Here is a 144,179-nt window from a genome sequence, read left to right as displayed (position 1 = left end):
CTTTTAGATCAGGCATAAATCTCAATTTCCAATAAAGTACGACTTATGATTTTAAATGTTTTGTAGTGAATAGTCACAAATCTAAAGAATAAAAATAAAACCACAACAATGTTTTTGACAAACTCAGTGTTTTCCTAAATCATACGGGTTTTTTTTTATTTATTGTGTATACTTTGATTTGTAAATGAGTGAGTGTGGTCAAGTCACATGCAGCGAGTGCGAGCCTTGAGGAAGATCCTGCGAGTGAGTTAGCCATGCCCACTTATTTACATGCCACACTATTTTTGAAACCCTCAAAACTGCCATCCAGACATCAATGAAAGGCTTATTTATTCATCTGTCAGATGATGTATAAATCTCAATTACCAAAAATGTACAACTTACGATTTATGATTTAAATTTTGTGGTCACAAATTGAAAATATAAATAAACACAACAATGTAAATGAGTTGGTGTAGCTACCTCACATTCAGTGAGCCTGAGGAAGATGATTTTGACAAATTCTCAGTGTTTTCCTAAATCATGAGTTTTTTTTAATTATGTGTATACTGAGATATGTAAATGAGTGGGCGTGGCTAACTTACATGCTGCAAGTGTAAGCCTGAGGAAGATGCTGCGTTAGAGTTAGCCGCGTCCATTCATTTACATGCCACAGTATTTTTTGAACCCTTAAAAAACCTCTCAACATCCATACATCATAGGAAAGATTATTTATTCAGCTTTCAGATAATGTAAAAATCTAAATTTTCCAAAAATATGAGACTTATGATTTAAGAATTACATTTTTTGGTCGAGAGTCACAAATTTAAAATATGAATAAAAACACACAACTATGTTTTTGACAAACTGTGTTTTCCTAAACCATAATAGATTTTAATATGTTTGTATACTGTGATATGTAAATGACTGGATGTGGCTAAATCAAATATATTGATTGTGAGCCTGAGAAAGATGCTGCATGTGAGTTAGCCACACCCACTTACTTACATGCCACGGTATTGACCTTATTCTGCAATACAGAAGTGCGCTCATTTTTACGATTGATTTCAAGAATTCACACTAAGAGCAGGTTTAACATGCTGTCCCTGGAGAGAACCCTGAGCTCCGAGATAATTAAGCCAAGGGCTCCCCTCCCTCCTGATTTATTAGCATGTAAGGGGGTCCGAGATCAGGTAGGTCTCAAGAGCTCCCCCTGGTAAAAGGAGGAAAAGGAGGAGATGGGGTGGAAGGGGGGATCCTTCTCAAACTAAGATAAGGCAATCGGGGGAAATAGTTCTATTTATTGTAGGCTTGGATCAATCTGATTGGATTATTGCTGATTATGAATGAGAAACCAGCCACGATCAATCATATCACGTGCTCCTCTGTCTGAAAATTGTCAAACTGCTTGCTCTATAAACAAGTTTTTGACTAAACACTAAAAGGAGAATAATATAAAGAGAAAATATCAGTTTGCATCATCAAGCCGCCTAACAAGCTGTTTTTAATGTCTAAAAATCAATGGTAGAGAATGAAACTGGAAATCTCAAGCCAAAAAGATTCCAATGTCTGCGCCCGATTATATGAAAAAAACTATTATGGTTGAAAATTTATTCCACCCAGTCCTAACTAGAGCTGTGTCAAAAAAAGGCCGGAGTTCTCCGATTGCCCCACATCAACTGTCAGCTTTCAGATTAGAGAATGAAATGCTGTGAAATTGCGTATCGATGGTGTGAAGGATTGGGATTGTTGGAGGGGTTAATGCATTCGGGACGTCCTCACCTCTCTCTTGCGTTCTGCCCTTTAGAGACAACATCATGGTGCTGGACATCTTCTTTGAGGCGCTGAACTACGAGACCATCGAGCAGAAGAAAGCCTACGAGTTAGCCGGCCTTCTCGGTGAGTGCCCGTTTCCCCAAATGTCAACAGACGAAGCCTCGAAAGGATTTGATTGCTTGATACTCCAGAGGCCTCTTCACAGTGGAAACCCTGGAAAATAATAACTGTTTACCAAAATAGATTTCCCCGAAGAAAGCCAGACCTCTTTTACAGAAAGTCAAACCACTGATTAACCGTTTCTAAACTAGTGCTGTCAAACAAATGATCGCCATCACATCGAAAATACAAGTTTGTTTACATAATATATGTGTGTGTACTGTGTTTATATACATATAGACAGACACATACAGGTGTGTATCAAAAATGTTTGTATTTACATATTATTTGTGTTTATACCTACATATAGATTATTTTATAGTTTGTGTTCTCTACCCTACCTGACTTGACGTCGATGCTAGTTGTAAAAGCAACAAATAATAACTTGACTTTAAGCTAATCATTTGGAAAAGTGGCAGAAGGTCGATTTTTCACATGAATCATCTGTTGAACTGCATCATCACTAATACTGCAGAAGACCTACTGGAACCCGCATGGACCCAAAACTCTTACAGAAATCAGTCAAGTTTGGTAAAGGAAAAATCATGGTTTGGGGTTACATTCAGTATAGGGGTGTGCGAGAGATCTCCAGAGTTGATAGCAAAATCCACAGCCTGAGGTATCAAGACATTTGTGCTGCCCATTAGTAGGCCCACACGGAATCTGTGCGCACAGAATTCCGCAGATTTCTGCCAATTTATAGAACATCATTAATTCTGTTTATTTATTTGAATAAATGTGTAAATCTGAATTTATTCAATTTTTATTCAGTAATTTGTTACTTTTTATTTCATATATTAAGGTTTTAGTTATGATACTTGCTGGATACTCCTAAAATAATTCCGCAGAAATCCGCAGATTTTTACCAAAATTCTCAGCAGAAATAGCAAAAAATGTCCGCAGATTCCGTCTGGCCCTACCCATTAGATTACAAACCACAGGAGAGGGTAAATTCTCCAGCAGGATAGCGCTCCTTCTCGTACTTCAGCCACCACTTCAAAGTTCCTGAAAGCAAAGAAGGTCAAGGTGCACCAGGATTGGCCAGCCCAGTCACCAGAGATGAACATTGGAGCATGTCTGGGGTAAGATGAAGGAGAAGGCATTGAAGATGAATCCAAGAATCTTGATGAACTCTGGGAGTCAGAGCTTCTTTGCGAGTCGTTGCAGAGATGTATGGATGCAGTCCTCCAAGCTCATGGGAGACATAAACAATATTAAATATACATACACACAAACACACATATATATTACTGTGCAATAATATATAGATAAAATAATATACATACAAACATTGTAAACACAAACGATTATATTTGGATGCAATTAATAAGGATTTAGCAATAATCTAAACATGAAACTGAACTGAGATGCCATAAAGCCGTTCAGCTTCAAATACACACACACAGCAGCTTGTGAATTGACACTTCGCCTTAACTGTTTGTTGTAAAACTCGGAGAAAGTGTGTTTGTGTGTGGTTTAATGACTGAAAACTGTTTCAGGTGACATTGGCGGGCAGATGGGGCTGTTTATCGGAGCCAGTATCTTAACCATCCTGGAGCTCTTTGACTATCTGTATGAGGTAAGATCTTAATAAATGACAGAGTTACAGTCTCTGATGAATAAATATTGTAGTAAATGTTTGCCTGTTTTGCTTTATCAGAGGTCATAAAAGGCTTAAGCATAAACCAATCACAGCTAAATTTCTGCTGCTTACACTGATTCCGCTCAGCATGAAAACACATTGATCTGCTTTCTGTCGGTTTGTTTATCTGCATTTGTGACAGGATCGTGTCCTCAATGTGGATTTAAACATCCAGACCGAGCAAACATTTTGAAAATATACTGTAAACTCAGAAGCTTTCATGACCTGAAGAATTTTAAATGTGTTTTCATGTCATGCAAAAAGTAGAAGCGCTACCATAAAAAAGCTGCATAATTAAAGGATAGTATATGAGCTTCCCACTTGTTACAATACTCTTCTTTGGCTTTCAATTATTTATTTAACATGACAACTGACATAAATGAAATATATGAAATGAAATATTAAAGTTCTTGCTTGTTTTGATGTTGTTTTGATGTATGCTTATATTACTGTGATTATACGTTCACTATTTTATATTCTTAATTCTTTGGGTGTTTATTTTGAAAAACTAGTAACTACAATAAGGTTCTATAAATGTTAATGTATTCACTAGCATGAGCAAACAATAAACTATACATTTATTACAGTATTTATTTATTCATCTGTTAATGTTAGTTAATTAAAATAAAATCATTCATTGCTAGTTATTGTTAACTCACAGAGTCATGTTAACAAGCATAACTTTGAATTTTAATAGTGCATTAGAACATGTAGTAAACAATTAACATTAGCAAATGCTGTAGTATTGTTCATTTTAACAGTAAAATTAATAACATTTATTAAACCTTAGTAAGGTATTAAGGTTTTTGCACATTAAAGTCTGAAATTTTCATATGTTTTTTTTTTTTTTTTTGGATTCAAATTCCCCCAAAAAAAAAAAAAAAATATATATATATAATATATCTCACACAAATCCGTTGCGAAATAATTAGCAAAACAATACAAAATTGAGTCTTCAAATAGTGGAGATGTCGACAAACTAGCATACAATAAAAAAACAGAACAAGTTTCTCTGACGCCAATTTGGATTTTGCCTTTCACTTGTAATGTGGCTCTGAATTTTCAAAACACCTTTCAAAATGCGTTTTCAAATGTAAAAAATGATAAAAAAAAAAAAAAAGAACCATATAATTTTTTTTTTTGACAGACAAATGTTTCAGAGGCAGTGTGTAAATACGATTAACACAACATAAGGTCAAATTTATTTTTTAACATGCTAAATTTCTGGACAAACATTTCAGATTTAATCTGCAGTAACCGTCACCATTTTTATTTGATTGTGAAACTTATGTTAATAAATATGCTGCCTTTATTTGTACATATATATATATATATATATATATATATATATATATATATATATATATATATATATATATATATATAAAATATATATACATTATTATATATATTTTTTGATTTTTCCATTTTCTAAAAAAAATCAACATGAAACGGAAGTTAAGTTTGTCCTTTTTTTCTTCTATCAAGACGTACATCCACTAAAAATTGTCCTGAATTTAGAAAAATGTTTTGGGAGGTGAAAGATTTTGTCCTTTTGGAACCGATTAGATTGTTTGACAAAAAAAAAAAAAAAGATTGAGGCATCACGGTGGCGCAGTGGGTAGCACAATTGCCTCACAGCAAGAAGGTTGCCGGTTCTAGCCCTTGCTGGTCCAGTTGGCATTTCTGTGTGGAGTTTTCATGTTGGTGTGGGTTTCCTCCGGGTGCTCTGGTTTCCCACACAGTCCAAACACATGTTCTATAGGTGAATTGAATAAGCTAAATTGGCTGTAGTGTATGTGTGTAAATGCAAGAGTGCATGGGTGTTTCCCAGTGTTGGATTACGGCTGAAAGGGCAGCTGCTGTGTAAAACATATGCTGAATAAGTTGGCGGTTCATTCCACTGTAGTGGCCCCTAATTAATAAAGCCGAACTAAGCCGGACTAAGCCGAAAAGAAAATGAATGAATGAAAAGATTGATGAAGAGCAGAGCAGAAATGTGACAGCCTTAAAGCTCCGCTCTAAAGAACTGATTGCTCTGCCCTAAAGGCATTCCATGTGACAAGAAAGGACAGAAGTCGTTAAGAGAAAGGTGAAAAGGTTATAATATGTGAGAGCAAATTAACTTTTACAAAATAATGAAGTGCACGGATCCTTCATTTATAACAAGCACTACTATACCCTTCATTTTAATTTCATTGTTACTTTAATCTTGTAACAGTTCAAAACGTATTTCTAGCCCACCCTGAGTTGCTTATGTGCTTTTAATTTAATAAATAAATCATATAATCCTACAAAGATGCAATCTAATTGCATAGCATTTATCTTGCTCCTGGCTAAACTACAACTACTATTGCTTAGGTCAGTGGTAGGGAACCTATGGCTCTCGAGCCACATGTGGCTCTTTGACCAAAAGTATGTGGCTCTCTAGCTGTTTTCCTTCAATATTATTTTACTGTTTCAAAATGTATAACCATCACTAAAAGTCAGTTTCCTATTTCCGAAAATAAAAATACTATAAATTCTTCTTCATTTATGGACTTGCTCAACATGTTATGCTTCATATTTGTTTATTTTTGAGCTGTATGGACATAATTTAAGGTTTTGTTTAAACCCGTATTATTTATATATAATATTGTATTCGTTTTTTTAGTAATTTATAGTAATACAGTAGCAAATGCATTTTTAAAAAGGCATTTTGATATATATATATATATATATATATATATATATATATATATATATATATATATATATATAATCAAATGGCTCTTCAAAAAAATGCATTTGCTAATTAGCTCTTTGCTAAAAAAGAAGAAAAAAAAAAGGTTTCCGACCCCTGGGTTAGGTGAAAGGATCAGAAACCTCCAACCCCAACACAGTGGATCTGTGATGTCCTCTGTGATGTGATGTCCTCTTCTTTCTAAAGTTGAAAAAAATTTACTGTCTAGAGATTAATCTAACCAGTTTACAAAGTTTAACCGGTAACAAAGAAAATTTGGTCTATAACAAATATAGACCAAGTCCATGTCCCAGCAAATTGGTTCATTTTTTCCCCAAGTTCAAAGTAGTGTATTGTGTGATACAGATTGTACAATTGTAGTTTTTGTTAAGTCGCATTATTTATCTTTTTATTTGTTGGTATGTTTTTTTTACATTTATTGTATTGTATGAACTTAAGATGATATGATCTATACTTTTTAAATGTATAATTGTTTTTTTTTTTGTCTTTTTTATTGTAATTGCCATAAAATCCATCAATAAATTATGAAAATAAATAAATAAATAATCAATGTTAAATATGCAAGCTACAATGTTTTGATATCACTACCAGGAGTCTTGTAAATGAGATTTACTTGCATTGTTTGTTTGCATGGATACCAGGCCAACAGGTTATTTCAGTACTTTTGTTTTGAGAATTATTAGCATCTTAGGACGACACAGTGGCAAGCAAGGTCGGCTGGGTCAGTTGGCATTTGTGTGGAGTTTGCATGTTCTCCCCGTGTTGTCGTGGGTTTCTTCCAGGTGCTTTGATTTCCCTTACAGTCCAAACACATGCGCTATAATAAACTAAATTATTTAAATATTTAATTTAATTATTTAATTGAATAAACTAAATTGGCCAAGTGTGTGTGTGTAAATGAGTGTCTCCCCGTGTTGTCGGGTTTCTTCCAGGTGTTTCAATTTCCCTTACAGTCCAAACACATGCGCTATAATAAACTAAATTATTTAATTAATTATTTAATTTAATTATTTATTTAATTGAATTATTTAATTGAATAAACTAAATTGGCCAAGTGTGTGTAAATGAGTGTGTGGATGTTTTCCAGTAATGGGTTGCAGCTGGAAAAGCATCCGCTGCGTAATACATATGCTGGATAAGTTGGTGGATCATTCCGCTGTAGCAATCCTTAATGAATAAAGAGACTAAGCCGAAGGAGAATGAATGAATGAATCAGCATCTTGGTGTGCATGTAAACCAGCTCAAGACTGCAAGTGACCCAAACATGCACCCGTTATTTACTTTTCCTATTTAAATATTAAACCCTCCAGTGATGATTACTGTGTTGGAAAATTCTCTCGAAATGGCACATATTCTCATTCCTCTCATAACATGACCTTCACACAAAAAAAGCTGAAGCTTTCATCCACTCTAGACCCTTTGCCTCAATCAGAATCTGAGTGAAGCCAGAGTAAATATCTTATTATTTCAGCTCAAAACTGTGATTGCTCACGAGATATCAATACCCTGAAGGCGAATGGTGGAATTATGCTTCGATTGGGGGAAATAGTCATTGGATGTGATGACGTGCAGCTCAGCAAGTAAGCAAGGGGCTGGAAGCATATTCAAAGAAGACGACTCAGTGTTGTTGGCAGACGCAATGCTGCAGGCATTAGGGAGAAATGATTGTGTCGTGCATGCAGACGCTCTGTCATTAGCATCTTAATCAACCCAACGTCTGCTAAGGATATTGTCCTCTGATCTTCTGTTGACGATGATTGATATCCAGTCATTTTTCTCCACAAGTATTACACGCTTGAGTGGGCGATGTGGCGTAACAAATATCGCAATATTCTCCTTCTTCTTAATGTTTATGTTTTACTTGTGACGGTTGTTTATCATATGGCTGACCATAAGTTGATTCAGTATGTTGAAAATAAAGGAAAATGCCTGTGTGTCATGAGTCATAAATCATCAGAGTGTTCATGATTTCGCATAATGTTATCCCTTTGAGCAGTACAGGGTCCCGAATGTGAGATTGTTTTTCTGTGCCCCAGGGAGTGCCATTCCACATATGGAAGTTAGAAAGTAATCAATACTTAAGTAAAAATTTCTAGTTAGCAACTCATTTTTAGTTTTATGTTTTCTGTCATGTAAACAAACATGCAAAATGCATAAAGTCTTAAGTTTTGGCTGAAAACGCTGTCATGTAAATGGCCCCTAATTTGGCAGGAACCTCCTCTATGAAATGCAGTCAACATGTGACTGTAATGGAAATAAAGGTTGGTGCATGTGAGCTATTTTTCTTGTGTGTGTGGTCTCAGGCGATTCTTGGGTATCTCCATGTGGCAGAGATTGATAACAGATCATATGGCCTTTTGCTGGATGTGCTGACTTGCACCTCTGCGCTGTACAGATTCACATGAGCCTGGAAAACTAAAGCACTGGTGGGGGGGTTTTGCTGAAAGATAAGAAGGAGAATTGAATGTGAAAGGGAGAGTGCACTCAAAACTCATTGTTTACTTAACTGAATGCTGTTGCAAACCTGGATGGATTTTCCTCAGCAGAACGCAGAAATTTTTAGCTGAATGTTTACATTATTGTTGAAAATGAATGTAGTAGTAATATTTAAAGGGATAATTCATCCCAAAAAAAATATTTTACTCTTCCTCCACTTCCTTCAAACATTGTTTCTTTAAACATGATACTTTGACAAATGTTGGAATTGTAACCGTAGGATGGTGGACAACGAAGTTGAGGATCCACGTGCACTATTAATTAAACAGAGAATGTTCAGGCAGGCGCAATCGAGTAAATACAGGTAGTCCAAAAATACAGAGCCAAAAACAATGGTCAGGACAGTGAATGGTCGGGACAGGTGGCCAAAACAATGAAAACAATAAAACAAGGCAAAGGGTTTAAAACATGGCAAGACAAAAAAATACTTTGTGGTGTTACAATAACAAGACTCAGCAATGTGTGTGTGCAAGTGTGGTGTATATATAGTCATATTAACCAGTGATCTGCAAGCTTGGATCACTAATGATCAAGACAGGAAAATGGTAACAATTTACTTCCATTTTTTCCTCATTTGTTGATGTCAGTGGCTAAGTTTCCAACTTTTTACAAAATATTTAGTTTTCATGCTTTTTTAATTTCATTTTTCAAGGAAGAAAAAACAAAATAATGTTTCTAAAAATACAATAACAATGAACACAAAATATCTAGTTTCATGTTCAACCAAAAAATAATATCTTAAAGGCTTGGAGAGTTTTTAAAGAGTAAATTTTCATGTTCGGGATGAACAAGCGATTTTAAAATCATCATTGCTATAGTGGAGAATCTTTGGGTGTGTGTTTTTTTTTTTTTTTAAAGAGATAGAAAAAAGTGAAACATGCAAATTTGCTTTTGACCAAAACACCAACTTAGATTGTAATTTTGATTTCAAAATGTGTATGTACAAACCCTTTAAAGGTTCACTGTAAAAGAAAATATGGTTGTCTCAAATTTTAAAATTGCAAGTATTTTTAACTTCATTAAGTTGACTCAGCTTTCATGACAAAAAAATGTATTCTTATTATTTTTTTTTTACAATGTAGGGACTGAGGCCTTTGTAAGTTTTCTGAAGCAATAAAACATTTTGCACGAAAAAACAAGCCGTTATTGATATATTCACATCGTTTGTATTGATTTATCTTCTAGATATTTCAGATAGGATTCCTATACCAACACCATTCCTATGGAAATCTAAGTAAATCTAGTGATGCACTGTACAGTTCTGATAAATTGACAAGTTACGTGAAAAGTCCCTTGAGTCTGGGTAAGACTCGACAGCCGGCGCAGAGTATTTCCAGTGACATTAAGCCACAGATGGAAGACAGCCTGTCAGAAATGGCAGGTGGAGACTGGCGTCGTATGCAGGAAATGAGGCACAAATACTGTCAGTTCCAGGACTCGTGTTAGTGTAATCTGGCTGGTTTAAGCCGACTTCTGGTACATGACAGCCGAAAGCCAGTGACAAACAATGCATCATCCATCCATCATGTTGTTGTGTGTGTCAGGAGGTCCTCAAGGGAAAGAGGGAAAATGCCCCAGTTACAAGTTCAGATCTGTGATTTTAATATTGTTTCTATCTTGACTCCTGAAAAGAAGATTAGAGTTCCTGCATAATGTGGATTTTGAAAGTGTGCTTTATTCTGGGACTACAATGCAAATAGGACTAGGCTGCTCTAACATCAACAAACATACTTTTGTATTCACATGCATTCATGTCAGATTAATCTCAACATTAGATGTTTTTTTTTTCAGATATTAGCATATTTGTATGCTATAAACAAATGCTGGTTAGTAACAAATTATATGTAATATGGATGCAAACAGATTACAAAAATCAGGGTGGCACGGTGGCTCAGTGGTTTGTCACCTCACAGCAAAAAGTTTGCTGGTTCAAGTCCTGGATAGGCCAGTTGGCATTTCCGTGTGGAGTTTGCATGTTCTCCCCATGTTGGCGTGGGTTTCCTCCGGGTGCTCCGGTTTCCTCCACAGTCCAAAGACATGCTCTATAGGTGAACTGATGAACTAAATTGGCTGTAGTAAATGAGTGTGTGTGTAAATGAGTGTATGGGTGTTTTCCAGTACTGCGTTGCATCCGCTGCATAAAACATATGCCAGAATAGTTGGTGGTTTATTCCACTGTGGCAACACCTAATAAATCAGGGACTAAGCTGAAGAAAAATAAATGAATAAAAAAAAAAATCAAGTACTTGTTATCAGAGTAAACTACTTTTCGGAATACTCGTTATCAAACTACGATTACTTTTTATAGATAACATAAATAAACAATGGCAGTAAGTGGTTCACAATTAATTGAGTCTACAAATTTATATCTTATCTCATTTCCATCCACTTTTCTGAGGCCGGGTTGCGAGGGCAGCAGTCTTGGGAGAGAACTCCACACATCACGTTTCCTCTGCTTTTACTGAATCTTTTGATTTTGGTAACATACAGGGAACGACTTTTGTCTATCGCAAAAAATATTGAAAACGTTCTGAACATCACGTGATATATGCAGAAGGTGATAAGCACAGGTGCACACCCGAGTTTACAAGAGTGTTCACACTAGCTAATCCTCCCATACTTTGACATCAAACAAACCTGAGTGCGGACCAAAAGTGCAAGAGTGAAAGCACCGTAAGAGATTATATTACTGACTGCAAATTTTGTAATGTGTAATTAGTAGCTAACTGATTACAATGCATAAGTAATCCACCCAGCTCTGGTTATAAATCCATATGAATGTATGCTTTTTGTGTTGTTTTTTGTAGGTTCACTGTTCTGTTACTCGTCCTTCTACAGTTGTTTACCCCCCAAGTGAAACTGTCAGGAACATTCACGTTTGATCCACTACTCTCTCCCTGACCATCCGCAGCGGATTTGATAGTGCGAACTGAACAGTGTGTAATATGTGCTGGTGTGTTTGCTCTCTTCGCAGGTGATCAAGTTCAAACTCTGTCGCTGCGCCAAGAAGAAACACCAACGAAGCAACAACAACGAGCGAGGAGCCGTTCTCAGTCTGGACGACGTGAAGCGCCACGTCAGTAAACATCACACTAACATCACTGCTGACTCTTCAACTCACACTGCATACTACTCACACTATTCCCACAGTATTCCGTGTGTGTGTGTGTGTTGAGCATAGCATGCAGTTTTTAAGTGAATACATTATTTAAAGATATAATAGAGAATACAGCATGAGATCCAGATGAATAAAACACATCTTATTCCATTATACTTTCATTGACAGAGTGAGAATTGAACTGGAAGTCATATCAGCCATGTTATGCAGAATCAACTATCTTCTATCACTGTTTGATTGGACTAGAGGTGTAACATTACACACATCATGATTCAGTTCGATAGATGATACTGATCTCATTATACTTTAAATTAAAAGTCAAAATAAAAGTCATTTTAGGATCACTGACACACATTTGTTTATTTTTTTTTCTCCTACTGTATACATAATAAGGGAGTCTGGCCACTAGAAATGTATTTTAAAATAAACTTTGGAAACAATAATTAGGTGAATTACAGCATTTTTTTTCTTTGTACTGTATTTATATGTAGATACTGGCGAAATAGGATCTGTAGGAAAAAAAATCACACACCATTTGTTTAAAATTGCCCATTAAAATTTTTGTGAATATCTATGATTGCATTTTTTCCCTGTGATTAAGCGTAAAATTAATAAATTTAGCCAGATGCTTTTATCACAAGTAATTAACTTGATCAAAACAGCTCAAATGTGTTATAACACATTGTTAGATCCAACATTGGACAAACCAAAATTCAGTCTTTTTTTTTTTTTTTTTTTTACAAACGTAAAAATGGTTTAGTTTTTGGTTAGTTATTAGTTCAGCGGTTGTTATTTCAGAATAACATTCCTGGGAATGTTGCAACTGACCAATCAGAAACAAGATAACTTCAAGAAAGGTACAATGTAAAATTGGATTATGATGAACCAAAAATATTTTAACTGCGTTGGGAACTGTAAATCTCTGCTTTGATTCACACAAAATTGATGATGAACTATTTGCATAATGTGTAGGCTTTCACATACTACTACCATATAAATACAGTCAAAGCAAACATTGTCAGACACCTTCAACATTTCTCACATTATCCGGTTTATTCTCTATACTTTAGAAAATGGTAATAAAATATGACCAAAACTTAAGAGTTAGAACAAATTCAAGCCAATCAGTTTTTATTCTGTGAAAAACTCCACCTGGGTGTAATTCATCAGAGTAATTTTTACACTGCTACCTGCCACAAAATGTATAAATTATTTAGTTTTAGTTTAGTTATTAGTTTCAGTAGTTGTTATCTTGGAATGACATGCCTGACTGACTGATCAGAGTCAAGGTAACTTATGTTAAAAAGGTACAGTGTGAAATTAGATTTCAATCAACCAAAATATAATCTAGGCAACTGTTAATAATCTACACAACTATCAGTACATTATTGGTCTTTAATTTCAATCTGTAGTCTCTTCTGTAAATTAGATTCTTTAATTCTGAACTTATGAAATATTTTCCAGGCTCGACGCAGCAGATTCTTGACTTCCTGTAGTTTTTAGTCCACTCTATGAAGAATATTTGTGTGTAATCTCTCACAGCTTATTTTACTTTCCTCACTTACATAAATTATTTATACTCCCCCACTAGATCCAAATAGAGTTTAATAACGTTTAGATTGACTGTTAACAAGTAATTAGTAGGCATAATTAATGATTAAAAAGTAAAAGTAAAAAGTAAAAGTACTTTTATAGTCTGTCTAATATAGACAAAAACTTGTCTATACTTGTATCGACAAAGTCAAGATGGCAAATAATTCTATGTTGCTTAATCTGGTTTCAACTTTTTTTTTAAGTTATACAAAGTTTAACTTTATATTTTTAGTCAGTTTGTTTGATGTAAGTTGAGATGTTTAGAAAAGTAATTTGATTTAACTACAAAATGTAAGGCAGCAAGATGTTTTTTTTTTTTACAGTGAAGGTGTTTAGTTGAGCACTTTTAATACATGTATATTTAACATATTTACATTAGTGCTCTAGTATGTTACTATGTACAGGTTTAAAATAGTTCTTACATCTATAATTGTTTATTTTTGGAGCGTAATCAGTGGTTCCGAAATTTCATTCCACTTTGTCCACATGTAGTGAAATGACAATAAAGCTCAACTTGACTTGATAAAGTCCAAATGAACTGGAAGCTCGACAATTTTTATTTATTTATTTTTTTTGTATTGTGATGCATTTCCTAGAGAAACGGAATAATAAATGAGAAAACAGTGGGTTGTTTTTTCTGCTGAGAACTGAATGAATGTAGTAAAGTAGACATTTCAACCAGAAAAATGAGCAAATGGGTTTTAGAAGAGTTATTTATTACAACCTAACAGACTCCTCTTCCTCACTATTTCTGTTTGTTGTCAAAACTGACAGTTGAAGGGGCAAAGATAAGTATGTTAGCTACACTCAATACCTAAAAACATACGTAAAATCTGTGCATTTTTAGATTTCAATTGAAGATTACAAGAGCAAACTTTTTTTTTAATGACATGCACGGATGAATTCCTCACCACAAAACTAGCAATGTGAGCTAACGAAATCAATACGGCTAGTTTTGATTTAATTTGACCTGTAATATTTTTTCTCTTCAGGCTCCGTGTGACAACCTTCGCACTCCGTCGACCTACCCAGCCAACATGCTACCTCACCATCCGGGCCAGGGCAACTTCGAGGACTTCACCTGCTGAGCGTAACGCAAGTGCGAACATCCAGAGAACAACCAAAGCCGACCCCATTCCCAACCGGACATTACCGAACAACCTCTGGATCTGCGATTAAACCCAGACGTCAAAGGAACGCTACCAATCAAACCAAGTACATGTTCACATTCACCCAATGGAAGTGTGCAAAAACTTTCAACGTTTTCTGAACTTTTAAAGGAAATACTGCCTCAAAAATGAAACTCCTTGAAGCTTCGTAAATGTGGGAACGAGGATTCCCCCATGCCAAATTATAAATAATGGGACTGGGACATCGAATAGCTTCTTGCAGCTGGACACCGATGCCTTTTTCTGTACATAGCGACGGCTCGAAACTGTCTTAAAGACCAGTGGCTTACGTAGGTCAGTAGATAAATATAGCGCTTACTCACTGTATGTAGCCTCATTAGCCCCATCTGCTGGATCAACAGTGTATTTGGTGAGAATGTAACTCCCGCCGTGCGGGGGTTTCGGGATTCTGGAGGGTTCAGGTCCCATACGACATTGTGTTAACAAGTCTCATCTTGTAAATGCATGCTGGTCGTCCTGTGCATGTTTTTTTAGTTTTATTTAGACTTCATTATTATTATTACCGCCAAGTTTGCCTCAATTATATACAGGTGTTGGAAGATGGTGTATTCTTTTTTTGTTTGTTTGTTTATACGTGTGATTGTGTGTGTAAGAGAAAGATTTGATGTCCTTGCTGAGATAAAAACTCTACAACGATACGAGAGTTCAGAAAGAAATAAACGACGTATAAATTCACATCTAAAAAAAAATGCCAAAAATGATTGTTATTATAATTATTATTTTAAGTTTAGAATTATGCTGTGTTAACATCAGTCGCGGTATGTGCGGATAAATTGTGGTATTTGTGCAAAAATAGATGCGTGAACATTTTGAGTTTACTCGCTTCATTCGCACGTCAAATCCGCTTCATTCGCATGTCAAATTCACTTCACAACCGACACAGATTCACGTCATGGGCACGGCTTCTGTCTGCCCGGTGACTCTAGCTTCGTTGCTAAATGGCTAACATGAAATTTATCAAGAGAATAGCTGTGTTTATGTGCTTTAGGATGACGGAAAAACTGCGTTGATTTGTTTGGAGCCGTGCCTGAGTCCACTAGATCCATTCTAAGGGTGCACTCGTCCAGAAATTATGCCGACTGAGCCGAGCCCAGTTTGATCCCCCCCGCCCCACCAACAACAGGCCATATGTCATAGTCACGCCACTACAAGAGCAAGCTCCTGATTGGTTACCGCGACACGAATGTCCGCCGACGTTTAGATTTTCCAACTCAAGAGCAAAACATTCAACTCACGGTGCTTCATTTGTGCGAATGCCGTCATTAGTGTCACCTTATTCATGCAAAACGCACTGCAGGATGTCTATTCGAGTCTTTGCATTGACTTAAATCACTCGGGTTTGACACTTCTGTGTCTGGTGTGAACGCAGCATTAGACTGTTGTATAATTAGTAAATTTAACAAACAAGATGTGAATGAGAGGTTTACAAATATACATACAGTGGCCTTAAAATATTTTATTTTGGACACTTAAATTACTATGAAAAATGTGTGAAATATTCAATTATGTGATTTCTCTTTACTAAGAATGTTTTTTTTTTTTTTTGGTCTGAAACCATCGACACAAATACACAAGTATTTTTTTATACAGTTGTTCCCCTTCTTTGTTTAAAAATAAATCTCTGTCCACATGAAAACGCTAAAACATGCTATGATGCAATGCACATGCCAAACCAACAGGTGGCGATATAACTTTAAGCATAAAGCCATATTGGCCAATCAGAGGCCTTAAAAAGTAGCGGCCCATAATCTGATGTCAAACAAAGGACAAAATGACGCACACGGAACCAATGTTTGTGAAAATATTAACTCGTTTACATGTGGACAAGCGGCTAAACCGCATTGAAAAGGCTGTTTTAAAAATACCTGTTTGTGTGGACAGAAAATCAGAAATAGTCCCTGTTTAAGTGATTTTTCTGTGTCATATTTGTTTAATTTTCATTTTGTTTTATAGAAATTCATTTTGAAACATTTGTAAGTGCATATCCTGTCCAAATACTTTTAAGGCTACTGTATGAATACATGATTGTTTATGTGTGCTTGAAGGTGTGAATGTGTGTGACGAATCTTTCATCATTTGCTGGTCAGTTTCCAGAAGTGTTTCTAAAAATCAGGAATGTAACAAACCAAATAGTTTGTATCTCTAGGTGAACCAGACCGCCCGTACGAAACGACAGTCACAAACGCTAAGTATTATAGTTGTGTGTGTGTATGTGTGCATGTATGTACGTGTGTCGGTTCACGTGAGACTGTTAATCTCGTCTTTATTTGGATTCAGTTAATGGGAATTGATCTGTGCATTGAACAATTATTGTTTATTTGAACTCTGTACTTGCTGAGACGTATTTGTTAATGTCGCAAACTTCATATCAAAGCACAAACAAGACCACCGTATGTAAAGGTGATGTTTAAGAATGATAAAATATTCTTATCAGTGTTATCATGATAATCAGCAGATCCATTAGTACTATGTTAAACATTTTGTTTTGTTTTTTTACTACAAACATACATATTGCCTGATAGTGCAGTCGGCAGATAATAGGCTGTTCTATTTATCTATGAAGGTATAATAAATATCATTCAGAATTTTACCAACGACTTACTCGCATTTTATTCAGCGCTGATGTCGGAAGATTATTCATGTTTCAGGATTATAATCAATCATTTTTTGCAATTGTATTACTCAACCAGTGCTTGACATCTTTAAAGGGGACCTATCATGTCCTTTTTTTAACAAAAAAATTCACATAGTTGATAAGATTCCTCTACTGAAGGCATCTACATGCCAATCTTGAGTCACAGTTATAGCGCCACCTACTGACAGGAGGAATCTGTGATTTTCTCAGGTTATTTATATATATCGACTTAAATTAATGTTGTTTGCTGTTCTCTGTCATCCTGAGGCCACCAGGCGGCGGTGAGCCCTGGGTGCGAGGTCCCTATGAACACTGCTTGCAGCTTTAATTATTAATTATTATCACTAATGGGTGGACTGTCCTCCTCTGATTACACTTACAAAGGAAGAATGCGTGTTTCTGCAGACTGTTTTTATGAAGTGTGATTATAAAAAAATATAATTAATTATTTTTTACCATTAGAGGCTGGCTGAATTCACACACTGCTGCCCCACAACTGTGTTTAAACCCCTTATAGATGTGCTTTTTGCTAAATTGGTCGCCTTTAAAGGGCCATGAAACCCCCTCGTTTCAGCAGGGTGTTTTCACACCTCTACTTTGGAAAAAGTCAGAAAAGTGGGCGTGTCCAGCTCTGTTTAGGGGGGAGTGTCGGAGGAACTAAAGTGGGAGGATGTGGGAGTGTCTATTTGGGCACGCGCGAGTTTCAGAGTCAAAATACACACACACACACACACACACACAGTAGAAAGTGATGGTGTTTAACCTACATGGACATCTGTAGTCGAATTATTTGCCAAATTATTAAATGGTGGACTTTAACTGCAGCTTGGCTCTTTCATTCAGGGAATTCATTCATGCCTCTCGCGACAAACGAGATATTTGATTCGAGGAACTGCTGTAAGCGTGTATTTTTCATGCAATGTTTGATACCGCACGGCGAATGAGAGAAAAAAAACCCTCCGCATTTCCCAGAAACTTAGATGCACACGGCAGGTAGCGTCAGAAAGCCGTGTGTGTTATTCCGGTCACAAAATGCAGTAAAAAAAACCCTACATGAGGTTAAAGTTTGGTTGTGGTGCTAACATGTTTACACTCGGTGCAATGGTTAACTTAGTTTGATACGAACAAACTCAATAAACAAAGAGCGCTGGTCGCTTACTTACCAAATCTGTGAAGACAGGACAATCACCAGCAACTAGAGCCGCGTCTTTATTAAGAGGAGACTAAAAGCGAATCCGGATTTCAGCGTTTGCAGATGAGAACAGCTTTTAGGTAAATAATAATCCTCCTTAGACACGTAAGTTATTGTTGTTGAGCTTTGCGTACACTGTTAATCCACACGTGAGTCTGAGCTCTCACAGAGAGAAAATGAAAACGAAACTTAACTACAGCAAACTATAAAAGCAACACTTCACGCTTGTTTTGCCAACACAACATGGCGTCTCTGCCGTCTAAACACTATGACAGTAATGAATATTAATGAAGTTGCACAATAGAGCGCTAATTGGTTTGAACCAAGCCTAACTCATGCATTAATGCATCACACTGTAAGACGTAATAAGACACACTCTGGCACAGACACCCAGTCTGCACGCTGGAATACAACGCTATTATGTCATGGCCGTGACGCAGCTTCAAAAATTAGTTTCAAACCGGAAGTACGAATTTGCTTGAAATAACGCAAAAACAACCAATTTACACTTTTTAGTGAAATATAGGTGTCCTAGTAGTGCTTTTAGCAGTGTGGGACACATATCCGACTGCCCAAAAAATGTGTTTTGGTGTTTCGTGACCCTAAGCATTTTCAAAATGCTGTAGATTCAAAGGCACACCAGCAATTTCATTTGTGGGTTGTGTGTGTGTGTTTTGTTTGAATTAGTAGACAAAAATCAGACCTCCAAAAGCTGTGAAGAGACCTGGACATCATATAAATTACGCAGCTGCAATATTCTCGAAAAAACATGCAGTAAAATGTGTCTGAATTACAAGTGCTTCCTAGGCTTACTGTTCACTTTCCTCTGAGTTATTCATAAATTCAAACAGCAGGTAGAATTAATTTTCAACCTACATTATGGAAAGCAGAAACTGGAAGATGAAGGTTTCATCAGACGGTTTCTGCATACAGGACAGGAGCGCATGAGATCAAACCAAAGCAGAATAAAGAAAATCCAAGCTTGAGACGTCCATCAAGAGCATGAGAAGACACCAGACTCCACTCTTCTCAGAAAGATGTATATTAAAGTAGCCCGCTGGCATCAGGATGGTGATTAAATATAAATAGCAGCTCCGTTTAACTGGACGGCATTGGCCAAAGTCACAGCAGGATTATGATGGGCCGACATATGCTCTGTTTGTTTAAATGCAGAGAAGAACATCACAAATGATTGATGAATGTCATATCCTGCTCATGTCTCAGTGCTGATGTGGAGCGTCTCTGGCAGATGGAGGGAAAACTGCCAAGCTCTTGCAACAGCACGACCCAACCGTCAATGCATCCTGATGAGGATCTCGAAGAGCAACACTAGAGCCTTTGAGACATTCCTCGTCCTCCAAATGCATTAAATACACACCATTTTTTAATGGATGCATTCAGTCTTCGTTTGTGGATGCACAATGAGTTTATAGTTTATTTCATTCTAAAGTTGCTGGTTTGTTTAGAGGGCAAAGCAATTTTATCATTTTTAGCCATTTTACAACATACACTTTACTAATTGGCTAGATGTGTTGCTGAACAAATTTGTTAAACTGAATTTTGATTGGTCAGAATTAATGTGAATGAAAAATACATGGCAACTTGATAAATAAAATAAATAATATTCAAAATTTACTAGCTCCCTGGGTGGTGATCCGCTTGTTAAGTGTGACGTCACGCAAAGCGGCAACCGGGTCCAAGCGCTCTATTCAACTGAATGGGGAGACTCATGAAATGGTAATAATAAACGTTTACAAAGCGATTTAATGCTTTCGAAAATCACGATCGCAGTATATATGTCCATTGCCTGATATCCGATGGCCAGAAAGTGATTAATTTTTTATAAATTGTTAATTTTTTGATATTTGTTATGTAGTAAGCCCAGAGATTGTTGTGTACACTATGATTTTATATAAAATTAACTTTAATGTGTGATAGGAATAAAACGTGATCATAAACAAATGATTTCTCCACTCAAATGAATGGCTGCTTGGACCCAGAAACAGTATACATACGTCACAAACACGTCACCACTTAACAAGCGGATTGAAGTCACTAGTGGGCATTCCCACCTTGAAGCTGCGAATGTAACGTTTATGATGATGTTCATCGAGAGCGAAAGAGTGTACGTTCAGCTGAAGATAAACATTGTTTAGGAAAAACTGTAAATATAAATGAAACCAGTACATTAAATGCTTAATTACAAAGAGGAACAAAAAAAAGTGTGTTCTCTGTCATTGCGGCTGTCTATCTGCTGGTCTGAGTAGGTCTACAGTATGGAGATACAATCTGCTGCTACAGAAGCTGAGAGAGGATCATGTGAGTTCAACTGATGCTTATATTAGCTGTCGCTCACGAATGTCACTCTTCGTTTACATAAAGTTGAAGGATTCTCAGCTTTGAGAGGAGGATTCTCAACTTTGTTGCATTACTTGACACCCCAGTCACCAAAAGTCGAATAGCCAGAGGTCGTCGGAAGACATACACTTTACATTGGTCGCTTATTGATTTGACGCTCTCACTGTGACCGGGGTGTAAGACTGTTACTGAAAGCTTTGTATACTGTTGACTTGTTGCTTATAAGGCAGTGACTCTGGACAAAGGCACTTCATTAAACTGATTTCAGACATATTTTTGGTCACAACACTTGCAAATATCCACGTAACACAATGGAAATGTTTCAAAAGGACCCAAAAACATGATGGACCCTGCTGAGATATGGATGTGTTATTATGCCGTAAGTGATTGGTGGTCTTTAAAAGGTGAGTTGTTTTTCGTTTAATTTAATATCCTGGTTATACGACATAAACAAAAAAAACATCCATATCTCAGAAGGGTCCGTCATGTTTTTTGAGTCCTCTTAAAACATTTGTTTGTTTGTTTGTTTGTTTGTTTGTTTGCTTTATTTATAGAGCACATTTAAAAACAACAGATGTTGACCAAAGTGCTTTACAAAACGACCAGCATACAAAATCTATACCTATATAAAAAAATTAAGCAAAATATGTAAAACAGATTAAAATTAATTAATTACAATCAAAGGCAAGAGACAGAAGGTGATTTTTTTTAGATAAGACTTAAAAGCACCAAGTGAAGAACATGACCTGATATGTAAAGGCAGACCATTCCACAGTCGGGGGGCTGCAGCAGAAACAGCCCTGTCACCTCTTGATTTCAACCGTGTTTTGGGGACAACTAGCTGAAATGTGTTTTCGGACCTGATTAGCCTCAATGAAGTGTGCCAGCGAAGAAGCTCAGAGATGTAAATCGGTGCCAGACCATTCAAACTTTTAAAAACAAGTAGCAATAACTTATATTGAATTCTAAATTGGACTGGGAGCCAGTGAAGAGATGATAATACTGGTGAGATACTAGAATTTTTTTTTTTAAAAAGCCTTTCTTTTTGTTAAAAGCCTAGCAGCTGCATTTTGAACCAGCTGCAGGCGTGCTATTGATGCCTGTGAAACTCCAGAATACAAAGAGTTACAGTAGTCCAGTCTTGACATAATAAAAACATTAATGACAGTTTCCAGCTCTTTAAAAGAAAGAAAACGCTTCAATTTGGCAATGTTCCTTAATTGATAGAAACCACTTTTGACGACTGAGTTTATTTGCTTGTCGAACTTTAACTCAGTGTCAAAAGTAACTCCAAGATTTTTTTACGTGACTGTGGACCTCAGGCTTGATCGAACCTAATTTATAAATTGTAGATTCACAGACACTCGGAGGCCCAAACACTACTACTTCAGTTTTTGATCCATTCAAGTGTAAGAAATTACCAGCCAGCCATTCCTTAATTTCTGTTGTGTTACGTGCATATGTGCAAGTGTTGTGACCAATTTGCTGCGCGTTTCTTCAGTTGTTTGTGTTGTGACCAATTTGCAACAAGTGTGCTGTCAAATTGATGAAGATCGTTTGTTTATTTGCTGGTGTTTTTTGTGATTGCATGTGCTTTCTTAAATTTTCTTAATTTGTTAATCTCTCTCGGCCACCATAGAAATTCCTTCAAAAATAGAAAGTGTTGATCAAAAATATTAATGTACATACAAACTGATACCCGAGTGGCACTCTGAGATGCCATGTTTACTCTTTTAGCTCAACAGTCAGAAAGAAAACACATAGGATTGTGGGATATCGAAGGCAGGGGAAGTGAAGCAGATATTGGATTGGGACATGCCTTTTAAAGCTTTTGAACACAATCTATATTTCTATGATGCTCCCCAACTTCTCACAACTTCAGTTTTATCTGCATCCTGCCATGGGGCTAAATTACAAAGTTGCGAACTTCAGGGTGATTCAGCCAAACTAAATGAGGCAGGTGTGGAAGCGCCATATGGCTGGAGCTAATATGCAGACTAACCAACCTAAAAAGTATGTAAAATGTGTATTCATCAAAAAGAATAGCTGAATACAGTTACTTTAGTTGTGTGTTGTTTCAAAATGTGCATTATCCATGCTTGCTTAACTTTTTCCCCGCCAATCACGAGATATCTCATCAATTAAGAGACATTAACTTTCCCGACACTGATTCATTTTTACGGCAGTCCTGAGTTTTAGGTATATTATGGTAAGGGAAGCGCTAATGCATGTCTTGAATCAGTTACAGGACTTCTGGAGCAAAATATAAGCATCACATCCTCCTTGTGGATACATACTCCTGTCTACCTTTCTGGAAAGTGCGAATTATGTAGTCAGAGGTACATCTGGCTACTTCGTCAATAAAAACGAATGCTACGTGGGTGGCATGAGCCTGCAACAGCTTCTTTTAGCAATACCAGCTGACCACTTACCTCCTAAAGACGGCTTTTCCAGTGTTACCAGTTTGCTGTCAGTGGCAGACTTGGGACACGGAGCAGAGTTGACCACAACAATGAGGTTTGAGTCTGGCAAAGAACAGTTTCATTAACCAGGTAAAATCAGGTAAATCAAAGGTTAAAAAAAAAAAAAACACAGGCTGAAAACGTGGTGTAATCACATGGCCTTTCTTTTTTAGATTTCTTTTGAAAACACTATTGGTTGAATTTAGGGAAAGGGGTGGGTGGGTCAGTCAATCAGTAAACAGCAAGCTGGTCTGGTCATATAGTGTAAATAGTGCCCTCTGGTGGATTTACTTGAGAAGAGGACATGCGAGAGAAATTTGAGATCATCAAAAAGAATACACAGTGGCCTCTGGCGGATTTGCAAAAACAAAAACTGTAAGAAGATGTACCTTCTGTAATATATTTCTGTGTCCCCAAAAACGTAGACCTGTGTACGCATTCGTAATGACCCTGGTTTCAATATGACGTAATCAGAGCAAGTGAATGTCAGATTGCGTGTAAATCTTAACGTTATACAGCGAAAGGATTTACCCCGTCCTTTTGAACGAAGTTATATGTATGTGTGTTTGGTTACCACACCTTAAAGCATTGTTAACACGTAATATATATTCACAAATTGTAAGAAATTTCTCAAGTTTTTGTCCTCAAACTGCGTGAGTAAAATGTATACTCAACAATTTTTTCGGAACCTCATCAATAGCCTCCATTCCTGAATCCAAAACATAATTTTACAGCTAGTTGCATTGATAGCAAGCTAATCCAATTACTAATAACGTTATTAATAGAAACCAACCGATATATCGATTTAGCACTACTTTTCCAGATATTTAATTTAGTTTTACCGCAATCAGATATCACTTTTGTTATATCGCATTTCCAGATAAACAACTCCATCTTCTGAGCATTTTAAGAATTGCACGCAGGATAGTCATTGTAGTAGGCATCTAAAGAGAAGAGAGACAATAATGATACGCACAAACAAACTAATAGCTTTGCTGTAATTAAAAAATCTTTTACGATTTTGCCTGCTTTTGGTTTAGATATCGGTTATCGTTCATATAAACACAAACAATTGGTATGGTTATAAATGCTATATAAATCGATCTCTAATTATTAATATAACAGAAATTAAGTGTCTGAATTTTGTGTGTATGTTCATCTCTCAACAATATCTAATTATTGTCGTCTCTACTAAATGTATTGTAATGTAACGTGCATTTATATAGCTTATTAATTGTGTATGGCCATACACCCAAAGCGCTTCACAATCATGAGGAGGGTCTCTCCACACCACCACCAGTGTACACCATCCAATTGGATGATGCGACAGCAGCCACAGGACAACGGCGCCAGTGCTCTCACCACACACCAACAATAGGTGGAGTGGAGAAACAGTGATAGAGCCAATTCAGTGGATGGGGACAATTGGGAGGCCATGATGGTTAAGGGCCGAAAGGGTGACACCAGGGTTACACCCCTACTTTTTACTAGCACCTATATTCTAAAAGGCACCATTTCTTACAGAGGCTTGAGTCAATAATGAAAGACTAATGCATTTACTAATGCAGTTGGTAGAGAAATCATCTTTTTTGTCTTGTAAAGTAACTTGAAGTGACTGAAATCGTTCAGCGTAGGAATATTAAACTATAATGTGGTCAAAATCAGGCTGGAACTACTTTAGCGGTGCATTTATCTAAGAATAATCACACACCTTTGAATATTCATGAGCCAAGCAGAATCAAGCGATCAACACTCCCTCTAGTATAAATCGTAATAATTGAGTAGACTGACGATATCATGCTTGTCACCTCATAAGTGATACATTCCTGTGAAATATTATCACATTATAGCCGCGTGTCACTTAATTTTTCAGATCATCTCAAACTGTGAAAATGGAAGCACCCTATGAGCTTTTTGAGTTCATCACACTGGTAGTCGCTTAGCAAAAATGAGTTCATATTCATTTCCCATAATGCAACTGTCAGGAGTTTCTGCCCTTGTGCCAATTTATCCTGTCAGATCTCGAGGCACAATTAGAAGCTGCAGCCGTTTGTCATTGATAAGAGTGTCATCGCACTCTTTGAGAGGATTAATAATAACTCCAGAGACTCCCGCTTTATAACCGGGTTGACTGGAGAGACCTTCATTTGCCTTCATGCCAATTTTGCATGCATTCACCGTATTTCCAAAGCCTAGTACCTGCCACAGACTGTACGTCAGATTTATCGATAATCATTTTGTGCAGAAAGGTGCTGTAATTTGTTCCACTACAAGATGGTTAAGCTAAAAATTCTCTTGCTTCACATTTGATTTAGCTAAAGGGATAAGAAAATGGGACAAGCAACAGTAGACAGTGTGAGTGTGTGTGTCTTACCTGCAACATCGCTGGCAGATATGTGAATGTTCAGGTCGCAGTGAAAGGAGGTAAGTTAGTCATGCGTGAGTGAATCAGACCTGAAGGGTTGGCCAACGTGTACTTCTCCTGCAAGAACACAATCTATTTTAATCTCTTTTATGTAAGGCATTATTTTCCTGTATATGTTTCATGTGTAGGAAAACACATTGACAGGGGAGCCTTTAATTAGCTATTGTTTAACAAGTAAAATAAACCATGCTTTTGCAATACGAACAATACTTTAAAACTGTGATATTGCAGTAAAAATGTGATTGTGTAAATGAACAATAACTATAGTTACTACACTTTTACTATAAATTATAAACCATGACTAATTTTTTAATAGAAAACAGCATAAATAGGATACACTGACTTAAGAAAATCAAAATCTATTTTCATTATTAATGTAATAGATACATTATTTTATTGTATAGCTGTTTTTAATGGCCTATGTGTGGGGAAAACAAAGCCAGACTAGCCCTTAATTAATCAATTAACCCTTAATTAATTAACCTGCAAAATTAACCATTTTGCAATACTAACTAGCCAGTTTGTTTGACTGATATAATTAGTACTGTTGTGTACGTTAAATGTACAAAATACTACATTTTTACTGCAATAAACCCTATTTTCCAAGGGGAGAGAAAGATGGTACCTGCACTGACTGAAAAAGAATGACACAACTTCGTTCTCAAATTTGCTGAAACCGACATGGATGATGACTGTTTAAACAGATTTAGTCAGCTACACAAGCACGGAACAAGCTCGACGGATAGGCTAATAAATCTCAAATCTGACTTGTCACGAAGAATGTTTTCATTTCAAAATAGTTAGGTTATCGGTGTAAAAGTGAATAAAGATATTTAGTTTAAATTAGATGGTTGTTAAATTATGGCTTACGTTTAGACGGAGCTAAAGCTTGCCTCATGATGTGCGGACTGTGAGCCAAACAAAAACAAAACGGCGCGAACTGAGGAAAACGGAAATTGTCGCCAGAATTACATCACTTTCATATCATGGTAGGCCGCCTATGTGAGTTAGAACCACACATTTAGAATACTATGTGACAATTATTAAATAAATATTACTATTTTTAACCGTGGGGAAATCACATTCTCTTTGCCGTAGGTCTAGTACTTGAATTAATCTGTTGTGGTAATTCTAGTTGCTATAGTAACACAACAACCGTTGTAAATAGAATATACTATTATGGTTCAAAAACGCTAGTATTTTTCATAGATTATAGTATTTTATGGGATGTATGAAGTTGTAAAGCAAGTGTATTAATGTTATCTGCTTGGTATGTGGCAACCATGAGAGCTTGGTAAGCTTGTGTAGGTTACATTTATATTTAGTGTGATATCATGAATCATAATGTAGGATTTGCACAATAAAAGTACCTCTCAAAATAAATAACTTTCATTTAAGGGTTTTGATTTGTGGTTGTTTTCAACCTAAAATTCTATCCAGAATATACAATGCTCGAATAATACACTCATCAGCCACTTTATTAGGTATACCTTACTAGTACCAGTTTGGACCTCCTTTTGCCTTCAGAACTGCCTTAATCCTTCGTGGCATGGATACAACAAGGTACTGGAAATATTCCTCAGAGATTTTTTGGTCCGTATTGACATTATAGCATCACGCAGTGGCTGCAGATTTTGGCTTCACATCCATGACGTGAATCTCCCATTCTACCACATGCCAAAGGTGCTCTATTGGATTGAGATCTGTGGACTGTGGAGGCCATTTGAGTACAATGAACTCATTGTCATGTTCAAGAAACCAGTCTGACATGATTTGTGCTTTATAACATGTCGGGTTATCCTGCTGGAAGTAGCCATCAGAAGTGTAAAGGGATAGTCATGGTCGGTAACAATACTCAGGTAAGCTGTGGCATTGACATCAATTGGTACTAATGGGCCCAAAGTGTGCCAAGAAAATATCCCCAACACTATTACACCACCACCAGCAGCCTGAATTGTTGATACAAGGCAGGATGAATCCATGCTTTCATGATGTTGATGCCAAATTCTGACATTACCATTCGAATGTCGCAGCAGAAATTGAGATCAGTCAAAGTTTTTCAATTTTGGTGAGTCTGACTCTGTGCGAATTGTAGCCTCAGTTTTTTGTGCAGGAGTGGCACCCAGTGTGGTCTTCTGCTGCTGTAGCCCATCCGCCTGAAGGTTTGACGTGTTGTGTGTTTAGAGATGCTCTTCTACATACTGTTGGACAAAAACTGAAATGTTCAGTTAATATCACATTTAAGCAATACAAATACAATTGATTAATAAAGAGAAAAAGAGGCAAAAATATGTTTAAAAAAATTCCATTGTAATAATTCCTTTCTCCTAACAATAACTTGTAACGAGTGGTTATTTGAGTTACTGTTGCCTTTCTATCAGCTTGAACCAGTCTGGCCATTGTTCACTGCATTACCTATGGCATTAACAAGGCATTTGCACCAACAGAACTGCCGCTCACTGGATATTTTCTCTATTTCGCGCTATTCTCAGTAAACCCTGATGGTTGTGCATGAAAATCCCAGTAGACCAGCAGTTTCTGAAATACTCAGACTAGCCCGTCTGGCACCAACAAGCCATGTTCAAAGTCACTTAAACCTCCTTTCCTCCCCATTCTGATGCTCGATTTGAACTGCAGCAGATCGGCTTGACCATGTCTACATGCCTAAATGCATTGAGCTGCTGCCATGTGAATAAAAATGTGCGTTAACAAGCAGTTGGACAGGTGTACCTAATAAAGTGGCCGGTGAGTGTATGATATCATGATATACAGTTTCATGGCGAACAGGATAAGTTTTGAATACATGAAATGTCTGACAGAAGTGAGTATATAAAAGCCTTTCTTAAGTGCTGATAGCTTGACCCAGTGCTTTCTTGAAACTGAGCTTTAACTGAACATATTTACCTTGAATGTGGTGAATCTCAACAAGATAACAGAGTGTTAAACGGCCATATGTGAAGGTATTGATGTTCATATTTGTGTTTGTTGATAAGACGTGTGTGGAAAGCAGGCCACCGGCTATACTGTAACAAACTCTCTCAGATTCCACGTTTCTGATATCTTCATCACTCAGAATATGCATATTCATATTCTCTTGAAATTTGTTGACCTAATTACTCAAAATTAGCCAAAAAGTGTAATCAAAATGCAAATTGAAACCTTTTAAAATGCTGTGGAGGAAATGGTACCGTTTAAAAGTGCTTTAGTTTAAATGTTTACACAAACATAAAGAAATAGTTGAAAACCTGTAACCAATGACGTCCATAGTAGAAAAAAAAACAAATAGTCTACTATGGAAGTCAATGGTTACAGGTTTCCAGCTGTCTTTAGATTTTTTGTGTTCAACAAAAGGACGTTAAACCCGTTTTGATCATAAGCGAAAGGTTTTTAATATGAAAATAATTTTTTTTATATGACCTACAGTACTCAACAATTGTGCTATTGGTTTCTGGGAGCCTTACAAGTGTCAAGGTAAACCTGATATAAGGTTTTTTTTTTAGAATTGGAAATGTCATTGATTTAATATTCTCCAAGGAACCTTTTTACTGGGAGCATGATGGCACAATAGGTAGTGTAGTGGTTTTTGGTTTTTCTCTTAATGAATCAAACTTAGTCTGGAGGTTATAAATATCAGAAGAATATACTTTATTGTCGACAACAAAGGAGAATTTTCAGGAGACCCCCAGTAGCATCTCTGTCTGAAAAATTCTGTCTCACTGATGTTCTGGCCTGCTTAAATACTCTTTTGCAACTGTTTTTTCCCTTTGTTTTACATTTGTCACACAAGATCCCACGTAGGTTAACCCCTGACCCCAAATTCCACCTAGGTTAACCCCTGACCTCAATTTCCACCTAGGTTAACCCCTGACCCAAACCTGGTAACTATATAACTTATCCATTTCTTGTGATATGGTAATTCTTCTAATGGTATGCAAGTCTACAAACAGATTATATACATACAATTTGAATATATAGATTAACTTCACACTTTAAAGAATATAAAATCCATTTTAGTAGCACAATTGCGTGGGTTTCCTCCGGGCTCGCCGGTTTCCCCCACAAGTCCAATAACATGGTGTAGGTGAATTGAATAAGCTAAATTGTCCGTGGTGTATGAGTGTGTGAAGAGTGTGTATGGATGTTTCCCAGTGATGGGTTGCAGCTGGAAAGACATTCGCTACGTAAAACATATGCTGGACAAGTTGTCGGTTCATTCCGCTGTGGCGACCCCGGATTAATAAATAGACTAAGCCGAAAAGAAAATTAATGAATGAATGATACCTTTTTTTTCAGGAATACCTCACACCTCATGCACATATATTTGCACAGTGAATTAAGCGAAAGATTTTAGAGTGCGCTAATGGGAAAGAGCTTAATGATATCGCTGGAGTGTTTGTGACCAGGCAGTGAAGTGTGACTTATGGACTTGACAGGTAGCTGCTTGGCCCTTTAAATCAAAGCAGCAAGTGCTTATTTGAACCACTTTAAGTGCGCATAAATCTGTGCGTTAGGATGTAAGCCCAGATGTCAAGATGGAGGATGTAGAGGGAGATGACTGACTTCTGCCTTGATCTGATCTGATTCTGAAGTTCATATTTAAATAATTCAGGCTGTGATGTTTGATTCATGTCACTGGCATAGATTATGACCTTTGACCTTTTCTCATAAATTTCTCCTTTTAATTTTGCTTTTATTTATAAAGACTAACATTCAAAAAAAGCTGAAACAAGGGACAATTATTAACTTGCCTAATTTATTGTTAAAATCAGCATACTGTACTGTAGCCTAATGAAGGTTTTTAGATCAAAACAGTTGGTTTTAAAAAAATAAACAGAAGCTGTTGACTGTTTATTAGTGTTTGGCTCCCTCTTTTGGATATAGTGTGAATTTGGACTTTAGACAACCATTTGGACAAATAAAAAATAAAGTAATTTGTTTTATTTCACAGTATTTTGTCAGCGTTGTGCTTGTTCCAGAAAATAAGGTTGCATTACAGCCTTCATGTTTTTAAGAATTAAAATCAGTATAAAATGCTGATTGGTTGAAAATAGCAAGAGTGAATTATAGAAAATGACTAAAAATAATGTAATAGTTTTGTAATTTAATCATTTATAATTACAACTAAATCCAAATATGCAAAATGTTTATTATTGATAAGTATAACCATTCTTAATAACATCTCGATCTTAAGTTTATTTTTCTTTTTTTTAAATGTTGATATAACTTTGACAATAAAACAACATTTAAATACAAACAACATTTTATTTGTTATATTATAAAATACATAGGCCTATAACAAAAGCAAAAATATATAAATAAATCCAAAAGTCTTTATACAGAATCTCATTTTTTTTAAATAAATAAACAAATAAAAGATTTGTACACTTATTATTCTTTTCTTCTCTTCAGTGTGGTAAAATACTGAGAGCAAATTTTTACTTTTCAAAGATTTCATCCCCGAAAACTAATTATTCTTCATAATTATAAAGATTTACATTTAGGCTATTTATGTATGAAAACATTACTAATAGCAATACTTTATACTGAATACAGGATTTGGGGGGAAATATTATGATAAATCATTAGATATTAAAACGAAAATTATAAAGTATTAGGACAACCTCTTTTAGAAACTGTAAAACAGTATAAAGAATAAAGGAGAACAATTGTTATACACAGTGGATCTGATAAACAGCAAAGATAAGCAAAAAAAACAACTAATTAATTATTTTTAAATAAATAATATATTTTTTGAAAACAAGCCCATTTCTTATTATCAATTGAGTTAAGGCTCCGGTTTTCCCCACAAGTCCAAAGACATGTGCTATAGCTGAATTGAATAAGCTAAATTGTCTATAATGAGTGTTTATGGATGTTTTCCAGTGATAGGTTGCAGTTGGAAGGGCATCCACTGCTTAAAACATATGCAAGTTGGCGGTTCATTCCAACGTGGCGACCACAGATTAATAAAGGGACTATAAGCCGAAAAGAAAACCAATGAATGAGTTGAGCTAAGTGATTAAATGTTCTATTTAGCATAAGTCAATTAGAGTAACTATATTTTTAAGAGACCTTCATTCATTTATTCATTCATTCATTTTCCTTCGTTTAGGCTAATCGCTTTATTCATCAGGGGTCGCTACAGCAGAATGAACCACCTAAGAAACCGGTTTGTGTAAGTAACAATTCTCAGCAAGTATAAGAAAATTCACAAGTAGCTTTTAACTCAAATTACAACTCATATTAACCTTGAAAACGTAATATGAACTTTGAAATTATACCAAAACTGTGATGATATATTGCATGCCTAACTCATTTTTCTTTTTACAGGTATCGTCAGCAATAGTATGATCCTGCACAACTGGAGTAGCTGCACTCTCAGGACCGCATGTTTAGGACCGCATTTTTAGGACCCTAGTTTTTTGCGAAAGCGCCACCTACCGGATTGGATGACATAGTGAAACTGCATTTCTAGGACCCGTTTTGTAACTGCGCCACCTACCGAATTGGATTATATAGCGGAAACTTTCAGGCACTTTTATTACAGAGGTTAAAGTGTAAAACGCCTGCTTTAAGTAACAATTTTAAAATGAAACAAATGAATTTACACCTAAAATATAAATTAATAAATAGAGTTGAGTGCCTTAAAAGTCTTAAATTCCTTGAAAAATACTGTATTTTGATGAACCCCATTACATTGAACTAATTAGCTCAGTATTAAGGAAAATAAATTGAAATCAAATGGGATCAGCATTTGCAGTTACTAATTTAAAACCAGGTTGTAAAGGTTTTAGAGAGACAAGACGCAAGGAAGATTCAAGAATGTACATTTATATAAATATCCACACTTTTATTTTTATTAATGCAATTCAACCACAAAAATGACTCCACTGTTTATTCAGTTGCTGCATTCAGACTGGCTGTAGACTTTAGCTCCTGTGAATGAGAGTGAAGAAGAAAGTTCAAGTATATATATATATACACACATATACATACATATATACATACATAAATACATACATATAAATACACACACACACACACACACACACACACACACACACACACATACATACATATATATATACATACACACTGGGGTAAATAAGTATTCAACAAGTTCCCATTTTTCTCAGAAAACATATTTCTAAAGGTGCTATTGACCTGAAAACCAAAGAAAAAATATATATGAATAGAAAACAAATCTAATTACTTTACAAATTGTTATCAACATCTGGTGAAAATTTCAAGTCAACAGCACCTTTATAAATATGTTTTCTGAGAAAAATGGAAATGTGTTGAATATTCAATTCAATTTCAATTAATTTTATCTTTATTTCTAAAGCACTTTTACAATGTAGATTGTGTCAAAGCAGCTTAACATTTATTAAATTCAGTTCAGTTCAGTGTGGTTTAGTATTCACTGCTGAAAGTCCAAACACTAAAAAAAGCAAATCCACTGTTGAGTTAACATATATACCAGTAACAAAAAGGCTCTTTGAGCATTGTGCAAAATTAACCATATTCTGACCTGTAATGATAATCTTTACCAGAAAGAAAGACCTGCTCAGCATCATCCAAAGACCAGCTCCTCAAGACACCCAGAGGATGTACGATGGCCTTTGAAAAAAAAATCATTAAATATGAACTAAAATACCACCACAGAACAGCAAATCATTTTACATGGATTCATAAATGAGTAGCACCCAGCATGCAGTTTATATACTTATTTGGCCAGACATTCCTCTGGAAAATGAACACCACAGATAATCTGCACTTCATCATAGATATGCTATAAACTCAAGAACACAGCTAGCATTTGTAACTGTATTTATAAACTGCTTATCAATGTCTATTAAATGTAGAGTTAATGCTAAACAAATAAAATATTAATAAATTAACTAGTTATTAAATGCTTAATAATTATTTATTTATAGTATGCAGATGTTATAAAGTGTTACTCAACAGTTTGAGATAACCTCAATGAAAATATTCCTGTAGTTTGTTTTCTTTTCCTCCTACAATGAGCCTAAGCAATCCAATCATATTGGCCATCACTTCTTTTTCGCCAGGTAAAACATACCTGATATAAATTAAAGATATGAGACTCTATATGGTTAAGACCTGCAGAATAAGCCTAACTTTCAGAATCTCATTCATCACTGTAAAACGATGACAAAACATCAGGCTAATAACACATACAGTATTGTGGGGCAAACAGGCAGTCAGCACAATTTTTAATGTGCTAATGTAATACAACGAATAACACGAATTCAGTAAAATATAGATAAATCTAAAACTCTTACATCAAACGTGCTTTTACCATCTTAGTTTAATGCATGTCACTAAGCACATTAGCCGTTAAGTCAACAAGCCATTAAATCAACAATGTTTCATTAAACCATGGTCACGAGTTACGAACGACGTATAATCAAACTAGAAAACGAACTCTAGAAAATTATTAACAGTTATAGCAGCTCTCACTCTGGCTGTGTAAAATTATCCATATTTATTATTATAATATTTTATTCTTCTTCTGGAAAAAAAATCGTCACGTAACATTTTTGTCCCAGACCCTTAAAAGTGGGGTAAATCATGCAGGCTAATCTGGCATTTCTGCATAAACTCACAGTATAAAACAGCAGCATTACAAAATAAACACATACTTTAACAGTTTAAAATAAAACTTAATAGAAAAATCGGTACTTACACTTTCCTTGTCATCCGTGTCGTCCATTAGCGCATCCATGATCCAATCCGACAGGTAACGCTGTCACAAAAAACTAGGGTCCTAAAGATGCGGTCCTAAAAATGCGGTCCTGAGAGTGCAGCCACTCCAGTTGTGCAGGATTACCCTTCTCATCGTCAGCGCAAGCGCGACGTCTCTTCACACCTCGCGAGACTCTACCTCAGCTCTGAACGCCTGTGCTCTTCAATTCTCGCGATACTAGTTTCAAGTCTCACCGGTGGTTCTCTGTCTGTTTGCGGCTCGCGGAGAAGAAGATGGCGGCGCGGAGTGGTTTTCAGCCTTCGACACCCGGTGGCGGCGGAGCCCCGATGGGACCCGGGCCGCCGGTAGCCGGAGCAGGACCCGGTATGGGTCCCGGTACACCCTCAGGAAGGATGGGACCAGGCGGCCCGCAGAACCACATGTACCGATCACCGATGCCCGGTTACCCGGTAAGGCGCGAGGAGAACAAAGAAGCAGCCGCGCATAAACCGAGGGCTTTAGTTTTAAAGTCTGAACGCAGAATTTGCTCGTTTATTTAAAGCGTCAACATTGAATCCGTTTAAAATGGTTTCTATAGTGTTAAATTGAGAATATACTCTATTATTATGCTCGACTGTGGTTGCGTTGCTTACCGTTTGGTTCAATGCTAAGCGTCAAACTTTATTTCAGTAAACCAGAAATTAGATTATTTGTTTGTGTTTCACTTGAGAATGACTTGAGGAATATTAACCTGCAGTTGGTTTTGATGGTGTAAACAGAGTTTCTGCGGAAGCTCTGTGTGTAACCGCGCGGCCTACAGGAGCATCATGATGATGGCTTTGGTTGCTTTGATGACCAGTGTTTATATGCTAATTTGATGTATTCTGTGCATTACATGAGAGCAAGTCTTTGCCTAAATTACATCTGCTTTGCATATAGTTTGCTACTTAATGATTTAAGAATATGGTTTAAATGTAAAAAGTATAAACATTTAATTTCCCTAGTTTACATAGAGGTAAAGTTGGTTTTATATTCGCACAGTGGTTCATTTAGAAGTATCTGTATTGTTTACCATGTGACTCTGAATATTCGATCGGAATTAGCATAACGTTACATGTGTGACTTGAAAACAACATTAACACTTAATTGACTGTGAACAATGATTGATAGTCATTGGCTGCTAATATGTTTTTGCAATTTAGAATTTGCAAATAATACTTTTATGAAATGATATTATTAAAGGGGAAGTCTGAATGTGCGAATAAAACCAACTTTACCTCTGTCCTGTTTATTAACGTTAGACTAACAAACGTATGTTTTCGTATTGAGGTATAGTTAGCAGGGTTCATACAGTCCTGGAAAAGTCATGAAATTTCAAAAAGGCCTTCTCCGGGCCTGGAAAAGTTTTGGAAAAACACATAAACCCAGAATGTTTTGGAAAAATCATGAAAATTTGCTCAACAATTACGTGTACTTGAGTATATTTGAGATTAACTTGACTGGTACTTGACACTATATTTCATGGGAAGACTTAAAAAAAATGAAATGGGTAAAAAAAAAAAAAACTATAATAAATAACTTCAAAAATCAAAAGCAGTTTATTGGGGTAAAGTTGGTTATGTTTAAACCTTTAGACTTTGTCCTCTATAATATTATTTTACAAAAAATGTTCTTTGTAAATTCTAAATAGTGAAATCATGTTTGCAGCCAAAGACTATCAAAGTACAAAATTGTTCACGTTCAAATAAATATTGCTAATGTTGTTTTCAAGCAGACACATATGGCATTTCAGACTTAATATTCAAAGTGCTATGGTAACCAATATAGGGAGCATGTCACAAGTTGTTGCTGAATTAATGTGTGAATATAAAACCAACTTTACCCCAAAAAGCAGTTATAGCTTCACCTCGCTTTTACCGTAATTCAAGATGCATTTTGAGTTTCGTGTCAAGAAATATTTAACTCCAAAGGTAAAATATTGTGGGTGCTAAAGGCTAATTTGTACTAATTTAAAGTCTTGTGAAAACACATGCCAACATTATTGAATTTTCATGCAGACAGTAAGATAATTTCTAAAAACTATTTTACAGATATGAATATAAACTACATGAATTGTCACATTTTTTTGATATGCTGCAAATTGGAAGGTGCATTTTTTTTACTTATTTACCACATGTATATAGACCAGGGGTAGGGAATCTATAGCTCGGGAGCCACATGTGGCTCTGTAAACAAAAATATGTGGCTATCCAGCTATCTCTTTTCAGTAATATTTCAAAAATTTTAATTACTAGAAATCAGTTTTCTATTGAAAATACAATTACAATTTTCCTTATATTGTATTTTCTACATCAAAATGAATAAGAACTGTTAGCAATAAAAGGACGTTTCAACCAATGTGCATAGCATACGTGGTGCTGTGGTTTTACTTGAATCGCGACAACAATAAAAGGCAAGTTATATTTGTTACATTTCTATGGTAACTTACATTTCATTGGTAACCTCATGCACGTAAATTCAAACATTCGGGTGGCGATGGCAAAAAAAAGAAAAATTTACATTGGCCTTTCTTCGTATATTGTGATTTGCCATATTTGTTTTTATTTTTGAGTTATGCATGGACATAAATAAAGGTTTTGTGTATAAATATATAAAGGTTTTGTCATACACACAACCCATATGGCTTTTTAAAAAATGCATTTGATTAAAAAAAAATCTGAAATCGCTCTTTGCTGAAAAAAGGTTCCTGACACCTGATATAGACATTGCATTAAACACGAAACAACATCATGAATATTTACCTTAGTTTTGAAAAAGTCATGAAATTTTAGTCGTAAAATTGTGAATGAACCCCGAGTTGGTTTTATACTTCCACATTCGTTCATTTTAACAGTCCTCATATTGTTTACCACGCTATGCATATTCTGTCTGAAATTGCATACAAGTATGACTACAAAACAACATTAGCACTTCTTAATCAACTGAACATTTGTACTTTAAAAGAGATGGGCTGCTAATAGGATTTCACTATTCAGTATTTGCAAAGAATACTTTTCTGAAATTATTGAGAAAGTCAGAATATGAATATAAAACTAACTTTACCTCAATTGTTTTATTAGCTAATAAATAAGATTGGGAAAATAATCATATTCTGTAGGCATGGGATAACCGTTTTCAAGGTTTACTGCGGTTTGGAAAAGTCAAGGTTTTAAAACCGCTAAAATGTTTTTTTAACACCATTCCTAAAGTATTTGTAAAAAAATGTATTTTGTTTTTTATGACGACAGTATCTCCAGCAGAAAAAAAATCCATAGAATTTTTAAATTGTAAAGAAATCTGTGTTTTTGAAACTAATAAAGACAGCAGAAGTCAATTATTCATTTGGATTATTCATTCAGCCTGACATGTTTATGCTCAAAATATTATAAATCTTTCAAAAAATAAAATATAATGTTTTCAAATGGGGACTTTTTTTTTGTTTTTTTTAACCCAGGCATTTAAGAAGAACATATTTTAGAGCAGTAATCACAATACCGTGATACAGTGATATTTTTATCCAAGGTTATCATACTGTCAGAATCTTATACCAGCCCATGCCTATACTGTTGCTTGACATGAGATGTTTCTAAGTTTCAGTGACCGTCTGCACCAACATTCAGATGATCAGCAGCACTTGTTTTCTTAGTGATGAACACAACTGTTTGTGTGCTGATTTGTGACTAAATATCTGAGTTGTTCCAGGATTTAAAAATGAATGAGCAATCCCAGCATTATGGATGTGACATTTGCTGTAAAAACTAAAAACATAAATTCACAGAGAAATTATACGTTAACGTTATATTGAAATGTCTGTTTATATTTTCCAAAACAACTAACCACAGAGTTAAGAGATCAGAAAAATATTATTCTGTAAACATGTTTTGTACTTTAAATAAGGAAAATAAACATGCATTATGGATGTGACCAAAAAAGTCTGCGAGTTTACAGTATACAACATGCTTTTTAGAAATTCTGTGAATTAAACTGCAATACCCAAAATAAATAATGCTCATCAAATGGATGAGTTGCTCACTATAGAACAAAAATGATTGAGTTTATTTAATTTGACATTTTTGCATTTATGAGGGAAGAGCTTGGTTATGGATGTGACAAATATGAAATTGCCACTTGTATGACTTTGGTAATTTAAATGTAATAGTTGGAAAACATTGACTCTTGAAAACACAAGACATTTTTGAGCATTTTTAAATGACTTTAAAATACTTCCTTACACAAAAAAAAAACATAAAAAGTGGTTTTCCTGTATTGGTGAAAACTTATTTTTTCAATGGCAAGGTTGACGTTTGTATAGAATTGCTCAAATGTCAAACTCCACATTGCACAAAATATGTGGAGAATCTGTGGCCTCATCTTGCCTTCAAGGATGAATTAGGTCGCAGTTTGTGCTTGTGTACATCCTTCAGTGAAGCCTTGATTTCATTACTCTTCCATTTAGCAGGAAAACATTGGTATTTCATGTTCGTCCACAAGATATTTGTTTTGCATTCTCCTGTTGTTTGGACTGAGATTCAAGGGTATTTGCTGGTTCATTTAAAGTAATAGAGTTGAGGAATGATATAAGCATCTTTCTTTATAATTGATTTCGATTATTGTCTTAAAATGGATTGCTTGTGCTCTTTTTAAATGCCATTTTACAACATGACTAGATTTGAACATTCAGATCTTGATTTTTGCAATTAGAGGGGAACCAGAACAACACAACGTTTACCACAATTACATCATTAAAAAAAAACAAAGTATTACATTTTGTTTTGTCCGCCATTCAGGCAGTTGTTATTGAAGAATTATTTCCGACAGGCCTATCAGCAGCTTAATGCAAAGTGAAAGGCTTTTGTATAGCCCACAAGTCTAAATTCTGTGTAGAAAACTGTCTGGTTATACTTTATCCTGCTTATTACATGGCTGTTTCTCATAATGCATAAACAATTAAACACAAACCATTGTTCTGAGCTGACAGAAACAAAAATGGCCAAATAAAGCACACTCTAACCCAATGTTTCTCGACCACTTTCCTTGAAGACCACCAGCTCTGCACATTTTTCAAGTCTTCTTAGCTAAATTTACCTGATTCAGATCATCAGCTCATTAGCAGAGACTGATGACCTGTATTAGGTGTGATAAACAAATCAGACATCCAAAACATGCAGTGTTGGTGGGCCTCCAGGAATGTGGTTGAGAAACCTATATATTCAGTCACAAGATGGCACCAAACTATCCAAAACAATGATGAGAGCATATAAATATCGACGTCAACATATTCACTGATGGTCAAGATGAAGTAATACACTAGATGAGGCTGTGTTATTTGTTTAAACAGATGTTATCTCTGAATAACACACTTTGGAATGTCTTGAATGACCCAATCAAGTATTGCAAACAGCCATGTAATAAATTGTGATAAAATATATTTAAACTTGCTTAAATGTATGTGTATAACAATCGTGCTATGATTTATTTCTGCCATATGTTCCTAATGGAACTATAAGGGATGAATGTTTTATAATTGGTGCTTAAATACAGTGTTTCATCCGTTTGGATCATCTTTTGTTCCTTCTTTGCAGAGACCAGGAATGCCTCCAGCCAGTCGTATGACTCCTCAGGGACCCTCCATGGGGCCCCCAGGTTACGGGGCCAGTCCTGTTTCCCGCCCCGGCATGCCAGTAATGGACCCGTCCCGCAAACGTCCAGCGCCAAATCAGATACAGCAGGTTCAACAGCAAAATCGCAACCAACAGTAAGTCTAACTGATGGATTAAACCTGATGCTAATGTCAATATAACAGTAATCTTTTGAAATGCCTGATTAGATTCATTCTCATGCTGCTGTTTTGTGTTTTAGTGCCAAGAAGAAGAAAATGGCAGATAAAATACTACCTCAAAGAGTAAGTGGACGTGAAACTGTCCTCTTTGTTGTTATTTTCGTGTTGGAGTAGTGCAAGTATTCTGGATAAACTAATCCAAGGTTTAAACAAATGAATGGACTGGCATTGCAATGTTTTGCAAATGTTATTTTTATGTAATGTAGTTGGTTTGCCTTTGTTGCTGTTTTTCTTGCCCAATCAAGTTAAATGTTTAAAAAAAAACATTAAAATGCTGCAATTATTTAGATTTTCTGCTTTATTTCAGATCAGAGAGCTTGTCCCAGAGTCTCAGGCTTATATGGACCTGTTGGCGTTTGAGAGGAAGCTCGACCAGACCATCATGCGCAAACGACTTGATATTCAGGAAGCTCTCAAGAGACCCATTAAGGTAGTTTTCGATTTTTTGCCAACATTGAGTGCAGTTTGGTCATTTGTTCTCTTCTAGAGGACAAAATTGTGGTGGTTTATGTGCTTGAACAGCGTTTGATCTGTTTGTTCCGCGCAGCAAAAAAGAAAACTCCGAATATTTATCTCCAACACATTCAACCCTGCCAAGCCAGATGCAGAGGATGGCGAGGGAACTGTTGCATCTTGGGAGTTGCGTGTGGAGGGGCGGCTTCTTGAGGATGTGAGATTATCATTTCAATGGTTTCAAAAGGGTTTAGTTCACCCCAAAATGACCATTACCTCCTTTATTTTCTCTTGTGTGGATTTAAACCTTTTATTGTTAAACACAAAAGAAGATATATTAAAGAATGCTGTTTGCTGGCACCCAATGACTTCTATAGTAGACAAATAATGCTAAGGAAGCTAAGGGTTGTCAGGCACCAACATTTTTCAAAATGTCTTGTTCTGAACGAGTAAATGATGATTAATTGTTCATTTTTGGGTGAGCTATCCCATTAGGTCAAACCCCTTATCGTTTCTGTAGAAGTACACTATTTTTATTTGTAAAACTGAATTCTTTGTCACAGACTGAAACCATAAATTGTTTTAGATTTTTATCTTGTATATTATCATTATTATTGTTGTTCATTTATTTTTATCTTGTGTATTATTTACTGCTGGTGATGACTTCTAATTGCTATAATATTTTTATAATCATATGCCAATGCCATGACATAGCCAAAGAAGCTGATATGGCAATAAACTCAATTTCTTTCTCTTATCACAGACCGCTGTGTCCAAGTATGAAGCCACCAAGCAGAAGAGGAAGTTTTCTTCTTTTTTCAAGTCTTTAGTGATCGAGTTGGACAAAGACTTGTATGGACCTGACAATCATTTGGTTGAGGTGAGAATCAGAAATTGTGTTTCTCAAGTATAGTACTTTAAACTTAGTTTATTGCTGTGCTGTCCAGTAGATCCTCACTGCTGTCACTTATGTGCCATTTCTCACATCTTTGTCTTCATTACAGTGGCACAGAACAGCCACAACTCAGGAGACAGATGGATTTCAGGTCAAGAGGCCTGGGGATGTTGGGGTCCGCTGTACTGTACTGCTCATGCTGGACTACCAGGTAAACTTCAATTATAGTTGTGCACATGGTGTGTTTATTAGCATTTTTGTTCAAAAATCACCAGCAGATGGCGCCACCTCTTCTTGAGACATGCTTGAACTGGATATTATTTAGATTAAATGTGACTGATGGACGAAATCATTCTCTTTCTAGCCCCCTCAGTATAAGCTGGACCCCCGCCTGGCCCGGCTGCTGGGGATTCACACTCAGACCCGGCCTGTGATCATTCAGGCTTTGTGGCAGTATGTGAAGACCCACAAACTCCAGGACCCTCATGAACGAGAGTTCATCAACTGTGACAAATACCTCCAGCAGGTAACGAATGTCATGGACTTTATTTATGGGAACTAGTGAATGAAGACTTAAACTGGAAATACCCGTTTAGACAGAAGTGGTGACGTCTGACAATTATAAACTTCTTTAGTTGATAATTAAAGACTAGTAAAAAATTTCAGTATTATCAGAAAAAAACTACTGTGAAACTAAACTTTAAAATATTTGATCCTGAACGGCTATAGTTCAACTTAATTCATTTAATAATTGGCACTTCTACTTGGTGTAGGTCTTTGAAACAAACTCCTTTTACAATTCTTCTCATTCTAGATGTTTGAAATCCATTAATTGACTTATTTTATTTTAGATCTTCGTTTTAAGTTTTAATTCTTATTATAGATCGTACAACCAATAATAGATAGTTCTAGATTTTTGACAGCGGTTGGTTCTTCTCAGTGACTACGTTTACATGGACATCAGTAATCGAGTTATTTGCCTTAGTCTATGGACTGTTTTATCCTATCACAAAACCCGGTGAGAAGTCCTACATGACGGTAATAGTTTGATTAAGGTTTTTACATGTCTGTACCGCACTTCAATAATGCGACTGAAATCGGCATACTCCACACGTCTTAATTCTATTTCTCTTTAGTTCAATTAAGACCTTAATCGGATTAAATTAATCAAAAATCGCTTTTAACTTTTAATCGCATTAAAATCGAATTATTGGTGTCCATGTAAGCGTACTGAGTGTAAATATTGTTGGTTCTGATTATTATTATTATTATTTAAATATTTGCAAAACCCATTGTCAGTTCTTCTTATTCTAAAGGTTTTAAATTCAATTTACTTTTTTTTTTAAATTCCTCAGAACTTGTAAACAATAATAGCTGGCTGTTTTTTCTGGATTTTTGTAACCTTGTAATTGTTCTTCTCATTGTCAGTCTTACAATTCCAGAAGTTGTTTTATTTCTGCTTGTTCTGATTTTTTTTTAATTTTTTAAGTTTAACAATTTATACCATGTGGTTTTAATGCTTTGAAACAAACCCTGTAATTGTCAGTTCTTTTTCCAGATGTTATAAATCCAATAATCAACAGGTGGTTCTTTCTAGATACCTTATACTAGATGGACCTGATAATTGTCTGTTCTTCCAAATGTAGATCTTTAAAATCCAGTAGTTTCGTGTCTTCGTGTGTAATTTGAACCTATTAACACTTGTTTTTCTCAATGTAGATTTTTGAAACCCAGAGGATGAAGTTCTCTGAGATCCCTCAGCGGCTGCATGCCCTACTGATGCCTCCAGAACCAATCATCATCAACCACGTCATCAGGTACCCACTGATAACATGTTAGTCAGAATCACTATCTTTCCTTATCTGCTACGTCATCTAAACTGCTGTTTACTTCTTAGCGTTGATCCCAATGACCAGAAGAAGACTGCATGCTATGATATTGACGTGGAAGTGGACGACACCCTGAAGACCCAGATGAACTCTTTCCTGCTTTCCACGGCCAGTCAGCAGGAGATTGCAGGCCTCGACAACAAGGTTCGAAAGTTTCACCATGTTCGGAAAGTTATGTCTTTGTTCTGGCTGAATAAACAGTCCTCAAAGTGTTTGGCGAGCCGTCACAGGGGGAAAGCGTTACTTTTTTCTGCTCTTTTGTTTTGTGGCTTGGTCTGCTGCATATCAAAGTGACTCTTGGCAGTGGTCTGAATGTTTGAGCAGATTTGTTTTGTATATACAAGAGGTGTGGTGCAGGAGAAAGGGTTCTGCTTTCCATCATGTTTTGTCATTGTTTTTTAAAGTGTCCTAATATTGTGTTTGAGTCCCTTACAGCAGGTTTAAATGCATTTAAGTTGAGAAAATATTGTAATTTTCTCAGAATATGCCAATTATAAGAATCATTTTACAATGATTTTGATGTTTGTTTGAAAATTTAGGCTGTAAACCCCTTTCTTAAATAAGACAACTCTGCTGTCATTGGACAGCTTGCCATTAAGGCCCCGTTTACAGTAATGCATTTTAGTTTTAAAACGCATAAGTTTTGCTACGGTTAAGCCATCCATCCACACTACGCCGGAGTTCTCGAGCGCCGAAAACTGAGCGTTTTGAAAACGCTGGAGAGGCCGTTTTCATTCTAAAAAGCTGCTGCTCCATTTCAGTGTGGATGAGGAAAAACGGAGACATCTGAAAACGGAGGCGGGGCTGCTGAGATTCGCTACCTGATTGAGGCTTTTGTGTCATTGCGTATCCTTCCCTCCTTCGTCAAGTTTCTATCACATGACTATAACACATGGCTTTAATGCTACTGGAAGTTAGTACTGAAAACAACAACATGGACACAGAAATGGGAGCGTTGTTTGCACTATTGTCTGTTTTAGGCGCCACTGTGCAGTTATTCATTTGTTACGTTCGGTAACAACTCGACCTCGTCGTCTGTCCACAAAAATACCTCTCTTGCTTTCTTTGCCCGACGCGTTTAATGTACAACCGGCGTTTGTTGACTAACAATAACCAAATGCCGAGCGAGACGCATGCTTTCTGTTTATACTAGAACTCGCATACCCAGAGTGCGCGAATGGTCACGTGATATACGTTTTTGGTGGCGTAGTGTGGACGGAGATATGTTCAGAGACGCTAGGTGAAACGCTAGTGTGGATGCAGATTGTTTTTGAAAAACGCCGTTTTAAAACTAAAACGCACTAGTGTAAACGGGGCCTAAGTCTGTTTTGATTGGTCTTTCCATGTCTGAAATGAAATGACCATTTCAAAATCTTAATATGTCATGAGTCGGTAGAAAATGAAAATCCGTTGATTTAAGTGTGTTGATGTAAATCAATAGCTGACAAAAGATTCATTAAAGTGATTTTTCTCTATGATGTTTTGAGAGACACTAGCTATGTTTCTATTTCAAGATATGAACTAAACCTATGTGTAAAACTAAAATGTTGCATTAAACATTTGTGAAAGAAGCAGCATTTCTATCCAATAAATTGAAGAGACTAAAATAGTCATTATTGATAAACTGGCACCAAATATCAAAATAAAAAATGGAGTTTGCTAATGTAGGGGAAACCACTTGGGGTCTTTTTCTTATTTAATAATTATTAGTACCCAGAAAACCAACGAATGCAGTTATAACAACCTTTTTAGAGACACAAGACCGTTCTGGAGGTAATAATTTGACAGACTTCAGTTTTTCCTCTATGATTTTTTCCAGCTGTGGCTGCAGGTCTTTTACACAAATCTACCAACTACCGGTGGTGTTGTTTCAATGACAAATGGAGAAATGTGGCGAGCGCAGTATTACACGTCGAGATCGCATTTATGTAAAGTTTATACGAGCATGCCAATCTCTGCTTGCGCGCCGATTTCCTCTGGTCGTGCACAAAACTTTTTGCACGTCCTTAAACACGCTGCTCAAGCGCAGATCTTTTCGTGCTCTCTTAAATAAACACTACTGAAGAGCGATTTACTGTGTTGAGTATTGAGTCTGTCTCCAACATTTATTAGATTTGCAAGGAATATTTCTGAAAGTCTCCAATAGACCTACAGATCGGTATTAATGCATCCTGGAGTAAAGTGAAACGGCAATAAACTCCAATAAGATAAAGTCTTTGTTTGCAGAATCACAGACCTTAATCTATAAATAAAGTACAATTATGGAAACTGTTCATCTTAACTGAAAGCTACGTCGTGTTTGCTGGCCTCACGCATCACACACCTGTCAGCAAGTCAGTCAGTCTGTCAGCACTTAACCTTAAAGTGTTAAACAAATAGTTCACTGCCTTACTACGGCAACAGAAAAGTTTGCGCTGTTATAATTTACTTACCTTTTAATGCGTTTTGGTGCGATTATAACCCGCTATTAAAAACAACAACGACAATGAATGAATGTTGTGAATTAAGAAGAAGCTGTAATGTAGTCGTGTCGGGATGAATTTTGGTGTGGCGCCCCGCCATGGAAGAATGAATGTAGTGGAAACCATGGACTTTGGCTAAGGCATTTTAGAATGACCAAAGCAAGATTTTCTTATAAAAATAGAAAGATGGTAACTTGGGTAATATTTTTATATTCATCTTTGCATTGGGTAATTACAAACTACAAATAACAGATTTTTCTAAAGCTCGTGTCCTGCTCTTAAATGTTATGCATTTCTATTTACTGAAAATCTTTAGTAGTCCAGTGAACACTTCTGGCACGGCAGCCGGACTCACCATGGATAAATTGTTGCCACGGTGAATCCAAAGTTAATGTGATCATGGTTTTCAGCTCGAGTGATTATGAACTGCTTGAATCAGTAAGACAAATCAGCTGTAGGTGAAAGTTCAGTTCCTTTTTATTTCTTCTATAAAAGTTTATATGACCAACGTTCATTGAAAACGTGGATTTATAGTGATGATATAGATATGAAGTATGTTTATTGATGTCTATTGTTTTTTTTTTTTTTTACTTTGATTCGAATTGATTACATTTGTTAAAATTACTCTCAAATTAGTTTTTATGCTCAGGGAAATTACCTTGCTTTCTGAAGCATTGCCAAAACTTATATTGACAAAACACAAGTGTTTATAAATGTGAGGGTTTTGGGTCGATTACTTAGTGATTTAACTAAGTTGAGTTGTGAACTTTCACACACAAGTTTGACCAATTTATTTTTTGGATGTTCACCTTTGACCCAGTTGAATCAGTTGTCAGTTTGCAACAGTCTAAATCTCTGTCGTTCCCAGTCAGTGGTTGAACTTTGTACTTGGTGAAAGTTTGTGTTGATGAAAGAGGTGAGATTACAGCAAAACCTCTTCGATTGAGTATGATTGCTTTTATATGAGCTCAATAACAAAGTTCATATCGAGTACACATGGTTAGTGGACCAGCACTAACGCTCTTATAATTAAAGTGTTGCAAATGGTAAACAAGATCACTCATGCCAGTTGTTTGCTTGTTTCCTCAGATTCATGAGACCATCGAAACCATTAATCAACTGAAGACTCAGAGGGAGTTCATGTTGAGCTTTGCGCGAGACCCGCAGGGCTTCATCAATGACTGGCTCCAGTCGCAGTGCAGAGACTTGAAGGTGAGATCAAAACAGTCAAAAACTGAGCCCTAAGCATCATACTAACATGTTTAATGAGGATATCATCATGTTTTAATTGCATTTAATGGCACACAGTGTGTCCGCGGGGTCTTAACGTCTTAATGGTTTAACATGAAAAATAAGGCTGTCCAAAACCACCACCTACTACTCAGTAGACACTGCATTTGTATTAAAACGTACTACTCTGCCGTTAGAAAAGTACGTTCTATACAGTATGAATGTGAACAGTATGAATGGAACTCTGACATACTACATTTACCATTTTTGCCATGATCACATGATTTATTTAGTTGCATCTTTTCACTCCCATTCATGAATTTTCTTGCGGGGCATCATGTGATAGCACAGCATGCATGGGATGCACACTTCAGAATCTCGCTGGAAGTAGTACTTCTCACATACTGATTTTCGAATTCTATGAATTTAGACATGCTACTCAGCTCACAGTTTTTCGCCCACTATGTAGTATGGTAGTATGTGATTTCGGACACAGCCCAGATTTTAGGCCTTAGTCTTAAATTCAATTAAATCAGATCTTGCAGGTCTTAAATAATTTTAAACAGGTCTCAATATTCCCATATCCAGGAAAAGCTACTCAATCGGGCCAACACGCATCCAATCACCAACAATCCATCTCAATAGAACTATTTATAGAACTATTTACCAATATGGTTTAATTATCATCCTTATAGTAATATTTATTTAAAAGTGCTCTCTGTTTATAGTCCATATAGATCATTTCAATGTGGTCATGTCATTGGTCCATGAACATTTTCTGCTTGTTATCAAACTATTTCATAACTGTAACAAGAGGCAATTCAATCATCACTTAATCTTAAAACGGCTATATTTACATTTATTTATCAATATGTGACTCTTTTTGGATTCTCGGAAGAAATAGAAATTAAAAATGTAAAACAGGAAATGTATTGGGACCGCTGTTTTTGTTTACATCCCTCAAAATGGTCTATCTGGTGAGTACACTGACCTGGACAGACTGTTGTGCATTTAGTTTAGTAAAGTTTTTTTTGTTTGTTTTTTTTTCAAGATAAGTTATGTTGCAAAATGTGTATGCATACTCCTAGAGTTTGCTTGTTTTGACCATTTATTTTAAATGTGTGGCTAAGAAAAATCATCGAGTTCCTGGTATTTTGGAAGTCATATTTTGATGATGCTGTGACTGAGTGTGGAATCGTGGGAGTTGTGTTTTTTATCATCCTATGGGACACCTGCAGAAACCCTGTTGATGGATGAGCTAAAATATTCAACACCTGTTATCATGGTGGTATAAAGATGAGTAAGGCTGGACAGGGTATCTGCAGGGTCTTAAAAAGTCTTAATGTTTTCAATTTCAAAAACAAAATTGTTGGCCTTAAGTCCTAAATTACTGAAATATTGTGTTGTAGGTCTTGAATCATTTTAAATGGGTCTTCATTTTCTAAATGTTCATGTAAAGCTGCCCAATCAGGCTGACACCCATCCTATCACTAACATTCCATCTCAATAAATGTTTTTTAAAAAGTTTATTTATTAACTCTATTTAATAAAAAACAATTAATTTTCTTCCATAAAATAAGTTTTTTTTTTTTTTTTTATGTTTTAACTTGGCCTTTAGGATAAAAAAAATGCTTAATGTTTAGCCTTGTGCAAGTATAAAACTTCATTCATAATGGTCTTTATAAGTCTTAAATTTGACTTGATGAAACCTGTAGAACAACTGCTGGAAGCAAAACACTGAACAATTGCTGATAAAAGACGAGTGTGACATCGCATGAAAGCAACTGAGGTTTTATTATGCCAGAATCCACCACTTCCATTTTAAAAACAAAAACCCGGATATCGACTGTATGAGACATCATTAGCATGAACACAGCACACACGGTCTCACTAAAAATGCTTATTTCACTGACTTTGAACGGCTTTTGTAATATTTGACTGTCATTACTTGCGTCTATTAGTCTCTAATGCTGTTTGGATACTTTAATGAAAAACCCTTACATATTGTGTCTTCAAGCTGCATGGTTTATTAAAATGTGTAGCAAAAGTGCTTGTAGAAATGGGTTGTGTAACCTTCGCCCAGACTCGGTCTTTCTCCATCTGTATGTTTGCTCACAATGTTAGTTGGTGGACTGACTGGACTTTTAATGACTTGGGGGGTTGGGAGTATTTTAAAGAGGCGTTTGTGAGAGATGTTGCATTTTTAAATGGTTTGCGGAGAATCAAGCTTGCTATCATTTTTCTCAAGCTTAATTTATCCATCCAAAAATGTACCATCTGTTGCAAAGCAGTTGCTTGCGCTTCCTTGGGATTGCACATCGTGTCTTGAGAGTGTTGCGCTCTGGACAGAAGCCATTAATCAGTAACCGTTGTTCTGCTGACGTCTGAATTTGGTGTCCTTGCAGACGATGACGGATGTTGTCGGAAACCCAGAGGAGGAAAGAAGAGCCGAGTTCTACTACCAGCCTTGGGCTCAAGAGGCTGTGTGTCGCTATTTCTATTCAAAGGTGATGCTTTATACTTTACAGTTCTTGTTTCCTGTTAACACTGCATCCATTTTAATTATAGTTTCTCACATAATCTCTTGTGATCTCTCAGGTCCAGCAAAGGAGACAGGAGCTGGAACAGGCTCTTGGCATTCGAAACACATAAGCAAGCCTGTGGCCGTTACGACACAGGACCAGAAGGGATTCTGGGTAGCGAATTTCCTGCTGCTTGGCACTGCAGATGCTGATCACTACAGTTTTATTACGGTTTATCTTGTGCTGTCCTGCTGTAGCTGCCCAGGAGTGACCCTTCATAAGGAAATTACCTTATTTTTGTTGTGACTCCGCCAAACTAACAAACCCCTTGAAATTCTGCTGTCCCACTTGATTTTTACCTGATTCAAGCTAGATGATTTAGCGATGTTGTTGTTTTCCGACCAAACTGACTTGCTTTTTTTTTTTTACCGCTAATATCGGAACTCCAAACAAAAATGGTAAAAAGTATTCTCCGTTCATGGCTTCTTGGAGTCGTTTAATTTTGAAATGATCGATATTGTCTTTTGATATCTTAATGTTCTCATAATATGAACTTTATGAAGATCTAGTCTAGTTAAGCATAGATGACTGATAATGATGTAGTGTAGTACCTCAGCTCTCTGAAGATGAATTATTCGGAGGAAGTTCCTTAAACGAGTGCGTTAAAGGTGGGCTCACTGGTTAACATTCTCTGCAATGACTTTGAGAACTCGTCTGTTCAGTAACCGTTTTAGATCCACAAGATTAGATGTACTGCTGATCCACCTGTTTGATTACAGGTCTGTTGGGCACAAGCTTTGTCCTGGCCTGTAAAGTACTTCCACTCTAACCTCGCTGTGATATGTATTAATATATTTAGAGAATTGCCTATATGGTTTGTTGGTTCGTTTAATTAATTTTCATTTTGTCATTCTGAAAAGTAACATGAAATAAACCTGCCAATGCAAGTACTACCTGTCCATGGCTACCCAAAAATCATGTTTAGGAATACTATCAAGTGATTGAATATTTAATCGATGCACTGCAGATAGGCCATGGGTTCTTCCACTAAAGTAATTCAAGCATTTAGAAGCCAAGTGCTAAAAACTTTAACATTCTGAGTAGTTTAAGTTTTCTTTAAGTCATGCGTTTGCTTATTTTATATCTTTTTAATCCTTTTTTTCCCCTTTAATGGACCAAATGTTGTATTTCTGTTAGCCCTTGTGTTATAATAAAGATTATCTTGTATTGATGCTCACCTCGGTGTCGAATGTGCTCGCTAAATTTATTTTATTTCTTTTCCTTCAGGCCTAATGACGATTTTCAAGAATGACTCAAGATTTTTGTTAAATCCCACATATAACTTTTTAAACATTTGTGATGTTGTGCAAACAGCTTAATAGCTAAATTGGTAGTTGTAAATCGAATGTTTGAGGGTTTGCTAATGTTGATTTAAGATGGCAAATCCTAAAGTCACATTCAACTTTGGCGCCAACAACATCCTGAAAATATTTACTGTATTTTTAGTGTCATGGTTAATGATTGCATTTGATTACTTAATTCCATCGAACTGTTTAAATTATTGCCTCAGGTGTCACCCATTGGGTTCATGCTAAATACATGAGGTATTGCAGCAATGTTTCTTGTGTAGAAACGTGTATCTATTGGCAGATCTAGGAATTTTTAAAAGCAGGGACCAAGGCGGGGCCACAGTTTACAAAGAGGGGGCAAGTTTTTCAATTGGTGCGAGCACCTAAACCAGGGATGTCACACTCAATTCCTAAAGGGCCGCAGCTCTGCACAGTTTAGTTCCAACCCTAATTAAACACACCTGAACAAACTAATTGAGTCCTTCAGCCTTGTTTGAAACCTAAAGGTAAGTGTGTTGAAGCAGGGTTGGAACTAGACTGTGGAATTGAGTTTGACATCCCTGACCTAGACTCTGGAATGCTTGATTCTAATAGGTCAATCATGACATTCAGGCTCATCCAGGTACTGCAAATCATCATATAAACATTCATTCTACAATTGCAATGTTGAGCTGGTTTATGGGAACATGTCTTGTCGTTGTAATTCAAAACAGTTAAAATCATAATTAATGGGGTCTTTCCACATTCAAATCTTGATTTTGGTGTGCTGGGAGGGTTGGGTTTATGGGTCAGGCCATCTACATTATACCTATGGAGAGGTCCTTATAAACCAAAATGTAGAAGTCAAAATTATTTTCCCTCCTGTGATTTTTTTTATTTTTTATTTTATTTTTTTTTATTATTATATATTTCCGTATTGATGTTTAACAGAGCAGGATATTTGTCACAGTATTTACTATATTATGTTTAATAATTTGATTTCACTATTGAATTCACCATGAAGTGTACCTTTAGCGTTGACATAACTCAAAATGGTAATTTAATAACTCGTATGACAGCTATGAGCGGAATCCTAGAGTTACCTTGTAACTCTGACATGTTTAGTCTACTCGCATATGACTATCAATTTTGGTCTGTTTTAAAATATGTGTTTGAAAAACAAACTATGCCAAGGAACATTATTACAATTTTAATCCCTCTTTTGGAAAAAGTACAGGGACTATAGCACTTGTCATTCAAAAAAAAATTGCTATAGGTAACACCTGCGTTCGACATGAATTAAAGTGCGTCTAAGTTTGAGCTTTGCTATAAATCAGTTAGGGGAGAGGGGCACTACAGGAGCCAACCCGATTTAAACGGGGCCGGTGCCCCACAGATCCCCACAGACCCTGCGTATATCCTAATCTTCACTGTTTTAATAAATTCTTTGTTGGAAGCAAATATTTACATGAATGTCTTTTTTAAACAGCCAATGTAACGTAGTGCCAAGAGCTAAATAGCAAAAATTGTGAATGTAATTTATTATTTTATTTTATTTTTTTGTCGATGTTAATGCCAATGTTGTTTCAGGTTAGCAAATAGCCGTTAGGTGCATTTTTGGCGCCACCAACGTCGTGTAAAACTTTACCATAAACGCTTATTGATTTACGTTTTAAATTAAGCGTTTATCGTATTAACGTCGTTAATGATAGCTAGACTACTTACCTTTCAGTAAGATGTTTCTGTTTTAATTGTAGTCTCGGGATTTCCTCAGTATTGGAGAAATATTTCTTATAGCCTATTATAGAAATGTAATAATCTTCGCGGTACAATTATCAGTTAATTCAAACGTATTCCTCAACCCATACTTAACAGTTGTTAAGTAACTTTAGGTAGTGGTTTCTAATAATAATAAATCATCGTTGTCACTTGTCAGTCCAGTATGTATGAGAAGAAACCAGCCAATGCGCGTTAAGGGGAGTGATGCGCGTTCACAGGCTATTTAAATGCGCGCGCACAGGATTTTCTCCGGTCCGGCAGCGGCTCTCAAACACACCAGAGTCCTTCAGCCAGTCCAGCCGGGACAGAAGCGCAGCATGGCGGCCAAGAAAATCTGCATTATCGGCTCTGGCAACTGGTGCGTGACATTTACGTATTTTACATTCATTTTGCGCATATACATGTATTATTGTAATGCAGGGGGCAGCGGGGGCTGAAGTATATTTGGAAGCAGCCTGTTTTAACACCCAAACTGAATTGATTTCTATTTTGGGAAGTTGATTAAATGCGGTATATTTAGTATTGCACGGCTTCGCTCTGCGGATATCAAGTGTAATCCAGGAATACTTGACCTTTCCGTTAATATACTTGAAATATCAGAGATTACACAATGTTTTGTCGCTGTTAAGATCCTAAAGTGATTTGAATGTTTCTTAAATGGGTACCTTGCTATTTATTTTATTATGCATTTCATGTACTTATTGTCTTTAATGTCCAGATGTGCTTTGTTTGGTTTGCTGTAGTTGCTGAGGTAATATTTGCTGAGTAATGATTGACTCAGGTGTCCAGTGATCCTCTTTAAACTCAAAGAAAAGGCTGCAGACCCATAAACTTTAGCCTGTTCTAGAGCATTGCATATACTGAAGCAAAGCTATAATATGCAGTGGATTAATATTATAATCATCTATTAACATCTCAGCAGCATGGTTTCATGTTTCCAATCTTAGAGGATTATTCAGTTTATTTTTAGAAGATGTTTTGTTGTACTGGTGCAGACACACAAGATTTAAAGGGATAGTTCACCCCAAAAAAAAGAGAAAAAATTTGTCATTTACTCAGCATTGTCACGATTAATCTTTAGATACTATACCAGCTGAAGTATTACAAAACCAAGTAGTGTTGTGATACTGTAATTCATAACTCAAATTCTAAAGAAAATTGTCAGAAATACTATATTTTATGTTATATGCATATAATAGGCCTACTTGAATGTAATTCAACATTTCCGTAAGGCCAAAAATATTATTTGCACCCCACTTCACCTAAAATTGTTTATTTTGTAGATAACTGACCAACAAAAATACATTAAAATAAAGATACAAGTTATACAGAATGAAGTTTGTTACGAAAGAGCATTGTCACCCAACAAAATTAGGCTATATGAAGTGGTCAAAATTTGTTTCAACATTTCCTGTTGCTATTTTGGGTTTTTCATTTATCATATTTCAGTCTGTTCTTTGTATGTGGATTACTCAATTAGCTGGATTTGGTTATTGACGATTTGACACGATCCAGGATTATTTTGTTCTTCAAAACTCATCCGAGAGTTGTTGTCATAGCAATATAGGTCTGGTAGCTCAAACCTGCTCAGGAGCAGACTTGTGTCATGCAAAAAGGATTAGATCGGGTCTTTTCAAGCAAAGATAATACTGAAAGTATGTACCGAATGCTGACATTTTCCTACAGTAGTAAGCTTTAGGTTATATACATTTGGGAAAATAGTCAAATGGTTTTAAAAAAATGTTTATTTTTTTTATATTTATATTATATGCATATAAAAGTTTAATATATAGAATTAAAGTTAAATAAAAGTTTTAAAAAACATGCAAGTATAACTTATGCAATCTGCACTGCAAAATAAAAGTACAAAAACTGTCACGGCGGTGTTCTTTCCCCAAGGAGTTCAAAGAGAACATTTATTATTATGCACATTTTAGATACAAACGCATACTATTTTAAGGATTCAGCTTTAGTAGTACATTTTTTCTATATCATAATAGATAACAGGCACAATAATCAACTGTTTTTTTTTTGTTTGTTTGTTTGTTTGTTTAAAGGAATAATATAGTCAGTCATTACTATGTTTTGACAGCTAATATGCCAGTGATTTGATGCTTCGCAAAAGTTTCAGACACCTTCACCAATATCAAAATTCTTTTTTGATGCAGAATTAATTTAAACAGCCAGTTATTATGCTGATTAATCAATCCGCTCTAACTGTAAAACTAAATAAATTGATAAATACTTTTGACACATGAAAGTGTAAAGCCTGCAGCCCACAACAAATGTGTAGTTATTGCGTATCATATTTAACAAACCGTTTACTATGAATTTTATGTAATTTAGCTCACATGCTTGAATATTAATCAGATGATGTCGTTACCCTGCTGTGCCGTCAGCCAATCGCTGCATTGCTGATCATGAATTCGAGGATCATTAGATCAGTCCTTCACCACACATGCAGCGATCTCAGATCAGTTCATCCAGACATATTAATCTGATTAGCAATCTTGTTTGAAGAACCAAATTAGCCAGAAATCAGTTATCAAGATGCACAGATCCAGGATCTGCAAAATCATCTTAGACCATTTAAGTACGGTAAGAAGAACTGACCCTAGGTAAAAATCCAAAGTGATGCAAAATTTCACTTTGTGAGTCATCCTTTTAAAGAGATCGTTTTGGTTGTTGTAGCTACTAAATAGTATTAACAGGAACAGAAATGAACTGATTCAGATGTGCGTTCGAACCGGAGTGTTAGAAAACGTGCAATAGGCTACCATAAATGGTGCAAATTCTACAGTTTATAAAAATAAAAAAATGGTCTGTTGTTGCACAAACGTGACTATTTTAGCTACTTTTCCACATGCAACATTATCTATTGTAGATAAACCATTAATGACGATACTACCGTTTACAAACTTCAGTGGCACCGCCAGTATTTTGGAGCTATAGTATCGCAATACTACCATAGTACCGGTAAACCGTGCAACGCTATATCAAACCTTTTTCTAAACACAAAGGAAGATAATTTGAAGAAATCTGTAAGAACTGACTTCAGTAGTATTTCTTTTGGTTGCAGGTTTTCAGCTTTCCTCAAAGTATATTATTTTGTGTTTACCAGAATAAAAAAGCAAAAATTTGGAACCACTTAAAGAGTAAATGGTAAATTCTCATCATTAATCATCTCATTAATGAACACTTTTTGAATGTCTAAATATCAATAAATACTTATTATTATCACAGTAATTTCCTTACACCAATGGCAACTCGCATGCTTTACTACTTGAGCACCTCAGCTCTCATAGGACTAATTAAAGAAGCATTATATAGTCTAGTCAGTGTCGCAGTAATGAATCTGCTTCTTGAGCCCTCAGGAGAGCGTCATCTGTCATTACTGATCCAGTGCTGTGTGTTCATTACAGTTTATCAGTGCTCTTTAAGCTGAGTTTTTCATTTCCTCAGGGGTTCTGCCATTGCCAAGATAGTGGGCGCCAATGCAGCCAAATACAACACTTTTGAGAACACGGTGAACATGTGGGTGTTTGAGGAGATGATCAATGGACGCAAGCTCACCGAAATCATCAATACTGAACACGAAAACGTCAAATACCTGCCTGGACACAAGCTGCCACCTAATGTGGTGAGAATGAGAAGCTTGTTCATAGCAAACTTTTCTCTCTCTCTGGAACATAAAAATCAGTCATAAGTGTATTTTATTTTTTTTTTATGATTTATACGTCAAATGAAAGTTGATTAAATAAGCTTTTAACTGATGTCTAGTTTTAGGATTGTACATTACTTGGATGAGATATGAGTATTTGAGAATCTGAGGGTTTAAAAATATCTAAGTATTGAGAAAATCGCCTTCAAATTCAAAAAAGATAAGTTCATAGAAATATATATAACTAATCAAGAATAATTTTTTGATGTACTTACAGTTGGAAATGTACAAAATGTTTTATGTAAATTCTTTACTAAATGATAGATTTTTGACTCGTAGTCATTCGTATTTGGTATATATTTTTTATTAGTTAATAAAAATTAAATATCACAAGATATAAACCATTATTATTATATCCAGGGTGCAAATTCTACATTGACTTGATTGAGGGGGTCAACTTTTTCAGTAGTAGTTTGGTAATGCATGCCTTAGTGAATCAAATTTATGAATGTATTTGAATTACATCTAATTTATGAATAAAATGTATACATGTTCAGTGTTTTGAGGGATAGTTAGTGACTATTTTAGGCTACTGTCCCTACATATTTTAGAGCGGTAATCACAATACTGTAAAACTGCTTTTTTTATCCAAGGTTATCATACCGTCAGAAACTTAAACTGGCCAATGCCCATGTTAGAGTTAATCTGAGAAAAAACATATGAATAACAAGTTAACATGAGAAATTATTATTAGTACCATATTGGTTTTCTTAAAGATGGCAGTATTTATCTTGCAGCTTTCTAAAAAATTATTTAAAATGTCATGTATAAAGTCATAAAGAAAAAAAGTCTGATATTTTAGTTTGTATAATTTTCTCATTAAGTAATAAAATGTTATATCCAGCGGGCAATTTGTAGATAAACAATCGGGGGGGCTCAACTTTTCCGGTAGTAGGTTGGTAATGCATGCTTCAGTAAATCAAATGTATGAATGCATTTAAATTACTTCTCATTTATTAATTATATATGTATACATTTTAGGGATATTTTGTGATTATTTTAGAGGTTACAGTAGGTAAAATTAAGCATCTAATTTTTCTTTTTTTTTTTGACTATATGCAGATACACCTATTTTACAAGAAACGTGTTTTGTGAATACTTAAGATCGGTGCTCTAGAACTGCCTGTTTCAGACTGTTGAATCATATTTTTCCTAGCATTGATTGGAGCGATTATGCATTCACAATGGTATGAACCTTTATAGGAGGGGTCAAATGTACATTTATATTATACATTTTTAATAAACAATATTTAGGATATAAATCAGAGATCAGAGAAAGCTATTTCTTACTATTAACCCGCTGACCCTCCCCCCATACATCTTGTTTTGATGTTCTTCAGGGGGGGAATCAAGCGTTAATTAGGGGGATCAGCCCCTCCTCCCCCCCAAACCCCTGTTATTTGCTCCCTGGTTAGGTCACAATTCTAAGGAAAACAAAGCCACAATTACAGTTGAAGTTGCTTTCTTACAACTTTCTTACAAATCCAAGATTAAATCTCCTGAATTCTGATTTAATATTTCACAATTCCGTTTTTTGTCCACCATAAAATGGTTAATGTTTAATGTTTAAATTACAATTGCAGAAACCAGTATTCATAATAAACCCCATATTAAACGTGTTTTTCTCCTAAGTTGGCGGTTCCCGATCTGCTGGAGTCGGTGAAGGGTGCAGACATCCTCATCTTCGTCATCCCACACCAGTTTGTGTCTCGGATTTGTGACACAATCAAGGGCCACATTAAGCCGGACGCAGTGGGAATGTCCCTCATTAAGGTAAGTTTCCCCATTTATGCTTACCTGTTCTTCTGTGCAGTAAAGCTTGAGTTTATACCTGAGTTTATATCGATGTGTGTGTGTTTCGTAAGGGTGTGGATGAGGGTCCTGACGGGCTGAAACTGATTTCTGATGTCATTAGGGAGAAACTGGGCATCACCATGACTGTGCTGATGGGAGCCAATCTGGCCAATGAGGTCGCAGATGAGAAATTTTGTGAAACCACCATCGGTAAGTGTGCTGAAAAAATGCATCATTGCCACAATACACACAAATATGGTTAATGTTTTAAAATATCTTTACATTACTATTGTGTTTTAATGATGTCATAAGTGCACAAGATTAGTACTTTTTTGTTCATTAAATTCAAAGTAATATTTGCACACACTTTTGACCACATTATCAGACCCAAAAGTCCTGAAAAACACCTGTAGCCAATCAGCAGAAAGAGGCGTGTCTAGTACTGTAATTTTAACTGAGACATCAAAAAGGGGGGAGTTTTTATGGATGTTTGATTTGTAGTTTTGGTAATGTGTAAAATGTGGTAATGATGAAAAAAGTTTAATCTGTAGTTTTGATAATGTGTAAAAATGTGGTAATGACGTATTGTGTTGTGGAAATGATGAAAAAAGTTTAATCTGTAGTTTTGATAATGTGTAAAATGTGGTAATGACGTTTTGTGTTGTGGAAATGACGAAAAAAGTTTAATCTGTAGTTTTGATAATGTGTAAAATGTGGTAATGACGTTTTGTGTTGTGGTAATGACGAAAAAAGTTTAATCTGTAGTTTCGGTAATGTGTAAAATGTGGTAATGACGTTTTGTGTTGTGGAAATATAAATATATAGTTATATAATTTATATTTATAAAAGTGGTTTTCAGGGTGTGATAGACCTTAAAATGTCTTGGTCTCCTGAGCCCTTAAGGTCTCCAAAGTAATGCAAATTATCAGTTTCACAGCATGGCTGTATCTATTGTCTTCTTTGTCTCAAGAAAATCATTTGCACACTGTTGTAATGATAACATTTATCGTGAATGGGTACTTATATGTTGATGAGATCGGACCTGGAAAGGCATGGCACCCTGCAGACAACCACACTTCATTAGCATGCTTTCTTTGACTGTCCCCACCGTGACTGTCCCCACCTACATGTATCAAATGTATTTAAACTGCTCGTCTGTTGTAACAACTGAGAGTTTTCTTTCGATGACGCCACAGCCACGCTGAGTTCTTCTTATTACAAAGGATTCTGCTTTGAAGACAACCTAAAGTTCTCCCTGGTTTTTGGGCTCTTAGAAGTTTAAAACATGGTAATGACGATAAAAGTTTAATCTGTAGTATAGGTAATGTGTAAAATTGTGGTAATGACGAAAAAAGTTTAATCTGTAGTTTCAGTTATGTGGAAATTGTGGTAAGGACATATTGTGTTGTGGTGATGATAAAAACGTTTAATCTCTGCTTTCAGTAATGTGGAAAATGTGGTAATGACGAATTGTGTTGTGGTAATAACAATAAAGCTTATTCAGTAGTTTCAGTAATGTGTAAAATGTGGTATTAAAGTATTTTGTTGTGGTTATGATGAAAGGTTTAATCTGTAATTTCAGTGATGTGTAAAATGTTGTTATGAAGTATTGTGTTGTGGTCATAACAAAAAAGTTTAATTTGTAGTTTTGGTAATGTGTAAAATGTGGTAATGACATTGTGTTGTGATAATGTCAAAAAAGTTTAATCTGTAGTTTCAGTAATGTGTCAAATGTGGTTATGATGTATTGTGTTGTGGTAATGATGAAAAAAGTTTAATTTGTACTTTTGATGTGGTAATGATGTATTTAAGTTTAATCTGTAGTTTTGGTAATGTGAAAATTGTGGTAATGACGTATTGTGTTGTGATGAAGACGAAAAAAGTTTCATCTGTAGTTTCGGTTTTGTGGAAAATGTGGTAATGATGTAGTGTTGCGGTAAAGACGAAAAAAGTTTCATCTGTAGTTTCAGTAATGTGGAAAATGCAATGACGTATTGTGTTGTGATGATGAGAAAATTTTCATCTGTAGTTTTGGTAATGTGGATAATGTGGTAATGACATTGTGTTGTGGTAATGATGAAAAAAGTTTCATCTGTAGTTACAGTAATGTGTAATATGTGGTAATGACGTATTGTGTTGTGGTAATAATGAAAAAAGTTTATTTTTAGTTTTTGGTAATGTGAATAATGTGGTAATGACGTTTTGTGTTGTGGTAATGATGAAAAAAGTTCAATCTGTAGTTTCGGTAATGTGGAAAATGTGGTAATAAAATATTGTGTTGTGGTAATGATGAAAAAGTTTAATCTGTAGTTTCAGTAATGTGTAAAATGTGGAAATGACGTATGGTGTCAATGTAATCATGAAAAAACTTTTAATCATTAAATTTTCTTCAAATATTCAAGAATAATCTTGTGTTTAGGGTGTAAAAGCAAGCCTCACGGACCCCTTCTCAAAGAACTAATGCAAACGCAAAACTTCCGCGTGACTGTTGTGGAAGAGGCTGATGTTGTGGAGATCTGTGGAGCGCTAAAGGTAATACAACAATCCTTTTAAGCATTATTCTTGAATCTTCTATCTGTGTTTCATCGATGTGTTTGTGTTGTAGAATATTGTTGCCGTGGGCGCTGGTTTCTGTGACGGTCTGAGTTTCGGTGACAACACCAAAGCTGCTGTGATCCGTCTGGGTTTAATGGAAATGATCGCCTTCGCTCGGTTATTCTGCACAGCCAGTCCGGTTTCTCCCGCCACGTTTCTGGAAAGCTGTGGTGTCGCTGACCTCATCACTACCTGCTATGGAGGACGCAACCGCAAAGTCGGAGAAGCATTCGCAAGAACTGGAAAAGTATGTGTTTTTTGTTGTCTTTTCACCCAAAGTTTTTCATTTTATTGAACACACAGCTTTTCAAACCACACTGCTTTTGAATCAGTAGGAACCTTTTTGGTTATTGGTTAAAGGGGTCATATGATGTTGAAGGTCATGGTTTGACCTTCTATTGGTCTCACACAAACATGTGATGCGATTTTGCAGATCAGAGTTCACCAAGCTTGAACTTTTAAAAGCCGCGGTCACACTAGAGTTTGAGCATGCAAAATTCTTCCATATGGTGCTGCAAAAAGGGGTGGCATAAAACAAGATTATTATACATTAAAAAAGCATGTGATTGCTACATATTTTAAATTTCTGTATATGGTCATGTTTTGACCTTCTCTTGGTCTCCCACAATCATGTGATGCGATTTTACAGGTCAGAGTTCACCATGTTGAACTTTGCAATTCAGCAAGATCTGAAACTTGCCACACGACCTTGCAATTCCCGTCTGCTGCATTCACATCCATATGAATGGAAGTGCAGTGTGACCGCAGTGAAATGCGAAACTTGTTGCATGAGCTTGCGTTTCCAATCTACCATATTCGCATGCGTATGAATGGAAGTCAATGAGGCGAAAATTGCAATGTGACCTCGGCTTTTCTCTGAATAGACCATTGTGCTCTGATTGGCCAACCATCCAGTGCATTTTGATTGGCTTAATACATGTAGCATGTGACAGGCATGTTATGCCCCTTACCATATATGGTAAATAAGCTTCCAAAGCAATTCTGACAGGTGATGACATTGTTACTATCTGATTAACTCGAGGCTGATTCTGATTCTGATCTTAGATTACTAAGATTATTAACTCTGCAAGCATGATTTAAGCAGAACCAAACAGATTGTTAATGATTTATTTTACAAGTAAAGTAGTTTTGTATTCGCAATATAATGCATTGCATCTCCAAAACATATTGGCAGTGCCAAAAAAACTGCAGTGTTAAACCTAAGGCTTCCTTTCTTGCATTACATTTGCGTGTCTGAGACTTTAATCAAAATCATATCAAAATCAAGTTTGTCCTAAAACTATTGAACAACAACCATTCTTGTCTTTTTTTTTTTATCCTTTTTTGAATATTGACTACTATGTGTATGTTCTCTATGACCCCTTTAAAACATTTGATCTTAGATTTGAATCCCCTCCCTGCTGAAAAATCCAGCTTAAACCAGCCTAGGCTGGTTGGCTGGTTTTAGCTGGTCTACCAGGCTGGTTTTAGAGGGGTTTTGGCCACTTCCAGGCTGGTTTCCAGCCATTTCCAGCCTGGTCTTAGCTGGTCAGGCTGGAAAATTACCAGCCAAATCCAGCTTGACCAGCCTGGTTTAAGCTGGTATAGCTGGTTTTGGCTGGACTCCCAGCTTGGCTAGGCTGGTCAAGCTGGTTTTAGCTGGTCATCTCCCAGCCTTACCAGCTAAGACCAGGCTGGAAATGGCTGGAAACCAGCCTGGAAGTGGCCAAAACCCCTCTAAAACCAGCCTGGTCAACCAGCTAAAACCAGCCAACCAGCCTAGGCTGGTTTAAGCTGGATTTTTCAGCAGGGCTCGTATCTGCATTCATCAATATGTTATTATAATCTTATACAATAATTTCACATTCTCTTAATTAGAATAAATCTGAAAATAAAGGTAGGGGTTATTCTTTTATTTTTTGATCTAATCGTTTAAGATGTGTGAAAGGAAGAGTTGGACAGAGATGAAGAATTAATGAGACTAAATGCCTTTGTCCTTCAGAGAGACATGCTGGAGTCTCTGTCCTGGTTTGTTTGTCCTGGTTTCTGCTGTATTTCTGCCAGTGCTGTTGGCAGTACTGTATGAACTGTTGGGATTATGAATGTTGAAAAGTACAAGCAGGTTTTAATCCATTATGCCATTCCCTCTAGAAAGCACTCATTGGTGCAGGCTTTATTTTTCAGTATAATAATGATTCCAAATACTCTGTTAACGCAATGAAATCATGTTAGAAATTGACCAAAAAAGAAAGATAAATCAGACTAAAAGCATTGTCAAAAAAATCATGAAAGGTACAATGGTTAGTAATGGAGTGTTAAGTGCACATTGGTTGTGTACTATTTTTTATAATTCAATAGACTGGATTGAATTATTTCACTTAAACTACGGTTTCCACAGCTAAAGCCACTGTTCAGAGGTTGTATTTCAGACATTTGTTAGGCATTTGTCCTCAAACTGCTCCTGTGGGCAGCACTAGCTCTCTTCCAAAGCTTTCTGTTGTGTTTTGATGTGACTGTTGTGGCTGTGAAATAACTGAAATCATTCAGCGTAGTGATATGGAGCTGTAATGCACTCAAAACTTGCCGGAACTACTTTAACTGTGTGTTGGTCTGAAAATAACGGCATCAGCCAATCAGAATCAAGCATTCAACAGCGCTGTAGTAGAAAAACATGGATATATAAATATTGTGCAAAAGTATTAACCCCCCAAATATACTGTTCTGATGGCGATTTCTCATCACGGACCCTTGTGTTTACATAAATACTGAAGTACAATTTTGGATTTATGATTAAAATCGACTGTTTGTGTGCATCACATAATATTTATGTTTATTGTTAGTCTATCGAGGAGCTTGAGAAGGAGATGCTGAACGGCCAGAAGCTTCAAGGTCCGGCAACCGCAGCAGAAGTTCATCAGATCCTCAAACACAAAAATCTGGTGGAAAAGTAAATATCTTTGCGCTTTTTTGTTTTCCATGCTTCAATATAACTTTATTAGTCTCATATTAAGTAATTTATGTTGACTTCCTCCACAGGTTCCCCCTGTTCAATGCAGTTTATCAGATCTGCTTCCAGAATCATCCGGTTAAAGAGTTCATCATGTGCCTACAGAATCATCCAGAACACATGTGAAAGTCTATTATGTTGGAGCTGTTTTCACACTAACAAAGTATTGTGTCTTAAATGTTGTAAATTATCAGTGTGTGAGATTTTATTTTGGGTAAAAGACATCAGAAGCACTGTAAATGAAGTCTTGCCTGCACACTTGCAAAGTATTTTCTTACATGTTTGTCATTTCAGAGCCAATGCTAAAGTGCCTTACAAGTTTAGTTTGTTTGTTAACATAATAAACACATTTTATTAACGCCTTGCATTGTGCATTTGTGAAGTTGTTTATTATGAAAACACTTAGAGAAGTGACTGAGGGTGAAGTTAGCATTGATTTCAATGTGTCTTGCTATTACTTTCTCCACACTGCTTCAGGAATGTGACCTTTACATCCGTCGTCTCTCTCTCTCTGACACATTCACCTTTAACATTTGAGATTCAACCTTTGACCTTTGATGAGAACAAGCAACTCCTGACCAAACTGCAGAGTGAAGCATTAAATGCTAATGTTTGCTAAACTGTACTGCTAAATATAGGCTTAATTACAACAGAAACTTGTTAAATGGATTTATATGCAATTTTTTTGTTCAATATAAGCTAAACATTGTCAGTTTTTACATTTAGACATTTTCAGGGTCTGTGTATTAAGTTTATTATTGTTAGCATTCAAATTCTTCAGCTTTCTCGAGAATCCTATTCCCGTCACTGAATGATAAAAAATAAAAAGTAATAACAATGATAATTTTTTTTCTCAAGTCAGAATTAATATACAATATAACAATAAAGTTAAAGAGTTATAAATTGATATGAAGTTATAAGATTCTAAATATACTCAGAATTGCGACTTTATAACTCAGAATTGCGACTTATTGACTCGGCATTCTGACTTTAACTCGCAATTCTGACTTTATAACTCACATTTCTGACTTATTAGGTCAGAATTGCAGCTTTATAACTCAAAATTCTGACTTTATAACTCACAATTCTGAATTTGTAACTCAGAATTTCCGCTTTATAACTCAGAATTCTGACTTTGTTACTCAGAATTGCGACTTAATGACTCGGAATTCTGACTTTGTTATTTAGAATTCTGACTTTATAACTGGAATTTTGACTATAACTCAAATTCTGACTTTATAACTCACATTTCTGACTTAAGTCAGAATTACAGCTTTATAACTCAAATTCTAACTTTATAACTCGCAATTCTGAATTTGTAACTCAGAATTCTGACTTTGTTACTCAGAATTGTGACTTTTTAACTCAGAATTCTGGCTTTGTAACTCAATTTTGACTTTATAATTTTTTTTTTGTTAAAGGGGTGGTCCACTACAATATCATATATTAAACTTTAGTTGATGTGTAATGTAGCTGTGTGAACATAAACAGCATCTCTGAATGTAAAATGCTCAAAGTTCAATGCAAAGGGAGACCTTGATTTTTATAGTTATCTTAGCAAAGCCACAATGAACGAATCTTGTGAACTACAAAAAATACTTCCGCCCCCTGTGAGATCACAAAGGTTTGTTTACTGCGCACCCCACACTTTGCAGGTAAGAGCAGTGGCCAGAGGCGCTGTAATGTCACAGCAGAAAGAGGAAATGCCATCCTGCTATTTCCACAGAGCTTCTCTGTTTCTGTGTTTGGGCTTCCAAATGACACGATCCAAACACAGAATTGCTTCCAGTTCAATAGTAATTACCTTCCAGACAATTATAAATTACATAGCAAGCATGATTTGACAAAACGCAGCTTCCAGAATCTCTCCCTGTTCAGTGCTGGATTCGGCTAAAATCTCCTCAAAGATGAAGCAGCTACAAGGAGACGCTGTGAACTCTGAGCCACGACCTGTAAGTGTTTTTATTTGTTAAAATTGATCCTGACATGTACAATGTTTAGCCTTAACGGTATGTTGTAACAAAGATGTAAACAACGGGAAATGCTGTTCGCCACCGCCAACGATTTAGCTGCAAATCCATATTTATCAGTCAAACTGCTGTAAACACACACAAACACACACGCACTGCACATGCGTCTCTGTGTGAGACGGCGGTTTCTCTATCAGCAGCTTTTCCATGCGTTTTACATCTCAGACAATCAAGTCGCAAAAGATATGCAAACATATTCCGGATATGCGTGAAAGATGTTGTGTAACGCGTTGAGTTAAAAAAAAAATACAGCAATTCTCTCCCAACTGGAGTGTAACAGAAAAACAAATCAATTCAGGCTCAAACAGGTCTCATCCCACATCTTGTGCTTTATTCTGTCGCCAGCGTCACCACAGAAAATAACTTAATCCGAGCATGGGGGAAAAATAAAAATAAACATCTCTCCCGCACACATGCGCTTCTCGTGTTGGAGACAGTTCATAGTATACACACGCACAAACATAATGGCACACAAACACTCTTAAAGCGTCCAATTTTCACTCGTTAAAGACACTTGTTGACTATCTATCTATCTATCTATCTATCTATCTATCTATCTATCTATCTATCTATCTATCTATCTATCTATCTATCTATACATCTATACATACAAAATGCGCGTGCTTGTCCGGGCGTGACGTGGAGCCGATGCGCGAATCGCTGCATATTATGTCGATGACCAATCAAAGCCACTTGAGGGCGGGCCTTTCAGAGGAACTAGGAAATATGACAGTCGTTTTCATGTTAGCTGAGTAGCTGTGTATAATCAAAGTGAGATTTATAAAAAAATAACGCGATATCCTTCAAGTGAAACATGAGCACACATTGCTTTGCATCTTATTAACACAACTAAGCCTTAAAATTACATTCTGGACCACCACTTTAATTACATTTTTTTTTATCATTCAGTGGCGAGAACGGGCTTCCATAGCTTTCCCACTGTGAGAACAGTCAGCAGCTTATGTTTATGTCGCACCCTATCTGGTAAAAGTTTTTATTTTTGGAGATGTAATTTTCTGCGTTGGACACCAGAGAGCGATGGTGAGTTTGTGTTCAGGTTTTCATTAATATGTAACATAGCTGAGGTGTTAAACTCATTTCTTGAAGCGCTGCAGCTCTCCACAGTTTAGTTCCAACCCTAATTAAACACACCTGATCAAACTTATTGAGTCCTTTAGGCTTTTTTGAAACCTACCGGTAAGTGTGTTGGAACTAAACTGTGCAGGGTGGCGCTTCAGGGATTGAGTTTGACACCCCTGACATAGAGCCCATTGTGTTATACTGTAATAAAATACAGCAACATTAGTGTAGATTTAGGATGCAATGTAAATTCAGCTGTTTCTTGATTCAGTGAAGAAAGAATTCTGCATGAAACTGTTTTGTATTGTTTCTTTAAGGACGGGAACGAGAATATTACAAAGGCAGTTTCTTTTTCTGAGCTTTCATCTTCATCACAGGTAAGTATAGCATTGCTGACATCTAGTGGTTATGTCTAGCAATAGCACATATACACAGTTTTACTACGTCCCGTTTCTTTTAGATGTCAACTGCAGTGGTCAAGACCAGATGCTGGACTTTCCCTTACAAAAATGTCCTGTGGTATTTCAGGAGTACAAGATAAATTTACCACACAAAAAAAGCAAAGCTAAATATGACAGGATAACTACAGCACTTTCTGCAGTAGCCTACACTATTACAAGAATTTGCCATTAGATGAATGTGGTATTTCTTTTGTTTTTATGTGGTAATCCAACACAGCTACATATGACAGGATTACTACAGCACTTTCTGCAGTACAAGAATAAGCTTTTTTTATTCTGGCTTTTTCTAAAACATTATTTTCTCAGTGCAAGATAAAATCATAAATCCTTAAATCAGATTAGACCATTTGTATCTTGCTGCAGTTTCTCTTTAGTTCTTTGTTCTTTTTGAGTGTTGCTTATAGGGCTGCATGATTCTTGGAAAATATGTGATGCTGTTTCAATAACAACATTTCTTACAATATAACTTGCAAAACAGTATTATTATCAGCCATTAAAATCATTTATTTATTTAATGATCATAATAAATTAATAAAGTAACAGATTATTTTGTATCTAAAAAATATGTCAAGGTGCAAGCCATCTTACTTTTAAACCCCACGAATGACTGAAAACCTTGGCGCATATTCTGATTCTAGCTGTTGTCATCTTCCATATTTTCTCCCAGAATTATTTTCAGCTCTAGCTTCAGCTATTCTCGTCCAATTTATGTTTTGCACATGTTTTTTTTTTCTCCTGATGACAACAACAATGCTGCATATAATGATTAGAATAATAAACCATACAAATGTATTTTGTTTCTTCAAATCTAATAATAATGAAGAATCTGGGTTGTACATAGTAAATTGATATTAATAGATTTAGCCTTTTTACTTGTTGATTATCTAATCAAACTGTAATTTAAATTCTTAAATTTATTTAAATAAAATAAATACGTTGTCATCCAGTTCTAGTAGAAAAAAGCATGAAAACTTAAAAAAAAATAGTATAGGCCTAAATGAATACAATAATAATAGGCCTACAATATTTTAATTTTCACATATACATTGATCTATATGAAGTTATGTGTAGTTTTTGTAAATTGATGCACAGAGATGCATTTATTGATGGTATTCTGCGTCATATTCAATATAGTAATAAAAATACTGAATCTCAAATATCTTTTACACTGCACACACGACAAAGGTGAAAAAACCCAGAAAAAAAGCGCTGACTGATAATAAATGAGCAAACTTTTCTCCATTTTTTATCTTTTCGCAGGGTTTATTTTCTATTACTTTTGACCATTTGTTTTGCTGTAGTTTATGACAGAAAAGTTCTCATTTGGCCATCTTCATTTAATCTAGGCTTTAAAAGTTTGAGATGAAAGAGACTTTTCTTTTGTATGAAAACATCGCCCTCTGACATCGCCCACTACAGCGCGCGACTATGAGGATGGAGAGAGTTTCATTACCTTCACTCTAACTAGTAAAGTAGTCGTTTCAATCAGTTTTAGTCGTTATTTCGCGGAATCAAAGTTCATAATTGTTCAGAAAATGAACATGAATCATCGTTTTCTTTCACTCTATTTGCTGCTGTGTTTAGTGGTACATGAGAACGGTAAGACTTTTGCTTTTGTAAGTTATTCTGCTCCACAAGTTGTTTGTCGTGTTTCTGTTGTCTTGTTAAAAATTAAAGTTGAACGAGCTGTAGTTTTAGCTGCAGTCAAGTTTAAAAAGTCTAAGGAACCCCGGAAGGGACGTAGTGGAGGAGAAAAAAATTGTCTGGGTGAAAAAAAATAATGGGTGAAAGAAAAAAATGGGTGGGAGGAAAATATATATTTCTAAGTTTTTGCGTTCTCTCGCAAAGTTTTGCGTTCCCTCACGTAAACCCTCCCGTTTTGCCGAAATTCTGCCTTATTTTACCATTCTATCCCACTTTCTTTACATTAATACTGTGCGTCGATCGTCGCCTTTCATAAGCAACCCCTGAAGCAATGAATGCGTACAAGCGCATGATCATAGCCAACTACAAATGAGTAAGTTTTATTAGCGTTAATGAACATTTGCCTTTTCTTTGATTCAACTGAATAACCATTTAAACAAATATTGTGCGGACATACGTTCTCTTTAGATGTGTTGAAATTAAATGTTTAAATGTACAATTTTCAATGTAAAATAGTAAAGAACGAATAATAGAGAATATTCCCAGAATCAAAAAGGTTTTTATTTTCAGTAATGTTTTATATGTGTATTATGGTGCACAGCAGGTTCCAGTGCAGTAAATGCATGTACACAGTACAGACACACTCACAATGAAAGCAAATGAAATAGTGACAGAATAATAAAAAGCCAATAAAATGCAGTGTGATACAATGTAGGAGGAAAATACTAAAATTATATGATAAATAGATTTTAAGATGTACCTATAGGTACATTGTATAAACTTATATAGGTGTGACATTTGTTTGGAACATTTAGGTGACAATACTAGAGTTTAAGTCATTTAAATATGTTTGATTTATGAAATATTACAAAAGAATAATCTCTAAAAACAGCCTTGACCCTTAACGAGAAAAATAATCCTCAAAAAAAACAATTTGCACTGGTCGTTTGCTTATAGTTTTATACCTTAAGACTAAACGTTGTTGGACTTAGTGTGATGTTATATAACACAAATTAGTTGTCAAAATAAAATAATATATACAGTTGAAGTCAGAATCATTAGCCCCCTTTTTAATTTTTATTTTCGTTTTAAAATATTTCCCAAATGATTTTTAACAGAGCAAGGAAATTTTCACAGTATGGCTGATAATATTTTTTCTTCTGGAGAAAGTCTTATTTGTTTTATTTCGGCTAGAATAAAAGCATTTATTAATTTTTTAAAGAACATTTCTGGGACAAAATTATTAGCCCCTTTAAGCTAATTTTTTTTTTTCGATAATCTACAGATCAAACCATCGTTATACAATAACTTGACTAATTACCCTAACCTGCCTAGTTCACCTTATTAACCTAGTTAAGCCTTTTAATGTCACTTTAAGCTGTATAGAATATCTTTATGTATATAATAAAAACGGGCGCTAAAAATTCAGGGGGGGCTCATAATTCTGACTTCAGCTGTATATATAAATATTTTAAAAGTTGTAAACGTTTGTAAAAATTTTTTATTGAACTATTAATGAACTGCCCTTTTCTTCCAGGTGTGTCTGGTGTTGATAGAGAGGATGTGTTTGTGAGCAAGGGAGATTCAGTCACTCTACAGACGGGTGTTGAAACACACCAACAAGACAGAATTGTGTGGTTTTATGAAGGCATTCGCATCGCTGAACTCAGTGGAGATCTCAGTTATATCTGTACAGATGTTCAGTGTGGTGGAGGTGCTTACAGATTCAGAGACAGACTAAATCTGGACAGTCAAACTGGATCTCTGACCATCGTAAACACCAAATTTACAGATAGAGGAGAATATCAGATAATGATTAACAGCACCGGCGGCAGCAGCAGAGAAAAGATCTTCTACATTGTTTTTAATGGTGAGTCATTATGTTGAAAGAAACTCTTGTACATTTAAATCTCTTCATTAATGTGTTGATGATGTGTTTACTTGGTCAACCCTCGGTCCCTAATAATAAACAGGGCAATTCCAATAGGAACAAGCACATTTGGAGCTTAGTCCCTAATAATAATAATAATAAACAGGGCAATTCCAATAGGAACAAGCACATTTGGAGCTTAGTCCTTAATAATAATAATAATAAACGATGCAATTCCAATAGGAACAATAACATTTGGAGCTTAGTCCTTAATAATAATAATAATAAACGGAGCAATTCCAATAGGAACAAGCACATTTGGAGCTTAGTCCTTAATAATAATAATAATAAACGGAGCAATTCCAATAGGAACAAGCACATTTGGAGCTTAGTCCTTAATAATAATAATAATAAACACAGCAATTCTAGTAGGACCTACGCACCACCGGTGTGCGGTCCCTAAAAAATAATCATTTAACTTCATTTTCCTTTGGCATAGTCCCATATTTATCAGGGGTTGCCACAGCGGAATGAACTACCAACTATTTCAGCATATGTTTTACTCCGCGGATGCCCTTCAAGCCGCAACCCAGTACTGGGAAACACTCATACACTCATTCACACATGCATTCATACACTATGGCAAATTTAGTTAATCTAATTCATCAATAGCACATGTCTTTGGACTGTAGGGAATACCGGAGCACCTAGCGGAAACCCACACCAACACGGGAGAACATGCAAACTCATTCATTCATTTTCTTGTCGGCTTAGTCCCTTTATTAATCTGGGGTCGCCACAGCGGAATGAACCGCCAACTTATCCAGCAAGTTTTTTACGCAGCGGATGCCCTTTCAGCCGCAACCCTTCTCTGGGAAACATCCACACACACACTCATTCACTATGGACAATTTAGCCTACCCAATTCACCTGTACCGCATGTCTTTGGACTGTGGGGGAAACCGGAGCACCCGGAGAAAACCCACGTGAAGGCAGGGAGAACATGCAAACTTCCCACAGAAATGCCAACTGGCCCAGTCGGGACTCGAGCCAGCGACCTTCTTGCTGTGAAGCGATAGTGCTAACCACTAAGCCACTGTGCTGCCTAATAATAATAATGATAATAATAAACAGATCAATTCCAATAGGGCCTATGCATCTTCCCTAATAAACGGAGTTTATTTTTTTGTAATCTGATAGTCAAACCTCAGTGCATTGTTTATAGATAATTACCCCATTATTTTCCCTCTAGCGATGGCGCCTCGTTGGACCCAACCTAAAAAGATGAGAAGAAAGGTGCATGTTGCGCTGGCCAGCAAAACGGTGAAATTCCAATGTCAAGCTGAAGGAAACCCAAATCCCAAACTTCGCTGGCTGAAGAATGGAAAAGAGTTCAACAGTGACCAACGCACCGGCGGCTACACTGTATGATTATCAGTAGGGTTGGGTATCGTTTGGGGTTATTTCAATACCGGTGCTAAATCGATACTTTTAAAAAGGTACCGGAGCCAAAACGGTGTCTAAACAAACACTTTTGAGCCTTATAATTATTTAAAAAAAACTTTTTTTAAAAATAATTTTAATTGAACTATATAATTAAAGTTTAAAGTAAACATCAGTTCATATTTTATATATTTGTATTGCATTAATATATTTATTTTGATCATTTGGTTGTTAGCATGAATGCAAGATTTGCATATAGCAATTAAAATTACATCAGCTTATTACTAACCTGCGGAAAAGCTGTCTTCAAAATTAGAGAACTTTTTTTCTAGGGTTCATCAGTGATCTAACGATTTCCCTTAATCTATATAAGATTATTATATAATCAGGGTGTTTACATGAGTTGCTTTTTGAATGTTTCTTCATGATCCAGTTTTACATGTTATAGCACATAGATCCATTAACATTATTACGTCACCGCGCTAGACAGAGTTTCCTCTGAAGTTTCATGTCGTTTCGGGTGTTCCTTTTTTTATTTTCGGCTTTAATTAAATTTCGGCATTTTCACTTTCATTCAGGAACATTTCATTCATGTCCCTGTGACAAACTGAGTTATTTGATGCTAGTATTAAATAAGGACTGGTGGGAGTGATGTTTTAATGAAATTTGATATTGCACGACGAATAGGGTTGGGTATCGTTTGGTCTTATTTCAATACTAATGCTAAATTGATACTTTTAAAATGATACGGGTGCCAAAACGGTGCCTGAACCGATACTTTTGAGCCACAAAATTATGGTTGATGACTCTAGAAAAATCTTTTATTTGACAAAATATTTTTAAAAATATTAATTGAACAAAAGTTTGTCAAAAAGTAAACATCAATATGTATTTTATATATTTAAGTGACGTTGATATATTTCCTTTGATCATTTGCGGGCAGGGGCCACTTGTACTTTTGGTGGGCATGTAACATATATCACAAAATACTTAACTTATTTGTGGGTCATTTTTTTCATGCATCACTCTGCAGTCTTCATAAACAAGATAATTAAATAACTTAAACTCAAAACAATCTTCCTTGTTCATTTGTTAAGTAACTTTGTATTGGTGTAGGAGAACACATTTCTAACATTCAAGTGCATCAAGGCACATTGTAAACTTTAACAGATAGGCCTACAGTTGAAGTCAATTTATTTTGCCTTGCCATTCATTTAAAATAATGTTTCTGAAATTTTTCACAGTGTTTCCTAGAAAAAAAATTATTCTGGGGTCATAATAAGTCCTATTTCTTATTGCTTATTTTGTAAATAAAACAAGTTTTTAATTATAAAAAATAAGGTCAGTATTATTTTATTTATTTATTTTATTTACTTTATTTATTTATACAGGGACAATGTACAACATGACATGTTGTGCCAGAGTTAGCTATAAAGCTAATTTACATCTGTAGTCCCTGGGCAGGAAGTAACAAATTTAACACTTATAACAAATACAATATACACTTACAGTACAATAAATACAATACATCATTGTCAATAAAATGAAATCAAATCAGTGGCTGCATATTTGATTTTGTTTTAGCCGGATTTTAAGAACAGATTTAAAATGATTAAAAGTGCTGCTCTCTTTCATATACACTGGTATTTTATTCCATCTTTCTGCTGCTTTAACTGAAAAAACTGATTGTCCAAAAGCAGTTCTCTTAAGTTTAACTGAACAATCACCTCTAACAGATGACCTAGTCTGTCTTATATTGTCCTTGCCGACAATTACACATTGTTTGAGGGGTGGTGGTGCAAGACCATGAAATATTTTATACATTAAACACACATCAGCATAAAATAAGAAACTGTCAAATGTTAGTAATTTTTGTTGTGCAATACATTTGCAATGATGATAGCTCCTTGGCTTTTTAGCTAAAATTTTAACAGTTTGTTTATATATAACATACAATGGTTGTAATGTTGTAATGTTCGTATGCGACCAGCTTGTAGCACAATAAGATAAATGAGGTAAAATCATTGTATTCATAAAATGTTTAGCAGCAGCCATAGGTAACTGATGCCTAATGTTTCTACAGATCCTCAGGCTTGCTCTAGCACTTTTGGAAACCTTCTTAATGTGTTTTTTAAAATTTAAATTGGAGTCAATAATTATACCTAAATATTTAAAATGATCAACAATATTTATTACTTCTCCATTAACTAAAATATCTGAGCAGTGCTCCTCATTTTTCTTAATTGAAAAAAACATTCCCACAGTTTTACATTGAGGGTAAGACATGAACGATATAATTATTAGCCTCCTTAAGAAATATTTACTGTATATTTTTAATTTACACAACAAATCAGTTACAAAATAATTTGACTAATTATTCCAGCTTTTGTAGTTAACTGATTAAGTCTTTAAATGACACTTTAATCTGGATAAAAGACTATAAAATACTTAAACGGGCTTTGTCTGAATACAACCATCTTGCGAAATAACTAGTAAAATGTTTTGAACTGACTGTCAACATGGGGAAGATAAAACAAGACGGAAATCAAAAATGAATGAAGGCAAAACTAAACGAGTCGAATATGACTTACATGAGCGTGACTGAAAACTACATTTGATCAATGTCTTACATCTGTTCTTTGGTACTTGCCGACTGTTTGTAAATTGAAGACTGCATTTCCTAACATAACACTATCTTCACTAGATTTCTGATTAATAATGGTTTCTGCATAGCCGAGCTCTTTCTATCTCTTTTCCACAACCAACATACTGAATTTAAAGTCTTAGGTTCATGCAGACTTGTGAGACTGCAGTAAGAGCAAGCGCCGTCAGAAACATTGAAAATACTGTATACATTTCCATTTTTTAAGACATGGCGCGAAACAATGTAATTTAATGCAGTGTTTCTTGTTTGGTCTGATACCTACTTTATATTGTATATCAATCGAACAGTGAAGATCAGATTTTTGAAAAAACAAGTTTTAAATGTGGCAGTTTTGTTATGGCCTGACAGTTCACCAGAATCGATCAGGATGGCTGACTGAAAATTAAAAGTCTGTTGTGCGTATACCCCATTGTGATTGGATCACTGTGAAAACGCATGTTCATATTAGGTCATAATAGGGCCTGAGAGATTTACTTATTGAATTATGCACGTAAACATTGTGAATGTGTTATTTTTAAGAAAATTTTTTTATCCATTCCCAGCTGTGGGAAAACACATGGGCCATAGTCATGGAGTCGGTGGTGCCCTCAGACAAGGGCAACTACACGTGCCTGGTGGAGAACGAATACGGGAGCATCAACCACACCTATCAGCTGGATGTATGGGGTCAGTAACAACTCAGTTTTAACCATTGACATTTTAGCAATTAATATCACAATAGACTCTTCACATTTCCGGGTTTCTCAGCAGTGGAAGTTGTCAAAGTTGGCTAACTCAGAGCGCAGTGAATGGGAGTACAACATATAATTTTTTTTACAATCCTATTGGCTAAAATAATGAAAGAAAAACTCCACAATGGTGTTATCAAGACTTTTAGAAGCAGGAAAGAAATAGTGTGAGACTTATAACTGCAGCCAGAAGAGAAAACAACGTCAAATTTACTGTCCTGCCCCCATAGACGCTGCATTAGAAACACCTTTCATACGTGGTAATTTGTTTTTTGTTACTTGATGTAAAGATGATGGGCCCTATCATACACCCGGCGCAGTGTGGCGCAAGACACGGCGCAGTAGTCTATTGGTAGTTTCAGCTTGGCGCAAGAGTCGTTTTGAGGCGTTGCGCTACGCTGTTTAAATAGCAAATGCATTAGCGCTCATTTGTGCGCCCATAGGCGTTCTGGTCTAAAAAGGAAGGCGTTCTGAGGCGGACCGCTGGTGTAGCGCCCTCACCGCCTGATGAGGGACAATAATGTTAATAAAAACACAGGAAACACGGAGCTGCTGCTGCTTCACGTCAGAGTCTGTGTATTGTTTTTTAAAATGAATGCACTTAAAAGTATACTTTCACATTGTAGAACAACATATGTAAACATCTTCACAGATATTATATATATACACATATCACAAAATAATCACATACATATTCCCTGCACATTACTGTTATAAATTACTATAAAGTAATTATATGATTCTTCCTAAATAAACTATTCACAGTTTAATTATTCTATAACACACACAAAGGCATATAACCGACCTACACATATATCTCTCTTTATATATACATTGTAACCAACTATGGGAAATAATAGCACTTTGTGACTTTATAATTACTTTTGTAACAATAGTCCCTTTGTTAGTTGTTATGTTGATACATATAATATACATTCACTTGACCGTTTCTTCAGTTGGCATTTAAATCATCACTGTTGCCGTTGGAATTACAGTGCAGAGCGTATATATATATATACAGTTAATACGAACTCTTATATATATTAATATACACTATCAGGTTCATTTAATAGATGACACTTGTTGCTTTTATATCTCTAAAGTATATTCAACACATTTTGATAACGATTTCAATATTTCATACCTGATAAGGGACAATAATGTTAATAAAAACACAGGAAACATGTTATTATTATTAGCAGTATTATTTAATATATCCATATTTATATTTGTTTTATTAAAAACAAGCTTAGATTTGCCCACCTGTCAGGTTTTAGACCATATGGGGCATGGCAGGTGTATTTGGAAATAACTCAGTATTTTGACCACACTTGGTCATTATTGTTCATTTATTCATTTGCTAGAAATTAGAACTGAATTTAGAAATAGTTTTGAAACAAATCTTTGCGCTTAACAAACAAAATTAATTATTTATAGACTAATTGATGTCTGTGTGTAAAGGTTTCCCTATCCAAGAGCGAATGTGAAAGTAGTTCCATTATCTCTCATTCTCACGCAGTAGATGCTCTGTTTAACAGTTTTTTTTGTTAAAAAACTGTCAACTGTTAACTGTTTGCTTGTGAAATGCTAATTTTTTCCACTTAGACTTACTTTGCGTCCTGTAAATAGCGGATGCGCTCTTGGCGCGACGCAGCTGGGTCTTTAAGGGAATGGGAGATGAGACTCTAATTGGTTTATTCTCAAAACACACCTATAACTCATTAAGAAAATAAACTCAACCCTTTTAGCCCATTCGCCTTGGCGCAAATCAGGTTTTCCCGTCCGTAAATTAGCAAAAATGCGTTCTGACACGCCCTGAAAGCGTTTGCGCCCTGCGTTTTGCGCTCTGCGCATGGACCGTCAAAATAGAGCCCGATATATTAATTCATTCATTTTCTTGTCGGCTTAGTCCCTTTATTAATCTGGTGTCACTACAGCGGAATGTACCGCCTACTTATCCAGCAAGTTTTTTACGCAGCGGATGCCCTTCCAGCCGCAACCCATCTCTGGGAAACATCCACACACACATTCACACACACTAATACACAACGGACAATTTAGCCTACTCAATTCACCTGTACCGCATGTCTTTGGACTGTGGGGGAAACCGGAGCACCCGGAGGAAACCCACGCGAAGGCAGGGAGAACATGCAAACTCCACACAGAAACACCAACTGAGCCGTGGTTCGACCCAGCGACCTTCTTGCTGTGAGGCGACAGCACTACCTACTGCACCACTGCCTCGCCTGTAAAGATGATATAATACATACATAAAAACACATAATTGTTCATATGTAAAAAAAAAATCTAAATATTAAAAACGTTCAAGGATTTAAGATGCTGATGACTGATAAACACGTCATGACAGTCTTGTGAAAATGGTCCATTAAATCCAACCATCTCCTCTCTTTGTGCACATTGCAGAGTCATCGCCTGAGAGACCCATCCTATACGCTGGACTTCCTGCAAACCGAACGGCCATGGTCGGCAGTGACGTAGAGTTTGTGTGCAAAGTAATAAACGATTCTCAATCTTACATCCAATGGATCAAACACATCAGGGTAAACGGAAGCCAAGAAGGACCGGACGGAATCCCTTACGTGCGCGTACTAAAGGTAAACGTTTCAACTTGAGGTGCAGTCAGAATGCTTAATTCTGGTGATCCACATGTTTAAGCGTGTACATGGTTGCCTTGATCTGTGACTGGCCACAGTTGTTTCCCCTCCCCTCTCCCTTAACAGCCTGCCCTCAGGTTGCATTTTTACTTTCCAAGCACACTTGATGAGTGTCATCAATGCAACTGTTTTGAAGAAAACAGGAAGAGAAGCAACCTTGGCCAGTGCAGTGTAGATTTCTTTAGTTACATTGTTGAGGGACACAGTTACACAATGCCGAATATCTTGTTGAACAGATTTACCACTTTTGACGCTCATCAATTTTCGTAAAATTCCATGTGCTGCACAAATTAGGAGGTTTGCTAAAGCTGGCAGCTGAAGTGCAGTGAGGAGTTTGCATCTTTGTTTAACTTGTAAGATCCAGCCAGTTAGTCCAATGATGGTATCCACTGGTGGACGAAGGTTCACGGCGCGTGCGGTCTCTCCAGTGCACAATGTTGAATGAATTTAATTTAACTCATGTATGACTCCCATTTTAATCCAGCAAAACGCCAAAGGAGAGTCCAGACAAGACAAGAGAAACAAGAGAACAAACAATAACGAACTGACAACTGTTGTGGAAAGTTGTGCTGGATCTCGACAAACATTTTCTAGGTTTCGAAAAAAGAAGCTGAGGTCTTCGAAGTTCTTAAGTTGAAGCAGTTTCATGTTACGGCAGAGTTGGTCGATCGATCTCTCTCCTACCAATGCTCAAAAACCCACAGTTTATATACAGTTTTTTCTCATAGTCATCATGAGAAGTGGTTTAGCATTATGACATTTCCCAGCTCCAATAGGATCCTAGCTTTTTAATTAATGGCTGTATGTTTTTCTGTTTTTACATATCTTAAAGGTCATATAGCATGTGCTTACCATCATGTGTTTGCACATGATCATGTTGTTTCCATACTTTCTGAATGATTCTCCTTATATATGCTATTTTGTCGAGGGTTGTTTTTGTCTTGGTCAATACATACATGTGTCTAAATGTATTGCATATGTAGTCTGAATGTTCTTACTTCGCCGCATGACCTGCCATGCCTCAAGGCCGTTAGGCCCTCAATTATAAGGCCCTGCATGTCTGTGTGTTTTCGTCAATTATAAGGCCCTGCATGTCTGTGTGTTTTCCTCTGCATCACTTGAATGTATTTCTGTAAGTTTTAACAGTGTATTTTAATAAGAATCTTTATTTTAATAGTGGCAGATTATATAGTGATTACATAATAAAAGTATATGCATAAGAAATACTCCTATACAACAAAGCAAAGAGTTGCCGCTCAGATATAGGTGCGGAAACTAACCGCTGCTGATCGGCGTTGGGCAATGAAACATGTGATCGCAACACAGAAACGCAGCAATAAAATCGACATGGAGTAAAGCAAAACATAAACAGGTGATAACACAGACAACCACAGAAAGAGTTCTCACATCTACATCAGTGACAAAAAATGCATCTTATAACCTTTGGATACATTTTCCCCCTTTATTTAAAAATATGGTGATTTATCGTGGAGGTTTTTTTTTTTTTGTCATGTATCAATATATCGTAGGATCACATATATCACAGAATGTCATTATCAGGGGCAAAATATTGTATCGTGAGTTATCCTTTGATTCCAACCCCTATTGGATACCCTGGTGTAAGTACACCCCTAGGATACCATGTATTGGGATTAGATGTCATGCATTTGGTCTCTTGTTGTCCTCAGCACTCATGCTTCAATGGCTCGGACACTTAGGTGCTGACAATATCTCAGAAGAAGTGGGCGACGAATATGTATGCAAAGTGTCCAATTATATAGGAGAAGCAAATCAGTCAGCCACTTGACCACAGGCTATTTCGAAATGATCTCTAGGCGTTTTTGATTTGGGGTTTATCTCAATCTTTTGGGTTTTTCCTATCCCATAATGCCGTGGAAACTCCCTGTCGGCCCAATTAATAGATTGGGTCTTGCTGGAGGGAATTTACATGTGGCTTGCCTAAAGGTAGATTGAGGGTGATGGTGCTGGGAAGAGATTTTTGGCCTCTCTACAGGTGATGAAAAGATTTCTGTGCTTTAGGAGCACCAGATGCAATGTCTCCCCTAATCTCTTCAAGCTTTTTCATCCCTTCCCCTCTGGGTCTCGGGTCTGCTTTTCTCGTTCTCTTCCAGATGGCTGACCTCAGCACCACCGACAAGGAGATAGAAGTAGTGCTCCAGTTGAGGAATGTGTCGCTTGAGGATGCTGGGCAGTATACTTGCTTGGTGGACAATTCTATCGGTATCTCCCATAAATCTGCATGGTTGACCGTTGTCAAAGGTATCCGGCGATTCTTTCTTCTCCTCTCTAGCGTTTCTCAATCCCAGTCCTTGCGTCTGCATATTTTACATGTCTCTCTTATTTAACACACCTGATTTAGATAACCAGCTCATCAGAAGAGCTCCATGCACGGACTGTGCTCTGAGTGACAGAGTCCCTACATTATTCCTTAGTACCTTCTCCTTCATTTCTCTCTACCAGAGCACGAGAACTTTTATTTCACTTCTGAACATTCATTCACAGATTTACAAAACGACATTGCTTGCAGTGTCTTCTTACATAAAGAAGCATGCATGTGTTACATTTTAGTCCCTTTTCTAGGGGAACGGAGACAAAAGTAACAAAAAAAATTAATTAGGATAAAAAAATATATATATATCAAATTTTAATTGGATCGAATTAATAATAAATTAATATTTAATAATGTGCGTGGAGAATCTCCTTTTTCTCTATCCCAGCATACGTTCACTTTAGATATAATAATAACAAAAAAATTTTTTTTTTACATTTCCAGACAGGGTAAACAAAAACAAAGAGATACGTAAATGAAAATTATCCTAACCAAAATCATTATGAGAGGGTAAGGCCAAAATAACCAACAAAACAAAAGCTTCCTAAATTGACAAAAAGTTCTAGATTTCCTAATATATATATATAAAGAAAACTCAAAATCAATGACGATGCTCTTACCCCACAACCTGGCTAAATCAAGTGTGCCGCAAGCCTACGTTTGAGTGAAGGTTTCGGCCGTTAGATCGCCCCCTGGGGGCTGGCTGCAGTACAAGTCATAAAGCCCGCCTACTCCATGTTAATGAAGGAGACTTAAGCCCAAATAAAAAAAATATTACACTTGCAATAAAATGTCCCGAAAGATAGTTCTGGTCGATTAAGGCACTGGTTATTGTGCTGAAATAGGTGCAGATCTTCATTTTTGTAAACAGTTTGTTTTTAGCAGTAATTTAATGCTGGGCGTGTCATCGTGATTGACAGCTGTGATTGACAGTTTCTCAAAGCGCGGCGTCTGAGCTTCGGCAGGAGACTGAAGTGTTATTATTCGATTTCTGTGTTATTTTACCATGACAAAATGAGTTCAGCAGTAAACTATAGTTTCTGACATACATGATCCTGGTGGAACACTGTTTATTCGCTAAGTTCAGGGCTTTTTTCGGGCTTTATTAGTTTGCTGATACACGCCTAGCCACCCAGATAGCAAAACACAGTTCCGGCTAGATTCTCGCCTGCCGGAGACTTATCTCTTAGAGCTCAGACTGACTAATGTTACCTCTGCTGGACCTACTCCGGATGCCTGGACTCACTACCCAATTCCAGCCCGAGTCAATCGAGCCAGATGCGGCGGCCGAGCGAGCAGGCGCTGCCGCATGCGAGCCGGAATCAGCCAGCGACGCCGCGAGTAAGTTATGTGTTGCGGCCTGGAGCTGGCGCGATTGAATATATAAAACCCTCATATTTGTTAACGTTATTACATCCATTTGTGTTGATATGACAGCAAACGCATGCTGAGAAGTTCGGGGGGCGTAGTTGATTTTACATAAAGCGTTTGATTGGAAGCTCGACTCTGCTCATTTTCGCGGCTCCTCCTCTGGCTCCATCAGACAATCCTTCTGCGCATGTCTGGCTCCAATTTCAGCAGTCTTTTGCGACAGTTTGTGCCTGTCAAGCAGGCGTTTTGCCCTCAAGGCGTTCAATGGGAAAAAGGGCTGTCGCGTCGTCCATATTTTTTACAGTCATTGGGCTAAATCCAGAAAAAGGAGGAAACTTAAAGGATAAACCCAAAATAAATCAGCACTTGTCTCTCTACACGGCTTACTTTTCACATAAAGTTACACGTCACACTTATTCACACTATAATCTCACAAGTTTCACAAGCTCACAGTTGTAAATATCCAACAAAATTTCTATCACACTAAAATCACTGGGTTAGGGAAAACAGGGACTCTCTCCGTGCTTTGCCGCTCTGCCTCTTTATAAAGCCTGGAAGCTCAATCAACAGCAACCGATCCGATTTGCTCTGATTGAAAACAGGTGCGGCTGGTTTGGAACGCTGCTCAATGAGAGAGAGAGAGGCAGAGAGACAGAGATAGAGAGAGCGATTAATAAAACAAAAGGGAAGAGCAATAAGCTGCCACTCACACCAACAACTTATTACCTAAATACATCATAGGATGTAACACATGACATACCTCCATAATTAAATAAAATATGAATTCTCCTATCACTCGCTAAAGTTCCAATTGAAGGATACCTAGATGCTCCCTTCAAAATGAAATCATAGTGGAATATCCTGTGGAGTCCACTTTGCAGGGTGTCTATAGTAAAAAGAGAAACATACAAAATGCGCAGTGAGGAGTGTCACAAGTACCGGGATTGAGAAACACTGCTCTAGACCTTCCCTCCTCATCCAACAGTGCTCATTTAGTAGTGTCATCTGCCAGTTCCAGGTGAACCACAGTTAAGTAAAAGAGCATTTACTGAAAAAGGCAGAGGTGTTTCATAGGAAGGTGTGTGGCTGTCCGCAGGTCCAAAACCACCCATGAATGGCAAGCAGACTAAACCTTTAGATCTCGTTGACATCTTCCCCTATAGAAGTATGATCAGGATCATGGGTTCACTTCCCTGGCAAATGACACTAGTTATGGCACCTCCTCTGCTTTTTTTCTTCGATATCCTTCATTTTCATTTTACCTCACGATATCTTTGTTGTTTTAATGGTTAGTGCCCACCAAGTTACTTTTACTCAGACTATGCTCAGTCTTAAACTATGAGAACTCTTTGCACAAATAAAAAGCGCTATTCCAAATTCATGTAAACCATGCCAGGAGTATACAATCCTGCTCTTGTAAAGCAAATGTAGATCAAATTAGCTTTATTCAGCTTCAGCACACTTGTCTGTAAGTTTCTAGTTAGCCTTGACTCGCTGGTTCAGGTGTATGGACACATGACATGCAAGAAGCATGAAGTTGCCGGCAGCTAGCTCTCTGCAACTCTCACATGGACGCCCACTGAAGCTAAGCAGGGCTGCGCCCGGTCAGTACCTGAATGGGAGACCACACGGGAAAGCTAGGTTGCTGTCGGAAGTGGTGTTAGTGAGGCCAGCAGGGGGCGCTCAACCTGCAGTCTGTGTGGGTCCTAATGCCCCAGTATAGTGACGGGGATGCTATACTGCTCAGTGAGCGCCGTCTTTCGGATGAGACATTAAACCGAGGTCCCGACTCTCTTTGGTCGTTTAAAATCCCAGGATGTCCTTCGAAAAGAGTAGGGGTTTAACCCCGGCATCCTGGCCAAATCTGCCCACTGGCCTCTGTCCATCATGTCCTCCTAACCATCCCCATATTCAATTGGCTTCATCCCTGTCTCCGCTCCACCAATCAGCTGGTGTGTGGTGTGCGGTCTGGAGCAAAATGGCTGCTGTCGCGACATCCAGGTGGATACTGCACACTGGTGGTGGATGAGGAGATCCCCCCCATTGTGTAAAGCGCTTTGAGTGCGCTTTACACATAAAGCGCTTTATCATATGTCATCGCGATCTCTTGCTTCATATGAGATCAGATGATTGTGACTGCTGTAGTTATTCCAGTTGTGTTATTTTTAGGTATTTATTTTCAGGAAATCACTGAAGGCATATATTATGTTATCATAATAATTGGCCAGGATGCCGGGGTTAAACCCCTACTCTTTTCGAATTACATCCTGGGATTTTTAATGACTCGGTTTAATGTCTCATCCGAAAGACAGCGTTTACTGAGCAGTGTAGTGTCTGCTGGTCTCACTAACACCACTTCTGGCAGCAACCTAGCTTTCCCGTGTGGTCTCCCATCCAGGTACTGACCGGGCCCAGCCCTGTTTGGCTTCAGTGGGCGACCATGTGAGAGTTGCAGAGAGCTAGCTGCAGGCTCAAAATCAAAAGCATCTGGAGGAAACCCAAAATTGACCTTTTGCTAAGCCCTGCCTTCCTTGGTTACTGTTGCTAAGCCAGTCAAACTTTCACATCTGGCAAGTTTATTACAGCAAGATTGCACCAGTGTCAGACATTCCCAAGGAGGTAACTACTAGTGTTTGGCAAACAGGTGAGATATCTGAGAAAACAAGCCAAAAAAGGACTGCATATGCATTAGAGGGGTATATCCACGACATAATATGCAACCGGTTACAAACTAATTTAAGAAAAATTTTAATTTTAAAAAAGTGCAAGCAGCACGCTGAACATTCAACAACTTAGTTCATGCAAATTTTAAAATAATATTTATAAATTAAACCATAATTTCTCTTTTTTTACTTCTAAAAAGCTGGATAAGCTAATTGTTGTGCAATAAAAAATAGCGTTAAAAGGACATTATGGTTTTAAATGACTGAAAAACAGATGCTGGTGCAGTATATGGATCGCAAATGCTCACAATTCACAGTTTGTGATCTTATCTTAGTTTTGTTCTGTTGATATGTGATCCAGATATTCATAACTTGAAAGATGGAAAAAAACATCAACATAAAAACATAACAATAAAAGTGATGTGAATATTTATTTCTCTGCTTTTGGTGTTTTCTGTGCTGATACAGATGCAGAGCCAGTATCAGTGAAGGAGGGAGATTCAGTCACTCTACACACGGGTGTTAAAACAAACCAACAAGATGATGTTAAATGGTATTTTAACAACATTACCATTGTTGAAATCACTGGAGATCAGAGTAAAATTTGTGAAGATTATCGGTGTAAAGAGAGATTTAGAGACAGACTGAAGCTGGATCATCAGACTGGATCTCTGACCATCTTTGACATCAGAAACACAGACTCTGGATACTACCAGCTGATAGTCCTCAACACCGTGAAGAGTTTCAATGTTTCTGTAACAAGTGAGTATTACTGAGTGATGATTATTTCTCAATATTTTCATCTTTGGTCTCATAATAACAAGCGAGATCTGTCTGTCTCACAGATATTTTACTCTTGTAATCTTGACATGAATCATATGAATTCTCTGTGGTCAATGAAAAACACTCAGCACTTTTTTTTTCATACATAATGTTTTTGTTTGATTGCCAGATTGCCAGTGTTTGTGATGGAGGGAGATTCACTCACTTCACTCACTGACGTGAAAATGAACCAACTCCCCGATGGGAATTTCAGTACAATCACATCAAATCATTGAATATCAGTGGTTTGTTCTGTAGACAATCGAAAAAATATATAGCTAAAGGGAGGTAAAAATATTGACCTTACAATGCCAAAATAAAACAAAATAAGACTTTCTGCAGAGGAAAAAACTTTATTGGAAACACTGTGAAATATTCCTTGCTTTGTTAAACATCATTTGGGAAATATTTATAAAGAAAAAAATTAAATAAAAGGGGCAGAATAATTCTGACTTCAACTATATATATATATATATATATATATATATATATATATATATATATATATATATATATATATACACACACAACAGTTCTGTCTGGTTCTCAAATCTGATTGGCTGATAGCCGTGCAATATTCTGCAATATCAGAACTCCTACAGCCTCTTTACACTTATGTATTACTCCGCCCACATACAGCCAGCAAAAGGCAGACACTACAGATCTAAAGTTTAAAAGATGCACGCTCAACTGTTTAACTGTCAGCTTATGATTTCAATCCAATGTGGAAGAAAGTAGTTCCACATACAAAAGGGTTTTTAAAACTCTCTGTGTTGGATTTTGTGTTTATATACACAATTATGCCGTCAAACTGTTGTATAAACGCAATATCACACTCGAAGCAGGCGACCTGTGGCCGCCTCCCACCAGTGCCGATATACAGCCATATCGCACTGCTACTCATGTGATATTGCTCATATATATAGGGCGAGGCAGTGGCGCAGTAGGTAGTGGGTAGCAAGAAGGTCGCTGCTTGTATATTGTATTACATTATATTTATTATAGGATTAGGATTGGCTTCACCTGAATAGCACTGCAGTATTTCTTAACCTGGCACTGTGATGTACGACCACACCAGGTTATTCACTGATGAAAGAAATAACATACAACTGATGACCAGAGTTTAAAGGTGTAAATGTTGAACAAAAGGAATAATGATCATCTGTGTTTATATTTCCAGATCCAGCTCTTCCTCCAGCTGTTGTAGCAGGAATATGTGCTGTTGTTCTGTTTGTTGCAGCAGCTGCTGCTGGGATTTTCTATTTAAAACTCCAAGCAACTGGAAAAGGTGAGCTGAAATATAAGCTCCATTTTATGAATAAATTATTTTAAGTAATGCGTTTAATGCTGATTTTGTTTAAACAGCCATCGGATGGAGGACTGAGCACAGTGATAACGGTTCACCCACTGGCCATCGGTGAGCATCTGTTCCTGTCTGGTTTGTTTGGTTTGTTCCACACTTGTGAGGGTAAAGTTTAGTGTTGGAGTACTTGAACTTGGACTCAGACTCGAGTCCAGACTCCAATTTTGATTGGACTTGGACTTTTCACAGACTCAGGTGAACTTGTACTCGGACTTAACTTAGACTTGGACATTTTGGACTCAGAAAATATCATGAGTACAGTAAAGTCCACATCATCCACAACACAAATAAAGAGATTAAAAATTAATAAATAAGAGCATGAAATTATAACAAGAATTTAGCGAACTCTCTGGCTGCCAGCATTTATTTCCGCCACTGCACCGCACCGGCAGGCAGCGGTAGCCTGTCTTTTCCTTAAACTTGTAACCAGAAATAGCCATATCACACAATTCGTGGCTAGGTCTAGGACAATGCCTTTAAAATCAGCAATAATTTGTTTTGCTTATGAAAATCATAGATAATTTATTTGCAAGTCACTTCAACCAACTAGAACGACTTCTATCGACATGTTGAAAGAAAACATAAAGAAAGGTAGGAGCTTATTTTTTAAAATTGTATATTCATATCGTAGTGACGATGTTCATTCATAGTGTACATCAGGGGTGGCCAACCCTGTTCCTGGAGAGCCACCTTCCTGCAGATTTCAGTTGCAACCAGTATTAAACACACCTGCCTGTAGTTATCACATGTGTTCAGGTCCTAATTAATTGGTTCAGGTGTGTTTGATATGGGTAGCAACTGAAATCTGCAGGAAGGTGGCTCTCCAGGAACAGGATTGGCCACCCCTGGTGTAGATATTAGCCCCTTTCACACAGTGATACCGGTAAATATCTGGAAAATTTCCGGAACGACTTTACCGGTATATTCAAAAAAACGCTGTTCACACAGGCGAGGACGTTACGGAAATTTTCCGGAAAAGAGCATTCACACATCCATTCCAAAATACCGGTAAATTCTGACATCATTCACCACAAATGAGCTTTAAACGGCTGCGCTTGTATTTGTAAACATTTGACTAAATTACAAACTCTGTGGTTGATCATTATTGTGAACAACTTTCGCAGGATCACTTTCGCATGTCGAGATGTTCATAATATGTGCAAGCTGTTTCACAGGTACACGCAAAGCTTGAAGGTAAACAAACAACGGCTTATCATAGGCATATCATCGATGATTATTTACAGTTGGCATTAAGAAGAACATTTAAACGTGATCTGACTAACTTCTAGCAGCTAAATGTGTCTGGAAAAATATTCAAAGGTTTTTATTCTCACAAACCGCGCGGACGTAAATGCGTCTGACTGTTGTGATTGGCTAAAGCAGACGTCTCACGTCACCACGTTCTAGACGTGCACGCGCTTATTCCGGCAATCTTCCTTCTGCATTAACACAGCGCAGCATTCCGGCAAAATACCGCTAATGTTACAACTTCTCTTTCCGGAAAATAGCCAGAACAAATTTACCGGTATTTTCGAAAAGGGCCTGTTCACACATACAACCTTTCCGGAAAATTGCCGGTAATTTTCCGGAAAGGTGTGTATGTGTAAAAGGGGCTACTGTGTTGTTATTGATATTGGTGTCAATATATCCACAAATAATTGCCAGATTCAAACTTTTGCGCTTTGGCTCTGAGCCATAGAACGATGCGTTCAGCGCTTGTTTTAGGCCAGGGCTTCTCAAATCCGGACTCCGGTCCAGATCCGGATTGCGAAGCTGTTCAATCCAGACCCGACTCTATTTCTCAATGCAAGATCATGCGTAAAAGGTTCAAATTGTGGATTTCCTTCATTGATAAATGCATAAACTTTGTTTAATCAACAGTTTAGTTGTTTGTATTATTATTATTTTTTAATATGGCCGTAATAAAATTGAAGGCAAAATATTCAAAGTTTTCCTGCGCGACTGTTTTCACAACATCACTGTCATGAAATCCAGTCATGAAATCCAATCTAGTTGACCGAGTGTTGGTATTGCACCTGGAAGGGCAGAAAACTTATGCTGGACTAGTTGGCGGTTCATTCCGACTCATGATAAATGAGGGAAGCTGAGAGAAAAATAATGAATGAATGAATTTTATGACTTTCTGGATTCAGCCGGATTTGGATGTTAATGACTCAGACTTAAGTGCGACTCGACCCACTTTTTGTCAGGGTTCTGCCACTCTGGTCATGTAAATTCTTGTTTTGGTGGCAGAATCCGGACACTAGTCATGTCTAGTCCTGTCCTGTTGTGCTCGGCTCAAGTTTTCTTGGGTCGAGCACTTGTTTCTGTTACTGTGTGTGTCTCCGTGTGTGCGCACGCCTTCGTGGGTGTGCGCAGAGCGTGCGCGCTCCCGCTCGGACGCGCGCGCTCTTGTACTCGTGTTTGTGTTCGTCTGTATGCAGCGTAGTGTTTCATTCCCAGCGTCCCAGTCTAGTTGGTTTCGGTTAATGAGTTCTCTCATTGGCTGCATGTTCTTGTCCTGTGTTATGCGAGCACATGGCTTGTGTTGTCTCTGTGTCATGCACTCTCCCGTTTATTGTCTAGTCCCACCCTCCTTGTTAACCCATTATTAGTTAATTATGTTCATCCGTTTGTGTTAATTTCCTACAGTTTATAAACCCCTCATGTTTGCTGTCCTGTGCCAGTTCGTCATCAGATGTCATCGTTTCCTGTCTTGTCCTGTTCTCCAGTTTGCCAGCCTGCCCAGTCTAGTTTGTTTGTTTATTTGTTTTATTAATATTTTCCCCCTCGGGTAGTTTGTTTTGCTGTTTTGCTTTTTATTTTTTATAAATAAATACCCATTATTTGCTGCACCTGAGTCCTCGCTCCTTTCCCTAACCACAACCGTGACACTTTGGACTCGGACTCTACTGGTTAAGGACTTGGTCTTGACTTGGACCAAAGGTGGACTCGGCCCCAACACTAGTAATGTTGGAGTTGTGAGTCGGCCTGAATTAGATCTGAATTTCCTGTTTTCCTGTGAAATTCATTAATTCAAACTGATTCAGTGCTGGAATAGCATCAGGAACTTGTTTTTTTTTTTTTTACACCCAAGCAGAACATAACTCAAAATAAATTAAACTGAAAAGTAATATAAAATCAACAAGCTTAATTTAAGAGTAATTATAAGTACCAATAATATCTTCTTTAAACGTCAAACATGATTAGATGCAGTATATCATTGATTAGAAAATGTGACAGCAAATTAAGTGTCATAATACTTTTTTAAAACCTCAATCATGTTTATGTCTTTGACCCTCATTGAATCTGTTTTCTTGCAGGGCAATCATGATGACGCCTCGTCCTCTATTCATACAGGGGTGAACGCTAACAATAGGATGTCCAATGACCAACCAATGAACTCTAGCAGTGAGACAGCCCATTATCAGACTGAGACATATTGATGAACACCACACTTGGGACGTCCCATAATCAGTGTAAGGTTGTTACTTTTAGACTTGTGAGTAAAACATGAATCTCGGAAACTGAACCTGTAGTAACCCAGATTGCATATTTTAAGTAATTGTTTGTTTGTTGCATTCTAAATCATAAGATAAATATGAAGATGCCTTAAATATGAATACATTCTAGACATCTACCTAATATCCATCGGAGACAGATGAGCAAATGCCCTAAACATGTGTTGCAGATGTAAATACACACATATATGTGGCTATCAAGGACTACTCTAAAATGTGTTTTTATAATGTATGTTGTGTTGTAGAATAAGTTTTTTATTTATATTAAACATGTTAATTTACCACATTTAATATTGTGGTAAAACAGCAATGTGCATGTATTTACATATATATTACAATCTTCAAATGTTTTGGTATTATATATTTAAATAGTTTTTGAAAGAGAATATATATATATATATATATATATATATTCAGAGAATGACTTGATTTCAGTGCTTTTTTGTTTTGTGGTTGTTCCTAAAGATTTACATATAATTTGAAGTCTTCACAAAATGGGGAAAGTTTGGTTAACAAGGAATTCGTTTTTTTTACTATTATTTTTATTATTATTATGCAGGAAAGAATATTAGAAAGATACAGTATGAACAAAGTGACAAAAGGGTTACACAAATAAAATTTCAGCAAATTAAAAGTTTAAATGATTTACACAAGGAAAGAGTTTTACATGCAATATAATTGTTAGAATCTTTTAAAGATTCACATATAATAAAAAGTAAGGGTGTTTCTTTGAAAATTTACATATGGATGTAAAATTTGACGAAAATAAATAAATTAATAATAAATGTACAATGACAAGTATCTACATTCAGAGAGTAACCAAACAACACAATTCTTGGGGAAATACAAAAGTTTGGAAGTAAGAATTGTTTTCATGAAGTTGGAAAAGTCAACCCAAAACACAGTAAGTGCACTCCCAAACTAAATGCTTTAATGTTTCATCATATTGAGCAAAAAAAGGGGATTTTTGACAATTGACCCAGCCGAGGCTCGAACCAGCGACCTTCTTGCTGTAAGGCGACAGCACTACCTACTGCGGAATTAGTTTTTGTTTTTGTCATTCCTCAGAAATGACGAGGCGGCAGCATCTTCCCGTAATGGGCGTGGCTTTCAGGTTATGACATGTTGCGCTCTGTGGGAGCAGTCTCAGATAATTTCATCACTTCACACTCCAACAAGAACACTATAAATGTAACACATCTGCATCTTACTACTCTGTTTTTACTCAGAAACTGAACATGGAGCATTTCATTTTCCTCATTTTGCTGCTGTGTCTACACGAGAATGGTAAGACATTATTCAGCCCTTTTCCTAATAACGGTCAAAATAAACGTCACAGTTTAGTTTGACATCAATCTTTTTATCTGTAGTTCATTGTCTGTAACTATTTTGCTCTATCGTAGTCGTTCGTCGAGTTTCTTTCCTGGTCAACGATTATAAGCAGTCAAAATGAATAAATACACGTTTAAAACGTTTCTCTGTAAATGCTAATTTTGTACAGCAACTTAACATATATAGTGACGTAACGTGGTGCATTTAGTTTAACATTTGACATTAGACGTTCAGTTTAATGCCTTGTTCATTAAAGGGAATGTAAGCAACTTAAATGTATTTTTAGCTTATTTTAATGCATTTAATTGCATGTATTATTCCATGTGAATCGTTTTATTAAGTAATGTTTATGTTCTGTGAAATACGAAACAGATTGTATGTAAAACCACCCTTGTTTATTAAAGATAATAATTATCTGAGAAATTTGCAAGTCAAATCTGAAACAAACTGCTAAGTTTACTGAGTATATTTACAGTTCTAAAATTGATATTTAAAAAATTTACAATTAATTTATTTTTTAGGAGTATCAAACTGAATGTCTGCGAATGTCAAAAGTTAAACTTAATTTACAGAGTAAATATCTGTCTGTTGTACTTTAGTTAATCAAATGTTCCTGGAATAGTGTTGCTTCATACGTGTAATATCAAGACATTTGTGCTGCCCATTACATTACAAACCACAGGAGAGGGCAAATTGTTCAGCAGGATAGCGCTCCTTTTCATACTTCAGCCTCCACATCAAAGTTCATAAAAGAAAAGACGGTCAAGGTGCTCTAGGATTGGCCAGCCCAGTCACCAGAGATGAACATTATTGAGCATGTCTAGGGTAAGATGAAGGAGGAGGCATTAAAGATGAATCCAAAGAATCTTGATGAACTCTGGGAGTCCTGCAAAAATGCTTTCTTTGCCATTTCAGACAACTTATTAATAAGTTATTTGAGTCATTGTAGAGATGTATAGATGCAGTCTTCCAAGCTCATGGGAGTCATACACATTATTCATTATTTTTCCACTGCACCATGACTTTATATTTTATACTGTACATTATTTCTCCTATTTTATTTTGGTAAAATCAGCGTAATCTAGAGGCCTTTGCCTTTCATATAAGTCATTTCTGCTACCAAATGATTAACTAAAAGACACACACACATATATATATATATATATATATATATATATATATATATATATATATATATATATATATATATATATATATATATATATATATACATACATATATACATATATATATATATATATATATATATACACATATATATGTATACATATATATGTATACATATATATGTATATATGTGTGTGTGTGTGTGTGTATATATATATATATATGTATACATATATATGTATACATATATATATATATATATATATATATATGTATATATATATATATATATATATATATATATATATATATATATATATATATATATATATATATATATACATATATAAAACTGACCGGCCCACATTTAAAAAATTGGTCCGGCCCTTCTGGCATTTGCCAGAATTGCCAGATGGCCAGTCCGCCTCTGTCTGGCCATCTCTCAGTGATAGTACTCTTCGCGTCAAGATCAATCCCATGATCCCTCGCACTCTGCTAGTGTCTGACGTGAAAGGCACACTCAGGTTTTTCTGGATCCAACAGTGTATTGGTGATGTCTCGTAAAACAAAGTGTTGGAGTTCAATGAGTTTTCACTACGGTGTGCATGTGAATTTAGTATAAAATATAACACATAATCCTTAAACAAAGCCATGTGCATGTGCAAATGTCTATCTGTTTACTAAAGTACATCAGTTGGGAAGATATTCCTGGAATAGTGTTGCTTTGGATGCTTAAAAGTCTTTACACAAATAAGGAACTGCCCTTTTCTTCTTCTCCAGGTGTGTCTGCTGTTGATTCAAATGTAGAAGTGTTGGTGAAATATGAAGATTCAGTCACTCTACACACTGGTGTTAAAACAAATCAACAAAACTATATCAGATGGTATTATGATACGATTAAAATAGCTGAAATCAGAGGAGATCTCAGTGGTATAATATATGACATTATGAAATCATACTAATAGTAACATTATTATTATTACTATTATTATTATTATTAGAAAAATGTCTGTCACACCACACAAAAAGTAGTTTTGATATTGTTGATCTAATAATGAACTGTGCTTTTCTTCCAGGTGTGTCTGGTGTTGGTAAAGATGATGTGTCTGTGAGCAGAGGAGATTCAGTCACTCTACACACTGGTGTTAAAACCAACCAACAATACAGAATTGTGTGGTTTTATGAAGGCATTCGTATCGCTGTAATCAGTGGAGACCTCAGTTATATCTGTACAGATGTTCAATGCAATTATGGCACTGAGAGATTCAGAGGCAGACTGAAGCTGGATCATCAGACTGGATGTCTGACCATCATGTACAGCACATTCCAAGATGAAGGAGAATATGAAGTAGAGATCAGCAGCACCAGCGGCAGAGTCAGTGTAAAGACCTTCACCGTGTCCGTCATTCCAAGAGGTCAGTCATTGTGTTGTACGATTCAATCATTCAGAGGTGTTTTTCTGTTTTCCTGTGTGTTAATTCACAAACGGTAAATGCATCATTTCATCAAAAGCATTTCATTGAAAATAGTTTTAGATAGTGTTATATACAGTTGAAGTCAGAATTATTAGCCCCCCTATTTATTTTTTTCCCCAATTTCTGTTTAATGGAAAGAAGATTTTTTTTCAACACATTTCTAAACATTATAGTTTTAATATTTCTAATAACTGATTTATTTTATCTTTGCCATGATGACAGTAAATAATATTTTTCTAGATATTTTTCAAGACACTTCTATAAAGCTTAAAGTGAAATTTAAAGGCTTAACTAGGTTAATTAGGTTAACTAGGCAGGTTAGGGTAATTAGGCAAGTCATTGTATGATGATGGTTTGTTCTGTAGACTATCAGAAAGAATATATAGCTTACAGGGGCTAATAATTTTGTCCTTAAAATGGTTCATAAAAAATGTATAACTGCTTTTATTCTAGCTGAAATAAAACAAATAAGACTTTCTCCAGAAGAAAAAATATTATCAAACATACTGTGAACATTTCTTTGCTCTGTTAAACATCGTTTGGGAAATATTTAAAAAAGAAAAGAAAATTCAAAAGGGGGACTAATAATTTAGACCTCAACTGTATATCATATTTCATGTCCTTTAGTTACATTTTACACTCACGTTTTTTATATTTATATTTTTAGTAAACCGAGTATGTAAAAAGTATGACAAGTAAGTTTATAAACGTGAAATACCAGCAAGTGTTGCAAAATGAAATGTCAAAAATGAGGGCTGCACAATATATCCTTTAAGCATCAATGCTGCAACGTGTGCATCTGCATTAGTCACATTGCAGGACTTGTAATGTCATATTGGGAATATTAATATTAGCAAACTCTCTCTCTTAATAATAATAATAATTATAATAATATTAATAATAATAATAATAATAACAATATATTGTCTTTGTTGTGTCAGTTATATGTACATTAGGATTACCTTTTGCTGGTGTTGCTGTTATTGCTGCTGCTGTTCTGCTTCTTGTTGTTGCAATTGCTGGTGTGATTTGCTGCTGCTGCAAATGCAAAAGCAAGAAGAAAAAGTGAGTATTACATTCAGATGATGCAACAAGATGCACACATTTATATTTGGGGTGTAACAGTACACTGGTGTTATGATACAGTATGTACCACAGATTTGGGGTTTGGTACAGGTACAGTCCAACAGGAATATCAACAAATCCCCAAATCCCTGTTTGTTTTGAACAGGCAGACGTGTTTTTTTTCACAATCACATTCAGAACTAAAGGGCTTCTTGTGATGCATAAGTACAAAATCAACAGAATAATGAAAAATAAAACTTAATTTACACAATTAACTATGTATTAAACTTTCAAAGGTTGATTCCAACTTATTTCAACAGAATAATTGTGCATTGACTCAGTAAGCTTCTGAACTGTAATCTCTTATGAAAATTCAGCACTGACTGGAGGCCCATCATAACAGCGAGGGCAGTGGACAACAACTGTTCAATTGAGAGTGGTCTGGCTGCAGGCTTGGTGCAGTGCAATCTGAGCTGCATCCAATGCTTTTTAATGCGCTCACCTAACCCCACCCCTAACCCTACCCGTCACAGTGACGTCACTCACTCCATTGAGTGCATTGAGTCTGACATTCTATTGCTGAGTGATGCAATCTCAGCTTGCATCATAAAGGCTGCTATTGGTTCAATCTTGCGTGTGTGTGTGTGTGTGTGTGTGTGTGTGTGTGTGTGTGTGTGTGTGTGTGTGTGTGTGTTTGTGTGTGTGTGTGTGTGTGTTGTAGTTTCCGACCTTTCCATTAGTTAATCACGATCAGACTGGAGGTTTTCAGTACCAGAAGAAGACTTAATTTGCTCCTGCACCTCTTTTCTGCAGACTGCTCATCTTACACAAACCCAGTTCAAGCCTGGCTTGTGTTTACTGCACAGTACTGCATACTTTAGAGAACACAAAATCTTCCTTGGTATGGGTGAAGAACCAACTCTAGCGTTTCTATGTAAATGCAGTTGAGAGACGTGTGTGTGACCATCCGCGTCTTCTGCAGCACCTCGCACATGAGTGGCGCTCATTACTGTCAGTTCCACAGCAGTAGACCAACCAGAAGTACTCATAAGCGGGGCAAGAGTTTCTCGCGAGCTTTGGTTTATCAAGTTGACATGAAAACAGCAACATGGCAGAACTATTTGTGTTTTCAGATGCAAAGATGTATTATTTGTGAACTGCTGCTAAGTTGTTGCACTACCGAGTTCTTTTCTACCCTATTCCTGTGACTGGGCTGGCACATCTGGACTGACTGTATTCGTTGTGTGGGCGGATGTAGCAAACCGTCACCCCCATACCATGACTGTTTAAGATGAATACATATACCGTTACACCTCTAATATAAATATATAGTTTAAAACCAGTCTATAAACCTTATTTGTCAGAATTTGTTGTACTTATTGGTTGTAATTCTTCAATGTAGAATTCAGATGAAAAACTTGCTGATGCATTGAGGCTCTGTCCACACAAACACAGGTATGTTATACTCTTTTATATTACTACATATGTAAGTGATTTCTGTGTGTGAACTGGGTTTAAATGCAGAGCATGGAGGAAAAGAAGAAAACAAACAGTGTTTTCATGTGGAAAGTTTTCATTTTTATTTTATTGTAGGATGGAAAGCTACCTATAAAAAGATCTGTGTATCGCTCAACATGAAAATCCGCCAGCAAATGAACACATTAATGTGTATTGAAATCATTACATTGAGACGCCAATAATAGAGTTTATTTCTAAACAGGCAGACGGTGTTAAAGACTCATGGATGAACATAATTGGGCAGAGAATGACGCTGCCATCAAGATGCCCACCAATGTAATGCTAGTTCATCTGCTGACATATCCATTGAAAGAGAAGATGGGAAACCTAAAGAAACTCACAGGGAAACTAATCATCCTCTATGCGGTTTTTAACCAATATTTTTGTTATTTGATAGCACCAAAATCTCAAACAAACACGCACATAACTCAACAAAGAGGTGCAATACTTATTTCATCCACTGGGAGTCACTGCACATTTAAGAGTTTTATTCTGAAGTGAGTCATGATCAAATAATCAAGCACTGGTGGAGAACACACATTCATTCATTCATTTTCTTGTCGGCTTAGTCCCTTTATTAATCTGGGGTCGCCACAGCTGAATGAACCGCCAACCCATCCAGCAAGTGGATGCCCTTCCAGCTGCAACCCATCCCTGGGAAACATCACTCACACATTCACACACACACTACGGACAATTTAGCCTACCCAATTCACCTGTACTGCATGTCTTCGGACTGTGGGGGAAACCAGAGCACCCGGAGGAAACCCACGTGAAGACAGGGAGAACATGCAAACTCCACACAGAAACGCCAACTGAGCCGAGGTTCGACCCAGCGACTTTCTTGCTGTGAGGCGGCAGCACTACTGCGCCACTGCCTCGCCTGGTGGAGAACATAGAAACAGTTAATTCGCATTAAAATCAAAAACACTATAGCACAGGTGTCAAACTCATTTCCAAAAGGGCCGCAGCTCTGCACAGTTTAGTTCCAACCCTAATTAAACACACCTGATCAAACTAATTGAGTCCATCAGGCTTGTTTGAAACCTACAGGTAAGTGTGTTGGAGCAGGGTTGGAACTAAACCGTGCAGGGCTTCGGCCCTCCAGGAATTGAGTTTGACACCCCTGCACTAAAGCCTTTTAACTTCAAATCAAAGAGTGCTTTAGATTAATAAGATTATTTCAGTGTGTAGTTTTGGTAAAGTTGCGATCCAGATAAAAAACAACAACTGGTTATACTGGTTGTATAATCTTATACAAACAATAGATAACCTTTTTTTTAATGATTTTATTTATATGCTGCCTTTACAATTTTATTAGCATCTTGACAACGCTAGACAAAAGTATCCATGGCAAACTTAATACACTGTAATTATATAATAATAAATAATTAACAATATTCACATTATTCTAAACTGGTGTTTTCATCTGTTAGAGTTGACACATTTTAAAAGTGTTTGTTAAGAATCTTAGGAACAGAACCAGTGAAAACTGCACTGCATTGTACACTACATGACAAAAGTCTTGTTGTTGATCATTTGGAAAAGTGGCAGTTGGTGGATTTTTCTGATGAATCATCTGTTGAACTGCATCCCAATCATCATAAATACTGCGGAAGACCTATTGGAACCCGCATGAACCCAAGATTCTCAAAGAAATAAGTCAAGTTTGGTGAAGGAAAAGTCATGGTTTGGGGTTGCATTCAGTATGGGGGTGTGTGAGAGTTCTGCAGAGTGGATGGCAACATCAACAGCCTGAGGTATCAAGACATTTGTGCTGCCCATTATGTTATAAACCACAGGAGAAGGCAAATTCTTCAGCAGGATAGCGCTGCTTCTCATACTTCAGCTTCCACATCAAAGACTATAAGGTATCATCATTGTAATATAATACAAACAAATGTTAATGTTTGATAATATTAAAAAATTATGAAATATTTGACTGATTTTTAAAAATGTAATGGATATGCTCCATCTCCCTTATGTGAGTTTGTGACACATTAGAGTAATAATGGTAGAGCAACCAATCTATTACTAGAGGAGACTACTGTGCAGTTTAGACGTACTTCTCAGTTAGAGCCAGTCATTTCTGGAACACACTTCCTATTGGTTTAAGGGGTCTTACAAATTATTCCACATTTAAATACAAGTTAAAAGCCAATCAAGTTAATAATCGTGTAATTTTTTTTTTTTTTTTAGCTTTTTTTTATGAAATTCTTATTATGTTTTGTCATTTTGATGTATGTAACTTTACTGTAATTGTATGTGTAAATGGGTTTTTTGATTTTAGGTTGCCTTTTTAAAATCTGTCAACAGATGAAATGAGTCTTTGTGTCTTATTTACAGTTTTACTGCTAATGAGCATTGTCCCTGTCAAATAAATATTTTCAAATTACACTTGAAACTCTTTTTATCATACTACGGTTTTAGGACGCAGCAAAAAGACTTGTTTTGTAGGAAGATTGAAAAAACGTCGGTCTACGTAATTGTAAACTAGTAATTTCATGGCGTCGTCGATCGACAGATGGACTTTATTTCGCTGAATCAAGGCTCACCTTTGACCAGAAAGGGAACATGAAAGTCTTATTTTCTCTCTTTTTGCTACTGTTCTTAACGTTACACGAGAATGGTAAGACATTTAACGTTAAGCCTGTTTTGAACACTCATAACATCGACATTTTAGCTTCACGTCAAACTTATCTGTAGTTTATTTGTCTATATTTTCCCTGATTGTTGTTGTTTTTCGTGTATCTCTAGTGTAATGGACGCTATACTTGATTGTTGAACGATGCAGAAATTTAACCTAAGTTAAGTTAGTAGCCCAGCCCAGTTTAAATAAGTTAAACTTTTGACATAAACATTCACTTTGACATCCATAAAACTCTGCTCATTTGATGGTTTAAGCTCAAATTGAGTCCGATATCATGAAAACACTTTGTATAACACAATGTTAATTTAAAGATTAAAAATAAATGATTTGACCATGTTTTGACTGTTTTAAATGATGAATGTTAAAGTAATTTAAAGAATGACTGTTTTAAATAATGGTTTACGCAACATACAAACATAATAATGTTGCACTACTATACTTGACTTGACTGGTTTTATTGTAAAAAAAAACAAGAAAACATGTTAAATGAGAATCTGAAATATTTATTGCATACTTCAAAAAGTAAAGGTGATTTAGTATTCAAAAATGTTTTATTTTGATTATGTTTTTAAATAACACTTCATATTTTCAGTAGTATATGTATTAATTCTGGTACTTTTACCTTACACCGACATATCAACTTCTACCAAATGGTTAATATTTTAGAAATTATGGGATGTTTTTAAAAAATACATTGAGTGTGCTAACTAGTGACATTACGAATTAAGAAATGCAATGCAATTTTTTTATTTTATTTATTTATTTATTTATTTTTTTTGGTGGGGCATACAAGAATAAACCAAGGTTTTTTACTTCAAGGTGAAAACCCTACTTTGTGTTTGTACTGCTTTTAATTATTCCAGATCTTTTTTTTAATGAAATTAAAAGATTTTAGAATTTGTATCATGTGTTAACACTAAAAAATTTATTTAATTTATGTATTAATTTGGTTGTTGGTTTTTAATTGTATATTTATTATTAAAATGTTCCTTCCATGAAAGTTTGGCAGGAAAGCCTTGGTTGCTGACATGGCATTAAATAAAAAATACATTACATTACATTTTGTTGGTGGGGCAGTTAAAGGGTTAAATCAAATATGACATTATGAAATCATACTAATAGTAACATTATTATTATTACTATTATTGTTATTAGAAAAATGTCTGTCACACCACACAAAAAGTAGTTGTGATATTGTTGATCTAATAATGAACTGCGCTTTTCTTCCAGGTGTGTCTGGTGTTGGTAAAGATGATGTGTCTGTGAGCAGAGGAGATTCAGTCACTCTACACACTGGTGTTAAAACCAACCAACAATACATAATTGTGTGGTTGTATGAAGGCATTCGTATCGCTGTAATCAGAGGAGACCTCAGTTATATCTGTACAGATGTTCAATGCAATAATGGCACTGAGAGATTCAGAGACAGACTGAAGCTGGATCATCTGACTGGATCTCTGACCGTCATGAACACCAGACTCAGAGATGCTGGAGAATATCAGCTACTGATCAGCAGCAGCAAAAGCATCAATGAAATGATCTTCAGAGTTGTTGTTAAAGGTGAGTCAATATGTTTAACGAATGTGTTAATGATGTGTTTACTGGATCTTCCAGAGGTGTTTATCTTCACCTATATATTAATCCACAATACACAGATTCTTCACAAACACATTTAGTGTTAAAGTGGAGTGTGTAGCTGTAACTACAAGTCTAGTTTAGTGTGATTTTTTGATTTTGATATATATAGTGATAAACTGTATCTAAAGTTTCACCAAATGATTGAATAGCACTATTTAGAAACAATTTATAGTCATTCTTTCTTTTAATGTTCACATTTCGCTATTAGCAAACCATTAACTATGACTTTTACTTCAATAAACTCCTAAATTGCTCCTTTTTAATAGCAATGAAGGTAGTTTAGGTGTTGGGATAGGGATGTAGAATATTATAATTATAATAATATTAACCTGAAAATATATTTAAAAAAAAAACACTTAGCAAATTATAAATTTGAGACCATGCATGATCAAACTCTCTACCCTAGATGTCGAATTGGACATTCTAGGTTGACTCATTTGTATTTACTGAATAACGAAGCACCACCTAAATGTAATTACTGCCAGGCTGCTCTTACCATGAAAAATATTTTGCTGGAATGTGGAAGTTTGGATACCATTAGACAAAATTTTTATAAGGAGAGTATTTTGGACATTTTAAAAAGGTACCACCAGGAAGAATCTTAAATCATTTATGAAAAATTGAACTGAAAAATCATATTAAACTTTGAATATATTTTTGTGTGAATTTTATTTATTTCTATTTTATATGTTTGTCTAAGTAACTTTTTATTGGAATACGAATTTGTATAAGAAGTTGCTGATGTGGCAATAATTAAATAATAAATAAATTAAAATAATATTATAATAATAATCATGCAGAATATTTAGGTTATAAGTGGGGCTAGACAGAATCTGCAGACATTTTTTGCTATTTTTTTGCTGATAATTTTGTTAAAAATCTGCAGATTTATGCGGAATGATTTTGAAAGTATGACAACTAAACTGAGGAAGGCATTGTGCCGAAACGTCTGCGTCTTTTAATCACCCGAAGAATATAAGAAAATAAATATTGAAAAACAGTGCGAAGCAATTACTTGAGTGCGAATCATTATCTTTTTTGTCAATACTAGTATGACAACTAAAACCTAAATATATAAAATAAAAAATACATTTTAACTTTCATTTAATGTTTACAATGCAAATGCAATTAGATCCACGTTATTTGGTAAACAAAGCAAATCTCTCATATAATATATCTACTAAAAGACAGAAAATATTACTTTACAAACTGTATTGTGAATAAATTACATGAACATTTTCATATTAGTCAATAGTTATACTGAAATTTATTTAAAAACTTAATAAATATAAATTTACATGCATATACACAAGTAAATAAACTGAATCAATAACAGGTTTGAAATCTGCAGAATGCGCGTGCAGATTCCATATGGGCCTAGTTATAAGTACTAATAAGCAGCCAATATCTTAATAACAAACATGCTAATAAGCAATCATTTAATTAATTAATCATAAAGTGTTTCCAAATGTATTAATTTAAATTAAAAGCAATGATGAAAGTGAAGTAAGCAGTGCGTCCTTTGTGGTTTTGTAAATACAAGTGTAAAAACTACATTTTAACGTCTTTTTTGTAAAAAATAATGCAATTAAATTATTATTTATTAAACTTTCAATTAGCAAAGTGTCTTGTGCCAGAATACTTCTCTCTCAGGCCTTAAAGAGCATGCAAATGACAAAGCTATTTTGTGCTCTATTGAATTGAGATCTGGTGACTGTGGAGGCCATTTGAGTACAGTGAACATTGTCATGTTCAAAATCCACAAGTCTCGTGTTCTGAACTGTGACTCTTGCTCAGATACAATCCTAACTCAACATTAAATATCTATGCAATGTGACTATTCTGTATGCACACATTGCAATATCAATGCTGCAGCAATATATTGTGCAGCTCTAGTCACTAAATAAAAATTGGGCCAAATAAGTAAAAATGTAGACTAATTTATGCAAAGATTCAGACAGCTGGACTAATATTATTTGGTATATTTCTGCTGTGTGTTTGCCCGTTACATTATGAATTATGATATATTTGTCTACGCTTAGTTAGTCATGGGCTGGTATAAGTTTCGGACAGTATGATAACCTTGGATAAATGTGCCACAGTTTCACGGTATGACGGTATTGTGATTACTACTCTGTAATAAGTTCATTTTAAAAGTCTGAGTAAAAAAACAACAACTTCTTTACCCATTGAACACAATATATTTTATCTTAGGAAACATATCAGGCTAACTAATTAAAATAAATCATTGATTTCAAAACTCAGATTTATTAACAACACATAAAAACATTTAAAAAAACCTTACATACACAAACAGTATAACAGAAACGGTATAACAGTGGTTTTAAAACCTTAACTTTCCTAAATCACTGTAAACCTTGAAACTGGTTATCATCCCATCTTTTTGACACAAACACATTTTCCACATCTGGTTTTGTGTATTATTTCAATAACGACTTGCTCTTAACTGTTTTTTTCTTCTTCAGATGTCTATTGGGTTGATGAAGACGATAATGATGAAGAGTCAGTATCAGTGATTGAGGGAGATTCAGTCACTCTACACACCGGTGTTAAAACAGACCAACAGGACAGAATTGTGTGGTTTAATGAAGGCAGTCGTGTCGCTGTAATCAGCGGAGATCTCAATGTTATCTGCACTGACGTTCAGTGTGATAACAGCACTACGAGATTCAAAAACAGACTGAATCTGGATCATCAGACTGGATCTCTGACCATCATGAACAGCAGAAACACAGATGCTGGAGAATATCAGCTACTGATCTTTAGCAGCTTCCGCTTGAGTAAAAAGATCTTCAGAGTTGTTGTTCATGGTGAGTCATAATGTTTAATAGAAGAAGTACATTTAAATCTCTTCATTAATGTGTTTATGTTGTGTCAAAGTGGAGTGTGTTGCTTTAACGACAAGTCTAGTTCAGTGTGAGTTTAAAGAGTTTTTCTAGTTTTAATAGTTTTGTTCTGGTGCACAGGACAGATTCCCATCTCATCAAGTCTGATCAGCTTTTATCATCACCTCTTTAAATACAACTATAATTTCACATTCATAGATCTTATTATTCAAGTAATTTAATGACAACAACAATAATAGAATTTTAGTTCTGTAAATAGAACTTTTCTGACCAAAAGTCAAACAAGACGCATTTTAACTGATGTTTAAATAATGATACATTCTGACAGTGAATGTATTTTATATCAGTCAGTCAGTCTCTGGATAAATATGGATATATATCTCTGGATATTTTGTATATTTCAGCTGTTTGTTTGCTTGGTACATTATGAATCCTGATATACACTCATCGGCCACTTTATTAGGCACACCTTACTAGTAAGGGGTTGGATCTAGGCATGGGCTGGTATAAGATTCTGATGGTATGATAACCTTGGATAAAAATATCATGGTGATTACTGCTTTAAAATATAAGCTCTTTTTAAATGTCTGGGTAAAAAACAAAAATATTTTCCCCCTGTGAACAGAATATGTTTTGTTTTGACCAAACTTATTTTGGAAAAGTAATCATGTCAGGTTAAACAATTCCAATGAATTGACTTCTGTGGTCTTAAACATTTTTAAACACAGATTTCATTGCAGTTTAAAATGGCATCTTTAGATATATTTTCTGCTGTATATACTGTTGTCCTAAAAAACTTGAAACAAAATATATGAAAAAAAAACAAAAACGTACATAATTCTGTAGGAACGGTACAGAAGAAAATTTTGGTGGTTTTAAAACCATGACTTTTCCAAACCCCGGTATATGTTGAAAATGGTTACCATTCCATACCTACTGTAGTTGGACTCACTTTTTTGCCTTCAGAACTGCCTTAATCCTTTGTGGCATAGATTCAACAAGGTACTAGAAATATTCCTCCAATTTTGGTCCATATTGACATGATAGCATCACGTAGTTGCTGCAGATTTGTTGGCTGCACATCCATGATGTGAATCTCCCGTTCCACCACATACCAAAGGTGCTCTATTGGATTGAGTTCTGGTGACTGTGGAGGCCATTTGAGTACAGTGAACTCGATCATTTTTAAGAAACCAGTTTGAGATGATTTTATGACGCTTGATGATTTTATGATTTTATGATGATGATGACGCTTTATGACGTGGCATGTTATCCTGCTGGAAGTAGCCATCAGAAGATGAGTACACTGTGGTCATAAAGGGATGGACATGGTCAGCAACAATACTCAATTAGGCTGTGGTGTTGATACAAACCTCAATTGGTACTTATGGCCATTCTTCTCTGGCATTAACAAAGCATTTGCGCCCACAGAACTGCCACTCGTTGGATATTTTCTCTTTTTCAGACCATTCTCTGTAAACCCTAGAGATGGTTGTGCGTGAAAATCCCAGTAGATCAGCAGTTTCTGAAATATTCAGACCAGCCTGCATGGTGCCAACAACCATGCCACGTTCAAAGTCACTAAAATCAACTTTCTTCCCCATTCTGATGCTCAGTTTGAACTGCAGCAGATCGTCTTGACCATGTCTACATGCCTAAATGCATTCAGTTGCTGCCATGTGATTGGCTGATTACAAATTTGCGTTACCAAACAGTTGGACAGATGTACCTAATAAAGTGGCCTGTAAGTGTGTGTGTATTTCTCAGCTCACTGTCTTTACGACACAAACACATTTTCCCCACACCTTTTTGTGTATTATATTTAAATAATAATGAATTGCTCTTAACTGTTCTTTTCTTCAGATGTCCATTGGGTTCAAGAAGTGAAAGTGGAAGTGTCCGTGACGGATGGATATTCAGTCACTCTAAACACTGACACTACAACAAAGCAGCTCCACAAAATTAAATGGTATTTCAATAACATTTGTGTTGCTCAGATCAGAGGAGATCTCAGTTACATCTGCACAGATGTTCAGTGCGATGAAGGCGCTGAGAGATTCGGAGACCGACTGAAGCTGGATCATCAAACTGGATCTCTGACCATCATGAACATCAGAAACAGAGATAGAGGAGAATATAAACTGGAGATCATCAGCAACAGAGGCAGCAGAAGAAAGATCTTCAGAGTTCTTGTTGATGGTGAGTCTGACAAAGTATTTGATTATTAATTATTATTCATATTAGCTGGTATACTAAGCTAGAACTGCAATTAAATGACGTAGCTGTGATGTATGTATATGTAGCTGTACTGTACATGTGATGTTAGCGCGTGTTTAGATCAGATCATAACCTTCTAATGTGCAGAGCTGTGTGTGTTAGTCTAGTGTAACCACAGATGATGCACTTTGAATACACTTTATATTGATAAGGGTGGTCAATGATCGATTATATATAATTAAACGTGTGATTATATGCACCCATGACGGTTCAATGCAGCCTCAGATTTTGTCATAATAATGTGGGAAAAATCTTCAAATGCTTTGTCATGACAGTCGTCCATCCAGATTGCAGCACCACGAGGCTCAGCTAAGCACTGTTTGTGTGGTGCTTTGGGTTTTCCACATCAAGAATGGATCAGAGCTTCAGAGAGGGGCGTGGTGAGCTGCAGCTCATTATCATTTAAAGATACAGGCACCAAAATGGGTCACTGTGGACTGAGGTGTTTTTGAAAAGGTAAAAGGGTGTTTATTTACACTTGAAGAATTTAACCAAAGAAAGTTATAGACTTTTGATTAAGGCCTCAGAATCATTTCAGTTTGTGAAAAAGGGTGTCCCATGTCAGCAATTTAATGGATCACCTGTTTCATTCAGATTTGTTTGCCTAAAATGTTCAACACTTAAACATCAAGTGGCATGCTGTGTTATCAATGCAATATTTTCTGCTTACAGTTCTAATGTTATTATCATAAAAATGCTTAACATTTGTTTTCTCTGTGCTCCAGTTTTCTCACTGTTTTGATGTTTTAGCGTAGTTCATCCAATTGATGAGTAGAAATGTGTGATCATCCAATTTCTCAGTCACTCTTTTAAAAATAACATCTGGTCTTCATATATCCAGATTCTGGGCCGTTTTCAGCTGCTGTACCAAGACTATATGAAATTGTTGCTATTGCTGCTGCTGTTCTGCTTCTTGCTGCTGCAGTTTCTGGTGTAATTTGCTGCTACAAGAGCAAAGCAAATGGTAAAAGTGAGTATAACGTTCAGATTAAGTAAAAAGATGGACATATGATGTATATTACATTCATAGATTTGTTTTAAAGCGTCAGAATGTTTAATTGAGTTTGTTTTAATTCTTCAGTCAGACTCCAGGAGGCAGCGGAGTGATCAGGTGAGATATTGTGAGCACAAGTCATCAAAACTGTTATGCAATAAGTTAAATGGCAAAGCATTTCTTTATTTAAACGATTATGAAACCCCCTACTTTCAGTTTAAGGGTGTTTTCACACCTAGACTTTTGATTCGGAACCTGGCACATTTCCCCAGTTAACGCGGGTCATTTGGCATATGTGAATCCAGCAATCACGCTATAATCAAAACAATTGGTCTCGGCTCGATTGAAACGAACTCTGTAGTGGATCGAATGTAGTGCGAAAGCAATACGATCCGAGCCAGGCTATATTACAGTGTATTATGAATATGTAATAGGCATATATGGCAGTATGAAGAGAGAATTATGAGTAGTGCGGGAGGTCATTCCTACTGGTAAATGTGCATTTCATGTCAAATACGAAAGTGAAAGTATGTTAACTATTAACGAGAGCTGTTAATCCATTTTAAAATTGACTGAACCGCAGTCTTGGTTTATCTGTTATTTCTTTCTAAGATGTAAAGCCTATAATGCATAAGTCAATGGCTATGTATGAGAAAGCCTTACCTCTGATTTATATTCGATGACAATATATGTGAATGTCACCATTCAAAATTAAAGCAAAGCTTTTCACTTATAATGTCTTATTGCTCATCGTCATAAATTAAAATAAGGACTTATGGCTGCTGAGCGGGACTCTGCTAAATAAACCCTGAAACTCTGACCAATGTGAGGAGAGTTTACTCGCACGTGACTTATTTTAACTCTTTTGGTCTGTTTAGAAACTTTGCCATGTGAAAGCGAACTGCACCAAGAACAAAGTGCAAAAAAGGAGAAATTTTTATTCTTGTTTCGAAACAAAATAATCGATCCACAGGTGTGAAAGCACCCCAAGTCTACCTCAGAATTTTTTTACAAATTGCTCTGAGATGGGTGTGGAGCGCTGTGAGCAGAGGGAGGAAGTGGGCATAGTGGGCGTGTAGTCATAATTAATTAAGAAGCAGCATCTTCTCGTTGGATAAAAAAAACTCTGCTATGAATAATATTGACAAACCAATGCATCATCACTCTACTAGCAGATTCACACTACCTGATCCAGCCCTAAAAATTATTTTAAACCCAGAAGATGAAATTAGCTGACAGAAGATCTATATTATCCAGTTTTCCCCACAATTAAAGCTGATTTTCTTAACTGATGCTCAACACAAATCTGGTAAAGTCTCAAAGTACTCCAGGGTGTCTTGAACCTTTAAGAGAGATCGTTTACCAAAAAATTATAATTCACTCACTATTTACTCTCTCAGGGTGTCTACTGGGGCTTAAAAGTATTACAAGTTGATTAAAAAAATCAAAAAACATTGATTGGCCCTTAAAACATACTAATAAGTCTTTGATTATACAGTGTGTAGTTGTATGCTAAAGTTCACCTGAATTTAGTCTGCTAATATTGGTTTACTGTGTAGTTTATGAAATTGATCAAATCATGCTAGATTTGATTTTTGTTTACCGAGATGACACCGTTGGCAACATCATTATTTCTGCTGCTGCTTTATAGGCACCACTGGCTGGATTAGCATTTTTAATTAGTATATTAATACACAAATTTAACCAATCCTAAACTAAAACAGTATTACATTTTCAGCTAAGTTTAGCAACTTATAAAGTATCAAAATAAAGTGTTGCAACAGACTCAAAATATCATAAGAGAGACAATGCGGACCAGGTAAATTGTAAAGAGAAATGATTTATTACCAAATAACATACAGTACTTAACAAAGCATATTTAAAGCAACCAAAGTCAGTCTAAGTCAGTGGTAAAGAACATGTGCATGGTAGTGAACTGAGTTCATGGTCCAAACCAAAATAAAATAATCAAAACAACAGGCAGGAAGGTCCGGCTAATTGAGCTCTACGTTCATGGCAAATGTTGGACTCCTTATAGACAGCAGATAATGGGTGTCAGGTGAGATGACCCACCCACAAATCATGAACCATGCAGTCTCTGCAAATCACAAAAACACAACCAAAATAACCAGTTCCAACACTAGACCTTACATATGGTGTGTAGTTTACATTTTAAAACTGTAGTTGGAAATGGCACATGTAAATGATATAATAAAATGCTTATTTTATAGCAATCACAGAGAATGTTAATGTAATTAAATAAAGAAATGCATTGCCTGGAGACTCGTCACACCCGACATTATCATCATCATCATCACTGAACACACTGTTATGCTGTCTGTGAAATGCACAAGTTTTCTTTCCATTCGGCGCGCAGTATTAAATTCCAATACAAAAACACTCTCCTATCAATCTTTACTTCATACTCGCATCCAGCAGCTGAGAGTTTTTCTCAAGGAAATGTTCCTAAATGAAAGTGAAAGTCCCAAATTGCTTTAAAGTTGAAAAATTAAAAATGAAACGCCCATAATTGCATAAAACTCCAGAGGTAACATTGGATAGGGTGGTGATGGAGTGACTTGTACCTTAATCAAATTATTCTCTTATTTACATTACGGTAAATAATTAGATGTCAGTAAACGGATGTCCATGTAAATGTAGTCATTGTACATTAAAGATGGGTTATTAATTTCAAAGGACAGCTCCATGTCTTCTGTCTTCCTCATTTTAATTTTTTTCTCAACAGGCAAAAGGTGTTGAAGACTGTCCTGATCAGAATGACACTCTATTGATGAAAACTATTAGCAACTCGTCCACCAATCAGACTGAAGCTGCCATCGAGACGCCAACGTAACACTGGTTTATTGTTTAACTTTCATTGAACAAGAAGATGGGCAACTAGAAGGAACTCATTTCTGGTGACCTAAGTGTTAGCCAGTTCTGACTGATTTTTAGTTTATATATTTTTATATATCTTAAAGGTGCAGTAGGTGGTCTGGGAAAATCCTAACTTTAACCTGATAGCATTGAAAATGCATGTCATTCACTGCATGAAAATTGCTGTTCAAAGCCACGCTTTCATAGCTTTAAGTCATGAACGTGTACTAAATGGACGACCACAAGCAACATTACAGCACTACATCGTGTGTTATTCACCAGTGAGAAATCTTTACAATAGGGTTGACATGATACTGGAATTCGGTACCAATCGATACTGAAATTGTAAAAACCTCAGTGTACCGCAAACATTAAAGCGCAGCAGAAATGAATGTGATTGGTCATGAAGGTCATCAGTTCACCGAACTCACATCTGTTTCATCTCCTAAATATTTATTAATAGACTGCTCTAATGAGGGTTTCAAAATGGGTTGGATCATTTCTTGAATGCTGACCCTAATTTGTTATGCTTTTATATCCCTAAATTGATCTTTGCAAAGTGTGGAGGTCTAAAATTATTATTAGCCTGTGATTTTTGGTTGAAAAAAACAAACAAACTCCCAATTGTTTCTCATATAAAGATTGGAAGCCTGTAAGCTTGAATTTATTTATTTTTTTATGAAATATTGGTTGAACAGGAGTCCTTTTTATTTTAGATTTATAAAAAAAGCACAGTAACCATTATTTTTTAAAATTATTTTTATAGTTTCCTTTAATTTAGGGGGATATATTAATAGGTTATTATTTCCATTTCAGCCTTACTATTACATCTGTAGGACTTGTGCTTATACATTAGCATAAATGAAGATTATTAACTGTAACAAATGTTGGATTAGATTAGAATAATCATTGTTAATAAAGTGAACTTAAATGGTAACAGTTTACAATAAGGTTGTATTAGTTAATGCATTTAGTAAAAATGACAAACAAGGGCCAAAACGCAACCTTGATAAGTGGGCCGAAGGGAAATATAGCATGGGTAATATCCTAATTTATTAAAAATATTTAAAAGTAGTTAGAAAACTTTGCTTTACATTGAATAATACAGCATTTTTTTTATTATATAATGAACTTACAGTATTACACAAATTACAGTAAAACAAAAACAATCTCAGTTGTAACAGAGTGGAGTTACGCTAGTTTTTGCCTTCATTTGCTCTTCAATGTTTTTCTGAGTAACATTATTTACATTTTAAAAATCATATTTGTTACATTTAATTGAATTATTTTATTTGTAGCTCAGCAATAAAACAAACAAAAAAGGTTGCGTCAAGCTAGAACTGATAATCTCTTTTGTCGGCATTCGCCCCAACCACCTCCATAATTCTTACTCTCTTTTCAGATGGGATGGCTTGCCAAATCAAAGGTTACAATGGGCTAACTTTGGCCTGCGAGCCCTACTTTGGGTATCTCTGCTTTAAAAAAAAATGAAATATGTTTGTCTCTACGTTAGAGCTCAATATTAATAACATAAGCACTCACAAATCAGTTTATTAACATTTCGTGCACTTTTAAACTTGAAAAATTAAAGTTTGTTTTCTACTCAAAAAGATAGTCTTGAACATCAGACAGAGAAATCTTTATTGATAAAGGCGAGCAAGTACACATGGTAAATGAACAGCAGCAGTAATATTCTAGTAAGATCTGTCTCTATTCATATACATTTTTAAAAACAAAAGCCTTTATGTAAAATAATAATACACAAGTTAAGGTACAAGCTTAAGTAACAATCTTTATTTATTACAACAAAAACACCTTTGATGCTAATCTGACAGCCTCTTTAGATTTTGAAACCTCACAAAAATTGCATTAAAAATTCAGAAATTAACTTATTAGGGTTTCTGATGTGTGGATATGTGCTTGAGTGTCTTCTGCTCTTCTGGATTTGACGTCATAGACCACAATAATGACAGTAGCCATGCCCACCAGAGCAGAGAGGACCAATCGGATCACAGCTTCAGTAGGACCACAGCAATAGGCAGAGTCTGAGGAATAACAACATCAAACTGAGCTCAGATCAGTCTATATATATTGCTATTAGTTCTTATTAGCACTTCTATACCTTCAGACGTCTGACAGAGTGTGTTGATGTCCAGATGTGTGGTCTGGTTGCTGATGGGGTTGTTGATCACACAGCTGTAGGTGTTGTTATCCTGATATTCCACCTCCAGAGGTAGAGAGAGACTGATGCTGAGATCAGACACACTGATGCTGGACAATACACTGTTTCCTTTGTACCAGGAGAGACTCACAGCGCTCACATTCACCACTGAACACAACACTGAACAATTATACTGGGATGAAGATGAGTTTCTGATGAGGACAGGAACAGGCAGACGAGCTGGAAAAGATAAAAGAAATGATGTTAAATAAAATCTTACCTCAGTTTAGTGACTGAACAAACTCTCTAAATTAGAGTCTTATAATGGCAATTGTGACACTGCCACAAAAAGTTCAAGCAGATTTTTCATATCTGACAATATTCATTTATATTTGTGCATATTGTCTTAATGTTTTTTTTTTATTTAATTTTTAATTTTTATTTTTTTGCAGGGAAACCTATTTGATTTGAATGTGGGATTGATTAGGCTTTTGTTATGATAGCCAGCTCTGCACAGAAAGGGCATATGGGGGCCATTTGTAGAAGAGATACATTTCTGGCCAAAAGTGAACAGGATTATTTATATTACTTATTAAATTATCCATTATAATTGTGTTTTATTAACGTCCAACCCTGAGCCTGCCTCTCACAGTAACATTAAAAAACAAACAAGAACTGTTCTAATATTGATGTTATGTCTGAAGTAGATACAGGTGTTAAAGTGACAGTGGAAGGAAACAAATTAAATGAATTAATCACAAAAGAATAAAGTTCATTATAACAATATGTTTTTGGGTGTGTTGAGGTATAATGTTTATTTGTAGTTTTTTTGGGGGGAGTTGTGGTGAGGTAAAAATATGTTTTTTTGGTTGTGATGAACTAAAGATGTTTTTGGATGTTTTTTTAGGGGGTGTGGTAAGGTAAATGTTTTCTGGTTGTTTTTTTTTTTTTTTGGGGGGGGGGGGGGGGTTGTGGTGAGGTAAAATGTTTTTTTTTTGGTTTTTGTGAGGTAAAATAATTTTGGGGTATTTTTGTTGGGGTGTGGTGAGGTAAAGAGGTTTTTTTGCTGGGCTTTTTGGGGTGTAGTGAGGTAGAAATGTTTTGTGGCTGTTTTTTGGGGTGTGGTTAGGTAAAAATTTGTTTTTTTGGTTGTGGTGAGGTAAAAAAGTTTTTTGGTTAGGTTTTTTTTGGGTGTGGTGAGGTAAAAAAAAATTGTTTTTTGGAGTGTGGTGAAAGAAAAATACGGTTTTGGTTGTTTTTGGGTTGTGGTGAGGTAAAAATATGTTTTTTTTTGGTTGTGATGAACTAAAGATGTTTTTTGGTTGTTTTTTTAGTGGGTTTGATAAGGTAAATGTTTTCTGGTTGTTTTTTGGGGGGTTGTGGTGAGGTAAAAATGTTTTTTATTTTTTTTTGGTTGTTTTTTGGGTTTTGGTGAGGTAAAAATATTTTTGGGTATTTTTGTTGGGTTGTGGTGAGGTAAAGATGTTTTTTGGCTGGGTTTTTGTTGGGGTGAGGTGAGGTAGAAATGTTTTGTGGCTGTTTTTTGGGGTGTGGTGAGGTAAAATAGTTTTTTGGGGGGGGGTGGCGAATGAAAAATATGTTTTTGGGTTGTGGTGAGATAAAAATATGTTTTTTGGGTGTGGTGAGGTGAAGATGTTTGTTTTTTTTAGTTGGGATTTTTTTGGGCGTGGTGAGGTAAAAATATGTTTTTCGGTTGTTGTTTTTTTTTTGGATGTGGTGAGGTAAACATGTTTTTGGGTTGTAGTGAGACCAAAATATAGTGTTTTCTTTTGGTAGTTTTTGGGGGGGTTGTGGGGTTTCACATTCCTACACACTAGGTGGCGATAAAACACCCACCATGAAACCGACATGGAAGAAGAAAAAGAAGATGATCATGATCATACAGGTGACTAACAAACACATGAATGCTCAACCTGAGTGAATTGTTTAACTACACGTGGCCTTTGTCTGCACAATCACTGGGATTACTTGGTTTTCAGGCCTGATTCCTGTGGAATATATGAGTTTCTGTTTGGGTTTAATTGGAAAATCTGCTCCTCTACTTTGGCAGAAGAAGAAACTTGGTGAGATTATTGTGTTACGACTTTTAACTTTTTGGTATCTAGGGTTTAAAAGGTAACATTTAAGGTGATAATATTTTGTGGTCAGTTGGCAAAATATCAACACGACAACCAAAATACTGCAAAAAGAAGTGAATTTATTTGCAATAGTGAAAGGAAGTCAAAAAGTAATAAAGTATTATTTACAAGATCTCACAACATAAATCAATCAATATAGATTAAAGATGGTGGGGGAAACGAGAGTTAAGTGGCGCCAAATAAATGAAAGAAATATAACAAAACAAATAAATATAAAAAATAGTTTTATGCTATATTTCCTTGGCTAATTGGAACTTGGTTTATTTTTATTTATGAATTGAGCTGACATATGACACACCTATTCGTAACTATATTTTTAGTATTTTTTTTCATGGTCAATTGTTTGAAAAATTAATCATGGCAGTGTTTGTTTTACTAATGGCTGAATGGATATTTGGTTGGCCAAGCAAGTGTTCAAAACACACAAAGAATAATGTCTTAATTGTTTTTTGCTAATGATGATAATGTAATATTTTGACAGCCACAAAGAAAGCCGATGTAAGATTGAAGTTAAGTTGTTTTTTTGTTTTTTTATTCACACATTTATTCAGTGACAACTTGTGACATGCTCTCTATATTGTTTACCATGGTACTTTGAAAATTTGGTCTGAAATCACATGCAAGTATAACAATATTAGCACTATTTGATTGACTGTGATCAATGTTATACTTTAATAGTAATTGGTTGCTAATATGATTACTGTATTTAGATTTAGCAAATAATACTTCTGTGAAATTTAAATGTTAAGTTTACCTCATTCTAACAATCCTAATTCTTTAGCTGTTTTTTCAATTGAGGTAAAAGTAAGCCATTTGACCAAAACAGTGTACTTGCACGTTATGAGGTTTTGGTCCAACTTTTTAATATTGCTTTGTAAAATTGAACCCAACCAAGAAGGATTTGTAGCATTGCAACAATCAACAAGTGTAAAGGACGATATGTTACATGCTATGTTAAGACTATAGTGATATTGTTGCAATAGAAATATATAATTCCTAGTCATAGAATGGAAAAAAAACGACTTAAACTAGCCTAAATTGGTTTTAGCTGGTTGACCAGCCTGGTTTTAGAGGGGTTTTGGCCATTTCCAGGCTGGTTTACAGCTATTTCCTGTCTGGTCTTAGCTGGCTGGAAATAGCTGGAAACCAGCCTGGAAATGGCCAAAACCCCTCTAAAACCAGGCTGGTCAACCAGCTAAAACCAACGTAGGCCAGTTTAAGCAGTTTTTTTTTCAGCAGGGTTACCAGCCTAGCCAGTTGCTACTTCCAGAATAAACCAACTAACAAACATTTAGGCCAAGTTGGTTTTAAATTCACACATTCGTTCAGTGACAACTTGTGACATGCTCCCTATATTGTTTACCATTGTACTTTTGAATTTTTGGTCTGAAATCACACACAAGTGAGGCTTTAAAACAACATTAGCTCTATTTAATTATGCTAAACAATGTTGTTCTTGGATAGCCATTGGCTGCTTTTATGATTTCACAATTTAGACTTAGCAAAGAATACTACTTTATTAAGGAGAACGTCCAAATGTGTGAATATGAACTTTACCTCAATCTAACAAAATTAGGCTGGTTTCAGCTGTTTTTCAACAGAGGTAAACATACACCATCTAACCATTGACAATGTACTTGCACGTTATGCATTTTTGGTCAAATTTTGATATCGTTGCAATAGAAATACATAATTCCTTGTCAGAGGATGTAAATGTTGTCTTCTCCCAATCACCTCAAACTCTCTAGAATATTTTAAACACCTGAAAGTGTTAATAAAATATCTTAATTTAAGTACAGGACAAATGATTTTTACTCACCATAGACCGAAACATTGAACTCTTTTGTTGTCCCTTTCACATCGAGAAAAATGAGTAGTTTATAGAGTCCAGCCTGCTCAGTTGTGATGTTTGTGATGGTCAGAGATCCGGTCTGATTGTCCAGCTTCAGTCTGTCTTTGAAACTCCACTCAGTGTTATACTTGTAAGCCACGGCAAGCTCTTCTGTTTCAGACCTCCATCTTATGTTATATCTGCTTATGTCAGTGAGACCAGAGTTTAAAATGACAGAATCTCCTTCTGTCACCAACACAGACTTCACCTTATCTGGAGCACAGACACGATTCGAAAGCATTTATACGAGTTTAAGGTTATGAAAGCAAACATTATTCATCTAAAAATGTAATGCCACTGGAACACAATTGTAACTCACTGTAGACAGTAAGGATAAAAGTGATCCTCATTGGTGGCATGGTTAGCATTTCATAATTTCCAACATCTTCAAAAGTGAAGTTTGTAATGGTCAGAGATCTGGTCTGATTGTCCACCTTCAGTCGGTTTCTGAATGTCCCGTTAAACACTTCATCATGTACAACGATGCTGTCGTTTATCCCATCCATTTCAGCAAGTAAATGTTTGCCAAACCACCAACGAATTTCAGTTTTGCCCTTCATTAGATCTTGAGTGGATGTTTCCCAGAGACGGGTTGTGGCTGGAAAGGCATCCGCTGCATCCGCTGCGTGAAAACTTGCTGGGTGGGTTGGCGGTTCATTCCGCTGTGGCGACCCCGGATTGATAAAGGGACTAAGCCGACAAGAAAATGAATGAAAGAGTTGGAGCTGGTTAGACCTAAGCTCTGCAAAGCTGTGTCTCTTCATGAATTGAGTTTGAGACTTTTTTTATATATAATGTAAAGCTTAAAAGGGAACCTATCATGCAAAAATCCCTTTTATAAGGGGTTTAAGCACAGTTGCATAGCAGCAGGGTGTAAATATAACCAGCTTCTAATGGTAAAAATTAAAGAATTCTATCTATTATAATCACACTTGATAAAAAGAAACACTGTGGTTGACCTTTTCCCTGTGTGTGCCCGTCATCAGAAGGGGAAAGCCCCGTCCATTAGTGACAATCTCTCCCTCATTAGCATAAGCAGCCATCTTCACATAAGAGTTTTCACACTGTACCTGGTGAAGGTAATGTCAACGAGTAAGAGGCATCATGAATGTGGAGTTTTAGGATGCACAAATGAACACGGGAGTCTCTGTTGACTCTGGACATTTTCAGTTCAGTTTCATCATTCAGTTTTTTACTGAAATAACCTTAGTCTTGTTTTGAATTGGCAAGTTTATTTATATAGCACATTGCATGCACAATGGTAATTCAAAGTGCTTTACTTAAACAAGAATCACAATGAATATAAATTATTAAAAACTGATTAAAATGTGTTGCAATGAAATGAAAAAAACATAATAGTGCAATCTGTCAGACTCCGCACAGTGCTCATTCAGTAAAGGCACAGCTAAACAGATGTGTTTTCTAATTATAGAGCACATCTGATCATTTCTGGATTCCAGCAGCAGGACATCAGTGACTTATTTTAGATTTTGGAAAAAAAAAATGGGCATAAAAAGTCCCCTTTAAATGTGGTCCATTTTTCCTCCAGGGGGCGCTAAAAACAATATATGAAATAAAACTGGAGACTCCTGAAAGCTTTATTCACATCATCAGCAGACAGATTATGATATATGGTATATGAATAGGAGTAGCAATCGAGATCTGTTTGTTTGTTTGTTTTAGTTTTGAGGAAAAAATGCAGTTTGTTATATAACAAACTGCAAATACATTTTCTGTTATTTTACAAACTTTTCTATATATTAATATGTAAAAGTTAATATGTATAAATTATATTTTTATGATTTATTTAAGTAGATATGTGATCATTGCATGATACTTTTTGATTTTGGATTTATATTTGACTTATTTATCGACAGTAAAAGTGATCTGTAGCATATTTGATCATGAGATGTGATCAGCAGATTAAATGTAAAAGCCTATTTTCCTCATTGAACTGTGATTAAATGTCTTTAGTGTTTATAAGTGAAGGAGTCTGAAATCCTCTGTATTTCCAGAGATGGAGTCATGAATGGTCTCCTCTTTGTTGTTAACGTTCATAATGCTTATATTTCTAGTGGGTTACAGTGTATCGAAACTTTTCCGCTCTCTGCTGCTAGATGTTGTAACTCTTCCTCCTTTAGGTCATTCATGGTCAAATGTGTAGTTGATCATATAGAAACAAATACAATTGAATATATTAAAACTATACTATACCAACAATCACTTAATAGGCCTACTTGTTTTGGATGCTTTAAATTTGATGTGCAGCGAAATAGCTGAACCTGACTTTATTTAAACGTTTTTAAAAACATTTTTCATTTATTTCGTTCGTTTAACTATTGAAATAAAAACGTTGACACAACCTGTGGTGATATACGCCTTTAATCTTTTACTGTAACGGATGTTTTTTTTTTAAATTAAAATCTTTGAAACAATGTCATACACTGAAAAAATGCTGTTCTCAAAACTGTTGCAAACTATTTACTTGTGTTGAATTTAAACAATCAAATTAATTTATTTGTTGACATTCCAAATAAATTGTTTACAACCACTTAACGTAAAACTTAAATCAAGGAATTTTTAAAATTTTTTTAGTACATTTTAAAATGACTTTGAGTGACTTACACGATACAAAATTTAAGTCGCAATGTTTTTACAGAACTACACGTTGCTGTCCGCTGTATTTCATTTTGGTCTGACTGTTTCTTTAAACATTACCAGATGAAATGCAACAAAGAAAATCTGGGAGTTCCCCCTTGTAAACTCAAAAAAGCTAGTTCTGTCCATGAGATGTTGTAGTGGCACAGAGAATGAACCGGAGCAGCCTCCTATCCAAAAGCGCTGACTTGAGAGATAAAAGCTGTTATGTAGTGGAGCGAAAATATGGACGAGAATCTACATATTCTTCAGGAAAAGCAGCTTCTGTTTATTTTGGCAACATTGCTTTGTTGTTTACATGACAATGGTGAGAAATGAAAGCGAAAGTAACGCTATTTGTTTTATTACTTTAAATTCAACAAGATAAATCTAGGCTATGTGTTATTTAGCTATATTTGCTGGCTTTGCACGACCTTAAAACATTTATTAGTCACTTTTAAAACAAGCGTGACGCAGTTGTCAACTTTTAAAACAAGCGTGACGCAGTTGTCAACTTTTAAAACGTGACGCAGTTGCTATTTGCTTGTGAGTGTACTTAAAGAGTATCCATGTGATTATTGTGTAAAAGAACTGTTATTTTTTACTGTCTTCTAAGTTGTATTATAAAGTTTTTTGAAGTTAATAAAAAAATTAAATTTCAAAGTCCACTTAAAGGTGAAACCAACTCTAACGCACAATGTAAACAAATGCAAATCAACACGCAAAAAGATTGACGTTTTAGAGTTGAAAAGCTTAAAACCCTGTTGACAAAAGCTTAAACCACCTGGTTTTAGCTGGTCGACCAGCCTGTTTTTTCAGCAGGGAATCACTTCGAACAAAAGAAATATTTTGTATTTCTGAGAACAATTTGCATTCCATAATATTCTGTATCCAGCGCTAAAGTGAATTTAGACAAGTCGACCACAAAAGCAGAGCAATGGGCCAATCGCACCGAACGTGCTTATGTTCTTTTTTTGTTGACGAGAAAAAAAATGAGTGCGCTTTTTTTGTCTCAATGCGATGACTGAGTCAGCTGTGTAGCTGTGTAATGTGCGTGGGTATTGCTGTTTATTGTTATAATTGTAGAGTTTAATAATAGTGTGATAATCAAGATTTGTGGAGTCGCTCCGGATAACTCGAAACAGCGACTACAACTCTGGATTTGTTTGGTTGCTAAACTATTAGTATTAGTAGTATAAGTATGAGGTAATGTGAGTAAACCCGATCCATTTAGGCGGAAGTGACAAACTGCAAGCCTTTAGATGTTTATATTTTATATCTTTTAAATGTGATTTTTACCACTCTTTTGAAGCACACTAGATTATGTATATCCTTAAAACTAACAGACTGAAACTTACATCTAAATTAGTAAATTTTATCTACATTTAAGTTTTTTGTTAGACTCTTATCAAATTATGATAGATTTTTTTTATTTAAAGATTTTTCTTTCATCATTACAATGTTAAGCACATCATATTTCATTAACGCATATTGTAAATTTTGTAAAGTAAATATCTTAAAACTTATTTTTTAAGTAAGTGATATATAGTTACTAATGTGCATTTCTAAGAACTTAAATTGACAACTTTAAATGTGATTTTTTTTAACCCTCAAATTTTCAAACATTTCTATCTTAGCCAGAAGCCAAAAGCTATAAACTATACATCAATGGAAAAAAAAATTATTTAGCTTTCAAAGGATGTATAAGACTAATTAAAAAAAAGATTTGACACTCATTTTGTAGTACAGGATGACATTTTTGTAGTTTAAGACATATTTGTAATGCTGCATCCACAAAAAAAAGTTCCTTTTTTGCCTTTAGTCAAGTTACCATCACAGCACACATCTCCTTCCTTTGTAGTTTGTTTACTGTTTTTAAGCTGTAAACATTTGTATAGGTTTTTTCATCATTCTTCTGTTGTTTTAAACTTTATTGTATTTATGTTAGAAAAACTTGTAAACTAAACTCATTTTAGGCAGCTGACTGGTTGTGAAGATAAGTGATTATTTATTAATCTAATATATGAATACAGAAAGTAAAGACAGGGGGCAGGGTGTTCGGCATTATGCATGTAGAGAAATTAGAGGTAGGTAACCTCAGGAATTGTATTTGGAACCAAATTGCTCAATGACATTGAAAATATTGCTATATATTGTTGCAACACCTCCACCTTTGCCTTAAAGATGAAACATGTGTCTATAATGAGATATAGACTCATTTAAGGTTGTGTTATCATCTGGTTTTAGTCAGGTTTCTGTTAAACAGTGCATCTTACTTAAAGGGTCACGAAACACCAAAACACATTTTTTGAGCTGTTGACAGTCGTATATGTGTCCCACACTGCTAAAAACACTATTAGGACACCTATATTTCACTAAAAAGTGTAAATTGGTTGTTTTTGCGTTATTTCAAGCAAATTCGTACTTCCGGTTTGAAACGAATTTTTGAAGCTGCGTCACGGTCATGACATAATAGCTTGTATTCCAGCGTGCAGACTGGACGTCTGTGCCAGAGTGAGTCTTATTACGTCTTACAGTGTGATGCATTAATGCACGAGTAAGGCTTGGTTCAAACCAATCAGCGCGCTTTATTGTGCAACTTCATTAATATTCATTACTGTCATAATGTTTAGACTGCAGAGACGCCACGTTGTGTTGGCAAAACAAGCATGGAGTGTTGCTTTTATAGTTTGCTGCAGTTAAGTTTCGTTTTCATTTTCTCTCTGTGAGAGCTCAGACTCACGTGTGGATTAACAGTGTACGCGATGCGCGACAACAATAACTTACGTGTCTAAGGAGGATTATTGTTTACCTGAGAGCTGCTCTCATCTCTCAACTCTCAAACGCTGAGATCCGGATTCGCTTGTAGTCTACTCTTAATAAAGACGCGGCTCTAGTTGCTGGTGATTGTCCTGTCTCTAAAGATTTGGTAAGTAAGCGACCAGTGCTCTTTGTTTATTCACTTTGTTCGTATCGAACTAAGTTAACTATTGCACCAAGTACATACATGTTAGCAGCACCACAACCAAACTTTAACCTCGTGTAGGGTTTTTACCGCATTTAGTGACCGGAATAACACACGCGGCTTTCTGACGCTACCTGCCGTGTGCATCTAAGTTTCCGGGAAATGCGGAGGGGTTTTTTTTCTCTCATTCGCTGTGCGGTATCAAACATTGAATGAAAAATACACGCTTAGAGCAGTTCCTTGAATCAAATATCTTGTTTGTCGCGAGGGGCTTGAATGAATTCCCTGAATGAAAGAGCCAAACTGCAGTTAAAGTCCACCATTTAATAATTTGGCAAATAATTCGACTACAGATGTCCATGTAGGTTAAACACCATCACTTTCTCCTGTGTGTTTATTTTGACTCTGAAACTCGCGCGTGCCCAAATAGACACTCCCACATCCTCCCACTTTAGTTCCTCTGACACTCCCCCCTAAACAGAGCTGGACACGCCCACTTTTCTGACTTTTTCCAAAGTAGAGGTGTGAAAACACCCTGCTGAAACGAGGGGGTTTCATGGCCCTTTAAGAAAATCATTAGCAAAAATTGATGTAGAGGAGAGGTGGCATGGTGTCTGAGTGGTTAGCACGGTCGCACTCACAGCAAGAAAGTCACTGGTTCGAGTCCCGGCTGGACCAGTTGGCATTTCTGTTTGGAGTTTCATATTTTCCCTGTGTTGGTATGGGTTTCCTCCGGGTGCTCTGGTTTTCCCCACAGTCCAAACACATGCGTTATAGGTGAATTGAATAAGCTAAATTGGACGTAGTCTAGGGTGAGGCAGTGTTGCACTAGGTAGTGCTGTCGCCTCACAGCTAGAAGGTCGCTGATTCGAACCTCGGCTCAGTTGGCGTTTCTGTGTGGAGTTTGCATGTTCTCAACTTTAGTGGTTTCCTTGGGTGCTCCGGTTTCCCTCACAGTCTAAAGACATGTGGTACAGGTGAATTGGGTAGACTAAATTGTCCGCAGTGTGTGTGTGTGGATGTTTCCCAGAGATGGGTTGTGGCTGGAAGCTCATCCGCTGTGTAAAAACTTGCTGGATAAGTTGGCGGTTCATTCCCCTGTGGCAACCCTGGATTAATAAAGGGACTAAGCCGACAAGAAAATGAATGAATGAATGAATGGACGTAGTCTATGAGTGTGTGTGTGTGTGTGAATGAGTTTATAGGTGTTTCCCAGTACTGGATTGCAGTTGGAATGCCATTTGCGCATAAAATTTATGCTGGAATCATAAATTTCAGTTTACTCTGTTGTGGTGGCCAATGAAATGGAGACTAAGCTGTAAATAATTAAAATTAATGAACAAATGAATGATTTAGAGGAGAGTGATCTACTATTAAATAAGTATGTGCTGTAGTATGACTCTAAACATTATCTTTATTCAAATCTGTATTTAACTTTTTTGTTACACTACCCAAGAAATAATATATAAATGACTGTTGATTTCTTCTTCAGGTGGTGTTGGTTCAGATAGAGTGTCGGTGTCGGTGACAGAGGGAGATTCGGTCACTCTTTACAGTGGCGTTAAAACAAACCAACAAGAAAACATTGTATGGTATTTTAATGACGTTCGCATCGCTCAAATCAATCAAGATCTCAACAAGAGCTGTACAGATGTCCAGTGTAATGAAAATACTGACAAATTCAGAGGCAGACTGAAGCTGGATCATCAGACTGGATCACTGACCATCATGAACACCAGAAGCACGGATGCTGGCAATTATCATCTAGAGATTGTCAGCAGTGGTGGCTACAGTGTGAAGACCTTCGGAGTTACTGTATACGGTGAGTCAATAGCTATTTTTCTGTCCACCTATTTTTTAAAAATTCATTTTAAAAAATCTGCATTTGGATTCACACCTCCATGAAAGCCTCCTTTAGTTACACAAGGTTTGTTTATAATGCATTATATTTCTGTCGGTTTGTTTCAGATGTTTCTGCTGCTAATCAAAAGGAAACAAAGTCTGTGAAGGAGGGAGAATCAGTCACTTTAAATCTTGGTGGAATGAAAAAACCAGATGATCTAATGATGTATTTTTTTAATGATGCTCTTATCGCTAAAGTCACTGGAGGTCAGATCTGCACAGATGTTCAGTTTGATGAGAGATTCAGTGGCAGACTGAAACTGGATCGACAGACTGGATCTCTGACCATCATAGACAGCAGAATCACAGACTCTGGAGTTTACAAACTGGAGATCATCAACATCAGTAGCATCACTGTTACAAAGGGCATCACCGTCACTATCACTGGTAAGTGTTATTTAGCCATTGCAATTTAACATTTTGTATTTAAACGACATATTATATTTAAATTAACTCAGGAAATGGTTAAACTCTTTCAATTAGAGTAACTCTTTCACAACATAAAACGTCCCTGGCTCAAACTTGTGCTTGTGATTTAAATTTGTTTTTAAAGACTAACCCTTATCATAAGATACATTTAAGCTTGTATAATGTACACCAAAAATCCAGACAAAAAATGAGATGTGAAAAAAGAGAATGTGTAAAAAAAATGGATCTTTCAGTCTTCTGTTTCGTTTGTGTTTCAGGTATGATGGTGGGAGATCCTGTCACTTTAGGTACTGATGAAACAAACAAACAAACAAACATAAAATCGTTTTTTGTCACTACTGGTAATTTTGTGTGTGTGTGTGTGCTTCTGTTCTCATTTAGAAACTCCAGCAGTGGATAAAGTTTCAGTTTCCATAGCAGTGGGTTTTTGTGTAATCTTTGTGTTGTTGCTCCTTGTTGACCATCTCTTTTGTCGGCAACAAAAGAGTAAGTACCATATCTTATCCAGCAAAAGCAAAATACAGAGCTTCATTGCTTCATCAAACCATCAGGGGCTGCCCCATGCTCTTAAATGCGAGTCTGTTCTGTGCTTTCGTTTTATTTGGGCATGAAAACACTTTGAAATAAATATAAAAAAAGCGGAATTCCCTTCCTTTCCATTACAGTTTCTATCGCCCCTCCTATGCAGTCCTCAAAAAATATAGCGGTGCGTGACTGTCAGATGTGCTTCATAGTAATAAATAGACGCTGTTTCCCAAACGGATTCTGTACACGCAATTTGAAGTGGAGCGAAAGTCTGGGTTTTGGATGTGTGTTTGAACAGACATATACACATAATTCATAATACCATCTAAAGATGGCGAAAAATGTAAACACAACAAATTTTGTCCTAAATAAGCATAAAAAGTTAGGAAAGCAATCAAACACTTTATAACGTTAGATGTGTACATTTTTAAAGTGACATCTGTTATGTAATGTAATCAAACAAAAAATCCAAATAAATGAGATTCATTTGTTGCTTTTTAATCAGAATGTATAAGTCAGGAGTGTCTAAATTCAGTCCTGGAGGGCCGGTGTCCTGCAAAGTTTAGTTCCAACCCCAAGCAAATACGGTGGTACCCTAGTGGTACTAGGCTAGCTAATCAAGCTCTTACTAGGCTTTCTAGAAACATCCATGCAGTTGTGTTGTGGCAAGCTGGAGCTAAAACCTGCAGGACACCAGCCCTTCAGGACCGAGTTTGGACACCCCTGATGTAAGTTTTACAGTGAAGAAAAGATTAATGATATTTGATAACTTAATTCTATTTCATTCTAATAGCTATTAATTTTAATAAGCTGAACTGTTAGCTAATTTATTTGCTGCTAATGTAAACTATTAGTTTTGTTTTGTACATAATAATAATAATAATAATAATAATAAAACATATTACTGACCGTTTAACTGTTTATTTACAAATAATACAGCTCCAGAAGAATATTTAGGGATTTTTTTAAAGGGGGGCAGGAGGAAGGGGGATATCCCTTATTATGGTGGGCATATCTCTTATTTTCACATCCCAACGTTGACGGGTCTGTATTCTATTTCAGCAGTGACAAGAAAATAACCAACGTAATACAGTAGGATGCGATTAATCAGTACTTTCTGGAGTGTAAAATTTAATATTATCAAAAAAAGATATATTTATCTACCGCACGGAAGCAACAAGGATGGATTATTATAACCCTTTTACAGGGGAAACCGCAACATCCTTCATATGTTGTTAATACTACTTTTAACCCATACAAATCGAAATCCCTCAAAATTAGGCCTTTAAAATGCACACTTAACTCTAATTTACTTTAATATAATGTAACATTCTGCGGTCACACTAGAGTTTGTGCGTGCGAAATTATGTCGTGCGGCGCTGCGTAAAGAAACGGGATTAAACAAGATGATCATCAGACATTAAAAAAGCAAGCGATTGCTCCATATTTTAAATTCCTGTCCAGAGAGGTCATGTTTTGATCCTCAATTGGTCTCATGCAGTCAAGTGATGTGATTTCGCAGGTCAATGTTCACCAAGCTTGAACTTTGAACCGCAGTGACCAGCGAAACTTGACGCATGACCTTGCGTTTCCGGTCTGACCCATTCGCGTGCGTATGAATGGAAGTCTATGGGGAGAAGAGTGCAATGTGACCATAGCTTAATTTTGGCATTGTTTCAGTGATCAGTTAATGGCAAGTAAAATTAAACAAATGTTTTATCCTTAATTCAGATTATCGCAGTATTATTGTAGATTTGACAGTATATGTCATGACAAGTGTGTCGTACATATTTTTGCCTTTATATTTAGTTTTATAAGATCAGCTCACACCTTAATAAATTAATTACAATTTTATTAGAGGTGATAAAATAAGAAACTAGTTATTAGTATATGCTGCTTTGAGGTCTTAAAAGGCAAGTTCACTCAAAAATGAACGTTTCCTCAAGTGATTCCAAACCTTTGAGTTTCTATCTTCTGTTGAAAAACAAAGGAAGACATTTTGAAGAATGCTGAAAATCGGTAACCATTGACTTCCATAGTATGAAAAACAAATACTATGAAAGTCAATGGTTACAGGTTTCTGGAATTCTTCACAGTATCTTTTTTTGTTGTTCAACAGAAGAAAGAAACTCATAAAAATTTTAAACAAGTAATGGGTGAGTAAATAATGGTGGAATTTTTATTTGTCGGTGACATGCCACAGTGCATGTAATAAGCTGTTCATTTGGTTTGGTGCTCAGTGTTCTGTTCCTTTAAATTAATTCTAATTCTGACTTCTGTTCTATTTTCTGTTTGCAGCTGTGACATGTGACTTTAATTGTGGAAAGGAGATTCTGCCGATCTGAAAATGTATAATTTAATTTAAATTGTCTGGTCCAGTGTGTTTGGAGAACTCCTTGATGAATGAACTCATAAAAGTAGACAACAATATAAACAAACTTTTGGGACTGGTGATGGGAGAATCATACATGCACAGCTAATGATCTGGTCTTATTATGACCCAGGCAGCTGTAGTCTGTGTGTTTGCCTAAAAGTAACTGCACACTTTTAAATGATCATTAGCCAATCCGAATCAAACTTTCAACAGGCATCCATTGTAAAAGGATTATGTCACTCTTTTCTATGTTTGATTAATCCTAATGCAGACATTGTGAAGAAAAAGGGAAATAATACGCCAAATGTTTTTTTACACATGGATGCCTAACAGACGTATGTTTACATGTTTGAACAAAAAGACTTTTTGTCTCAGGTTTATCCAGTTTGAACGACTTGTTCAGACTCCTTGTATGCAAATCATGATCTCACTGAACTTTGACATCTGGCCTTTTCTGTGAATCGAGGTGTATTTAATTTGAAATGCTCTCAGAAAGTAATTGTGAAAATGGTACATGTTAACTTATTTTTATTATTTTATTTAACAGCCAAAAATGTGATTTGATTTTTTTTCTTCTATTTTATTTCTCAGAATTAAATGGAAAGCAACTTGAATGTTCTTTGTATTGCAATGCTAAATGTCATCAGAACATTAACTGTCATTAACTATCTATATTTTGTACTGTCTGGAGCCAGCACCTAAGTTTTTCACTCATCATAGCACACGTGCTGCTGATAATGTGACAATAAAAGTGATTGATCTGAAATAAACTTGCCTTGCCTTGCCTTGCCTTGATTTGACCATCAAGATTCGCTCATCTAGTTATAAAGACAAAATAATAATTGCAATACCTAAACTAATCGTTTTATTGGTTGTATGTGTAAATGATTGTGTTTCCACAGGCTACATTAATTTTAAAAGGTACATTTTCTAACGTGACATTGCACTACATACCTTAGATTTTATAGTGAAAAATACCTTTGCTTTTATGTTTTATTTGTATGTGTGTGCGTGTGCCTGTGTGTATTTGTTTTCCTTATGTTGTTGAGACAATTTGTCGCCACATGTATAGGAATTTAAATTTTGACCTTGTGGGGACACTTTTTTTGGTCCCCCAAAATAAAAAACCCTACATAAAAAAAACACACAATTAACTATTTAAAAAATGTTGAAATGCATATTGTTTCCTGTCAGGTTTGGATGTGAAGAGTTCCAAAAATACAGTCTGTACAGTTTAAAAATCATTACATCTGGAGAATCCTCACTGGAATAGAAAAAGACGTGTGGGTGTGTGTTTTGAATTATAGCCTGATCAGATACTAGAATGTTAAACAAGAGAGAAACTAGACTTTACCCCTAAAGCTGCATTATCATTTGAAAATGAAACCAACTGGGGAAAAATAATGCATCCACATGGTTTAATGGCTATTGAAGTTAACTGGTGAACATAATGCAGAGCATGCTTACACTGTTTGTGTGAGAGACAACAGGATGTTGATATTTAATAATCTTCTAAAGCACTGGTGACTGTTCCTGGACAATTCCTGGAAAGCCATAGCTCTGCACAGTAGTTCCAACCCTAATTGTACACACACGATCAAAGTAATTGAGTCCTTTAAGCTTGTTTAATACATACCTTTAGGTGTGTTAAACTGCAGAGCTCTGGCTATCCAGGAATTGAGTTTGACACCCCTGTTCTAAAGGATGCTGTCTAAGTTTTTATTTTAAAAGCTTTATTTTCATGTTGTGCTTTTTAATATAAATGCCAATGCTCAGCTAAGCTTTGGTCACTAGATGGCACTGTAGCAGTAGCCTACAGAGAAAAAAATACAGTCAAAACATTTTGTTTAAATAAATTATTTAGTATCTACACAAAAAAATGCAGGGTTTCACACAATTAATTCATGTTGTCCCAACACAAATTGAATAGGTTAACTTAAACATAACATAAAAAAATGAAATTGTGTTGTTTCAACTCATTTTAAATAAGTAGCTTGAACGAGCAAAAAAAAATAATTTTTTTTGAGTGTAGTAAATATGACCAAAATTAAGGAAAAAAAAACAGTTTTATATATATATATATATATATATATATATATATATATATATATATATATATATATATATATATATATATTGGTTATTCCGAGCACAGAATAATAAAAAAATAACCCAAATTAAAACATAAATTCCATAAATGGGATCAAGACTTAATAAAAAGCTTGATTTGCATGTGAAATCTAAAAACAAAACATTTAAGATAAAAGAATATAGCATTTTAGAGTTTATGGATCATCGTTTTTTTGGGCATATTTTCATACACAGCTTCCGCCTTTGATTTCTGTAAGAAAAAAAGATAGACAATCAGGAACTTGATTAAAAATATCTGAAAATTCATGGCAGGCTGAGTTAATCTGAATAGCATTTATTTTTATCTTGTAGGATAGTCTAATTGTTCCCAGCAGGATCCTTAATGTCAAAATGAAAAAAATAAATAAATTAAATAAATAAATAAAAATCCTTCAAAAATGCTGTTTAATTTGTTGTCAAACCCTTAATATCTTTTTGACCACTAAATTAACGACACAGTATTGATTGAAATTTTGTATGAGTATTGGTGTCAATGCATATTAAAACTACTAAACAACATCAAATTAACATCTAATACTTGAATCAGTTTTTTGACATGTTTTTTGGTCGGCAATGTTGGATGTCAGTTTGATGTCATTTTGACATCGTCAATTTATATCAAATGGATTTGCATTTTTTGATATCTTTTTTTACCTTTTTGACACCAAGGTGCCTGCTGGGTTAGTTTTTTTCCCTCTTTTTTATTATTGCTTAAAAAACAGAGTATAGAACAATACAAATAGAAAGAAAGAAAGAAAGATCATGGGTGTACAAAAACAATATAAATAAGACAAACAAATAAACAAATATATGTGTATAAGTACATATGCAGGGCCTTGTGGAATTACAGAATCTTGAAACTGTCTTTTTTGTATTAGTTTTGCTTTATGTTGTTAGTATAATGTTCTGATTATTTTAGTATAGCTGGATAAAAGTGTTTTTGGTTAATAAATGTGTATCAGTGAATATGGTACTTATAAATATTATCAAAAGATTAATAACATAAGCTTCCTTCTCTATTTTTTGTTACAGTTTTTTACAGACCCGGACATTCTGACATCAGTCTGTAAGCCGAGAATGGTTGACATTTACAAAAAAGCAACACAAAGCTATACTTGCAGCAGCACACAAATGTGTGACTTTGTAGCACAACCTCAGTTAACAACACTGTTTTGTTCTTTCTTTCCCTTAAAGTTACCCCATACAAAAACAAAATACTTTAAGTACTACAGAGTTTTTGAACCATAATAAAGCGCTTTTAATCAGTTACTATAGTATGCATAACACAACTAACACAAATAACTGATCCATTGCAGTAGTTTTCTACAGCTATAGGGTAAAATTTACTCACAGTTTATTGTAAAAACTAAAGTTTATTCCAGTATTTATTATTGTTGATGATTTCATTACTTCTGTGCTGTAGCACTTGTTAACAAAATGTTGTAAATATACAGATTATACTTTACTACAGTATATAATTTGCTATAAATTATTGTATTGTATACTATTAGCCTACAATATAGTATACTATTATAAAATGCTTTGGTTTTTTCACATTATTACATTTACATTATTGTTATTTAGACTCAGACTCAGCTTTATTATCCCGTTAGGGAAACTAAGATTGCAACAAGGTACCATAACACAGGCGAAGTTCCATGTACACATTAATAAAATATTACCCCCAACATCCATACATCAGTATATAGAAACATCCCCTCCTCCCTGGACTCATTTAATGACCCAATGGCCACCATTATAAAAGAATTTCTGGTTCTATTTGTCCTGCAAATAGGAACCCTAAAACAACTTCCTGATGGCAACAGCTGAAATACAGAGTACAGTGGGTGATCCGGGGTGCATAGGATACCCTGAGCTCTCCTTAGAACATAGTCTTGGTAGATTACCATTAGACCAGTCTGGTTAAAACCAATGATCTTGCCTGCCACCTTCACCAGGCTGCTCAACCTATTCTTGCTTGACACGTATCTGGAGCACAGATACGATTCGAAAGCATTTATATGAGTTTAAGGTTATTTAAGCAAACATTATTTATCTAAAAATGTAATGCCACTGGAACACAATTGTAACTCACTGTAGACAGTAAGGATAAAAGTGATCCTCATTGGTGGCATGGTTAGCATTTCATAATTTCCAACATCTTCAAAAGTGAAGTTTGTAATGGTCAGAGATCTGGTCTGATTGACCACCTTCAGTCGGTTTCTGAATGTCCCGTTAAACACTTCATCATGTACAACGATGCTGTCGTTTATCCCATTCATTTCAGCAAGTAAATGTTTGCCAAACCACCAACAAATTTCAGTTTTGCCCATTATTAGAGCTTGATGAGTGTTTAGAGTCACCGAATCTCCCTCCATCACTCTCACAGGTTGCGCTGCTGTAAAACCAAACACACCTGGACAAAACAGACTTGATCACTGATTAAAGTTCCTTCAGTGTGTTTTACAGCATTTTATTGCAATAGATTTTTATACGAGAGCAGCTGTGTCGGTCATGTTTGATTGTTTTAGCCAGTAGTTTATTACATGGTGTCAGAACATAGAGAGTTGAACTCTTAAAAACATATTTAAAACTCACCAACCAGATGCCACGAAAAGAGCAAAACTAATATAAGAAACATTTTCTTCATCGATTTACTAAAACCCTCTTCGAAAATGCTTGAAATGTCTGAAAACGCTGACTTCTGACACCTGATCTAAACCCATTTATCTGGTTGAATCTCCTCTTACAGGATTCTAACTCTTGTAGCTGTTTCCTTTATCAGAGGAAGTCACAAAAATTATCAACATTATCTGATTTTATAATGATCTTGTGTTCCTGGATGAAAACTAATAGTAGAAGAGTGAAATGTTGCATTATCAGGGCCAGTGGTTCCTAAACTTTTTTTTAATTTATGGCTTACTAAACCAAATAAGTATGTTTCTGGTAGCTTTACCGAATAAACGACCAATGATAGTTAAATAGCTACACAACAAGTCCAGAGAGATTCAGGCTGGCACTTTAAGGAAAACTGGAAACCAAAATCCAGGCAGATGCCATAAGTGGGTAGACTGAGACTAGATTTTCACAGAATTACTCACAATAATAAAGATTTGCTCTGCTAAAGCTCGACATTTGTATTAGATTTGAGCAAATACTGATGTGACCTTGTTAACATACGCACGCACACACACACACACACAATCACCACTTGACTCGACAAATCATTTGCAGGCACCTAAGGGCAGAAATTCATCACTTGCCACTTCCCAAGTGAAAGGGCCTTAATAATGCGTCCTTGTTGAGTTTAAACACACACACTAGTATTCCCCTGTCAAATGTTGTCCTGGCTTCATCGGGGAAAAAATCATTGGTCTCAACTCAAATCCACAGTTTTGCTCCAACCCTAATCAAACTCGCCTGATCCAACTTATCCAGGTTTTCAGGATTGCTGGAAACTGTTAAGCAGGACTGAGTTGGAGCTGGGCGAAGCAGTGGCGCAGTAGGTAGTTCTGTCACCTCACAGCAAGAAGGTCACTGGTTCAAGTCTCGGCTCAGTTGGCATTTCTGTGTGGAGTTTGCATGTTCTCCCTGCGTTCGCGTGGGTTTCCTCCGGGTGCTCTGGTTTCCCCTACAGTCCAAAGACAAGTGGGACAGGTGAATTGGGTAGGCTAAATTGTCCGTAGTGTGTGAATGTGTGTGTGTGGATGTTTCCCAGAGATGGGTTGTGGCTGGAAAGGCATCTGCTGCGTGGAAACTTGCTGGGTGGGTTGGCGGTTCATTCCGCTGTGGCGACCCCGGATTGATAAAGGGACTTAGCCGACAAGAAAATGAATGAAAGAGTTGGAGCTGGTTGGACCTAAGCTCTGCAAAGCTGTGTCTCTTCATGAATTGAGTTTGAGACTATTTTATATATAATGTAAAGCTTTAAAGGGAACCTATCATGCAAAAATCCCTTTTATAAGGGGTTTAAGCACAGTTGCATAGCAGCAGGGTGTAAATATAACCAGCTTCTAATGTCAAAAATTAAGGAATTCTATTTTTTATAATCACACTTGATAAAAACTGTCTGTAGAAACACTGTGGTTGACCTTTTCCCTGTGTGTGCCTGTCATCAGAAGGGGAAAGCCCTGTCCATTAGTGAAAATCTCTCCCTCATTAGCATAAGCAGCCATCTGCCATAAGAGTTTTCATACTGTACCTGCTGAAGGTAATGTCAACGAGTAAGAGGCATCATGAATGTGGAGTTTTAGGATGCACAAATGAACACGGGAGTCTCTGTTGACTCTGGACATTTTCAGTTCAGTTTCATCATTCATTTTTTTTTACTGATATACTTTTTTTTTTGTCTTGTTTGAATTGGCAAGTTTATTTATATAGCACATTACATGCACAATGGTAATTCAAAGTGCTTTACTTAAACAAGAATAAAAGAAACAAGAATCACAATGGATATAAATTATTAAAAACTGATTAAAATGTGCTGCAATGAAATGAAAAAAACAAAAAACATAATAGTGCAATCTGTCAGACTCCGCACAGCGCTCATTCAGTAAAGGCACAGCTAAACAGATGTGTTTTCTAATTATAGAGCACATCTGATCATTTCTGGATACCAGCAGCAGGACATCAGTGACTTATTTTAGATTTTGTAAAAAGATGGGCATAATAAGTCCCCTTTAAATGTGGTCCATTTTTCCTCCAGGGGGCGCTAAAAACAATATATGAAATACAACTGGAGACTCCTGAAAGCTTTATTGACCATATCGGCAGTCAGATTATGATATATAGTATATGAATAGGAGTAGCAATGGAGATCTGTTTGTTTATTTTATTTTATTTTTGAGGAAAAAATGCATACACCCCCATATATATATATATATATATATATATATATATATATATATATATATATATATATATATATATATATATATATATATATATATATATATATATAAAACAAACTGCTGTTACATTTTCTGTTATTTTACAAACTTTCTACATATTAATTATACATTCAATTATTTCAAACTACTAAAATGTCAATTAAAGTGACTTTGTTAAACTGTAAAGTTGATTTTTTACCATCAAAAATCGACAGAGCTGAGATCAACATCCATAATATAATAATGAAAAAAGCTGATGATTAAAAGTAAAACAATTTTTTGTTTTTTTACAGTGTATTTGGGTCTTATAAGTGCTTGATTGTATATGTGGCAATGGAAGTGACTGGTTGCCTGAATTCATTAAATTGGAGGGGTGTCCCAAAACATTTGGCAATATAGTAATTATTTACTCATACAACCTTTAATTATATGTAGATTATTAAAATGATTAAGGCACTGTGGGTGAAATTCTCATGTGCACCTAGATCTCCAGATGCTGGTGTTTCTACTGATTCTACCATAAATTGAGTTCTCAGCTAAGTGTTCATTACCTCATTGGGTGATCGTCTGCATTTATATGAGAGATATCAGATCAAATCTACCATTTATACTCTGGGAAATGTAAATTATCTATATTTAAATCCTGCCCATAGAGTTTGTTTTCTCTTTGCTTTTGTCAATAAGAGAAACAGTCTAGTTTTAGGCATAGGGCTTTATTGTAACGAACTAAGTGCAAAGTCTAAAGCACATGGTGCAAAAGCATTAAAGATGTGTCCGAATCTACTTTTGCTATTTTAAGGACAGAATATGCTCTGCACCGCGGCACATGGTCTAACAGGGTTGTGCTTATTCTCTTAATGAGTTATGGGTGTGTTTTGAGCATAACGTGCATTAGAGAGACTCGTCTCCCATTCCTTTTAAGAGTCAGTTGTCGCACCATGGTGCATTTGGTACACGGCGGGCTTTGTAAATGGAAAAACTGAATATGCAGTGGTTTTATATTTATGCAGAAAATAATAATTTTTGTAACATTTTAATCATAATTTTTTTTTCCATATGAAGATATTTGTGTATTACTGTACATTCTGTGTGTATTAAGCAATGTGTAAGCATTTGGACTGGCAAAAGCGCATAACTAATATGCTCTGTGCTGGACTTTAGACCATCTTTTTTTTGGTCAATGGCGTGTTCTATTTCAGTTCTTCAAAATAGCAGCGCACCAGCAATGCGCCTTAACACGCCTCCTTTTCAGACAATGTTTTTGCTACTTAACTATGTGGTGCAAAATGTGAAAATGACAGTTGCACTGGTCTGAAAATAGCAACAAATACGCCAAACACATCTTGCGGTGTATTGTGCTGGGTGTATGATAGGACCCAGAGTCTCAGAATGGTGACGCCCACTAGAAGAGTTTGTTATCACTGACTGCAGAGCTTCACTAAACCACTTACAGACCAGCAGCACTCTGCTCTCCAGCTCCTCTAGTTCATTTAGAAAGATCCGGCATAATTCTGCTGTGTTTACTTCTTAATTGTAAAAAGGTCACACAATTCTTAAACCCTTCAGTTAATTTCTAAACCAACAAAAGATGTTAGACGTGTTTATTTTCTTCTGTTTGTGCTCATGGAGTTTGGCTGGTAAGTTTCATTATTAGGTTATTATTTACATCATTTATTTAACATGCACTATTAAACTTATTCGCAGACTAATGTAGTATTCTAATGTAGTATTCACTCATTCATTTGTGCTCATGTTGCATTCATTTTTTTCAGACATATAAAAACTGTATATAACTGTTTCAAAAGAAGTACAGATGCAAGTCTTTGGCTGAGTAACAGTTTGTGTGTGTTTATCAGGTGTGTTTGGTGTTGAAGTGAAGCCTGTGTTGGTGACTGAAGGCGATTCGGTCTCTCTACACATCAGTGTTACAGAAGAAGAGAGAAATAATGAGATCGAGTGGCGGTTTGGAAATGGTTATACTCTCATAGCTAAACTCTTCACAAAGAATAATACGAGCAAATTCTTTGACACGGCTGCTGACGGGAGATTCAAAGGGCGACTGAAGCTGGACCATCAGACTGGATCTCTGACCATCACAAACAGCAGAAGCACAGACTCTGGACTTTATAATGTGATCAGCGAGCATGGCAACCCACTCTTCACATTCAACTGTACTGTATATGGTGAGTAAAGTATTACTTGCAATGTTTCATTTAAATCTTGTGACATCAAACACTCTCGTAATTATAATATTGTGCTATGGAATCATGAAATAAATCTATAAAGTCAGCTTGATCATTTAATACAGTAATTAATTAACCTAAATTTAATTGTAAATATAAAAATATCTTGCAGATATTATAGCTAGGATATTATGTCATCATATTATATTATGTCACACAGGTCGTCTGCCTGTTCCTGATGTCCTCTTCAACTCTTCTCAATGTTCTTCCTCCTTATCTTCATCCCAGAACTGTTCAGTGGTGTGTTCAGTGGTGAATGTGAGCGCTGTGAGTCTCTCCTGGTACAAAGGAAAAAGTGTATTGTCCAGCATCAGTGTGTCTGATCTCAGCATCAGTCTCTCTCTACCTCTGGAGGTGGAATATCAGGATAACAACACCTACAGCTGTGTGATCAACAACACCATCAGCAACCAGACCACTCATCTGGACATCAACACACACTGTCAGCCATGTTCAGGTACAGCAGTGAGCAGAATGGCAGTAGTTCATTTAAACACTGAATACGTAATTATTCTCTTTCTGTCTTCAGGTTATATTTACTGCTTTGGTATTGAAGCTGTTATCCGATTGGTCCTCGCTGCACAGGTGGGCGTGGCTACTGTTGCTGTGCTTATATATGACATCAGAACCAGAAGTCTTCATCTGAAGAGGAGAGGCCAAACATCAGTATCAAACACTGATTAATCGCATGCTCAGAAAGGTAGAGATGCTTATCAATGACCAAACAATTATATAATGCATAGATTATGAAATCCATTTTCATTTAAAGTTATGTGAAGGCAATTTTAACATGCTCACTTATTTTACTTTTTACGTTTTACATATTATTCTCTCTTTGTGTTATCTTGTGCCAAATTGTTTAGTGTCTTTTCCCTTTGGGCTTTGTAATGTCATGGACTGTATGTTTCTCTATAGCTTTTTTTGCAACTTTGTAAGTTATAAGCTGCATCCAGCAAGACTGTTTGTAATTAGAACTATTTCACTCCATTAATCTCTCAGTTTTACTCAGTATTGAAGATCATCATGTACCGTACATGCCACACAAATTACGTTAAATATACATTTTCCTTCAGTGTGTTTTCTGCGTGTCCATAGATCGACATCAAAACTCTTTTAAATGTATTCAGAAACTATTAGGAGCATGTCAGAAATCTGTTGCTTCTGCATGGGTTATTGATTTGGAGTCATTCATCAAAGAATAGGGATGTAACAATATTGTAAATACTGTCATACCGCAATAGTTATTTTTTTCAATATTACCGTAGGCGCATGACTCAATAAAACTATATTTCTGAGAAAAGTTTGCTTAGGCGAATGAAACCACCGGGAGGTAGCGGGAACTACAACTCCCATCAGCCCAGGCGTGGCCATCCTCCTTTGCGGTCTGTTGTTACTACAGATCCAGTAATGCGGAAATGGAGTGTGTTGCTAGTAGCGGGGAAGAAAAAGAGCTGGAAATGATCGAACCTAAAGCGGGTTTTAAATCGGATGTGTGGAAGCATTTCGGTTTCTTTCTAAAAAGATACGAAAAAGGAGAAAAGGTGACAGACAAATAAAAAAAACAGTATGCAGGCACTGCCAGACTGTGGTGAAATATAAGTTGGGGACTAAAAACAGTCATGGGGACTGCAGAACACAGCACACTGTTCAGATTGATGCAGACATTGACTTGTACCGCAAAGAGACCTCTATCTCACTCATGGCTTGTCCTCTCAAGTGGTGGAAAGACAATGCACAATGTTACCCACTGCTGTCAACCTTGGCTAAATCATATCTCTCTGTCCCAGAAACCTCAGTCCCAAATGAGGGGTTTTTTTCTGTTGCAGGGGACATGCCCAGAGATCCCAGCTTTTACCAGATTATAGTTATATGATAATTTTCCTTAAAAACCCATCTCTATCTATGTGAGTGAGTGATTAAATGTTGAATGTGATGAGTTTTAACAATACTAAATTGAAACTTTATTTTTTTATATGGTTTAATAGTTTTTTGTTGTTAAAATTAAAAAATTGAAGTTCCTGTTTTGAAACTTACAGATAGATGGCTAATTTGTATGTCACTGATATGTTCAGTGCTAAGGTAAATAAACACTTTTGGCACTTTTTCCGAGTCTTTTCATTAGTTTTGTTTTTCCTGTAAATTATTCAATAAATACCCTGCCGTGCCATTTATACCGAGGTATTATCGTACCGTGAAATTCTGATACCGTTACATCCCTATCGAAGAATTATAGAGGTAGGGGATAATTTTTTATTTATTTAAAGAAATATATAGAAGTTTTCACGGAAATACAGAAACCGTTTCTACGTTTTTTGTGTAAGCAAGTACTTTAGAAATACTGAAATGTCTGTCAATTTTTTCAAACAATTTTATTGGATTTACCAAAGTCACATGAATGACAAAAACGGCCACATCCATAAGAGAAAGGATGTCACATCCATAACCAAGCTTTTACCTCTTAAATGCAGAAATATTAAATAAAATAAACTCAATCATGTTTCTTCTATAGTGTCAACTCGTATCCTTTTGGTTAACATTATTATCTTTTGGGTTGTGCAGTTTAATTCACAGACTTTTTTGGTCACATTCATAACGCATGTTTATTTTCCTTATTTAAAATACAAAACATGTTTACAGATTGATATTTTTCTGATTCTTTAACTGTACGGTGAGTGGTTCTGGAAAATATAAACAGATGTTTTAATATAATGTCAACATACACTTTCTATGTGAATTTATGTTTTAGGTTTTTACTGCTAATGGCACATCCATAACACTGGAATTTCTTATATACTATAGTAAAATATAACATAATATATCTAAAACAATATATAAATAGCCATGTCTGGAGGAAAGCTTATTGGATCCCCTGCTGATTTTTGTATGTTTGCTCACTGACAAAGAAATGATCAGTGTATAATTGTAATGGTAGGTTTATTTCATCTGTGAGAGACAGAATAGCTACAAAAAATCCTGAAAAACTGCTATAAAAAAAGTTATAAACTGATATGCATTTTAATGAGTGAAATAAGTATTTGACCCCTTTGCAAAACTTCAGATCATTAGTTTAATCCCAGAGGTCAGGTATTTCTTGTAGTTGGCCACCAGGTTTGCACATCTCAGGTTTGCATTTCAGGAGGAATTTATTTTATTTTTTGCATATTGGGTAGCAGTGTTGGGGGTAATGCATTACAAATTACATCATAATATTACTTAAAATTAAGTGGTAATATTTGAGTTACTTTTTTAGCTTACTTCACTTTTAAAAAAAATAGTTTAATAGGGAAATGTCCTCGAGCCAGGAATCGAACACGGGACGCCCTGACATGCTACTGCACCATATGTCGACGTGCTAACCACTAGGCTTTTGCGCCAACCAATTGGGCGGTTTTGAATTTGATTGTGTGGTTTTGCTACGGCGACTTTACCTGCTTTCGTTCATCTCTACAGAACCAAATCAACTCTGCCCCCCGGGGTTAAACCGGTTATGATCTCCCAAAGAGATGCCATCCCCTCCGTCCTCAACTTTAGAACCGCTTATGATAGCATTCGGATTTCTGTGTGGTTGTTTTTCCATTTTGGCGGGGTTCGGATAGTATTTGGGCTGGAATTAGTCAGCGGCAACACTGAATTATTAAAACAATTAGTGGCAACACTGATAGTAGCAAACACATTGCTTTCAACTTTCATTAATCTGTATATTTGACACGTCAGGAAGTTCTTAGAAGGTAACAATATTCAATTTGTTTTGAAGGTTTGGTTAGGAATTTAGGTTATACAGTGTGTTGTTAAATGCAGAGCTCCTCTATTTAAAAAAAAGGAAAATAGCCTGTAAGTTCGGAAAGAGATCAAGCCTCAGGCAGGTATGAAAAAAGTAACTGAAAAGTAATGTGACAAGTTACTTTCCACGCTAGTAACGTTATGTAAAGCAACTAGTTACTTGTTTTGTAGAATAACAATACTTTAATGCATTACTTTCTAAATTAACTTTCCCCAACACTGGTGCGTAATGCAAATGTTGACCGTTCTTCATGGCATGCCTGACTGGTCTCTGATTAATTGTACCAGTTGGTCAATTAGAAACAAAGGAGCAGCCATTTGTGGTGGTGTCTGAAACCTTTGTCTATGTTCAGAAGTGCATTCAATCAATCCCACAATCCACCATAACAAGTGTTAAACCAGAATACTCATAATGTGCTGTGAGTTAGCCTGCCAATTGAATTTCTACAAGCTGGCATCCACAGTGTAAGCCTATTAGTTTCAAAATAAATTAATAAATCAATCATCTGTGTTTCTCTGGAAGTTCTTTATTTTGTTTTTTCTCTCAGTTGAGTTTTCAATGGAAAATACTGTGTTGTAAAAGCGTGCCATGATAAAGCAGCAACTACTAAATAACTCAAACTCAACCACAAATACTTTCAAAAAATTTTAAACTGCTGGCAAAGCACAACACGTATGTATGCCTGTTTGTGTGTGCTTGCATATACGGCCTTGTGACATGGTGATATTTGCTTTACTTGTGACTGTTCATAATGGTTTGGGTCGTCAATGCCTCAGCAAAAGAGCACTTAAAAGTGTTAATCCGTTAAACGGTAAAGAGTGGATGAAAAAAAAAATGTAAACACTGAATTTTAATGGTGTTCTGCTAAATAAAAAACCACTGAGGTCAGTGCTTCACAGAACTGCATAGCTAAAAATGTCGAAAGATCTGCAGTTACTTCCGATTTTCAGCATGTGTGAGAGAGATAAAGTGTGAAAACCAGAGTAGAAACTGTCCCTTGCTGTGGAACGTTCACTTTAAAACTGAACAATGACATTATTCAGATCTCATTTACAGGATGTCCGCGGAGTCTTAAAGAGTATTAAAAATTGATGAATCAATGTAGAGAAATTTAAGGTGCTTAAAGTCTTAAAAGCTATTTTGAAAGGTATTAAATTTTATATTATTTGTATTTATGCAATGTATGGTTGTAGTTAAAGTTTGCCTGAATAAATCTGTGAATATCAGGATGCTGTGAAATGAAATCTATAGATTTGACATTATGCTGCTTTGTTAATTGCAGTAATCAAAACAACACCAATATTTCTGCAGTTCTATAGGCACCAACCTGCTAAATTGGCTAGATTTACTAGATTTTTATTCAGTACAGTCTCGCCAGTGTTTCTGGTTGAAAAGTGGTTATAAATGTATGCAAAAAGTCTTAAAAAAGGTCTTAAAAGGTATTAAATTTCACTCTCTGATTCCTGTATACACTCATGATTTATACTCATTTTTATATAGTGCATCAGTCAGAATATTTTCAGATTGTGCCATTTAAACATCTACTAGTTTACAGACAACACATCTCTACACTGTAAAACCCAATAAGTTAAGGTAACTCAAACCGTTTGAGGAAACTGATTGCAACAAACCATTTACATTAAAAAAACTAATCCTAATGAGTACTGTGAACTTAATCCATTTGAGTAATTGAAGCAATTTGAGCTCAGTAAAACACTATAAATAAAGAGAACTCAAACCAACTGAGAACTGTAAAACTAAGTTAAGGCAACTCAAACCTTTTGAGGAACCCGATTGCTACAAACCATTTGAGTTAAAAACAAAGGTAACACTTTACAATAAGGTCCATTAGTTAATACATTTACTAACATGAACTAATCATGAACAACACATGTACAGCATTTATTAATCATAATTGAACATTTACTAATGCATTATTAACATCCAAGTCTATGCTTGTTAACATTAGTTAATGCATCATGAGTTAACATGAACTTACAATGAACTACTGTATTTTCATGAACTAACGTTAACTAACATAAACAAATACAGTAGTAAATGTACAGTTTATTGTTTGTTCTTTAGTAAATGCATTAATTAACTAAAGTGTGACTAAAACAAAAAACAAAACTAATCTATATGAGTACTGTGAACTTACTCCTTTTTATTATCTTCATACTGAATGTTACTCTGTGTTATGTACAGCAATTTGGTCAGTCTTGTGGCTGTTTTTAAATGTGCTTTATAAATAAATGAACTTAAACTTGAATATGATGTGTGCTTGTGAGGAGATGATCAATAATATTTGCTATTTGTGATTGGATTGGATAATATTGTGGCTCATCAGCATCATTGAGAAAGGATAAAGTGAATGGTGAATGTGCTAGAGGAGTAATGTTCTTGTGAACTGAACCATAAAGACAAGACGAGAGACAAGTGTTCGTGTGGAGACATTTTAACTATAATTACACTGTGGTTTGATACATTTAAGAAATGGACACCAGTATATGATTAAACTGAAACTCTGACTGAGGAGCTTAGAGTAAAAAAAAAAAAAAAAGCTGCAGCTTCTGCTTTTCTGCACACAAACAGGCGACAGAGAAAGATAGAGTGTGAAAACCTGTGGAGAAACTGACCAGTGCTGTGGAAAGTTTGCTTTTAGCATTGTACAGTGACATTGAGATCTGCCCTTTTAAAACACTGTCTATGATATTATATCTCATGTGTTTGAAAAAGGAATGCTAGTTAATAAAGGCCAATCTGAAATCTGAAATTGCCAGCACTGCTGTTGGAAAACAATGAACCTCCGAACATAATCTAAAACTCTGTGTTGAATGAAGAGAAATAGGTGAGAAATCAACATGGTTACTGATGATTTCTAGCTTGATTGCTCAAGTGATTGTTGTGAAAATTAATGTCATTGTGTGATTGACTAAAAGTATAAAGTAGGCATACTGTACAGTATCTCTACACTCTCAGAAATAAAGGTATGCAAGCCGTCACTGGGGTGGTTCCTTTTCAAAAGGTACAAATTTATAACTAAAAACGTCCATATTAATATATCAAAGGTACATATTAGTACCTAAAAAAAGTACAAAAGTGTTCCTCTTGATTTTTAGGTACTAATATATACTTTTGAGGTACCAATATGTACCCTTTTAAGTACAAACGGCTCACATACCTTTATTTCTGAGAGTGTACTAAACTCCCTGCTGAAGCGCCAACTAGTGGCGGAAGATAGAAAATAGCTTTTTTGCAGACTTTAAAAGTTAATATATAAAAATGATATTCCCATTATTCAAGCAGATATGTGATCATCACTGCAGGATGCTGTTTTTGATTTCAAATTATATTAGAGCTGTTTATTGACAGTAAATATTAAAGTATGAACTCAAATAAAAGTACTTAATTTTACATTTGTAACACAATAACAAGTAAAATTACTGTCAAAACAGTAGTTAAGTAGAAATACAAAGATACAAAGCACTTTAAAAAAAGTATTTTTAAAAAAACAAAGTCTGATTTTGTTTACACTTTTTTTCTTTTTTTCCTTTT

The 144,179-nt window shown here is 35.8% G+C and overlaps 8 protein-coding genes and 4 long non-coding RNA genes across 27 annotated transcripts in view; 7 read left to right on the top strand and 5 right to left on the bottom strand.

Annotated features, from left to right (window-relative positions):
* Window positions 1-3,191, bottom strand: part of LOC141380162 (uncharacterized) — a 10,016-nt gene extending 6,825 nt beyond the window's left edge. The window contains exons 1-2 of the long non-coding RNA XR_015521666.1: window positions 2,851-3,191; window positions 1,762-1,968 (exon numbers count right to left, since the gene is read on the bottom strand). This is a non-coding gene — a long non-coding RNA (uncharacterized LOC141380162). The remainder of the gene's footprint in view (window positions 1-1,761; window positions 1,969-2,850) is intronic.
* Window positions 1-17,286, top strand: part of asic1b (acid sensing ion channel subunit 1b) — a 394,977-nt gene extending 377,691 nt beyond the window's left edge. For 4 of the 5 annotated variants that reach the window (XM_087302592.1, XM_087302591.1, XM_087302593.1 and 1 more), the window contains 4 exons: window positions 1,787-1,878; window positions 3,414-3,493; window positions 11,770-11,871; window positions 14,499-17,286. In XM_087302592.1, the coding sequence (XP_087158718.1) occupies window positions 1,787-1,878; window positions 3,414-3,493; window positions 11,770-11,871; window positions 14,499-14,594 (370 nt within the window). In that variant the 3' untranslated portion in view covers window positions 14,595-17,286. 5 annotated transcript variants of the gene reach the window in all.
* A 5,151-nt stretch (window positions 17,287-22,437) lies between these two features.
* LOC137488904 (uncharacterized) lies at window positions 22,438-27,983 on the bottom strand. Of its 4 annotated transcripts, XR_015521641.1 has the most exons (4): window positions 26,639-26,710; window positions 26,394-26,438; window positions 25,718-25,825; window positions 22,438-23,406 (listed from the first exon to the last, which is right to left on the bottom strand). It is a non-coding gene; the product is annotated as an uncharacterized LOC137488904 (long non-coding RNA). The 4 variants fall into 4 exon arrangements; XR_015521640.1 differs by lacking the exons at window positions 26,394-26,438; window positions 26,639-26,710 and adding an exon at window positions 27,259-27,983; XR_015521638.1 differs by lacking the exon at window positions 26,394-26,438 and having other exon boundaries at window positions 26,639-26,934.
* A 4,614-nt stretch (window positions 27,984-32,597) lies between these two features.
* Window positions 32,598-34,522, bottom strand: LOC137495449 (uncharacterized). Its single transcript, XR_015521617.1, has 3 exons — window positions 34,479-34,522; window positions 33,300-33,388; window positions 32,598-32,704 (listed from the first exon to the last, which is right to left on the bottom strand). It is a non-coding gene; the product is annotated as an uncharacterized LOC137495449 (long non-coding RNA).
* Window positions 34,523-34,744: 222 nt separating this feature from the next.
* Window positions 34,745-51,044, top strand: smarcd1 (SWI/SNF related BAF chromatin remodeling complex subunit D1). Of its 3 annotated transcripts, none has more exons than XR_015521070.1 (13): window positions 34,745-34,948; window positions 40,100-40,272; window positions 40,377-40,419; window positions 40,664-40,786; window positions 40,904-41,026; window positions 41,573-41,689; window positions 41,814-41,915; window positions 42,069-42,230; window positions 43,424-43,521; window positions 43,602-43,737; window positions 47,145-47,750; window positions 47,822-49,792; window positions 49,884-51,044. XR_015521070.1 is itself a non-coding variant. In NM_198358.1 (13 exon segments), coding segments are annotated over 13 exon segments (1,533 nt in total). In that variant the 5' UTR covers window positions 34,745-34,771; the 3' UTR covers window positions 49,938-51,044.
* On the top strand, window positions 41,281-64,396 carry gpd1b (glycerol-3-phosphate dehydrogenase 1b). 4 transcript variants are annotated; one of them, XM_087302393.1, is made up of 8 exons: window positions 41,281-41,331; window positions 56,002-56,554; window positions 58,268-58,408; window positions 58,501-58,639; window positions 60,849-60,961; window positions 61,035-61,271; window positions 63,865-63,971; window positions 64,061-64,396. In XM_087302393.1, exons 2-8 carry the CDS (start codon window positions 56,447-56,449, stop codon window positions 64,155-64,157), a joined length of 942 nt encoding a protein of 313 aa, XP_087158519.1. In that variant the 5' UTR covers window positions 41,281-41,331; window positions 56,002-56,446; the 3' UTR covers window positions 64,158-64,396.
* LOC147831484 (uncharacterized) lies at window positions 63,908-66,629 on the bottom strand. The gene is made up of 2 exons (XR_015521669.1): window positions 65,376-66,629; window positions 63,908-65,130 (listed from the first exon to the last, which is right to left on the bottom strand). It is a non-coding gene; the product is annotated as an uncharacterized LOC147831484 (long non-coding RNA).
* Window positions 66,630-69,017: 2,388 nt separating this feature from the next.
* On the top strand, window positions 69,018-91,509 carry LOC147838373 (fibroblast growth factor receptor 1-like). The gene is made up of 10 exons (XM_087303491.1): window positions 69,018-69,201; window positions 70,784-71,116; window positions 72,369-72,541; window positions 75,767-75,890; window positions 78,377-78,567; window positions 80,760-80,907; window positions 85,480-85,773; window positions 87,014-87,121; window positions 87,199-87,250; window positions 90,520-91,509. The coding sequence occupies exons 1-10, from the start codon at window positions 69,138-69,140 to the stop codon at window positions 90,560-90,562; spliced, it is 1,530 nt and encodes a 509-aa protein (XP_087159617.1). The 5' UTR covers window positions 69,018-69,137; the 3' UTR covers window positions 90,563-91,509.
* A 356-nt stretch (window positions 91,510-91,865) lies between these two features.
* Window positions 91,866-111,986, top strand: fgfr1bl (fibroblast growth factor receptor 1b, like). Its single transcript, XM_087304816.1, has 11 exons — window positions 91,866-92,004; window positions 94,254-94,592; window positions 95,594-95,717; window positions 97,120-97,143; window positions 99,731-99,864; window positions 101,116-101,445; window positions 104,010-104,354; window positions 106,254-106,589; window positions 107,509-107,637; window positions 107,749-107,778; window positions 110,408-111,986. The coding sequence occupies exons 1-10, from the start codon at window positions 91,956-91,958 to the stop codon at window positions 107,772-107,774; spliced, it is 1,836 nt and encodes a 611-aa protein (XP_087160942.1). The 5' UTR covers window positions 91,866-91,955; the 3' UTR covers window positions 107,775-107,778; window positions 110,408-111,986.
* Window positions 111,987-112,422: 436 nt separating this feature from the next.
* On the bottom strand, window positions 112,423-117,122 carry LOC147831483 (CD48 antigen). The gene is made up of 3 exons (XM_087304815.1): window positions 116,678-117,122; window positions 112,661-112,939; window positions 112,423-112,583 (listed from the first exon to the last, which is right to left on the bottom strand). Exons 1-3 carry the CDS (start codon window positions 116,988-116,990, stop codon window positions 112,423-112,425), a joined length of 753 nt encoding a protein of 250 aa, XP_087160941.1. The 5' UTR covers window positions 116,991-117,122.
* A 2,422-nt stretch (window positions 117,123-119,544) lies between these two features.
* Window positions 119,545-128,351, top strand: zgc:171500. Of its 2 annotated transcripts, NM_001110128.1 has the most exon segments (6): window positions 119,545-119,714; window positions 123,844-124,173; window positions 124,320-124,640; window positions 124,940-124,969; window positions 125,064-125,168; window positions 127,506-128,351. In NM_001110128.1, coding segments are annotated over 6 exon segments (915 nt in total). In that variant the 5' UTR covers window positions 119,545-119,632; the 3' UTR covers window positions 127,553-128,351.
* A 7,669-nt stretch (window positions 128,352-136,020) lies between these two features.
* LOC100329398 (SLAM family member 5) overlaps window positions 136,021-144,179 on the top strand; it is a 10,982-nt gene continuing 2,823 nt past the window's right edge. Inside the window, exons 1-4 of one of the 3 annotated variants that reach the window (XM_087303737.1) lie at window positions 136,021-136,237; window positions 136,457-136,783; window positions 137,004-137,300; window positions 137,373-137,543. In XM_087303737.1, the coding sequence (XP_087159863.1) occupies window positions 136,189-136,237; window positions 136,457-136,783; window positions 137,004-137,300; window positions 137,373-137,527 (828 nt within the window). In that variant the 5' untranslated portion in view covers window positions 136,021-136,188 and the 3' untranslated portion in view covers window positions 137,528-137,543. Of the gene's footprint in view, window positions 136,238-136,456; window positions 136,784-137,003; window positions 138,419-144,179 lie in introns of those variants that run through there. The other 2 variants (XM_087303736.1, XM_087303735.1) reach the window with 2 other exon arrangements.

This window comes from Danio rerio, chromosome 22 (assembly GCF_052040795.2).
Source record: "Danio rerio strain M-AB ecotype USA chromosome 22, GRCz13ab, whole genome shotgun sequence".
Lineage (NCBI taxonomy): Eukaryota > Metazoa > Chordata > Actinopteri > Cypriniformes > Danionidae > Danio > Danio rerio.
Note: the sequence above shows the minus strand (reverse complement) of the source record. Positions and strands in the feature narration are given on the sequence as shown.

What these genes read in the sequence shown, in the direction of transcription:
- gpd1b (XM_087302393.1), top strand. Translation starts at nt 56,447, where the DNA reads ATGTGGGTGTTTGAGGAGATGATCAATGGACGCAAGCTCACCGAAATC. An exon ending in ACAAGCTGCCACCTAATGTG is followed by an intron (nt 56,555 to 58,267) that starts GTGAGAATGAGA and finishes TTTTCTCCTAAG; the next exon opens with TTGGCGGTTCCCGATCTGCT. An exon ending in TGGGAATGTCCCTCATTAAG is followed by an intron (nt 58,409 to 58,500) that starts GTAAGTTTCCCC and finishes GTGTTTCGTAAG; the next exon opens with GGTGTGGATGAGGGTCCTGA.
- LOC147838373 (XM_087303491.1), top strand. Translation starts at nt 69,138, where the DNA reads ATGAACATGAATCATCGTTTTCTTTCACTCTATTTGCTGCTGTGTTTA. An exon ending in AACGCACCGGCGGCTACACT is followed by an intron (nt 72,542 to 75,766) that starts GTATGATTATCA and finishes ATCCATTCCCAG; the next exon opens with CTGTGGGAAAACACATGGGC. An exon ending in CTTACGTGCGCGTACTAAAG is followed by an intron (nt 78,568 to 80,759) that starts GTAAACGTTTCA and finishes GTTCTCTTCCAG; the next exon opens with ATGGCTGACCTCAGCACCAC.
- fgfr1bl (XM_087304816.1), top strand. Translation starts at nt 91,956, where the DNA reads ATGGAGCATTTCATTTTCCTCATTTTGCTGCTGTGTCTACACGAGAAT. An exon ending in TGCAAAAGCAAGAAGAAAAA is followed by an intron (nt 95,718 to 97,119) that starts GTGAGTATTACA and finishes TCTTCAATGTAG; the next exon opens with AATTCAGATGAAAAACTTGC. An exon ending in CTTCAGAGTTGTTGTTAAAG is followed by an intron (nt 101,446 to 104,009) that starts GTGAGTCAATAT and finishes TTTCTTCTTCAG; the next exon opens with ATGTCTATTGGGTTGATGAA.
- LOC147831483 (XM_087304815.1), bottom strand. Translation starts at nt 116,990, where the DNA reads ATGCTTTCGAATCGTGTCTGTGCTCCAGATAAGGTGAAGTCTGTGTTG. An exon ending in GTTCAATGTTTCGGTCTATG is followed by an intron (nt 112,940 to 116,677) that starts GTGAGTAAAAAT and finishes TATCTTTTCCAG; the next exon opens with CTCGTCTGCCTGTTCCTGTC. An exon ending in ACTCTGTCAGACGTCTGAAG is followed by an intron (nt 112,584 to 112,660) that starts GTATAGAAGTGC and finishes GTTATTCCTCAG; the next exon opens with ACTCTGCCTATTGCTGTGGT.
- zgc:171500 (XM_087302072.1), top strand. Translation starts at nt 119,633, where the DNA reads ATGGACGAGAATCTACATATTCTTCAGGAAAAGCAGCTTCTGTTTATT. An exon ending in TTGTTGTTTACATGACAATG is followed by an intron (nt 119,715 to 123,843) that starts GTGAGAAATGAA and finishes TTTCTTCTTCAG; the next exon opens with GTGGTGTTGGTTCAGATAGA. An exon ending in CTTCGGAGTTACTGTATACG is followed by an intron (nt 124,174 to 124,319) that starts GTGAGTCAATAG and finishes GGTTTGTTTCAG; the next exon opens with ATGTTTCTGCTGCTAATCAA.